Below are 141,655 nucleotides of genomic sequence, written 5' to 3' on the forward strand. Positions count from 1 at the left end.
TGGGTTTAGGGACGTAGTCTCCTGGGGGTGTGGGTGTTTGATTGAGCGACGTAGTCTCGGGGGGTGTGGGTGGTGGGTTTAGGGACATAGTCTCGGGGGTTGGATGGTCGGTTTAGGGACATAGTCACGTAGGGGGGTTGGTGGTGGCTTTAGGGTCATAGTCTCGGGGGGGTGGATGGTGTGTTTAGGGACATAGTCTCCGTGGGGGTGGGTGGTGGGTTTAGGGACATAGTCTCCATGGGGGTGGGTGGTGGGTTTAGGGACATAGTCTCGGGGGGGTGGGTGGTGTGTTTAGGGACATAGTCTCCGTGGGGGGTGGGTGGTGGGTTTAGGGACATATTCTCGGGGTGGGGGTGCTGGGTTTAGGGACAAAGTCTCGGGGTTGTGGGTGTTGGGTTTTGGGACGTAATCTCGGGGGGGTGGGTGGTGTGTTTAGCGACATAGTCTCCCTGGGGGTGGGTGGTGAGTTTAGGGACATAGTCTCGGTGTGGGGGTGGTTGGTTTAGGGACAAAGTCTCGGGGGGGTGGGTGTTGAGTTTAGGGACATTGTCTCGGGGGGGTGGGTGCTGGGTTTAGGGACATAGTCTCGGGGGGCTTGGTGGTGGGTTTAGGGAAATAGTCTCAGGGATGTGGGATGTGGGTTTACTGACGTAGTCTCAGGTGGGGTGGGTCGTGGGTTTGGGACATAGTCTCGGGGGTGGTGTGTGGTGGGTTTAGGGACATAGTCTCGGGGGTTGGGTGGTGGGTTTAGGGACATAGTCTCCGTGGGGGTGGGTGGTTGGTTTAGGGACATAGTCACCGTGGGTGTGGGTGGTGGGTTTAGGGACATAGTCTCGGGGTGGGGGTGGTGGGTTTAGGGACAAAGCCTCGGGGGGGTGGGTGTTGGTTTTAGGGACATAGTCTCGGGGAGTGGGTGGTGGGTTTAGGGACATAGTCTAAGTGGGGGTGGGTGGTGGGTTTAGGGACATAGTCTCGGGGGGGTGGGTGGTGGGTTTAGGGACATAGTCTCCATGGGGGGTGGGTGGTTTGTTTAGGGACATATTCTCGGGGTGGGGGTGCTGGGTTTAGGGACAAAGTCTCGTGGCGGGGGGGGTGTTGGGTTTTGGGACATAGTCTCGGGGGAGGTGTGATGGGTTTAGGGACATAGTCTAGGGTGTGGTGGGTGGCGGGTTTAGTGACATAGTCTCGGGGGGCATGTGTGGTGGGTTTAGGGACACAGTCTCGGGGGGATTGGGGGCGTGGGTGGTGGGTTTAGGGACACAGTCTCGGAGGGTGGGGGTGTGGGTGGTGGGTTTAGGGACACAGTTGCGGGGGGTGGGGGCTTGTGTGGTGTGTTTAGGGACACCTTCTAGGGGTGGTGAGTGGTCGGTTTAGGGACATAGTCTCGGGGGGGTGTGATGGGTTTAGGGACATAGTCTCGGGGGTGGTGGGTGGTGGGTTTAGGGACATAGTCTCGGTGTGGGGGTGCTGGGTTTAGGGACAAAGTCTCGGGGGGTGTGGGTGTTGGGTTTTGGGACATAGTCTCGGTGGTGCGTGGTGGGTTTAGGGACATATTCTCGGGAGTGGTGCATGGTGGGTTTGAGACATAGTCTCGGGGGTGTGGGTGGTGGGTTTAGGGACATAGTCTCGGGGTTGTGGGTTGTGGGTTTAGGGACATAGACTCTGGGGTGTGTGGTGGGTTTAGGGACATAATCTCGGGTGTGGTGGGTGTTGGGTTTCGGACATAGTCTCGGGGTGTCGGTGGTGTGTTTAGGGACATAGTCTCCATGAGGGTGGGTGGTGGGTTTAGGGACATAGTCTCAGGGTGGGTGTGGTGGGTTCAGGGACAAAGTCTCGGGGGGGTGGTTGTTGGGTTTAGGGACATAGTCTCGGGGAGGTGGGTGTTGGGTTTAGGGACACAGTCTCGGGGGGGTGGGTGGTGGGTTTAGGGACATAGTCTCGGGGGGGTGGGTGGTGGGTTTAGGGACATAGTCTCCGTGGGTGTGGGTGGTGGGTTTAGGAACATAGTCTTGGGGGTGTGGGTGGTGGTTTTAGGGACATAGTCTCGGGGTGGTGGGTGGTTGGTTTAGGGACATAGTCTCGGGGTGCGGTTGGTGGGTTTAGGGACATAGTCTCGGCGGTGTGCGTTTTGGGTTTAGGGACATAGTCTCCGTGGGGGTGGGTGGTGAGTGTAGGGACATAGTCTCGGGGTGGGGGTGGTGGGTTTAGGGACATAGTCTCGGGGGGCATGGGTGGTGGGTTTAGGGACATAGTCTCGGGGGTGTTGGTTGTGGGTTTACGGACGTAGTCTCGGGTGAGGTGGATGGTGGGTTTAGTCACATTGTCTCGGTGGTGTGGGTGGTGGGTTTAGGGACTTAGTCTTCGGTGGGTGTGGGTGTTTGATTTCGCGACGTAGTCTCGCGGGGGGTGGGTGGTGGGTTTAGGGACATAGTCTCAGGGATTGGGTGTTGGGTTTCGGACATAGTCTCGGGGGGGTGGGTGGTGGGTTTAGGGACATAGTCTCGGGTGTGGTGGGTGTTGGGTTTTGGGACATAGTCTCGGGGGTGCGTGGTGGGTTTAGGGACATATTCTCGGGTGTGGTGCGTGGTGGGTTTGAGACATAGTCTCGGGGGTGTGGGTGGTGGGTTTAGGGACATAGTCTCGGGGTTGTGGGTTGTGGGTTTAGGGACATAGTCTCCGTGGGGGTGGGTGGTGGGTTTTGGGACACAATCTCGGTGTGGTCGGGGCGTGGGGGGTGGGTTTAGGGACACAGTCTCGGTGGGGTGTGATGGGTTTAGGGACATAGTCTCGGGGGTGGTGGGTGGTGGGTTTAGGGACGTAGTCTCGGGGGGCATGGGTGGTGGGTTCAGGGACAGAGTCTCTGGGGTGTGGGTGGTGCGTTTAAGGACGTAGTCTCGGGTGGGGTGGGTGGTGGGTTTAGGGACATTGTCTTGGTGGAGTGGGTGGAGGGTTTAGGGACGTAGTCTCCGGGGGGTGTGGGTGTTTGGTTTAGCGACGTAGTCTCTGGGGTGGGTGTTGGGTTTAGGGACATAGTCTCGGGGTGGGGGTGGGGGGTTTAGGGACAAAGTCTCGGGGGGGTGGTTGTTGGGTTTAGGGATATAGTCCCTGGGGGGTGTGCTGGGTTTAGGGACATAGTCTCGGGAATGGTGGGTGTTGGGTTTCGGACATAGTCTCGGGGGGGTGGGTGGTGTGTTTAGGGACATAGTCTCGGGGGGGGTGGGTGGTGGGTTTAGGGACATAGTCTCGGGGGGGTGGGTGGTGGGTTTAGGGACATAGTCTCGGGGGGCGTGGGTGGTGGGTTTAGGGACATAGTCTCGGGGTGGTGGGGGGTGGGTTGAGGGACATAGTCTCGGGGGGGTGGGTGGTGGGTTGAGGGACATAGTCTCGGGGGGGGTGTGTGGTGGGTTTAGGGACATAGTCTCGGTGTGGGTGGTGGGTTTAGGGACATAGTCTCGGGTGGGGTGGGTGGTGGGTTTAGGGACATTGTATTGGTGGAGTGGGTGGAGGGTTTAGGGACGTAGTCTCTGGGGGGTGTGGGTGTTTGGTTTAGCGAAGTAGTCTCGGGGGTGGTTGTTGGGTTTAGGGACATAGTCTCGGTGTGGGGGTGCTGGGTTTAGGGACAAAGTCTCGGGGGGGGTGGGTGTTGGGTTTTGGGACATAGTCTCGGGGGTGCGTGGTGGGTTTAGGGACATAGTCTCGGGAGTGGTGCGTGGTGGGTTTGAGACATAGTCTCGGCGGTGTGGGTGGTGGGTTTAGGGACATAGTCTCGGGGTTGTGGGTTTTGGGTTTAGGGACATAGTCTCCGTGGGGGTGGGTGGTGGGTTTAGGGACACAATCTCGGTGTGGTCGGGGCGTGGGGGGTGGGTTTAGGGACACAGTCTCGGGGCGATTGCGGGCGTCGGTGGTGGGTTTAGGGACATAGTCTCGGGGGTGTCGGGGCGTTCGTGGTTGGTTTAGGGACACAGTCTCGGGGGGATTGGGGGCGTGGGTGGTGGGTTTAGGGACACAGTCTCGGAGGGTGGGGGTGTGGGTGGTGGGTTTAGGGACACAGTTGCGGGGGGTGGGGGATTGTGTGGTGTGTTTAGGGACACCTTCTAGGGATGGTGAGTGGTCGGTTTAGGGACATAGTCTCGGGGGGGTGTGATGGGTTTAGGGACATAGTCTCGGGGGTGGTGGGTGGTGGGTTTAGGGACATAGTCTCGGTGTGGGGGTGCTGGGTTTAGGGACAAAGTCTCGGGGGGTGTGGGTGTTGGGTTTTGGGACATAGTCTCGGTGGTGCGTGGTGGGTTTAGGGACATATTCTCGGGAGTGGTGCGTGGTGGGTTTGAGACATAGTCTCGGGGGTGTGGGTGGTGGGTTTAGGGACATAGTCTCGGGGTTGTGGGTTGTGGGTTTAGGGACATAGTCTCCGTGGGGGTGGGTGGTGGGTTTTGGGACACAATCTCGGTGTGGTCGGGGCTTGGGGGGTGGGTTTAGGGACACAGTCTCGGGGGGGTGTGATGGGTTTAGGGACATAGTCTCGGGGGTGGTGGGTGGTGGGTTTAGGGACGTAGTTTCGGGGGGCATGGGTGGTGGGTTCAGGGACAGAGTCTCTGGGGTGTGGGTGGTGGGTTTAGGGACGTAGTCTCGGGTGGGGTGGGTGGTGGGTTTAGGGACATTGTCTTGGTGGAGTGGGTGGAGGGTTTAGGGACGTAGTCTCCGGGGGGTGTGGGTGTTTGGTTTAGCGACGTAGTCTCTGGGGTGGGTGTTGGGTTTAGGGACATAGTCTCGGGGTGCGTTGGTGGGTTTAGGGACAAAGTCTCGGGGGGGTGGTTGTTGGGTTTAGGGATATAGTCCATGGGGGGTGTGGTGGGTTTAGGGACATAGTCTCGGGAGTGGTGCGTGGTGGGTTTGAGACATAGTCTCGGCGGTGTGGGTGGTGGGTTTAGGGACATAGTCTCGGGGTTGTGGGTTTTGGGTTTAGGGACATAGTCTCCGTGGGGGTGGGTGGTGGGTTTAGGGACACAATCTCGGTGTGGTCGGGGCGTGGGGGGTGGGTTTAGGGACACAGTCTCAGGGCGATTGCGGGCGTCGGTGGTGGGTTTAGGGACATAGTCTCGGGGGTGTTGGGGCGTTCGTGGTTGGTTTAGGGACACAGTCTCGGGGGGGTGGGGGCGTGGATGGTGGGTTTAGGGACACAATCTCGGGGGGATTGGGGGCGTGGGTGGTGGGTTTAGGGACACAGTCTCGGAGAGTGGGGGTGTGGGTGGTGTGTTTAGGGACACAGTTGCGGGGGGTGGGGGCTTGTGTGGTGTGTTTAGGGACACAGTCTAGGGGTGGTGAGTGGTCGGTTTAGGGACATAGTCTCGGGGGGGTGTGATGGGTTTAGGGACATAGTCTCGGGGGTGGTGGGTGGTGGGTTTAGGGACATAGTCTCGGGGGGGTGGGTGTTGGGTTTAGGGACAAAGTCTCCATGAGGGGTGGGTGGTGGGTTTAGGGACATAGTCTCGGGGTTGTGGGTTGTGGGTTTAGGGACATAGTCTCCGTGGGGGTGGGTGGTGGGTTTAGGGACACAATCTCGGTGTGGTCGGGGTGTGGGGGGTGGGTTTAGGGACACAGTCTCGGGGCGATTGCGGGCGTCGGTGGTGGGTTTAGGGGCATAGTCTCGGGGGTGTCGGGGCGTTCGTGGTTGGTTTAGGGACACTGTCTCGGGGTGTGGGGGCGTGGATGGTGGGTTTAGGGACACAATCTCGGTGGGATTGGGGCCATGGGTGGTGGGTTTATGGACACAGTCTCGGGGGAGTGGGGGCGTGGTGGTGGGTTTAGGGACACAGTTGCGGAAGTGGTGGGGGCTTGTGTGGAGGGTTTAGGGACACAGTCTCGGAGGGTGGGGGTGTGGGTGGTGGGTTTAGGGACACAGTTGCGGGGGGTGGGGGCTTGTGTGGTGTGTTTAGGGACACAGTCTAGGGGTGGTGAGTGGTCGGTTTAGGGACATACTCTCGGGGGGGTGTGATGGGTTTAGGGACATAGTCTCGGGGGTGGTGGGTGGTGGGTTTAGGGACATAGTCTCAGGGTGGTGGGTGTTGGGTTTAGGGACAAAGTCTCCATGGGGGGTGGGTGGTGGGTTTAGGGACATAGTCTCGGGGGTGTGGGTAGTGGGTTTACGGATGTGGTCTCAGGTGGGGTGGGTGGTTGGTTTAGTGACATTGTCTCGGTGGAGTGGGTGGTGGTTTTCGGGACCTAGTCTCCGCGGGGTGTGGGTGTTTGATTGAGCGACGTAGTCTCGGGGAGTGTGGGTGGTGGGTTTAGGGACATAGTCTCGGGGGTTGTGGGTGGCGGCTTTAGGGACATAGTCTCCGTGGGGGTGGGTGGTGGGTTTAGGGACATAGTCTCCATGGAGGGTGGGTGGTGGGTTTAGGGACATAGTCTCGGGGGGTGGTTGGTAGGTTTAGGGACATAGTCTCGGGGGGGTGGGTGGTGGGTTTAGGGACATAGTCTCCGTGGGTGTGGGTGGTGGGTTTAGGAAATAGTCCCGGGGGTGTGGGTGGTGGGTTTAGGGACATACTCTCGGGGTGGTGCTTGGTTGGTTTAGGGACATAGTCTCGGGGTGGGGTTGGTGGGTTTAGGGACATAGTCTCGGCGGGGTGGGTTTTGCGTTTAGGTACATAGTCTCCGTGGGGGTGGGTGGTGAGTTTAGGGACATAGTCTCGGGGTGGGTGTGGTGTTTTTAGGGACATAGTCTCGGGGGGCATGGGTGGTGGGTTTAGGAACATAGTCTCGGGGGTGTTGGTTGTGGGTTTACGGATGTAGTCTCGGGTGGGGTGGATGGTGGGTTTAGTGACATTGTCTCGGTGGAGTGGGTGGTGGGTTTAGGGACGTAGTCTTCGGGGGGTGTGGGTGTTTGATTTCGCAACGTAGTCTCGCGGGGGGTGGGTGGTGGGTTTAGGGACATATTCTCAGGGATTGGGTGGTGGGTTTAGGGACATAGTCTCGGTGGGCTGGGTGGTGGGTTTGGGACAGAGTCTCGGGAGTGGTGGGTGGTGGGTTTAGGGACATAGTCTCGGGGGTTGGGTGGTGGGTGTAGGGACATAGTCTCCGTGGGGGTGGGAGGTTTGTTTAGGGTCATAGTCTCCTTGGGATGGGTGGTGGGTTATGGAACATAGTCTCGGGGTGGGGGTGGTGGGTTTAGGGACAAAGCCTCGGGGGGGGGTGGGTGTTGGGTTTAGGGACATAGTCTCGGGGGGGTGGGTGTTGGGTTTAGGGACAAAGTCTCCATGAGGGGTGGGTGGTGGGTTTAGGGACAAAGTCTCGGTGGGGGGTGGGTGTTGGGTTTTGGGACATAGTCTCGGGGGTGTGTGGTGGGTTTAGGGACATTATCTCGGGAGTGGTGGGTGGTGGGTTTAGGGACATAGTCTCGGGGTTGTGGGTTGTGGGTTTAGGGTCATAGTCTCCGTGGGGGTGGGTGGTGGGTTTAGGGACACAATCTCGGTGTGGTCGGGGTGTGGGGGGTGGGTTTAGGGACACAGTCTCGGGGCGATTGCGGGCGTCGGTGGTGGGTTTAGGGGCATAGTCTCGGGGGTGTCGGGGCGTTCGTGGTTGGTTTAGGGACACAGTCTCGGGGGGGTGGGGGCGTGGATGGTGGGTTTAGGGACACAATCTCGGTGGGATTGGGGCCGTGGGTGGTGGGTTTATGGACACATTCTCGGGGGAGTGGGGGCGTGGGTGGTGGGTTTAGGGACACAGTTGCGGAAGGGGTGGGGGCTTGTGTGGAGGGTTTAGGGACACAGTCTCGGAGGGTGGGCGTGTGGGTGGTGGGTTTAGGGACACAGTTGCGGGGGATGGGGGCTTGTGTGGTGTGTTTAGGGACACAGTCTGGGGTGGTGAGTGGTCGGTTTAGGGACATAGTCTCGGGGGTGGTGGGTGGTGGGTTTAGGGACATAGTCTCGGGGTAGTGGGTGTTGGGTTTAGGGACAAAGTCTCCATGGGGGGTGGGTGGTGGGTTTAGGGACATAGTCTCGGGGTGGGGGTGGTGGGTTTAGGGACAAAGTCTCAGGGGATGGGTGTTGGGTTTAGGGACATAGTCTCGGGGGGTGGGTAGTGGGTTTAGGGACATAGTCTCGGGGGGGTGTGAGTGGTGGGTTTCGCGACATAGTCTCGGGGGTGTGGGTAGTGGGTTTACGGATGTGGTCTCAGGTGGGGTGGGTGGTTGGTTTAGTGACATTGTCTCGGTGGAGTGGGTGGTGGGTTTAGGGACCTAGTCGCCGGGGGGTGTGGGTGTTTGATTGAGCGACGTAGTCTCGGGTGGTGTGGGTGGTGGGTTTAGGGACATAGTCTCGGGGGTGGTGGGTGGCGGCTTTAGGGACATAGTCTCCGTGGGGGTGGGTGGTGGGTTTAGGGACATAGTCTCCATGGGGGTGGGTGGTGGGTTTAGGGACATAGTCTCGGGGGCTGGTTGGTACTTTTAGGGACATAGTCTCGGGGGGGTGGGTGGTGGGTTTAAGGACATAGTCTCCGTGGGTGTAGGTGGTGGGTTTGGGACAGAGTCTCGGAGGTGGTGGGTGGTGGGTTTAGGGACATAGTCTCGGGGGTTGGGTGTTGGGTTTAGGGACATAGTCTCCGTGGGTGTGGGAGGTTGGTTTAGGGACATAGTCTCCTGGGGATGGGTGGTGGGTTATGGAACATAGTCTCGGGGTGGGAGTGGTGGGTTTAGGGACAAAGCCTCGGGGGGGGGGTGGGTGTTGGGTTTAGGGACATAGTCTCGGGGGGCTGTGGTGGGTTTAGGGATATAGTCTCGGGGGTGGAGGGTGGTGGATTTAGGGACATAGTCTAGGTGGGCTGGGAGGTGGGTTTGGGGACATAGTCTCGGGGGGGTGGGTGGTGGGTTTAGGGACATAGTCTCCGTGGGGGTGGGTGGTGGGTTTAGGGACATAGTCTCGGGGTGGTGGGTGCTTGGTTTAGGGACATAGTCTCGGGGTGGGGTTGGTGGGTTTAGGGACAAAGTCTCAGGGGGGTGGGTGGTGGGTTTAGGGACATAGTCTCGGCGGTGTGGGTTTTGCGTTTAGGGACATAGTCTCCGTGGGGGTGGGTGGTGAGTTTAGGGACATAGTCTCGGTGTGGGTGTGGTGGGTTTAGGGACATAGTCTCGGGGGGGCATGGGTGGTGGGTTTAGGAACATAGTCTCGGGGGTGTTGGTTGTTGGTTTACGGACGTAGTCTCGGGTGGGGTGGATGGTGGGTTTAGTGACATTGTCTCGGTGGAGTGGGTGGTGGGTTTAGGGACGTAGTCTTCGGGGGGTGTGGGTGTTTGATTTCGCAACGTAGTCTCGCGGGGGGTGGGTGGTGGGTTTAGGGACATATTCTCGGGGATTGGGTGGTGGGTTTAGGGACATAGTTTCGGTGGGCTGGGTGGTGGGTTTGGGACAGAGTCTCGGGAGTGGTGGGTGGTGGGTTTAGGGACATAGTCTCGGGGGTTGGGTGGTGGGTATAGGGACATAGTCTCCGTGGGGGTGGGAGGTTGGTTTAGGGTCATAGTCTCCTTGGGATGGGTGGTGGGTTATGGAACATAGTCTCGGGGTGAGGGTGGTGGGTTTAGGGACAAAGCCTCGGGAGGGGGTGGGTGTTGGGTTTAGGGACATAGTCTCGGGGGGCTGTGGTGGGTTTAGGGATATAGTCTCGGGGGTGGAGGGTGGTGGATTTAGGGACATAGTCTCGGTGGGCTGGGTGGTGGGTTTGGGGACATAGTCTCGGGGGGGTGGGTGGAGGGTTTAGGGACATAGTCTCCGTGGGGGCGGGTGGTGGGTTTAGGGACATAGTCTCGGGGGGGGTGGTTGGTGGGTTTAGGGACATAGTCTCGGGGGTGTGGGTGGTCGGTTTAGGGACACAGTCTCCGTGGGGGTGGGTGGTGGGTTTAGGGACTTATTCTCGGGGTGGGTGTGGTGGGTTTAGGGACATAGTCTCGGGGGGGTGGGTGGTGGGTTTAGGGACATAGTCTCTGGGGTGTGGGTGGTGGGTTTAGGGACGTAGTCTCGGGTGGGGTGGGTGATGGGTTTAGGGATATTGTCTTGGTGGAGTGGGTGGAGGGTTTAGGGACGTAGTCTCCGGGGGGTGTGGGTGTTTGGTTTAGCGATGTAGTCTCGGTGTTGGGTGTTGGGTTTCGGACATAGTCTCGGGGGGGTGGGTGGTGGGTTTAGGGACATAGTCACGGGGGGGTGGCTGTTGGGTTTAGGGACATAGTCTAGGGGGGGTGTGATGGGTTTAGGGACATAGTCTCGGGAGGGGTGGTTGTTGGGTTTAGGGACAAAGTCTCCATGGGGGGTGGGTGGTGGGTTTAGGGACATAGTCTCGGGGTAGTGTTGCTGGGTTTAGGGACAAAGTCTTGGGGGGTGTGGTTGTTGGGTTTTGTGACATAGTCTCGGGGGGGATGTGGTGGGTTTAGGGACATAGTCTCAGGTGTGGTGGGTGGTGGGTTTGGGACATAGTCTCGTGGGTGTGGGTTGTGGGTTTAGAGACATAGTCTCCGTGAGGGGGGTTGGTGGGTTTAGGGACATAGTCTCGGGGTGGGGGTGGTGGGTTTAGGGACAAAGTCTCGGGGGGATGGGTGTTGGGTTTAGGGACATAGTCTCGGGGGGGCGTGAGTGGTGGGTTTCGCGACATAGTCTCGGGGGTGTGGGTGGTGGGTTTACGGACGTAGTCTCCGGTGGGGTGGGTGGTTGGTTTAGTGACATTGTCTCGGTGGAGTGTGTGGTGGGTTTAGGGACGTAGTCTCCTGGGGGTGTGGGTGTTTGATTGAGCGACGTAGTCTCGGGGGGTGTGGGTGGTGGGTTTAGGGACATAGTCTCGGGGGTTGGATGGTCGGTTTAGGGACATAGTCACGTAGGGGGGTTGGTGGTGGCTTTAGGGTCATAGTCTCAGGGGGGTGGATGGTGTGTTTAGGGACATAGTCTCCGTGGGGGTGGGTGGTGGGTTTAGGGACATAGTCTCCATGGGGGTGGGTGGTGGGTTTAGGGACATAGTCTCGGGGGGGTGGGTGGTGTGTTTAGGGACATAGTCTCCGTGGGGGGTGGGTGGTGGGTTTAGGGACATATTCTCGGGGTGGGGGTGCTGGGTTTAGGGACAAAGTCTCAGGGGGGTGGGTGGTGGGTTTAGGGACATAGTCTCGGCGGTGTGGGTTTTGCGTTTAGGGACATAGTCTCCGTGGGGGTGGGTGGTGAGTTTAGGGACATAGTCTCGGTGTGGGTGTGGTGGGTTTAGGGACATAGTCTCGGGGGGGCATGGGTGGTGGGTTTAGGAACATAGTCTCGGGGGTGTTGGTTGTTGGTTTACGGACGTAGTCTCGGGTGGGGTGGATGGTGGGTTTAGTGACATTGTCTCGGTGGAGTGGGTGGTGGGTTTAGGGACGTAGTCTTCGGGGGGTGTGGGTGTTTGATTTCGCAACGTAGTCTCGCGGGGGGTGGGTGGTGGGTTTAGGGACATATTCTCGGGGATTGGGTGGTGGGTTTAGGGACATAGTTTCGGTGGGCTGGGTGGTGGGTTTGGGACAGAGTCTCGGGAGTGGTGGGTGGTGGGTTTAGGGACATAGTCTCGGGGGTTGGGTGGTGGGTATAGGGACATAGTCTCCGTGGGGGTGGGAGGTTGGTTTAGGGTCATAGTCTCCTTGGGATGGGTGGTGGGTTATGGAACATAGTCTCGGGGTGGGGGTGGTGGGTTTAGGGACAAAGCCTCGGGAGGGGGTGGGTGTTGGGTTTAGGGACATAGTCTCGGGGGGCTGTGGTGGGTTTAGGGATATAGTCTCGGGGGTGGAGGGTGGTGGATTTAGGGACATAGTCTCGGTGGGCTGGGTGGTGGGTTTGGGGACATAGTCTCGGGGGGGTGGGTGGAGGGTTTAGGGACATAGTCTCCGTGGGGGCGGGTGGTGGGTTTAGGGACATAGTCTCGGGGGGGGTGGTTGGTGGGTTTAGGGACATAGTCTCGGGGGTGTGGGTGGTCGGTTTAGGGACACAGTCTCCGTGGGGGTGGGTGGTGGGTTTAGGGACTTATTCTCGGGGTGGGTGTGGTGGGTTTAGGGACATAGTCTCGGGGGGGTGGGTGGTGGGTTTAGGGACATAGTCTCTGGGGTGTGGGTGGTGGGTTTAGGGACGTAGTCTCGGGTGGGGTGGGTGATGGGTTTAGGGATATTGTCTTGGTGGAGTGGGTGGAGGGTTTAGGGACGTAGTCTCCGGGGGGTGTGGGTGTTTTGGTTTAGCGACGTAGTCTCGGTGTTGGGTGTTGGGTTTCGGACATAGTCTCGGGGGGGTGGGTGGTGGGTTTAGGGACATAGTCACGGGGGGGTGGCTGTTGGGTTTAGGGACATAGTCTAGGGGGGGTGTGATGGGTTTAGGGACATAGTCTCGGGAGGGGTGGTTGTTGGGTTTAGGGACAAAGTCTCCATGGGGGGTGGGTGGTGGGTTTAGGGACATAGTCTCGGGGTAGTGTTGCTGGGTTTAGGGACAAAGTCTTGGGGGGTGTGGTTGTTGGGTTTTGTGACATAGTCTCGGGGGGGATGTGGTGGGTTTAGGGACATAGTCTCAGGTGTGGTGGGTGGTGGGTTTGGGACATAGTCTCGTGGGTGTGGGTTGTGGGTTTAGAGACATAGTCTCCGTGAGGGGGGTTGGTGGGTTTAGGGACATAGTCTCGGGGTGGGGGTGGTGGGTTTAGGGACAAAGTCTCGGGGGGATGGGTGTTGGGTTTAGGGACATAGTCTCGGGGGGCGTGAGTGGTGGGTTTCGCGACATAGTCTCGGGGGTGTGGGTGGTGGGTTTACGGACGTAGTCTCCGGTGGGGTGGGTGGTTGGTTTAGTGACATTGTCTCGGTGGAGTGTGTGGTGGGTTTAGGGACGTAGTCTCCTGGGGGTGTGGGTGTTTGATTGAGCGACGTAGTCTCGGGGGGTGTGGGTGGTGGGTTTAGGGACATAGTCTCGGGGGTTGGATGGTCGGTTTAGGGACATAGTCACGTAGGGGGGTTGGTGGTGGCTTTAGGGTCATAGTCTCAGGGGGGTGGATGGTGTGTTTAGGGACATAGTCTCCGTGGGGGTGGGTGGTGGGTTTAGGGACATAGTCTCCATGGGGGTGGGTGGTGGGTTTAGGGACATAGTCTCGGGGGGGTGGGTGGTGTGTTTAGGGACATAGTCTCCGTGGGGGGTGGGTGGTGGGTTTAGGGACATATTCTCGGCGTGGGGGTGCTGGGTTTAGGGACAAAGTCTCGGGGTTGTGGGTGTTGGGTTTTGGGACGTAATCTCGGGGGGGTGGGTGGTGTGTTTAGCGACATAGTCTCCCTGGGGGTGGGTGGTGAGTTTAGGGACATAGTCTCGGTGTGGGGGTGGTTGGTTTAGGGACAAAGTCTCGGGGGGGTGGGTGTTGAGTTTAGGGACATTGTCTCGGGGGGGTGGGTGCTGGGTTTAGGGACATAGTCTCGGGGGGCTTGGTGGTGGGTTTAGGGAAATAGTCTCAGGGATGTGGGATGTGGGTTTACTGACGTAGTCTCAGGTGGGGTGGGTCGTGGGTTTGGGACATAGTCTCGGGGGTGGTGTGTGGTGGGTTTAGGGACATAGTCTCGGGGGTTGGGTGGTGGGTTTAGGGACATAGTCTCCGTGGGGGTGGGTGGTTGGTTTAGGGACATAGTCACCGTGGGTGTGGGTGGTGGGTTTAGGGACATAGTCTCGGGGTGGGGGTGGTGGGTTTAGGGACAAAGCCTCGGGGGGGTGGGTGTTGGTTTTAGGGACATAGTCTCGGGGAGTGGGTGGTGGGTTTAGGGACATAGTCTAAGTGGGGGTGGGTGGTGGGTTTAGGGACATAGTCTCGGGGGGGTGGGTGGTGGGTTTAGGGACATAGTCTCCATGGGGGGTGGGTGGTTTGTTTAGGGACATATTCTCGGGGTGGGGGTGCTGGGTTTAGGGACAAAGTCTCGTGGCGGGGGGGGGTGTTGGGTTTTGGGACATAGTCTCGGGGGAGGTGTGATGGGTTTAGGGACATAGTCTAGGGTGTGGTGGGTGGTGGGTTTAGTGACATAGTCTCGGTGGGCATGTGTGGTGGGTTTAGGGACATAGTCTCGGGGGTGTGGGTTGTGGGTTTACGGACGTAGTCTCGGGTGGGGTGGGTGATGGGTTTAGTGACATTGTCTCGGTGGAGTGCGTGGTGGGTTTAGGGACGAAGTCTTCGGGAGGTGTGGGTGTTTGATTTCGCGACGCTATCTCGCGGGGGGTGGGTGGTGGGTTTAGGGACATAGTCTCGGTGGGCTGGGTGGTGGGTTTGGGACATAGTCTCGGGGGTTGGGTGGTGGGTTTAGGGACATAGTCTCCGTGGGGGAGGGAGGTTCGTTTAGGGACATAGTCTCCTGGGTGTGGGTGGTGGGTTTTGGGACATAGTCTCGGGGTGGGGGGTGGTGGCTTTAGGGACAAAGCCTCGGGGGTGTGTGTGTTGGGTTTAGGGACATAGTCTCGGTGGGGTGTGGTGGGTTTAGGGACATAGTCTCGGGGGTGGTGGGTGGTAGATTTAGGGACATAGTCTCGGTGGGCTGGGTGGTGGGTTTGGGGACATAGTCTCGGCGGGGTGGGGGGTGGGTTTAGGGACATAGTCTCCGTGGGGGTGGGTGGTGGGTTTAGGGACATAGTCTCGGGGGGTGGTTGGTAGGTTTAGGGACATAGTCTCGGGGGGGGTGGGTGGTGGGTTTAGGGACATAGTCTCGGGGGTATGGGTGGTGGGTTTAGGGACATAGTCTTGGGGGTGTGGGTGGTGGGTTTAGGGACATAGTCTCGGGGTGGTGGGTGGTTGGTTTCGGGACATAGTCTCGGGGTGGGGTTGGTGGGTTTAGGGACAAAGTCTCAGGGGGGTGGGTGGTGGGTTTAGGGACATAGTCTCGGCGGTGTGGATTTTGGGTTTAGGGACATAGTCTCCGTGGGGGTGGGTGCTGGGTTATGGAACATAGTCTCGGGGTGGGGGGTGGTGGGTTTAGGGACAAAGCCTCGGGGGGGGTGGGTGTTGGGTTTAGGGACATAGTCTCGGGGGGCTGTGGTGGATTTAGGGACATATTCTCGGTGGGCTGGGTGGTGGGTTTAGGGACATAGTCTCCATGGGGGTGGGTGGTGGGTTTAGGGACATAGTCTCGGGGTGGGTGTGGTGGGTTTAGGGACAAAGTCTCGGGGGGGTGGGTGTTGGGTTTAGGGACATAGTCTCGGGGGGGTGGGTGTTGGGTTTAGGGACATAGTCTCGGTGTGGGGGTGCTGGGTTTAGGGACAAAGTCTCGGGTGTGGTGGGTGTTGCGTTTCGGACATAGTCTCAGGGGGGTGGGTGGTGGATTTAGGGACAGTCTCGGGGGGGTGGGTGGTGGGTTTAGGGACATAGTCTCCATGGGCGTTGGGTGGTTTGTTTAGGGACATATTCTCGGGGTGGGGGTGCTGGGTTTAGGGACAAAGTCTCGTGGCGGGGGGGGTGTTGGGTTTTGGGACATAGTCTCGGGGGAGGTGTGATCGGTTTAGGGACATAGTCTAGGGTGTGGTGGGTGGTGGGTTTAGTGACATAGTCTCGGGGGGCATGTGTGATGGGTTTAGGGACATAGTCTCGGGGGTGTGGGTTGTGGGTTTACGGACGTAGTCTCGGGTGGGGTGGGTGATGGGTTTAGTGACATTGTCTCGGTGGAGTGGGTGGTGGGTTTAGGGACGAAGTCTTCGGGAGGTGTGGGTGTTTGATTTCGCGATGCAGTCTCGCGGGGGGTGGGTGGTGGGTTTAGGGACATAGTCTCGGTGGGCTGGGTGGTGGGTTTGGGACATAGTCTCGGGGGTGGTGGATGGTGGGTTTAGGGACATAGTCTCGGGGGTTGGGTGGTGGGTTTAGGGACATAGTCTCCGTGGGGGAGGGAGGTTCGTTTAGGGACATAGTCTCCTAGGTGTGGGTGGTGGGTTTTGGTACATAGTCTCGGGGTGGGGGTGGTGGCTTTAGGGACAAAGCCTCGGGGGTGTGTGTGTTGGGTTTAGGGACATAGTCTCGGTGGGGTGTGGTGGGTTTAGGGACATAGTCTCGGGGGTGGTGGGTGGTAGATTTAGGGACATAGTCTCGGTGGGCTGGGTGGTGGGTTTGGGGACATAGTCTCGGCGGGGTGGGGGGTGGGTTTAGGGACATAGTCTCCGTGGGGGTGGGTGGTGGGTTTAGGGACATAGTCTCGGGCGGTGGTTGGTAGGTTTAGGGACATAGTCTCGGGGGGGGTGGGTGGTGGGTTTAGGGACATAGTCTCGGGGGTATGGGTGGTGGGTTTAGGGACATAGTCTCGGGGGTGTGGGTGGTGGGTTTAGGGACATAGTCTCGGGGTGGTGGGTGGTTGGTTTCGGGACATAGTCTCGGGGTGGGGTTGGTGGGTTTAGGGACAAAGTCTCAGGGGGGTGGGTGGTGGGTTTAGGGACATAGTCTCGGCGGTGTGGATTTTGGGTTTAGGGACATAGTCTCCGTGGGGGTGGGTGCTGGGTTATGGAACATAGTCTCGGGGTGGGGGTGGTGGGTTTAGGGACAAAGCCTCGGGGGGTGTGGGTGTTGGGTTTAGGGACATAGTCTCGGGGGGCTGTGGTGGATTTAGGGACATAGTCTCGGTGGGCTGGGTGGTGGGTTTGGGGACATAGTCTCGGGGGGCGTGGGTTGGGGGTTTAGGGACATAGTCTCCATGGGGGTGGGTGGTGGCTTTAGGGACATAGTCTCGGGGTGGGTGTGGTGGGTTTAGGGACAAAGTCTCGGGGGGGTGGGTGTTGGGTTTAGGGACATAGTCTCGGGGAGGTGGGTGTTGGGTTTAGGGACATAGTCTCGGGGGGGTGGGTGTTGGGTTTAGGGACATAGTCTCGGTGTGGGTTTGCTGGGTTTAGGGACAAAGTCTCGGGGGTGGTGGTTGTTGGGTTTAGGGACATAGTTTCTGGGGGGTGTGGTGGGTTTAGGGACATAGTCTCAGGTGTGGTGGGTGTTGCGTTTCGGACATAGTCTCAGGGGGGTGGGTGGTGGATTTAGGGACAGTCTCGGGGGGGTGGGTGGTGGGTTTAGGGACATAGTCTCCGTGGGGGTGGGTGGTGGGTTTAGGGACATAGTCTCGGGGAGTGGTTGGTAGGTTTAGGGACATAGTCTCGGGGGGGGTGGGTGGTGGGTTTAGGGACATAGTCTCGGGGGTATGGGTGGTGGGTTTAGGGACATAGTCTCGGGGGTGTGGGTGGTGGGTTTAGGGACATAGTCTCGGGGTGGTGGGTGGTTGGTTTCGGGACATAGTCTCGGGGTGGGGTTGGTGGGTTTAGGGACAAAGTCTCAGGGGGGTGAGTGGTGGGTTTAGGGACATAGTCTCGGCGGTGTGGATTTTGGGTTTAGGGACATAGTCTCCGTGGGGGTGGGTGCTGGGTTATGGAACATAGTCTCGGGGTGGGGGTGGTGGGTTTAGGGACAAAGCCTCGGGGGGTGTGGGTGTTGGGTTTAGGGACATAGTCTCGGGGGGCTGTGGTGGATTTAGGGACATAGTCTCGGTGGGCTGGGTGGTGGGTTTGGGGACATAGTCTCAGGGGGCGTGGGTGGGGGGTTTAGGGACATAGTCTCCATGGGGGTGGGTGGTGGGTTTAGGGACATAGTCTCGGGGTGGGTGTGGTGGGTTTAGGGACAAAGTCTCGGGGGGGTGGGTGTTGGGTTTAGGGACATAGTCTCGGGGGGGTGGGTGTTGGGTTTAGGGACATAGTCTCGGTGTGGGGTTGCTGGGTTTAGGGACAAAGTCTCGGGGGTGGTGGTTGTTGGGTTTAGGGACATAGTCTCTGGGGGGTGTGGTGGGTTTAGGGACATAGTCTCGGGTGTGGTGGGTGTTGCGTTTCGGACATAGTCTCAGGGGGGTGGGTGGTGGATTTAGGACAGTCTCGGGGGGGTGGGTGGTGGGTTTAGGGACATAGTCTCCGTGGGGGTGGGTGGTGGGTTTATGGACATAGTCTCGGGGTGGTGGTTGGTGGGTTTAGGGACATAGTCTCGGGGGTGTGGTTGGTGGATTTAGGGACACAGTCTCCGTGGGGGTGGGTGGTGGTTTTAGGAACATAGTCTCGGGGGGGTGGGTGGTGGGTTTAGGGACATAGTCTCGGGGTGGGGGTGGTGGGTTTAGGGACAAAGTCTCGGGGGGTGGTTGTTGGGTTTAGGGACATAGTCTCTGGGGGGTGTGGTGGGTTTAGGGACATAGTCTCGGAGGGGGTGGGTGTTGGGTTTAGGGACATAGTCTCGGGGAGGTGGGTGTTGGGTTTAGGGACATAGTCTCGGGGGGTTGGTGGTGGGTTTAGGGACATAGTCTCGGGGGGCGTGGGTGGTGGGTTTAGAGACATTGTCTTGGTGGAGTGGGTGGAGGGTTTAGCGACGTAGTCTCGGGGGTGGGTGTTGGGTTTAGGGACATAGTCTTGGCGTGGGGGTGGTGGGTTTAGGGACAAAGTCTCGGGGGGTGGTTGTTGGGTTTAGTGACATAGTCTCTGGGGGGTGTGGTGGGTTTAGGGACATAGTCTCGGGTGTGGTGGGTGTTGGGTTTCGGACATAGTCTCAGGGGGGTGGGTGGTGGGTTTAGGGACATAGTCTCCATGAGGGTGGGCGGTGGGTTTAGGGACAAAGTCTCGTGGGGGTAGGTGTTGGGTTTAGGGACATAGTCTCGGGGATGTGGGTGTTGGGTTTAGGGACATAGTCTCGGGGGGGTGGGTGGTGGGTTTAGGGACATAGTCTCGGGGGGCGTGGTGGTGGGTTTCGGGACATAGTCTCGGGGATGTGGGTGTTGGGTTTAGGGACATAGTCTCGGGGGGGTGGGGGGTGGGTTTAGGGACATAGTCTCGGGGGGCGTGGGTGGTGGGTTTCGGGACATAGTCTCTGGGGTGTGGGTGGTGGGTTTAGGGACGTAGTCTCGGTGGTGGTGGGTGTTGGGTTTAGGGACAAAGTCTCGGGGGGTGGGTGGTCGGTTAGGAACATAGTGTCGGAGGCGGGTGGGTGGTGTGTTTAGGGACATAGTCTCACGGGTAGTGGGTGTTGTGATTAGGGACATAGTCTCGGGGGTGTGGGCGGTGGGTTTAGGGACATAGGCTCGGTTGGGGTGGGTGGTGGGTTTTGGTACATCGTCTCGGGGTGGTGGGTTGTATGTTTAGGGACATAGACTCAGGGGGGTAGGTGGTGGATTTAGAGTCATAGTCTCGGGCGGGGTGGGTGGTGGGTTTAGGGATATAGTCTCGGGGGGGTGGGTGTTGGGTTTAGGGACATAGTCTCCGGGGTGTGGTTGGTGGGTTTAGGGACATAGTCATGGGGGGAGTGGGTGGTGGGCTTAGGGACATAGTCTCGGGAGTGTGGGTGGTGAATTTAGGGACATAGTCTTGGTGGGGTGGGTGGTGGGTTTAGGGACATAGTCTCGGTGGGCGTGTTTGGTGGGTTTGGGACACAGACTCGAGGAGGAGTGGGCGTGTGTTGTGGGTTTAGGGACACAGTCACGGGGGGTGGGTGTCGTGGGTGGTGGGTTTTGTGACACAGTCTCGGGAGGGTGGGGGTGTTGGTCGTGGGATTAGGGACACCGTCTCGGGGTGGTGGGGGCGTGGGTGGTGGTTTTAGGGACACAGTCTCGGGGTGATTGGGGCGCGGGTGGTGGGTTTAGGGATACAGTCTCGGGGTGGTGGGGGCGTGGGTGGTGGTTTTAGGGACACAGTCTCGGGGTGGTGGGGGCGTGGGTGGTGGGTTTAGGGACACAGTCTCGGGGTGGTGGGGGCGTGGGTGGTGGGTTTATGGACATAGTCTCGGGGGGGTGGGGGCGTGTGAGGTGGGTTTAGGGACATAGTCTCGGTGGGCTGGGTGGTGGGTTTGGGACATAGTCTCGGGGGGGTGTGGTGGGTTTAGGGACATAGTCTCGGGTGTGGTGGGTGGTGGGTTTGAGACTTAGTCTCGGGGGTGTGGGTGGTGGGTTTAGGGACATAGACTCGGGGGTGTGGGTGGTGGGTTTACAGACGTAGTCTCGGGTGGGGTGGGTGGTGGGTTTTGGGACATTGTCTCGGTGGAGTGGGTGGTGGGTTTAGGGACGTAGTCTCCAGGCGTTGTGAGTGTTTGGTTTAGCGACGTAGTCTCGGGGGGCTGGGAGGTGCGTTTAGGGACATAGTCTCGGGGGTTGGGTGCTGGGTTTAGGGACATCGTCTCGGAGTGGGGTGGGTGGTGGGTTTAGGGACATAGTCTCGGGGGTGGTGGGTGGTGGGTTTAGGGACATAGTCTCGGGGGGGTGGGTGGTGGGTTAGGGACATAGTCTCAGGCGGGGTGAGTGTTGGGTTTAGGGACATTGTCTCGGGGGAGTGGGTGGAGGGTTTAGGGAATTAGCCTCTGGGGGGTGTGGGTGTTTGATTTAGCGATGTAGTCTCGGGGCGGGGGGGGTGGTGGGTTTAGGGACATAGTCTCGGGGGGGTGGGTGGTGGGTTTAGGGACATAGTCTCACGGGGGCTGGTTGTTTGGTTTAGGGACATAGTCTCGAGGGGGAGGGTGGTGGGTTTAGGGACATAGGCTCGGGGGGGTTGGGTGGTGGGTTTTGGGACATTGTCTCGGGGGGGTGGGTTTTGGGTTTAGGGACATCGTCTCGGGGGGGTGGGTGGTGCGTTTAGGGTCATAGTCTCGGTGTGGGTGGGTGGTGGGTTTAGGGACATAGTCTCGGGGGGGTTGGGTTGTGGGTTTAGGGACATAGTCTCCAGGGGGTGGGTGATGGGTTTAGGGAAATAGTCTCGGGGGGAGTGGGTGGTGGGCTTAGGGACACAGTCTCAGGAGGGTGGAGGCGTTGGTGGTGGGTTTTGTGACACAGTCTCAGGAGGGTGGGAGCGTGGGTCGTGGGATTAGGGACACAGTCTCGGGGGGGTGGGGGCGTGGGTGGTGGGTTGAGGGACACAGTCTCAGGGAGGGTGGGGCCGTGGGTGGTGGGTTTAGGGACATAGTCTTGGGGTGTTGGGGGTTTGTTGGGTTGAGGGACATAGTCTCGGGGGTGTGGGGTGGGTGGTGAGTTTAGCGACATAGTCTCGGGGAGGTGGGGGCATGGGTGGCGGGTTTAGGAACACAGTCTCGGGGAGATGGGGGCGTGGGTGGTGGGTTTAGGGACATAGTCTCGGGGGTGTGGCTGGTGGGTTTAGGGACATAGGCTCGGGGGGGGTGGGTGGTGGGTTTTGGGACATAGTGTCAGGGTGTGGGTGGTCTGTTTAAGGACATAGTCCCACGGGTTTGGGTGTTGGGTTTAGGGACACAATCTTGGGGTGGTGGGGGCGTGGGTGCTGGGTTTAGGGACACAGTCTCGGGGGGATTGGGGGCGTGGGTGGTGGGTTTAGGGACACAGTCTCAGGGTTGGGGGCGAAGGTGGTGGGTTTAGGGATACAGTCTCGGGGGGATTGGGGGCGTGGGTGTTGGGTTTAGGGACACAGTCTCGGGGGGGTGGGGGAGTGGATGGTGGGTTTAGGGACACAGTAGCGGGGGGGTGGGGGCCTGTGTGGTGGGTTTAGGGACACAGTCTCGGGGGTGCGGGGGCGTCAGTGGTGGGTTTAGTGACACAGTCTTGGGGGGGTGGGGGCGTGGGTGGTGGGTATAGGGACACAGTCCCGGGTGTGTGGGGGTGTTTGGCTTAGCGATGTATTCTCTGGGGGGGTGGGTGGTGGATTTAGGGACATTGGCTCGATGGAGTGGGTGGTGGGTTTAGGGACGTAGTCTCCGGGGGTTGTGGGTGTTTGGTTTAGTGACGTAGTCTCGGGCCGGGGTGGGTGGTGGGTTTAGGGACATAGTCTCGGTGGTTGGGTGGTGGGTTCAGGGACATAGTCTCGGAGGTGGGTTGGTGGTGGGTTTAGGGACATAGTCGCGGTGGGGGGTGGGTGGTGTGTTTAGGGACATAGTCTCGGAGGGGGGTGGGTGGTGTGTTTAGGGACATAGTCTCGGGCGTGTGGGCGGTGGGTTTAGGGTCTTCAGCTCGGGGGGGGGTGTGTGGTGGGTTTAGGGACATAGTCTCGGGGGAGGAGGGTGTTGGGTTTAGGGACATAGTCTCCGAGGTGTGTGTGGCGGGTTTAGGGACATAGTCATAGGGGGAGTGGGTGGTGGGCTTAGGGACATAGTCTCGGGTGTGTGGGTGGTGAGTTTAGGGACATAGTCTCGGGCGGCGTGGTTGGTGGGTTTAGGGACACAGACTCGAGGAGGTGGGGGCGTGGGTGGTGGGTTTTGTGACACAGTCTCGGGGGGGTGGGGGCGTGGGTGGTGGGGTTAGGGACGCAATCTCGGGGTGGTGGGGACGTGGGTGGTGGGTTTAGGGACACAGTCTCGGGGGGGTGGGGGCGTGGGTGATAGGCTTAGGGACACAGTTGCGGTGGGTGTGGGGGATTGTGTGGTGGGTTTAGGGACACTGTCTCAGTGTGGAGGGGGCGTGTGAGGTGGGTTTAGGGACACAGTCCCGGGGGTGGGGGCGTGTGGGGTAGGTTTAGGGACACAGTCTCGGAGTGGTGGGTGGTGGGTTTAGGGACATAGTCTCTGTGGGGGTGGGTGCTGGGTTTAGCGACATAGTCTCGGGGTGGGGGTGGTGGGTTTAGGGACATCGTCTCGGGGGGGTGGGTGGTGTGTTTAGGGACATAGTCTCGGGGGGGTGGGTGGTGTGTTAGGGACATAGTCTCGGGGGGGTGGGTGGTGGGTTTAGGGACATAGTCTCGGGGGGGTGGGTGGTGTGTTTAGGGACATAGTCTCGGGGGGGGTTGGTTGTGTGTTTAGGGACATAGTCTCGAGGTGGGTGGGTGGTGGGTATAGGGACATAGTGTCGGGCGGGTTTGGGTGGTGGGTTTAGGGACATTGTCTCGGGGGAGTGGGTGGTGGGTTTAGGGACGTAGCCTCCGGGGGTTGTGGGTGTTTGATTTAGCGATGTAGTCTCGGGGGGTGGTGGGTTTAGGAACATAGTCTCGGGGGGGGTGGGTGGTGGGTTTAGGGACATAGTTTCGGAGGGTGGTGGGTGGTGTGTTTAGGGACATAGTCTCACGGGGGGTGTTTGTTGGGTTTAGGGACATAGTCTCGGTGGGGAGGGTGGTGGGTTTAGGGACATAGTCGCGGGGGAGGAGGGTGTTGGGTTTAGGGACATAGTCTCGGGGGAGGAGGGTGTTGGGTTTAGGGACATAGTCATGGGGGGAGTGGGTGGTGGGCTTAGGGACATAGTCTCGGGTGTGTGGGTGGTGAGTTTAGGGACATTGTCTCGGGGGGGTGTGTGGTGGGTTTAGGGACATAGTCTCGGGTGTATGGGTGGTGAGTTTAGGGACATAGTCTCGGGGGGGCGTGGTTGGTGGGTTTAGGGACACAGACTCGAGGAGGTGGGGGCGTGGGTGGTGGGTTTTGTGACACAATCTCGGGAGGGTGGGGGCGTGGGTCGTGGGAATAGGGACACAGTCTCGGGGGGTGGCGGCATGGATGGTGAGGTTAGGGACGCAATCTCGGGGTGGTGGGGGCGTGGGTGGTGGGTTTGGGGACACAGTCTTGGGGGGATTGGGGGCGTGGGTGGTGGGTTTAGGGACACAGTCTCGGGGGGATTGGGGCCATAGGTGGTAGGTTTAGGAACACAGTCTCGGGGGGGTTGGGGCGTGGGTGGTGGGTTTAGGGACACAGTCTCGGGGGGGTGGGGGCATGGGTGATGGGCTTATGAACACAGTTGCGGGGGTGGTGGTGGATTGTGTGGTGGGTTTAGGGACACAGTCTCGGGGTGGAGGGGGCTTGTGAGGTGGGTTTAGGGACACAGTCCCGGGGGTGGGGGCGTGTGAGGTGGGTTTAGGGACACAGTCCCGGGGTGGTGGGGGCGTGGGTGGTTGGTTTAGGGACACAGACTCGGGGGGATTGGGGGCGTGGGTGATGTGCTTAGTGACACAGTTGCGGGGGGTGGGGGCTTGTGTGGTGTGTTTAGGGACACAGTCTAGGGGTGGTGAGTGGTGGGTTTAGGGACATAGTCTCGGGGGGGTGTGGTGGGTTTATGGACATAGTCTCGGGGGTGGTGGGTGGTGGGTTTAGGGACATAGTCTCCGTGGGGGATGGGTGGTGGGTTTAGGGACATAGTCTCAGGGTAGGGGTGCTGGGTTTAGGGACAAAGTCTTGGGGTGGGTGGGTGTTGGGTTTTGGGACATAGTCTCGGGGGGGGTGTGGGGGGTTTAGGGACATAGTATCGGGTGTGGTGGGTGGTGGGTTTAGGGACAAAGTCTCTGTGGGGGTGGGTGTTGAGTTTAGGGACATTGTCACGGGGGGGTGGGTGGTGGTTTTAGGGACATGGTCTCGGTGGGCTGGTTGGTGGGTTTGGGACACAGTCTCGGGGGTGGTGGGTGGTGGGTTTAGGGACATAGTCTCCGTGGGGTTGGGTGGTGGGTTTAGGGACATAGTCTCCGTGGGGGTGGGTGGTGGGTTTAGGGACACAATCTCGGGGGGATTGGGGGCGTGGGTGGTGGGTTTATGGACACAGTCTCGGCGGGGGTGGGGGCGTGGGTGGTGGGTTTAGGGACACAGTTGCGGAGGGGGTGGGGGCTTGTGTGGTGGGTTTAGGGACACAGTCTCGGTGGGGTGGAGGTTTGGGTGGTGTGTTTAGGGACACAGTCTCGGGGGGATTGGGGGCGTGGGTGATGGGCTTAGTGACAGAGTTGCGGGGTCGTGGGGGCTTGTGTGGTGTGTTTAGGGACACAGTCTAGGGGTGGTGAGTGGTAGGTTTAGGGACATAGTCTCGGTGGGGTGTGATGGGTTTAGGGACATAGTCACGGGGGTGGTGGGTGGTGGGTTTAGGGACATAGTGTCGGGGTAGGGGTGCTGGGTTTAGGGACAAAGTCTTGGGGGGTGGGTGTTGGGTTTTGTGACATAATCTTGGGGGGGTTGTTGTGGGTTTAGGGACATAGTCTCAGGTGTGGTGGGTGGTGGGTTTAGGGACATAGTCTCGGGGGTGTGGGTTGTGGGTTTAGACACATAGTCTCCGTGAGGGGGGTTCGTGGGTTTAGGGACATAGTCTCGGGGTGGGGGTGGTGGGTTTAGGGACAAAGTCTCGGGGGGATGGGTGTTGGGTTTAGGGACATAGTCTCAGGGGGTGGGTAGTGGGTTTAGGGACATAGTCTCGGGGGTGTGGGTGGTGGGTTTACGGATGTAGTCTCGGTTGGGGTGGGTGGTTGGTTTAGTGACATTGTCTCGGTGGAGTGGGTGGTGGGTTTAGGGACGTAGTCTCCGGGGGGTGTGGGTGTTTGATTGAGCGACGTAGTCTCGGGGGGTGTGGGTGGTGGGTTTAGGGACATAGTCTCGGGGTTTGGGTGGTTGGTTTAGGGACATAGTCACGTGGGGGGTTGGTGGTGGCTTTAGGGTCATAGTCCCGGTGAGCTGGGCAGTGGGTTTGGGACATAGTCTCAGGGGTGGTGTGTGGCGGCTTTAGGGACATAGTCTCCGTGGGGGTGGGTGGTGGGTTTAGGGACATAGTCTCCGTGGGGGTGGGTGGTGGGTTTAGGAACATAGTCTCGGGGGGGTGGGTGGTGTGTTTAGGGACATAGTCTCTGTGGGGGGTGGGTGGTGGGTTTAGGGACATATTCTCGGGGTGGGGGTGCTGGGTTTAGGGACAAAGTCTCGGGGGTGTGGGTGTTGGGTTTTGGGACGTAGTCTCGGGGGGGTGTGGTGGGTTTAGGGACATAGTCTCGGGTGTGGTGGGTAGTGGGTTTGAGACATAGTCTCGGGGGGGTGGGTGTTGGGTTTAGCGACATAGTCTCCCTGGGGGTGGGTGGTGAGTTTAGGGACATTGTCTCGGTGTGGGGGTGGTGGGTTTAGGGACAAAGTCTCGGGGGGGTGGGTGTTGAGTTTAGGGACATTGTCTCGGGGGGGTGGGTGCTAGGTTTAGGGACATAGTCTCGGGGGGCATGGGTGGTGGGTTTAGGGACATAGTCTCGGGGGGGTGTGTGGTTGGTTTAGGGACATAGTTTCGGAGGGTGGTGGGTGGTGTGTTTAGGGACATAGTCTCACGGGGGGTGTTTGTTGGGTTTACGGACATTGTCTCGGTGGGGAGGGTGGTGGGTTTAGGGACATAGGCTTGGGGGGGTTGCGGGGTGGGTTTTGTGTTTAGGGACATCATCGCGGGGGGGTGGGTGGTGCGTTTAGGGTCATAGTCTTGGTGTGGGTGGGTGATTGGTTTAGGGACATAGTCTCCGGGGTGTGGGCGGTGGGTGTAGGGACATAGTCTCGGAGGGAGTGGGTGGTGGGCTTAGGGACATAGTCTCGGGTGTGTGGGTGGTGAGTTTAGGGACATAGTCTCGGGGGGCGTGGGTGGTGGGTTTTGGGACATAGTCTGGGGTGGATTGAGTGGTGGGTTTAGGGACACAGTCTCGGAAGGGTGGGGGCGTGGGTGGTGGATTTTGTGACACAGTCTCGGGAGGGTGGGGGCATGGGTCGTGGGATTAGGGACACAGTCTCGGGGGGCTGGGGGCGTGGGTGGTGTGTTTAGGGACACAGTCTCGGGGTGGTGGGGGCATGGGTGGTGGGTTTAGGGACACAGTCTCTGGGGAATTGGGGGCGTGGGTCGTGGGTTTAGGGACACAGTCTCGGGGGGTGGGGGCGTGGGTGGTGGGTTTAGGGACGCAGTCTTGGGGAGGGTGGGGGTGCAGTTGTTGAGTTTAGGGACACAGTCTCGGAGGGGTGAGGGCGTGGGTGGTGGGTTTAGGGACACAGTCTAGGGTGGGTGGGGGCATAGGTCAATGGTTTAGTGACACAGTCTCGGGGGTTGGGAGCGTGGGAGGTGGGTTTAGGGACACAGTCTCGGGGGGGTGGGTGGTGGGTTTAGGGACATAGTCTCGGGGGGGGTGGTTGGTTTAGGGACATGGTCTCGGGGGTGGTGGGTGGTGGGTTTAGGGACATAGTCTTGGTAGGCTGGGTGGTGGGTTTGGGACATAGTCTCAGGGGGGTGGGTTGTGGGCTCAGGGACAGAGTGTCGGGGGGTTGGGTGGTTGGTTTAGGAACATAGTCTCCGTGGGGGTGGGTGGTGGGTTTAGGGACATAGTCTCGGACGGGGGTGGGTGGTGTGTTTAGGGTCATAGTCTCACGGGTTTGGGTGCTGGGTTTTGGGACATAGTGTCGGGGGGGTGGGTGGTGGGTTTAGAGTCATTGTCTTGGGGGGCGTGGGTGGTGGGTTTTGGGACATAGTCTCGAGGGGGTGGGTGTTGGATTTAGCGACATAGTCTCCAGGGTGTGGGTGGTGGGTTTAGGGACACAGTCTCGAGGAGGTGGGTGCGTGGGTGGTGGGTTTAGGGACACAGTCTCGGGAGGGTGGGTGTGGGTGGTGGGTTTAGGGACACAGTCTCGGGAGGGTGGGTGTGGGTGGTGGGTTTTGTGACACAGTCTCGGGAGGGTGGGGGCGTGGGTCGTGGGATTAGGGACACAGTCTCGGGGGGGTGGGGGCGTGTGTGGTGGTTTAGGGACACAGTCTCGGGGTGGTGGGGGCATGGGTGGTGGGTTTAGGGACACAGTCTCTGGGGGATTGGGGGCGTGGGTGGTGGGTTTAGGGACACAGTCTCGGGGGATGGGGGCGTGAGTGGTGGGTTTAGGGACACAATCTCGGTGGGGTGGGGTCGTGGGTGGTGGGTTTCGGGACACAGCCTCGGGGGGTTGGGGGCGCAGGTGGTGGGTTTAGGGACATAGTCTCGGGGGGTGTGGGGGGGTTTGGGAGTTGGTGGGTTCAGGGACATAGTCTCGGGGGTGTAGGTGGTGTGCTGAGTTTAGCGACATGGTCTCGGGGGGAGTGTGGGCGTGGGTAGTGGGTTTAGGGACATAGTCTCGGGGGGGATGGGGGCGTGGGTGGTGGGTTTAGGGACACAGTCTCGGGGAGGGTGGGGGCGTGATTGTTGAGTTTAGGGACACAGTCTCGGGGGGTGAGGGCGTGGGTGGTGGGTTTAGGGACACAGTCTCGGGTGGGTGGGGGCGTGGGTCGTGGGTTTAGTGACACAGTCTCGGGGGGTGGTGGCGTGGGAGGTGCGTTTAGGGACACAGTCTCGAGGGGGTGGGTGGTGGATTTAGGGACATAGTCTCGGGGGGGTGTGGTTGGTTTAGGGACATGGTCTCTGGGGTGGTGGGTGGTGGGTTTAGGGACATAGTCTCGGTAGGCTGGGTGATGGGTTTGGGACATAGTCTCAGGGGGGTGGGTTGTGGGTTCAGGGACATAGTCTCGGGGGGGTGGGTCGTCGGTTTAGGAACATAGTCTCCGTGGGGGTGGGTGGTGGGTTTAGGGACATAGTCTCGGACGGGGGTGGGTGGTGTGTTTAGGGTCGTAGTCTCACGGGTTTGGGTGTTGGGTTTTGGGACATAGTGTCGGGGGGGTGGGTGGTGGGTTTAGAGTCATAGTCTTGGGGGGGCGTGGGTGGTGGGTTTTGGGACATAGTCTCGAGGGGGTGGGTGTTGGATTTAGCGACATAGTCTCCAGGGTGTGGGTAGTGGGTTTAGGGACACAGTCTCGAGGAGGTGGGTGCGTGGGTGGTGGGTTTAGGGACGCAGTCTCGGGAGGGTGGGGGTGTGGGTGGTGGGTTTTGTGACACAGTCTCGGGAGGGTGGGGGCGTGGGTCGTGGGATTAGGGACACAGTCTCGGGGGGGTGGGGGCGTGGGTGGTGGTTTAGGGACACAGTCTCGGGGTGGTGGGGGCATGGGTGGTGGGTTTAGGGACACAGTCTCTAGGGGATTGGGGGCGTGGGTGGTGGGTTTAGGGACACAGTCTCGGGGGATGGGGGCGTGAGTGGTGGGTTTAGGGACACAGTCTCGGGGGGGTGGGGGCGCAGGTGGTGGGTTTAGGGACATAGTCTCGGGGGGTGTGGGGGGGTTTGGGTGTTGGTGGGTTCAGGGACATAGTCTCGGGGGTGTAGGTTGTGTGCTGAGTTTAGCGACATGGTCTCAGGGGGAGTGTGGGCGTGGGTAGTGGGTTTAGGGACATAGTCTCGGGGGGGATGGGGGCGTGGGTGGTGGGTTTAGGGACACAGTCTCGGGGAGGGTGGGGGCGTGATTGTTGAGTTTAGGGACACAGTCTCGGGGGGTGAGGGCGTGGGTGGTGGGTTTAGGGACACAGTCTCGGGTGGGTGGGGGCGTGGGTCGTGGGTTTAGTGACACAGTCTCGGGGGTTGGTGGCATGGGAGGTGCATTTAGGGACACAGTCTCGGGGGGGTGGGTGGTGGATTTAGGGACATAGTCTCGGGGGGGTGTGGTTGGTTTAGGGACATGGTCTCGGGGGTGGTGGGTGGTGGGTTTAGGGACATAGTCTCGGTAGGCTGGGTGATGGGTTTGGGACATAGTCTCAGGGGGGTGGGTTGTGGGTTCAGGGACATAGTCTCGGGGGGGTGGGTGGTCGGTTTAGGGACATAGTCTCCGTGGGGGTGGGTGGTGGGTTTAGGGACATAGTCTCGGAGGGGGGTGGGTAGTGTGTTTAGGGTCATAGTCTCACGGGTTTGGGTGTTGGGTTTAGGGACATAGACTCAGCGGGGTGGGTGGTGGGTTTAGGGACATAGGCTCGGGGGGGTGGGTGGTGGGTTTTGGGACATAGTGTCGGGGGGGTGGGTTGTGGGATTAGGGACATAGTCTCGGGGGGGTGGGTGGTGGGTTTAGAGTCATAGTCTCGGGGGCGTGAGTGGTGGGTTTAGGGACATAGTCTCGGGGTGGGGGTGGTGGGTGTAGGGACAAAGTATCGAGGGGGGTGTGTGTTGGGTTTTGGGACATAGTCTCGGGGGAGTGGGTGGTGGGTTTAGGGACATAGTCTCGGGGGGCGTGCATTGTGGGTTTATGGACATAGTCTCGGGGGTGTGGGTGGTGGGTTTACGGACGTAGTCTCGGGTGGGGTGGGTGGTGTGTTTAGGGACATAGTCTCGGGTGGATTGAGTGGTGGGTTTAGGGACATAGTCTCGGGGGGCGTGGTTGGTGGGTTTAGGGACACAGTCTCGAGGAGGTGGGTGCATGGGTGGTGGGTTTAGGGACACAGTCTCGGCAGGGTGGGGGCGTGGGTGGTGGGTTTTGTGACACAGTCTCGGGAGGGTGGGGGCGTGGGTCGTGGGATTAGGGACACAGTCTCGGGGGGGTGGGGGAGTGGGGTGGTGGGTTTAGGGACACAGTCTCGGGGTGGTGGGGGCATGGGTGGTGGGTTTAGGGACACAGTCTCGGGGGGATTGGGGGCGTGGGTGGTGGGTTTAGGGACACAGTCTTGGGGAGGGTGGGGGCGTGGTTGTTGAGTTTAGGGACACAGTCTCGGAAGGGTGAGGGCGTGGGTGGTGGGTTTAGGGACACAGTCTATGGGGGTTGGGGGCATAGATCAATGGTTTAGTGACACAGTCTTGGGGGTTGGGAGCGTGGGAGGTGGGTTTAGGGACACAGTCTCGGGGGGTGGGTGGTGGGTTTAGGGACATAGTCTCGGGGGGGGGTGGTTGGTTTAGGGACATAGTCTCGGGGGTGGTGAGTGGTGGGTTTTTGGACATAGTCTCGGTAGGCTGGGTGGTGGGTTTGGGACATAGTCTCGGGGGGTGGGTTGTGGGTTCAGGGACATAGTGTCGGGGTGTTAGGTGGTCGGTTTAGGGACATAGTCTCCGTGGGGGTGGTTGATGGGTTTAGGGACATAGTCTCCGTGGGGGTGGGTTGTGGGTTTAGGGACACAGCCTTGGGGGTGGTGGGATTGTGGGTGGTGGGTTTAGGGACTCAGTCCCGGGTGGGTGGGGGTGTTTGGTTTAGCGCTGTAGTCTCGGGGGGGGTGGGTGGTGGATTTCGGGACATAGTCTCGGGGGGGTGTGTGGTGTGTTAAGGGACATGGTCTCACGGGGGGTGGGTGTTGGATCTAGGGACAAAGTCTCGGGGGGGTGCGCGGTGGGTTTAGGGACATAGGCTCGGGGGGGTGGGTGGTGGGTTTAGGGACATAGTCTCAGGGGGGTGGGTGGTGGGTTTAGAGTCATAGTTTCGTGCGGGGTGTGTGGTGCGTTTAGGGACATAGTCTGGGGGGGGTGGGTGTTGGGTTTAGGGACATAGTCTCCGGGGTGTGGGTGGTGGGTTTAGGGACATAGTCACGGGGGGGGTGCGTGGTGGGCTTAGGGACATAGTCTCGGGTGTGTGGGTTGTGAGTTTAGGGACATAGTCTCGGGAGTTTGGGTAGTGGGTTTAGGGACATAGTCTCGGGGGGCGTGGTTGGTGGGCTTAGGGACACAGAATCGAGAAGGTGGGGGCGTGGGTGGTGGGTTTAGGGACACAGTCTCGGGGGGTGGGGCTGTGGGTTGTGGGTTTTGTGACACAGTCTTGGGTGGGTGGGGGCCTGGTTGGTGGGTTTAGTGACACAATCTGGTGGTGGTGGGGGCGTGGGTGGTGGGTTTAGGGACACAGTCTCGGGGGGATTGGGGGCGTGGGTGGTGTGTTTAGGGACACAGTCTCGGGGGTGTTGGGGCGTGGGTGGTGGGTTTAGGGAGACAGTCTCGGGGGGGTGGGGTCATGGGTGTTGGGCTTAGGGACACAGTCGCGGGGGGGTGGGGGCTTGTGTGGTGGGTTTAGGGACACAGTCTCGGGGGGTGGGGGCATGTGAGGTGTGTTTAGTTACACAGTGTCGGGTGGGTGTGTGGTGAGTTTAGGGACATAGTCTCGGGGGTGGTGGGTGGTGGGTTTAGGGACATAATGTCGGTGGGCTGGGTGGTGGGTTTGGGACATAGTCTCAGGGGTGGTTTTTGGTGCGTTTAGGGACATAGTCTCGGGGTGGGGGTGGTGGGTATAGGGACAAAGTCTCGGGGGGCTGGGTGTTGGGTTTAGGGACAAAGTCTCGGGTGTGGTGGCTGGTGGGTTTGGGAAATAGTCTCGGGGGGATGGGTGGTGGGTTTAGGGACATAGTCTCGGGGATGTGGGTGGTGGGTTTAGGGACATATTCTCGGGGTGGGGGTGGTGGGTTTAGGGACATAGTCTCGGGGGGGTTGGTGGTGGGTTTAGGGATATAGTCTCGGGGGGTTGGGTGTTGGGTTTAGGGACATAGTCTCCGGGGTGTGGGTGATGGGTTTAGGGACATAGTCACGGGGGTAGTGGCTGGTGGGCTAAGGGACATAGTTTCGGGTGTGTGGGTGGTGAGTTTAGGGACATAGTCTCGGGGGGGGTGTGTGTTGGGTTTAGGGACATAGTCTCGGGGGTTTGGGTGGTGGGTTTAGGGACATAGTCTCGGGGGGGTGGGTGGTGGGTTTTGGGACATAGTCTCGGGGGCGTGGTTGGTGGGTTAATGGACACAGACTCGAGGAGCTGGGGGCGTGGGTGGTGTGTTTAGGGACACAGTATCGGGGGGTGGGGGCGTGGGTGGTGGGTTTTGTGACACAGTCTCGGGAGGGTGGGGGTGTGGGTCGTGGGATTAGGGACACAGTCTCGGGGGGGTGGGGGCCTGGGTGGTGGGTTTAGGGACACAATCTCGGGCAGGTGGGGGCGTGAGTGGTGGGTTTAGGGACACACTCTCGGGGGGATTGGGGTCGTGGGTGGTGGGTTTAGGGACACAGTCTCGGGGGGGTGGGGGCATGGGTCTTGGGTTTAGGGACATAGTCTCGGGGGGGTGGGTGGGGTTGGGGGATTGGTGGGTTCAGGGACATAGTCTCGGGGGTGTGGGTGGTGTGGTGAGTTTAGCGACATAGTCTCAGGGGGAGTGTGGGCGTGGGTGGTGGGTTTAGGGACACAGTCTCGGGGGGGTGGGGGCGTAGGTGGTGGGTTTAGGGACACAGTCTTGGGGAGGGTGGGGGCGTGGTTGTTGAGTTTAGGGACACAGTCTCGGAAGGCTGAGGGCGTGGGTGGTGGGTTTAGGGACACAGTCTAGGGGGGGTGGGGGCATAGGTCAATGGTTTAGTGACACAGTCTCGGGGGTTGGGAGCGTGGGAGGTGGGTTTAGGGACACAGTCTCGGGGGGGTGGGTGGTGGGTTTAGGGACATAGTCTCGGGGGGGTGGTTGGTTTAGGGACATAGTCGCGGGGGTGGTGGGTGGTGGGTTTAGGGACATAGTCTCGGTAGGCTGGGTGGTGGGTTTAGAGTCATAGTTTCGGGCGGGGTGTGTGGTGGGTTTAGGGACATAGTCTCGGGGGTGGTGGGTGTTGGGTTTAGGGACATAGTCTCCGGGGTGTGGGTGGTGGGTTTAGGGACATAGTCATGGGGGGAGTGGGTGGTGGGCTTAGGGACATAGTCTCGGGTGTGTGGGTTGTGAGCTTAGGGACATATTCTCGGGGGTTTGGGTGGTGGGTTTAGGGACAAAGTCTCGGGGGGCGTGGTTGGTGGGTTTAGGGACACAGACTCGAGAAGGTGGGGGCGTGGGTGGTGGGTTTAGGGACACAGTCTCGGGGGTTGGGGGCGTGGGTTGTGGGTTTTGTGACACAGTCTCGGGAGGGTGGGTGCGTGTGTCGTGGGACTTGGGACACAGTCTCGGGTGGGTGGGGGCCTGGGTGGTGGGTTTAGTGACACAATCTGGTGGTGGTGGGAGCTTGGGTGGTGGGTTTAGGGACACAGTCTCGGGGGGATTGGGGGCGTGGGTGGTGTGTTTAGGGACACAGTCTCGGGGGTGTCGGGGCGTGGGTGGTGGGTTTAGGGAGACAGTCTCAGGGGGATTGTGGGCGTGGGTGGTGTGTTTAGGGACACAGTCTCGCGGGGGTGGGGGCGTGGGTGGTGGGTTTAAGGACACAGTCTAGGGGGGGTGGTTTCATGGGTGTTGGGCTTAGGGACACAATCTCGGGCAGGTGGGGGCGTGAGTGGTGGGTTTAGGGACACAATCTCGGGGGGATTGGGGTCGTGGGTGGTGGGTTTAGGGACACAGTCTCGGGGGGGTGGGGGCATGGGTGTTGGGTTTAGGGACATAGTCTCTGGGTTTGGGTGGTGGGTTTAGGTTCATAGTCTCGAGGGGGTTGGGTGTTGGGTTTAGGGACATAGTCTCCGGGGTGTGGGTGGTGGGTTTAGGGACATAGTCACGGGGGGGGTGCGTGGTGGGCTTAGGGACATAGTCTCGGGTGTGTGGGTTGTGAGTTTAGGGACATAGTCTCGGGAGTTTGGGTGGTGGGTTTAGGGACATAGTCTCGGGGGGCGTGGTTGGTGGGCTTAGGGACACAGACTCGAGAAGGTGGGGGCGTGGGTGGTGGGTTTAGGGACACAGTCTCGGGGGGTGGGGCTGTGGGTTGTGGGTTTTGTGACACAGTCTTGGGTGGGTGGGGGCCTGGGTTGTGGGTTTAGTGACACAATCTGGTGGTGGTGGGAGCGTGGGTGGTGGGTTTAGGGACACAGTCTCGGGGGGATTGGGGGCGTGGGTGGTGTGTTTAGGGACACAGTCTCGGGGGTGTTGGGGCGTGGGTGGTGGGTTTAGGGAGACAGTCTCGGGGGGATTGTGGGCGTGGGTGGTGTGTTTAGGGACACAGTCTCGCGGGGGTGGGGGCGTGGGTGGTGGGTTTAAGGACACAGTCTCGGGGGGGTGGGGTCATGGGTGTTGGGCTTAGGGACACAGTCGCGGGGGGGTGGGGGCTTGTGTGGTGGGTTTAGGGACACAGTCTCGGGGGGTGGGGGCATGTGAGGTGTGTTTAGTTACACAGTGTCGGGTGGGTGTGTGGTGAGTTTAGGGACATAGTCTCGGGGGTGGTGGGTGGTGGGTTAGGGACATAGTCTCGGGGATGTGGGTGGTGGGTTTAGGGACATATTCTCGGGGTGGGGGTGGTGGGTTTAGGGACATAGTCTCGGGGGGGTTGGTGGTGGGTTTAGGGATATAGTCTCGGGGGGTTGGGTGTTGGGTTTAGGGACATAGTCTCCGGGGTGTGGGTGATGGGTTTAGGGACATAGTCACGGGGGTAGTGGCTGGTGGGCTAAGGGACATAGTCTCGGGTGTGTGGGTGGTGAGTTTAGGGACATAGTCTCGGGGGGGGGGGTGTGTGTTGGGTTTAGGGACATAGTCTCGGGGGGGGTGGGTGGTGGGTTTAGGGACATAGTCTCGGGGGGGTGGGTGGTGGGTTTAGGGACATAGTCTCGGGGGCGTGGTTGGTGGGTTAATGGACACAGACTCGAGGAGCTGGGGGCGTGGGTGGTGTGTTTAGGGACACAGTATCGGGGGGTGGGGGCGTGGGTGGTGGGTTTTGTGACACAGTCTCGGGAGGGTGGGGGTGTGGGTCGTGGGATTAGGGACACAGTCTCGGGGGGGTGGGGGCCTGGGTGGTGGGTTTAGGGACACAATCTCGGGCGGGTGGGGGCGTGAGTGGTGGGTTTAGGGACACACTCTCGGGGGGATTGGGGTCGTGGGTGGTGGGTTTAGGGACACAGTCTCGGGGTGGTGGGGGCATGGGTCTTGGGTTTAGGGAGACAGTCTCGGGGGGATTGTGGGCGTGGGTGGTGTGTTTAGGGACACAGTCTCGCGGGGGTGGGGGCGTGGGTGGTGGGTTTAAGGACACAGTCTCGGGGGGGTGGGGTCATGGGTGTTGGGCTTAGGGACACAGTCGCGGGGGGGTGGGGGCTTGTGTGGTGGGTTTAGGGACACAGTCTCGGGGGGTGGGGGCATGTGAGGTGTGTTTAGTTACACAGTGTCGGGTGGGTGTGTGGTGAGTTTAGGGACATAGTCTCGGGGGTGGTGGGTGGTGGGTTAGGGACATAGTCTCGGGGATGTGGGTGGTGGGTTTAGGGACATATTCTCGGGGTGGGGGTGGTGGGTTTAGGGACATAGTCTCGGGGGGGTTGGTGGTGGGTTTAGGGATATAGTCTCGGGGGGTTGGGTGTTGGGTTTAGGGACATAGTCTCCGGGGTGTGGGTGATGGGTTTAGGGACATAGTCACGGGGGTAGTGGCTGGTGGGCTAAGGGACATAGTCTCGGGTGTGTGGGTGGTGAGTTTAGGGACATAGTCTCGGGGGGGGGTGTGTGTTGGGTTTAGGGACATAGTCTCGGGGGGGGTGGGTGGTGGGTTTAGGGACATAGTCTCGGGGGGGTGGGTGGTGGGTTTAGGGACATAGTCTCGGGGGCGTGGGTGGTGGGTTAATGGACACAGACTCGAGGAGCTGGGGGCGTGGGTGGTGTGTTTAGGGACACAGTATCGGGGGGTGGGGGCGTGGGTGGTGGGTTTTGTGACACAGTCTCGGGAGGGTGGGGGTGTGGGTCGTGGGATTAGGGACACAGTCTCGGGGGGGGTGGGGGCCTGGGTGGTGGGTTTAGGGACACAATCTCGGGCAGGTGGGGGCGTGAGTGGTGGGTTTAGGGACACATTCTCGGGGGGATTGGGGTCGTGGGTGGTGGGTTTAGGGACACAGTCTCGGGGGGGTGGGGGCATGGGTCTTGGGTTTAGGGACATAGTCTCGGGGGGGTGGGTGGGGTTGGGGGATTGGTGGGTTCAGGGACATAGTCTCGGGGGTGTGGGTGGTGTGGTGAGTTTAGCGACATAGTCTCAGGGGGAGTGTGGGCGTGGGTGGTGGGTTTAGGGACACAGTCTCGGGGGGGTGGGGGCGTAGGTGGTGGGTTTAGGGACACAGTCTTGGGGAGGGTGGGGGCGTGGTTGTTGAGTTTAGGGACACAGTCTCGGAAGGCTGAGGGCGTGGGTGGTGGGTTTAGGGACACAGTCTAGGGGGGTTGGGGGCATAGGTCAATGGTTTAGTGACACAGTCTCGGGGGTTGGGAGCGTGGGAGGTGGGTTTAGGGACACAGTCTCGGGGGGGTGGGTGGTGGGTTTAGGGACATAGTCTCGGGGGGGTGGTTGGTTTAGGGACATAGTCGCGGGGGTGGTGGGTGGTGGGTTAAGGGACATAGTCTCGGTAGGCTGGGTGGTGGGTTTAGAGTCATAGTTTCAGGCGGGGTGTGTGGTGGGTTTAGGGACATAGTCTCGGGGGTGGTGGGTGTTGGGTTTAGGGACATAGTCTCCGGGGTGTGGGTGGTGGGTTTAGGGACATAGTCATGGGGGGAGTGGGTGGTGGGCTTAGGGACATAGTCTCGGGTGTGTGGGTTGTGAGCTTAGGGACATATTCTCGGGGGTTTGGGTGGTGGGTTTAGGGACAAAGTCTCGGGGGGGCGTGGTTGGTGGGTTTAGGGACACAGACTCGAGAAGGTGGGGGCGTGGGTGGTGGGTTTAGGGACACAGTCTCGGGGGTTGGGGGCGTGGGTTGTGGGTTTTGTGACACAGTCTCGGGAGGGTGGGTGCGTGTGTCGTGGGACTTGGGACACAGTCTCGGGTGGGTGGGGGCCTGGGTGGTGGGTTTAGTGACACAATCTGGTGGTGGTGGGAGCTTGGGTGGTGGGTTTAGGGACACAGTCTCGGGGGGATTGGGGGCGTGGGTGGTGTGTTTAGGGACACAGTCTCGGGGGTGTCGGGGCGTGGGTGGTGGGTTTAGGGAGACAGTCTCGGGGGGATTGTGGGCGTGGGTGGTGTGTTTAGGGACACAGTCTCGCGGGGGTGGGGGCGTGGGTGGTGGGTTTAAGGACACAGTCTCGGGGGGGTAGTTTCATGGGTGTTGGGCTTAGGGACACAGTCGCGGGGGGGTGGGGGCTTGTGTGGTGGGTTTAGGGACACAGTCTCGGGGGGTGGGGGCGTGTGAGGTGTGTTTAGTTACATAGTGTCGGGTGGGTGTGTGGTGGGGTAGGGACATAGTCTCGGGGGAGGTGGGTGGTGGGTTTAGGGACATAGTCTCGGTGGGCTGGGTGGTGGGTTTAGGGACATAGTCTCAGGGGTGGTGGGTGGTGGGTTTAGGGACATAGTCTCGGGGTGGGGGTGGTGGGTTTAGGGACAAAGTCTCGGGGGGGTGGATGGTGGGTTTAGGGACATAGTCTCCGTGGGGGTTGGTGGTGGGTTTCGGGACATAGTCTCAGGGTGGGGGTGGTGGGTTTAGGGACATAGTCTCGGGGGGGGGTGGGTGGTGGGTTTAGGGACATAGGCTCGGGGGTGTGGGTGGTGGGTTAAGGGACATAGTCTTGGGTGGGGTGGATGGTGGGTTTAGGGACATTTTCTCGGTGGAGTGGGTGGTGGGTTTAGGGACGTAGTCTCCGGGGTGTGTGGGTGTTTGATTTAGCGACGTTGTCTCGGGGGGGTGGGTGGTGGGTTTAGGGACATAGTCTCGGGTGGTTGGGTGTTGGGTTTAGGGACATAGTCTCCGGGGTGTGGGTGATGGGTTTAGGGACATAGTCTCCAGGGTGTGGGTGATGGGTTTAGGGACATAGTCTCGGGTGTGTGGGTGGTGAGTTTAGGGACATAGTCTCGGGGGGGGTGTGTGTTGGGTTTAGGGACATAGTCTCGGGGGTGGTGGGTGTTGGATTTAGGGACATAGTCTCCGGTGTGTGGGTGGTGGGTTTAGGGACACAGTCACGGGGGGAGTGGGTGGTGGGCTAAGGGACATAGTCTCGGGTGTGTGGGTTGTGAGTTTAGGGACATAGTCTCGGGGGTTTGGGTGGTGGGTTTAGGGACATAGTCTCTGGGTTTGGGTGGTGGGTTTAGGGTCATAGTCTCGAGGGGGTTGGGTGTTGGGTTTAGGGACATAGTCTCTGGGTTTGGGTGGTGGGTTTAGGGTCATAGTCTCGAGGGGGTTGGGTGTTGGGTTTAGGGACATAGTCTCCGGGGTGTGGGTGGTGGGTTTAGGGACATAGTCACGGGGGGGGGTGCGTGGTGGGCTTAGGGACATAGTCTCGGGTGTGTGGGTTGTGAGTTTAGGGACATAGTCTCGGGAGTTTGGGTAGTGGGTTTAGGGACATAGTCTCGGGGGGCGTGGTTGGTGGGCTTAGGGACACAGACTCGAGAAGGTGGGGGCGTGGGTGGTGGGTTTAGGGACACAGTCTCGGGGGGTGGGGCTGTGGGTTGTGGGTTTTGTGACACAGTCTTGGGTGGGTGGGGGCCTGGTTGGTGGGTTTAGTGACACAATCTGGTGGTGGTGGGGGCGTGGGTGGTGGGTTTAGGGACACAGTCTCGGGGGGATTGGGGGCGTGGGTGGTGTGTTTAGGGACACAGTCTCGGGGGTGTTGGGGCGTGGGTGGTGGGTTTAGGGAGACAGTCTCGGGGGGATTGTGGGCGTGGGTGGTGTGTTTAGGGACACAGTCTCGCGGGGGTGGGGGCGTGGGTGGTGGGTTTAAGGACACAGTCTCGGGGTGGTGGGGTCATGGGTGTTGGGCTTAGGGACACAGTCGCGGGGGGGTGGGGGCTTGTGTGGTGGGTTTAGGGACACAGTCTCGGGGGGTGGGGGCATGTGAGGTGTGTTTAGTTACACAGTGTCGGGTGGGTGTGTGGTGAGTTTAGGGACATAGTCTCGGGGGTGGTGGGTGGTGGGTTTAGGGACATAATGTCGGTGGGCTGGGTGGTGGGTTTGGGACATAGTCTCAGGGGTGGTTTTTGGTGCGTTTAGGGACATAGTCTCGGGGTGGGGGTGGTGGGTATAGGGACAAAGTCTCGGGGGGCTGGATGTTGGGTTTAGGGACAAAGTCTCGGGTGTGGTGGCTGGTGGGTTTGGGAAATAGTCTCGGGGGGATGGGTGGTGGGTGTAGGGACATAGTCTCGGGGATGTGGGTGGTGGGTTTAGGGACATATTCTCGGGGTGGGGGTGGTGGGTTTAGGGACATAGTCTCGGGGGGGTTGGTGGTGGGTTTAGGGATATAGTCTCGGGGGGTTGGGTGTTGGGTTTAGGGACATAGTCTCCGGGGTGTGGGTGATGGGTTTAGGGACATAGTCACGGGGGTAGTGGCTGGTGGGCTAAGGGACATAGTCTCGGGTGTGTGGGTGGTGAGTTTAGGGACATAGTCTCGGGGGGGGTGTGTGTTGGGTTTAGGGACATAGTCTCGGGGGTGTGGGTGGTGGGTTTAGGGACATAGTCTCGGGGGGGTGGGTGGTGGGTTTTGGGACATAGTCTCGGGGGCGTGGTTGGTGGGTTAATGGACACAGACTCGAGGAGCTGGGGGCGTGGGTGGTGTGTTTAGGGACACAGTATCGGGGGGTGGGGGCGTGGGTGGTGGGTTTTGTGACACAGTTTCGGGAGGGTGGGGGTGTGGGTCGTGGGATTAGGGACACAGTCTCGGGGGGGTGGGGGCCTGGGTGGTGGGTTTAGGGACACAATCTCGGGCAGGTGGGGGCGTGAGTGGTGGGTTTAGGGACACACTCTCGGGGGGATTGGGGTCGTGAGTGGTGGGTTTAGGGACACAGTCTCGGGGGGGTGGGGGTATGGGTCTTGGGTTTAGGGACATAGTCTCGGGGGGGTGGGTGGGGTTGGGGGATTGGTGGGTTCAGGGACATAGTCTCGGGGGTGTGGGTGGTGTGGTGAGTTTAGCGACATAGTCTCAGGGGGAGTGTGGGCGTGGGTGGTGGGTTTAGGGACACATTCTCGGGGGGGTGGGGGCGTAGGTGGTGGGTTTAGGGACACAGTCTTGGGGAGGGTGGGGGCGTGGTTGTTGAGTTTAGGGACACAGTCTCGGAAGGCTGAGGGCGTGGGTGGTGGGTTTAGGGACACAGTCTAGGGGGGGTGGGGGCATAGGTCAATGGTTTAGTGACACAGTCTCGGGGGTTGGGAGCGTGGGAGGTGGGTTTAGGGACACAGTCTCGGGGGGGTGGGTGGTGGGTTTAGGGACATAGTCTCGGGGGGGTGGTTGGTTTAGGGACATAGTCGCGGGGGTGGTGGGTGGTGGGTTTAGGGACATAGTCTCGGTAGGCTGGGTGGTGGGTTTAGAGTCATAGTTTCGGGCGGGGTGTGTGGTGGGTTTAGGGACATAGTCTCGGGGGTGGTGGGTGTTGGGTTTAGGGACATAGTCTCCGGGGTGTGGGTGGTGGGTTTAGGGACATAGTCATGGGGGGAGTGGGTGGTGGGCTTAGGGACATAGTCTCGGGTGTGTGGGTTGTGAGCTTAGGGACATATTCTCGGGGGTTTGGGTGGTGGGTTTAGGGACAAAGTCTCGGGGGGCGTGGTTGGTGGGTTTAGGGACACAGACTCGAGATTGTGGGGGCGTGGGTGGTGGGTTTAGGGACACAGTCTCGGGGGGTGGGGGCGTGGGTTGTGGGTTTTGTGACACAGTCTCGGGAGGGTGGGTGCGTGTGTCGTGGGACTTGGGACACAGTCTCGGGTGGGTGGGGGCCTGGGTGGTGGGTTTAGTGACACAATCTGGTGGTGGTGGGAGCTTGGGTGGTGGGTTTAGGGACACAGTCTCGGGGGGATTGGGGGCGTGGGTGGTGTGTTTAGGGACACAGTCTCGGGGGTGTCGGGGCGTGGGTGGTGGGTTTAGGGAGACAGTCTCGGGGGGATTGTGGGCGTGGGTGGTGTGTTTAGGGACACAGTCTCGCGGGGGTGGGGGCGTGGGTGGTGGGTTTAAGGACACAGTCTCGGGGGGGTGGTTTCATGGGTGTTGGGCTTAAGGACACAGTCGCGGGGGGGTGGGGGCTTGTGTGGTGGGTTTAGGGACACAGTCTCGGGGGGTGGGGGCGTGTGAGGTGTGTTTAGTTACATAGTGTCGGGTGGGTGTGTGGTGGGGTAGGGACATAGTCTCGGGGGAGGTGCGTGGTGGGTTTAGGGACATAGTCTCGGTGGGCTGGGTGGTGGGTTTAGGGACATAGTCTCAGGGGTGGTGGGTGGTGGGTTTAGGGACATAGTCTCGGGGTGGGGGTGGTGGGTTTAGGGACAAAGTCTCGGGGGGGTGGGTGGTGGGTTTAGGGACATAGTCTCGGGTGTGGTGGGTGGTGGGTTTGGGACATAGTCTCGGGGGGGTGGGTGGTGGGTTTAGGGACATAGTCTCGGGGATGTGGGTGGTGGGTTTAGGGACATAGTCTCCGTGGGGGTGGGTGGTGGGTTTCGGGACATAGTCTCAGGGTGGGGGTGGTGGGTTTAGGGACATAGTCTCGGGGGGGGGGTGGGTGGTGGGTTTAGGGACATAGGCTCGGGGGTGTGGGTGGTGGGTTAAGGGACGTAGTCTTGGGTGGGGTGGATGGTTGGTTTAGGGACATTTTCTCGGTGGAGTGGGTGGTGGGTTTAGGGACGTAGTCTCCGGGGTGTGTGGGTGTTTGATTTAGCGACGTTGTCTCGGGGGGGTGGGTGGTGGGTTTAGGGACATAGTCTCGGGTGGTTGGGTGTTGGGTTTAGGGACATAGTCTCCGGGGTGTGGGTGATGTGTTTAGGGACATAGTCTCCAGGGTGTGGGTGATGGGTTTAGGGACATAGTCTCGGGTGTGTGGGTGGTGAGTTTAGGGACATAGTCTCGGGGGGGGTGTGTGTTGGGTTTAGGGACATAGTCTCCGGTGTGTGGGTGGTGGGTTTAGGGACATAGTCTCTGGGTTTGGGTGGTGGGTTTAGGGTCATAGTCTCGAGGGGGTTGGGTGTTGGGTTTAGGGACATAGTCTCTGGGTTTGGGTGGTGGGTTTAGGGTCATTGTCTCGAGGGGGTTGGGTGTTGGGTTTAGGGACATAGTCTCCGGGGTGTGGGTGGTGGGTTTAGGGACATAGTCACGGGGGGGGTGCGTGGTGGGCTTAGGGACATAGTCTCGGGTGTGTGGGTTGTGAGTTTAGGGACATAGTCTCGGGAGTTTGGGTGGTGGGTTTAGGGACATAGTCTCGGGGGGCGTGGTTGGTGGGCTTAGGGACACAGACTCGAGAAGGTGGGGGCGTGGGTGGTGGGTTTAGGGACACAGTCTCGGGGGGTGGGGCTGTGGGTTGTGGGTTTTGTGACACAGTCTTGGGTGGGTGGGGGCCTGGGTTGTGGGTTTAGTGACACAATCTGGTGGTGGTGGGAGCGTGGGTGGTGGGTTTAGGGACACAGTCTCGGGGGGATTGGGGGCGTGGGTGGTGTGTTTAGGGACACAGTCTCGGGGGTGTTGGGGCGTGGGTGGTGGGTTTAGGGAGACAGTCTCGGGGGGATTGTGGGCGTGGGTGGTGTGTTTAGGGACACAGTCTCGCGGGGGTGGGGGCGTGGGTGGTGGGTTTAAGGACACAGTCTCGGGGGGGTGGGGTCATGGGTGTTGGGCTTAGGGACACAGTCGCGGGGGGGTGGGGGCTTGTGTGGTGGGTTTAGGGACACAGTCTCGGGGGGTGGGGGCATGTGAGGTGTGTTTAGTTACACAGTGTCGGGTGGGTGTGTGGTGAGTTTAGGGACATAGTCTCGGGGGTGGTGGGTGGTGGGTTAGGGACATAATATCGGTTGGCTGGGTGGTGGGTTTGGGACATAGTCTCAGGGGTGGTTTTTGGTGCGTTTAGGGACATAGTCTCGGGGTGGGGGTGGTGGGTTTAGGGACAAAGTCTCGGGGGGCTGGGTGTTGGGTTTAGGGACAAAGTCTCGGGTGTGGTGGCTGGTGGGTTTGGGAAATAGTCTCGGGGGGATGGGTGGTGGGTTTAGGGACATATTCTCGGGGTGGGGGTGGTGGGTTTAGGGACATAGTCTCGGGGGGGTTGGTGGTGGGTTTAGGGATATAGTCTCGGGGGGTTGGGTGTTGGGTTTAGGGACATAGTCTCCGGGGTGTGGGTGATGGGTTTAGGGACATAGTCACGGGGGTAGTGGCTGGTGGGCTAAGGGACATAGTCTCGGGTGTGTGGGTGGTGAGTTTAGGGACATAGTTTCGGGGGGGGTGTGTGTTGGGTTTAGGGACATAGTCTCGGGGGGGGTGGGTGGTGGGTTTAGGGACATAGTCTCGGGGGGGTGGGTGGTTGGTTTTGGGACATAGTCTCGGGGGCGTGGTTGGTGGGTTAATGGACACAGACTCGAGGAGCTGGGGGCGTGGGTGGTGTGTTTAGGGACACAGTCTCGGGAGGGTGGGGTTGTGGGTCGTGGGATTAGGGACACAGTCTCGGGGGGGTGGGGGCCTGGGTGGTGGGTTTAGGGATACAATCTCGGGCAGGTGGGGGCATGAGTGGTGGGTTTAGGGACACACTCTCGGGGGGATTGGGGTCGTGAGTGGTGGGTTTAGGGACACAGTCTCGGGGGGGTGGGGGCATGGGTCTTGGGTTTAGGGACATAGTCTCGGTGGGGTGGGTGGGGTTGGGGGATTGGTGGGTTCAGGGACATAGTCTCGGGGGTGTGGGTGGTGTGGTGAGTTTAGCGACATAGTCTCAGGGGGAGTGTGGGCGTGGGTGGTGGGTTTAGGGACACAGTCTCGGGGGGGTGGGGGCGTAGGTGGTGGGTTTAGGGACACAGTCTTGGGGAGGGTGGGGGCGTGGTTGTTGAGTTTAGGGACACAGTCTCGGAAGGCTGAGGGCGGGGGTGGTGGGTTTAGGGACACAGTCTAGGGGGGGTGGGGGCATAGGTCAATGGTTTAGTGACACAGTCTCGGGGGTTGGGAGCGTGGGAGGTGGGTTTAGGGACACAGGCTCGGGGGGGTGGGTGGTGGGTTTAGGGACATAGTCTCGGGGGGGTGGTTGGTTTAGGGACATAGTCGCGGGGGTGGTGGGTGGTGGGTTTAGGGACATAGTCTCGGTAGGCTGGGTGGTGGGTTTAGAGTCATAGTTTCGGGCGGGGTGTGTGGTGGGTTTAGGGACATAGTCTCGGGGGTGGTGGGTGTTGGGTTTAGGGACATAGTCTCCGGGGTGTGGGTGGTGGGTTTAGGGACATAGTCATGGGGGGTGTGGGTGGTGGGCTTAGGGACATAGTCTCGGGTGTGTGGGTTGTGAGCTTAGGGACATATTCTCGGGGGTTTGGGTGGTGGGTTTAGGGACAAAGTCTCGGGGGGCGTGGTTGGTGGGTTTAGGGACACAGACTCGAGAAGGTGGGGGCGTGGGTGGTGGGTTTAGGGACACAGTCTCGGGGGGTGGGAGCGTGGGTTGTGGGTTTTGTGACACAGTCTCGGGAGGGTGGGTGCGTGTGTCGTGGGACTTGGGACACAGTCTCGGGTGGGTGGGGGCCTGGGTGGTGGGTTTAGTGACACAATCTGGTGGTGGTGGGAGCTTGGGTGGTGGGTTTAGGGACACAGTCTCGGGGGTTTGGGGGCGTGGGTGGTGTGTTTAGGGACACAGTCTCGGGGGTGTTGGGGCGTGGGTGGTGGGTTTAGGGAGACAGTCTCGGGGGGATTGTGGGCGTGGGTGGTGTGTTTAGGGACACAGTCTCGCGGGGGTGGGGGCGTGGGTGGTGGGTTTAAGGACACAGTCTCGGGGGGGTGGTTTCATGGGTGTTGGGCTTAAGGACACAGTCGCGGGGGGGTGGGGGCTTGTGTGGTGGGTTTAGGGACACAGTCTCGGGGGGTGGGGGCGTGTGAGGTGTGTTTAGTTACATAGTGTCGGGTGGGTGTGTGGTGGGGTAGGGACATAGTCTCGGGGGAGGTGGGTGGTGGGTTTAGGGACATAGTCTCGGTGGGCTGGGTGGTGGGTTTAGGGACATAGTCTCAGGGGTGGTGGGTGGTGGGTTTAGGGACATAGTCTCGGGGTGGGGGTGGTGGGTTTAGGGACAAAGTCTCGGGGGGGTGGGTGTTGGGTTTAGGGACATAGTCTCGGGTGTGGTGGGTGGTGGGTTTGGGACATAGTCTCGGGGGGGTGGGTGGTGGGTTTAGGGACATAGTCTCGGGGATGTGGGTGGTGGGTTTAGGGACATAGTCTCCGTGGGGGTGGGTGGTGGGTTTCGGGACATAGTCTCAGAGTGGGGGTGGTGGGTTTAGGGACATAGTCTCGGGGGGGGGTGGGTGGTGGGTTTAGGGACATAGGCTCGGGGGTGTGGGTGGTGGGTTAAGGGACGTAGTCTTGGGTGGGGTGGATGGTGGGTTTATTGACATTTTCTCGGTGGAGTGGGTGGTGGGTTTAGGGACGTAGTCTCCGGGGTGTGTGGGTGTTTGATTTAGCGATGTTGTCTCGGGGGGGGTGGGTGGTGGGTTTAGGGACATAGTCTCGGGTGGTTGGGTGTTGGGTTTAGGGACATAGTCTCCGGGGTGTGGGTGATGGGTTTAGGGACATAGTCTCCAGGGTGTGGGTGATGGGTTTAGGGACATAGTCTCGGGTGTGTGGGTGGTGAGTTTAGGGACATAGTCTCGGGGGGGGTGTGTGTTGGGTTTAGGGACATAGTCTCGGGGGTGGTGGGTGTTGGATTTAGGGACATAGTCTCCGGTGTGTGGGTGGTGGGTTTAGGGACACAGTCACGGGGGGAGTGGGTGGTGGGCTTAGGGACATAGTCTCGGATGTGTGGGTTGTGAGTTTAGGGACATAGTCTCGGGGGTTTGGCTGGTGGGTTTAGGCACATAGTCTCGGGGGGCGTGGTTGGTGGGTTTAGGGACACAGACTCGAGAAGCTGGGGGCGTGGGTGGTGGGTTTAGGGACACAGTCTCGGGGGGTGGGGGTGTGGGTTTTGTGACACAGTCTCGGGAGGGTGGGGGCGTGGGTCGTGGGATTCGGGACACAATCTCGGGTGGGTGGGGGCGTGGGTCGTGGGATTCGGGACACAGTCTCGGGTGGGTGGGGGCGTGGGTGGTGGGTTTAGGGACACAGTCTCGAGGGGGTGGGGGCGTGGGTGGTGGCTTTAGGGACACAGTCTCGGGGGGGTGGGGGCGTGGGTGATGGGCTTAGGGACACAGTTGCGGGGGGTGGGGGCTTGTGTGCTGGGTTTATGGACACAGTCCCGGGGGGGTGGGGGCGTGTGAGGTGTGTTTAGGGACATAGTCTCGGGGGTGGTGGGTGGTGGGTTTAGGGACATAGTCTCGGGGGTGGTGGGTGGTGGGTTTAGGGACATAGTCTCGGGGGGGTGGGTGGTGGGTTTAGGGACATAGTCTCCGTGGAGTTGGGTGGTGGGTTTAGGGACATAGTCTTGGGCTGGGGGTGCTTGGTTTAGGGACAAAGTCTCGGGGGGGGTGGGTGTTGGGTTTAGCGACATAGTCTCGGGGGGTGTGTGGTGAGTTTAGGGACATAGTCTCGGGTGTGGTGGGTGCTGGGTTTGAGACATAGTCTCGGGGGGGTTGGGTCCTGGTTTTAGGGACATAGTCTCGGGGGTGTGGGTTGTGGGTTTAGGGACATAGTCTACGTGGGAGTGGGTATTGTGTTTAGGGACATAGTCTCGGGGGATGTGGGTGGTGGGTTTAGGGACATAGTCTCGGGGGGCGTGGGTGGTGGGTTTAGGGACATAGTCTCGGGGGTTGGGTGGTGGGTTTAGGGACATAGTCTCGGAGGGGGGTGGGTGGTGTGTTTATCGACATAGTCTCACTGGGGGTGGGTTGTGGGTTTAGGGACATAGTCTCGGGGGGGTGGGTGGTGGGTTTAGGTACAGAGGCTCGGCGGGGTGGGTAGTGGGTTTTGGGACATAGTGTCGGGGAGGTGGGTTGTGGGTTTAGGGACATAGTCTCGGGGGGGTGGGTGGTGGGTTTAGAGTCATAGTCTCGGGGGGCGTGGTTGGTGGCTTTAGGGACATAGTTTCGGGGGGGTGGGTGATAGCTTTAGGGACATAGTCTTGGGTGTGTGGGTGGTGAGTTTAGGGACATATTCTCGGGTTGGTGGTTGGTGGGTTTAGGCACATTGTCTCGGTGGAGTGGCTGGTGGGTTTAGGGACATAGTCTCCGGGGGGTGTGGGTGTTTGGTTTAGTGACGTAGTCTCGTAGGCGGTGGGTGGTGGGTTTAGGGACATAGTCTCGGAGGGGGGGGGCGGGTGGTGTGTTTAGGGACATAGTCTCACGAGGGGTGGGTGGTGGGTTTAGGGACATAGTCTCTGGGTTTGGGTGGTGGGTTTAGGGTCATAGTCTCGAGGGGGTTGGGTGTTGGATTTAGCGACATAGTCTCCGGAGTGTGGGTGGTGGGTTTAGGGACACAGTCTCGGGAGGGTGGGGGCGTGGGTGGTGGGTTTTGTGACACAGTCTCGGGAGGGTGGGGGCGTGGGTCGTGGGATTAGGGACACAGTCTAGGGAGGGTGGGGGCGTGGGGTGGTGAGTTAAGGGACACAGTCTCAGGGTGGTGGGGGCATGGGTGGTGGGTTTAGGGACACAGTCTCGGGGGGATTGAGGGCGTGGGTGGTGGGTTTAGGGACACAATCTTGGGGTGTGGGGGCGTGGGTGGTGTGTTTAGGGACACAGTCTCGGGGGGGTGGTGTCGTGGGTGGTGGGTTTAGGGAAACAGTCTCGGGGGGGTGGGGGCATGGGTGGTGGGTTTAGGGACATAGACTCGGGGGTTTGGGTGGGGTTGGGGGATTGGTGGGTTCAGGGACATAGTCTCGGGGGTGTGGGTAGTCTGGTCAGTTTAGCGACATAGTCTCAGGGGGAGTGTGGGCGTGGGTGGTGGGTTTAGGGACACAGTCTCGGGGGGGTGGGGGCGTGGGTGGTGGGTTTAGGGACACAGTCTAGGGGGTTGGGGGCATAGGTCAATGGTTTAGTGACACAGTCTCGGGGGTTGGGAGCGTGGGAGGTGTGATTAGGGACACAGTCTCGGGGGGGTGGGTGTTGGGTTTAGGGACATAGTCTCGGGGGGGTGGTTGGTTTAGGGACATAGTCTCGGGGGTGGTGAGTGGTGGGTTTAGGGACATAGTCTTGGTAGGCTGGGTGGTGTGTTTGGGACATATTCTCGGGGGGTGGGTTGTGGGTTCAAGGACATAGTGTTGGGGGGTTGGGTGGTCGGTTTTGGGACATAGTCTCCGTGGGGGTGGGTGGTGGGTTTAGGGACATAGTCTCCGTGGGGGTGGGTGGTGGGTTTAGGGACACAGTCGCGGGGGGGGGGGGTGGGGGCGTGGGTGGTGGGTTTAGGGACTCAGTCCCGGGTGGGTGGGGGTGTTTGGTTGAGCGATTTAGTCTCGGGGGGGTGGGTGGTGGATTTCGGGACATAGTCTCGGGGGGGTGGGTGGTGTGTTAAGGGACATGGTCTCACGGGGTGTGGGTGTTGGATCTAGGGACAAAGTCTCGGGGGGGTGGGTGGTGGGTTTAGAGTCATAGTCTCGTGCGGGGTGTGTGGTGGATTTAGGGACATAGTCTGGGGGCGGTGGGTGTTGGGTTTAGGGACATAGTCTCGGGGTGTGGGTGGTGGGTTTGGGGACATAGTCACGGGGGGGGGTGGGTGGTGGGCTTAGGGACATAGTCTCGGGTGTGTGGGTTTTGACTTTAGGGACATAGTCTCGGGGGTTTGGGTGGTGGGTTTAGGGACATAGTCTCGGGGGGCGTGGTTAGTGGGCTTAGGGACACAGACTCGAGAAGGTGGGGGCGTGGGTGGTGGGTTCTGTGACACAGTCTTGGGTGGGTGGGGGCCTGGGTGGTGGGTTTAGTGACACAATCTGGTGGTGGTGGGAGCTTGGGTGGTGGGTTTAGGGACACAGTCTCGGGGGGATTGGGGGCGTGGGTGGTGTGTTTAGGGACACAGTCTCGGGGGTGTTGGGGCGTGGGTGGTGGGTTTAGGGAGACAGTCTCGGGGGGATTGTGGGCGTGGGTGGTGTGTTTAGGGACACAGTCTCGTGGGGGTGGGGGCGTGGGTGGTGGGTTTAAGGACACAGTCTCGGGGGGGTGGGGTCATGGGTGTTGGGCTTAGGGACACAGTCGCGGGGGGGTGGGGGCTTGTGTGGTGGGTTTAGGGACACAGTCTCGGGGGCTGGGGGCGTGTGAGGTGTGTTTAGTTACACAGTGTCGGGTGGGTGTGTGGTTAGTTTAGGGACATAGTCTCGGGGGTGGTGGGTGGTGGGTTTAGGGACATAGTGTCGGTGGGCTGGTTGGTGGGTTTGGGACATAGTCTCAGGGGTGGTTTTTGGTGGGTTTAGGGACATAGTCTCCGGGGTGTGGGTGATGGGTTTAGGGACATAGTCACGGGGGTAGTGGCTGGTGGGCTAAGGGACATAGTCTCGGGTGTGTGGGTGGTGAGTTTAGGGACATAGTCTCGGGGGGGGTGTGTGTTGGGTTTAGGGACATAGTCTCGTGGGGGGTGGGTGGTGGGTTTAGGGACATAGTCTCGGGGGGGTGGGTGGTGGGTTTTGGGACATAGTCTCGGGGGCGTGGTTGGTGGGTTTAGGGACACAGACTCGAGGAGCTGGGGGCGTGGGTGGTGGGTTTAGGAACACAGTATCGGGGGGTGGGGGCGTGGGTGGTGGGTTTTGTGACACAGTCTCGGGAGGGTGGGGGTGTGGGTCGTGGGATTAGGGACACAGTCTCGGGGGGGTGGGGGCCTGGGTGGTGGGTTTAGGGACACAATCTCGGGCGGGTGGGGGCGTGAGTGGTGGGTTTAGGGACACAGTCTCGGGGGGATTGGGGTCGTGGGTGGTGGGTTTAGGGACATATTCTCGGGGGGGTGGGTGGTGGGTTTAGGCACATTGTCTCGGTGGAGTGGCTGGTGGGTTTAGGGACATAGTCTCCGGGGGGTGTGAGTGTTGGTTTAGTGACGTAGTCTCGGGGGTGGTGGGTGGTGGGTTTAGGGACATAGTCTCGGAGGGGGGCGGGTGGTGTGTTTAGGGACATAGTCTCACGAGGGGTGGGTGGTGGGTTTAGGGACGTAGTCTCGGAGTTTGGGTGGTGGGTTTAGGGTCATAGTCTCGAGGGGGTTGGGTGTTGGATTTAGCGACATAGTCTCCGGGGTGTGGGTGGTGGGTTTAGGGACACAGTCTCGGGGGGGTGGGGGCGTGGGTGGTGGGTTTAGGGACACAGTCTTGGGGAGGGTGGGGGCGTGGTTGTTGAGTTTAGGGACACAGTCTCGGAAGGGTGAGGGCATGGGTGGTGGGTTTAGGGACACAGTCTAGGGGGGTTGGGGGCATAGGTCAATGGTTTAGTGACACAGTCTCGGAGGTTGGGAGCGTGGGAGGTGGGTTTAGGGACACAGTCTCGGGGGGGTGGGTGGTGGGTTTAGGGACATATTCTCGGGAGGGGGTGGTTGGTTTAGGGACATAGTCTCCGTGGGGGTGGGTGGTGGGTTTAGGGACATAATCTCCGTGGGGGTGGGTGGTGGGTTTAGGGACACAGTCTCGGGGGGGGGTGGGGGCGTGGGTGGTGGGTTTAGGGACTCAGTCCCGGGTGGGTGGGGGTATTTGGTTTAGCGATGTAGTCTCAGGGGGGGTGGGTGGTGGATTTCGGGACATAGTCTCGGGGGGGTGGGTGGTGTGTTAAGGGACATGGTCTCACGGGGGGTGGGTGTTGGATCTAGGGACAAAGTCTCGGGGGGGTGGGCGGTGGGTTTAGGGACATAGGCTCGGGGGGGTGGGTGGTGGGTTTAGGGACATAGTCTCAGGGGGGTGGGTGGTGGGTTTAGAGTCATAGTCTCGTGCGGGGTGTGTGGTGGGTTTAGGGACATAGTCGGGGGGGGGTGGGTGTTGGGTTTAGGGACATAGTCTCCGGGGTGTGGGTGGTGGGTTTAGGGACATAGTCACGGGGGGGGTGGGTGGTGGGCTTAGGGACATAGTCTCGGGTGTGTGGGTTGTGAGTTTAGGGACATAGTCTCGTGGGTTTGGGTGGTGGGTTTAGGGACATAGTCTCGGGGGCGTGGTTGGTGGGCTTAGGGACACAGACTCGAGAAGGTGGGGGCGTGGGTGGTGGGTTTAGGGACACAGTCTCGGGGGGATTGGGGGCGTGGGTGGTGTGTTTAGGGATACAGTCTCGGGGGTGTTGGGGCGTGGGTGGTGGGTTTAGGGAGACAGTCTCGGGGGGATTGTGGGCGTGGGTGGTGTGTTTAGGGACACAGTCTCGCGGGGGTGGGGGCGTGGGTGGTGGGTTTAGGGACACAGTCTCGGGGGTTGGGGGCGTGTGAGGTGTGTTTAGTTACACAGTGTCGGGTGGGTGTGTGGTGAGTTTAGGGACATAGTCTCGGGGGTGGTGGGTGGTGGATTGAGGGACATAGTGTCGGTGGGCTGGGTGGTGGGTTTGGGACATAGTCTCAGAGGTGGTTTTTGGTGGGTTTAGGGACATAGTCTCGGGGTGGGGGTGGTGGGTTTAGGGACAAAGTCTCGGGGGGCTGGGTGTTGGGTTTAGGGACATAGTCTCGGGTGTGGTGGGTGGTGGGTTTGGGAAATAGTCTCGGGGGGGTGGGTGGTGGGTTTAGGGACATATTCTCGGGGTGTGGGTGGTGGGTTTAGGGACATAGTCTCGGGGGGGTGGTGGTGGGTTTAGGGACATAGTCGCGGGGGTGTGGGTGGTGGTTTAAGGGACATAGTCTCGGGTGGGGTGGGTGATGGGTTTAGGGACATTGTCTCGGTGGAGTGGGTGGTGGGTTTAGGGACGTAGTCTCCGGGGTGTGTGGGTGTTTGATTTAGCGACGTTGACTCGGGGGGGTGGGTGGTGGGTTTAGGGCCATAGTCTCGGGGGGTTGGGAGTCGGGTTTAGGGACATAGTCTCCGGGGTGTGGGTGATGGGTTTAGGGACATAGTCATGGGGCTAGTGGCTGGTGGGCTAAGGGACATAGTCTCGGGTGTGTGGGTGTTTGATTTAGCGACGTTGTCTCGGGGGGGGTGGGTGGTGAGTTTAGGGACATAGTCTCGGGGGGGGTGTGTGTTGGGTTTAGGGACATAGTCTCGGGGGGGGTGGGTGGTTGGTTTAGGGACATAGTCTCGGGGGGGTGGGTGGTGGGTTTTGGGACATAGTCTCGGGGGCGTGGTTGGTGGGTTTAGGGACACAGACTCGAGGAGCTGGGGGCGTGGGTGGTGGGTTTAGGAACACAGTATCGGGGGGTGGGGGCGTGGGTGGTTGGTTTTGTGACACAGTCTCGGGAGGGTGGGGATGTGGGTCGTGGGATTAGGGACACAGTCTCGGGGAGGTGGGGGCCTGGGTGGTGGGTTTAGGGACACAATCTCGGGCGGGTGGGGGCGTGAGTGGTGGGTTTAGGGACACAGTCTCGGGGGGATTGGTGTCGTGGGTGGTGGGTTGAGGGACACAGTCTCGGGGGGGTGGGGGCATGGGTGGTGGGTTTAGGGACATAGTCTCGGTGGTGTGGGTGGTGTGGTGAGTTTAGCGACATAGTCTCAGGGGGAGTGTGGGCGTGGGTGGTGGGTTTAGGGACACAGTCTCGGGGGGGTGGGGGCGTGGGTGGTGGGTTTAGGGACACAGTCTTGGGGAGGGTGGGGGCGTGGTTGTTGAGTTTAGGGACACAGTCTCGGAGGGCTGAGGGCGTGGGTGGTGGGTTTAGGGACACAGTCTAGGGGGGTTGGGGGCATAGGTCAATGGTTTAGTGACACAGTCTCGGGGGTTGGGAGCGTGGGAGGTGGGTTTAGGGATACAGTCTCGGGGGGGTGGGTGGTGGGTTTAGGGAAATAGTCTCGGTGGGGGGTGGTTGGTTTACGGACATAGTCTCGGGGGTGGTGGGTGGTGGGTTTAGGGACATAGTCTCGGTAGGCTGGGTGGTGGGTTTGGGACATAGTCTCAGGGGGTTGGGTTGTGGGTTCAGGGACATAGTGTCGGGTGGTTGGGTGGTCGGTTTAGGGACATAGTCTCCGTGGGGGTGGGTGGTGGGTTTAGGGACATAGTCTCGGAGGGGGGTGGGTGGTGTGTTTAGGGTCATAGTCTCACGGGTTTGGGTGTTGGGTTTAGGGACATAGTCTCGGCGGGGAGGGTGGTGTGTTTAGGGACATAGGCTCGCGGGGGTGGGTGGTGGGTTTTGGGACATAATGTCGGGGGGGTGGGTTGTGGGTTGAGGGACATAGTCTCAGGGGCGTGGTGGTGGGTTTAGGGACATAGTCTCGAGGGGGGTGGGTGTTGAATTTAGCGACATAGTCTCCGGGCTGTGGGTGGTGGGTTTAGGGACATAGTCACGGGGGGAGTGGATGGTGGGCTTAGGGACATAGTCTCGCGTGTGTGGGTGGTAAATTTAGGGACATAGTCTCGGGGTGGGGTGGGTGGTTGGTTTAGTGACATAGTCTCGGGGGGGTGGGTGGTGGCTTTAGGGACATAGTCTCGGGGAGTGGGTGGTGGGTTTAGGGATATAGTCTCGGGGGGGTGGGTGGTGGCTTTAGGGACATAGTCTCGGGGAGTGGGTGGTGGGTTTAGGGATATAGTCTCGGGGGGGTGGGTGGTGGCTTTAGGGACATAGTCTCGGGGGGGTAGGTGGTGGGTTTAGTGACATAGTCTCGGGGGGCATGGTTGGTGGGTTTAGGGACACAGACTCGAGGAGGTGGGGGCGTGGGTGGTGGGTTTAGGGACACAGTCTCGGGGGTGGGGGCGTGGGTGGTGGGTTTTGAGACACAGTCTCGGCAGGGTGGGGGCGTGGGTTGTGGGATTAGGGACACAGTCTCGGCAGGGTGGGGGCGTGGGTTGTGGGATTAGGGACACAGTCTCGGCAGGGGGGGGGCGTGGGTGGTGGGTTTAGGGACACAGTCTCGGGGGAGTGGGGGCGTGGGTGGTGGGTTTAGGGACACAGTCCCGGGTGGGTGGGGGTGTTTGGTTTAGCGATGTAGTCTCGGGGGGGGGGTGTGTGGTGGATTTCGGGACATGGTCTCACGGGGGGTGGGTGTTGGATCTAGGAACAAAGTCTCGGGGGGGTGGGCGGTGGGTTTAGGGACATAGTCTCAGGGGGTTGGGTGGTGGGTTTAGAGTCATAGTCTCCGGGGTGTGGGTGGTGGGTTTAGGGACATAATCACGGGGGGAGTGGGTGGTGGGCTCAGGGACATAGTCTCGGGTGTGTGTGTTGTGAGCTTAGGGACATATTCTCGGGGGTTTGGGTGGTGGGTTTAGGGACATAGTCTCGGGGGGTTGGGTGGTGGGTTTAGAGTCATAGTCTCCGGGGTGTGGGTGGTGGGTTTAGGGACATAATCACGGGGGGAGTGGGTGGTGGGCTCAGGGACATAGTCTCAGGTGTGTGTGTTGTGAGCTTAGGGACATATTCTCGGGGGTTTGGGTGGTGGGTTTAGGGACATAGTCTCGGGGGGCGTGGTTGGTGGGTTTAGGGACACAGACTCGGGGGGTGGGGGTGTGGGTTGTGGGTTTTGTGACACAGTCTCGGGAGGGTGGGTGCGTGTGTCGCGGGACTCGGGACACAGTCTCGGGTGGGTGGGTGCCTGGGTGGTGGGTTTAGTGACACAATCTGGTGGTGGTGGGACCGTGGGTGGTGGGTTTAGGGACACAGTCTCGGGGGGATTGGGGGCGTGGGTGGTGTGTTTAGGGACACAGTGTCGGGGGTGTCGGGGCGTGGGTGGTGGGTTTAGGGAGACAGTCTCGGAGGGATTGTGGGCGTGGGTGGTGTGTTTAGGGACACAGTCTCGCGGGGGTGGGGGCGTGGGTGGTGGGTTTAAGGACACAGTCTCGGGGGGTGGGGTCATGGGTGTTGGGCTTAGGGACACAGTCGCGGGGGGGTGGGGGCTTGTGTGGTGGGTTTAGGGACACAGTCTCGGGAGGTGGGGGCGTGTGAGGTGTGTTTAGTTACACAGTGTCGGGTGGGTGTGTGGTGGGTTTAGGGACATAGTCTCGGGGGTGGTGGGTGTTGGGTTTAGGGACATAGTCTCAGTGGGCTGGGTGGTGGGTTTGAGACATAGTCTCAGGGATGGTGGGTGGTGGGTTTAGGGACATAGTCTCGGGGTGGGGGTGGTGGGTTTAGGGACAAAGTCTCGGGGGGGTGGGTGTTGGGTTTAGGGACATAGTCTCGGGTGTGGTGGGTGGTGGGTTTGGGACATAGTCTCGGGGGTGTGGGTGGTGGGTTTAGGGACATAGTCTCGGGGATGTGGGTGGTGGGTTTAGGGACATAGTCTCTGTGGGGGTGGGTGTTGGGTTTCGGGACATAGTCTCGGGGGGGGTGGGTGGTGGGTTTAGGGACATAGTCTCGGGGGTGTGGGTGGTGGGTTAAGGGACGTAGTCTTGGGTGGGGTGGATGGTGGGTTTAGGGACATTTTCTCAGTGGAGTGGGTGGTGGGTTTAGGGACGTAGTCTCCGGGGTGTGTGGGTGTTTGATTTAGCGACGTTGTCTCGTGGGGGGGGTGGGTGGTGGGTTTAGGGACATAGTCTCGGGGGAGTGGGTGTTGGGTTTAGGGACATAGTCTCCGGGGTGTGGGTGATGGGCTTAGGGACATAGTCTCGGGTGTGTGGGTGGTGAATTTAGGGACATAGTCTCGGGGGGGGTGTGTGTTGGGTTTAGGGACATAGTCTCGGGGGGGGGTGGGTGGTGGGTTTAGGGACATAGTCTCGGGGGGGTGGGTGGTGGGTTTTGGGACGTAATCCCGGGGTGTGGCTTGTGGGTTTAGGGACATAGTCTCGGGGGAGTGGGTGGTTGGTTTAGAGTCATAGTCTCGGGCGGGGTGTGTGGTGGGTTTAGGGACATAGTCTCGGGGGTAGTGGGTGTTGGGTTTAGGGACATAGTCTCCGGTGTGTGGGTGGTGGGTTTTGGGACACAGTCACGGGGGGGAGTGGGTGGTGGGCTTAGGGACATAGCCTCGGGTGTGTGGGTTGTGAGTTTAGGGACATAGTCTCGGGGGTTTGGCTGGTGGGTTTAGGGACATAGTCTCGGGGGGCGTGGTTGGTGGGTTTAGGGACACAGACTCGAGAAGCTGTGGGCGTGGGTGGTGGGTTTAGGGACACAGTCTCGGGGGGTGGGGGTGTGGGTTTTGTGACAGTCTCAGGAGGGTGGGGGCGTGGGTCGTGGGATTCGGGACACAGTCTCGGGTGGGTGGGGGCGTGGGTGGTGGGTTTAGGGACAAAGTCTCGGGGGGGTGGGGGGCGTGGGTGGTGGCTTTAGGGACACAGTCTTGGGGGGGTGGGGGCGTGCGTGATGGGCTTAGGGACACAGTTGAGGGGGGGGTGGGGGCTTGTGTGCTGAGTTTAGGGACACAGTCCCGGGGGGGTGGGGGCGTGTGATGTGTGTTTAGGGACATAGTCTCGGGGGTGGTGGGTGGTGGGTTTAGGGACATAGTCTCAGGCGTGGTGGGTGGTGGGTTTAGGGACATAGTCTCGGGGGGGTGGGTGGTGGGTTTAGGGACATAGTCTCCGTGGAGTTGGGTGGTGGGTTTAGGGACATAGTCTTGGGGTGGGGGTGCTTGGTTTAGGGAAAAAGTCTTGGGGGGAGTGGGTGTTGGGTTTAGCGACATAGTCTCGGGGGGTGTGTGGTGAGTTTAGGGACATAGTCTCGGGTGTGGTGGGTGCTGGGTTTGAGACAGAGTCTCGGGGGGTTGGGTCCTGGTTTTAGGGACATAGTCTCGGGGGTGTGGGTTGTGGGTTTAGGGACATAGTCTACGTGGGAGTGGGTATTGGGTTTAGGGACATAGTCTCGGGGGATGTGGGTGGTGGGTTTAGGGACATAGTCTCGGGGGGCGTGGGTGGTGGGTTTAGGGACATAGTCTCGGGGGTGTGGTTGGTGGGTTTACGGACATAGTCTCGGGTGGGGTGGGTGGTGGGTTTAGGGACATAGTCTCGGGGGTTGGGTGGTGGGTTTAGGGACATAGTCTCGGAGGGGAGTGGGTGGTGTATTTATGGACATAGTCTCACTGGGGGTGGGTTGTGGGTTTAGGAACATAGTCTCGGGGGGGTGGGTGGTGGGTTTAGGTACAGAGGCTCGGGGGGGTGGGTAGTGGGTTTTGGGACATAGTGTCGGGGGGGTGGGTTGTGGGTTTAGGGACATAGTCTCGGGGGGGTGGGTGGTGGGTTTAGGGTCATAGTCTCGGGGGGCATGGTTGGTGGGTTTAGGGACATAGTCTCGGGGGGGTGGGTGATAGCTTTAGGGACATAGTCTCCGGGGTGTGGGTGGTGGGTTTAGGGACATAGTCAGGGGGGGAGTGGGTGGTGGGCTTAGGGACATAGTCTTGGGTGTGTGGGTGGAGAGTTTATGGACATATTCTCGGGGGGGTGGGTGGTGGGTTTAGGCACATCGTCTCGGTGGAGTGGCTGGTGGGTTTAGGGACATAGTCTCCGGGGGGTGTGGGTGTTTGGTTTAGTGACGTAGTCTCGGGGGTGGTGGGTGGTGGGTTTAGGGACATAGTCTCGGAGGGGGGGCGGGTGGTGTGTTTAGGGACATTGTCTCACGAGGGGTGGGTGGTGGGTTTAGGGACATAGTCTCGGGGTTTGGGTGGTGGGTTTAGGGTCATAGTCTCCAGGGGGTTGGGTGTTGGATTTAGCAACATAGTCTCCGGGGTGTGGGTGGTGGGTTTAGGGACATAGTCACGGGGGGAGTGGGTCGTGGGCTTAGGGACATCGTCTCAGGTGTGTGGGTGGTGAGTTTAGGGACATAGTCTCGGCGGGGGTGGGTGGTTGGTTTAGTGACATAGTCTCGGGGGGGTGGGTGGTGGCTTTAGGGACATAGTCTCGGGGGGGTGGGTGGTGGGTTTAGTGACATTGTCTCGGGGGGGGTGTGGTGGCTTTAGGGACATAGTCTCGGGGGGGTGGGTGGTGGGTTTAGGGACATAGTCTCCGGGGGCGTGGTTGGTGGGTTTAGGGACACAGACTCGAGGAGGTGGGGGCGTGGGTGGTGGGTTTAGGAACACAGTCTCGGGGGTGGGGGCGTGGGTGGTGGGTTTTGTGACACCATCTCGGCAGGGTGGGGGCGTGGGTTGTGGGATTAGGGACACAGTCTCGGGGGGGTGGGGGGGTGGGGTCGTGGGTGGTGGGTTTAGGGACACAGTCTCGGGGTGCTGGGGGCGTGGGTGGTGGGTATAGGGACACAGACTCGGGGGGATTGGGGGCGTGGGTGGTGGGTTTAGGGACACAGTCTCGGGGGGGTGGGGTCGTGGGTGCTGGGTTTAGGGCCACATTCTCGGGGTGGTGGGTGCGCTGGTAGTGGGTTTAGGGACACAGTCTCGGGGGTTGGGGGCGTGGGTGGTGGGTTTAGGGACACAGTCCCGGGTGGGTTGGGGTGTTTGGTTTAGTGATGTAGTCTCCGGGGGGGGGGGGGTTGGGTGGTGGATTTCGGGACATAGTCTCGGGGGGGTGGGTGGTCTGTTTAGGGACATGGTCTCACGGGGGGTGGGTGTTGGATTTAGGGACATATTCTCGGGGGCGTGGGCGGTGGGTTTAGGGACATAGGCTCGGGGGGGGTGGGCGGTGGGTTTTGGGACATAGTCTCGGGGGGTGGGTTGTGGGTTTAGGGACATAGTCTCGGGGGTGTGGGTGGTGGGTTTAGAGTCATAGTCTCAGGCGGGGTGTGTGGTGGGTTTAGGGACATAGTCTCGGGGGTGGTGGGTGTTGGGTTTAGGGACATAGTCTCGGGGGGTGGGTGGTGGGTTTAGGGACACAGTCACGGGGGGAGTGGGTGATGGGCTTAGGGACATAGTCTCGGGTGTGTGGGTTGTGAGTTTAGGGACATAGTCTCGGGGGTTTGGCTGGTGGGTTTAGGGACACAGACTCGAGAAGTTGGGGGCGTGGGTGGTGGGTTTAGGGACACAGTCTCGGGAGGGTGGGGGCGTGGGTCGTGGGATTCGGGACACAGTCTCGGGGGGGTGGGGGTGTGGATGGTGGGTTTAGTGACACAATCTGGTGGTGCTGGGAGCGTGGGTGGTGGGTTTAGGGACACAGTCTCGGGGGATTGGGGGCGTGGGTGGTGGGTTTAGGGACACAGTCTCAGGGGGATTGGGGGCGTGGGTGGTGTGTTTAGGGACACAGTCTCGGGGGGGTGGGGGCGTGGGTGGTGGCTTTAGGGACACAGTCTCGGGGGGGTGGGGGCGTGGGTGATGGGCTTAGGGACACAGTTGCGGGGGGGTGGGGGCTTGTGTGCTGGGTTTAGGGACACAGTTTCAGGGGGGTGTGGGCGTGTGAGGTGGGTTTAGGGACACAGTTTCGGGGGGGTGGGGGCGTGTGAGGTGTGTTTAGGGACATAGTCTCGGGGGTGGTGGGTGGTGGGTTTAGGGACATAGTCTCGGGGGTGGTGGGTGGTGGGTTTAGGGACATAGTCTCGGGGGGTTGGGTGGTGGGTTTAGGGACATAGTCTCCGTGGAGTTGGGTGGTGGGTTTAGGGACGTAGTCTTGGGGTGGGGGTGCTTGGTTTAGGGACAAAGTCTCGGGGGGGGGTGGGTATTGGGTTTAGCGACATAGTCTCGGGGGGTGTGTGGTGAGTTTAGGGACATAGTCTCGGGTGTGGTGGGTGCTGGGTTTGAGACATAGTCTCGGGGGGTTGGGTCCTGGTTTTAGGGACATAGTCTCGGGGGTGTGGGTTGTGTGTTTATGGACATAGTCTATGTGGGGGTGGGTGTTGGGTTTAGGGACATAGTCTCGGGGGATGTGGGTGGTGGGTTTAGGGACATAGTCTCGGGGAGCGTGGGTGGTGGGTTTAGGGACATAGTCTCGGGGGTGTGGTTGGTGGGTTTACGGACATAGTCTCGGGTGGGGTGGGTGGTGGGTTTAGGGACATAGTCTCGGGGGTTGGGTGGTGGGTTTAGGGACATAGTCTCGGAGGGGAGTGGGTGGTGTGTTTATGGACATAGTCTCACTGGGGGTGGTTTGTGGGTTTAGGGACATAGTCTCGGGGGGGTGGGTGGTGGGTTTAGGTACAGAGGCTCGGGGGGGTGGGTAGTGGGTTTTGGGACATAGTGTCGGGGGGGTGGGTTGTGGGTTTAGGGACATAGTCTCGGGGGGGTGGGTGGTGGGTTTAGGGACATAGTCTCGGGGGTGTGGGTGGTGGGTTTAGGGACATAGTCAGGGGGGGAGTGGGTGGTGGGCTTAGGGACATAGTCTTGGGTGTGTGGGTGGAGAGTTTATGGACATATTCTCGGGGGGGTGGGTGGTGGGTTTAGGCACATCGTCTCGGTGGAGTGGCTGGTGGGTTTAGGGACATAGTCTCCGGGGGTGTGGGTGTTTGGTTTAGTGACGTAGTCTCGGGGGTGGTGGGTGGTGGGTTTAGGGACATAGTCTCGGAGGGGGGGCGGGTGGTGTGTTTAGGGACATAGTCTCACGAGGGGTGGGTGGTGGGTTTAGGGACATAGTCTCGGGGTTTGGGTGGTGGGTTTAGGGTCATAGTCTCCAGGGGGTTGGGTGTTGGATTTAGCAACATAGTCTCCGGGGTGTGGGTGATGGGTTTAGGGACATAGTCACGGGGGGAGTGGGTCGTGGGCTTAGGGACATCGTCTCGGGTGTGTGGGTGGTGAGTTTAGGGACATAGTCTCGGCGGGGGTGGGTGGTTGGTTTAGTGACATAGTCTCGGGGGGGTGGGTGGTGGCTTTAGGGACATAGTCTCGGGGGGGTGGGTAGTGGGTTTAGTGACATTGTCTCGGGGGGGGTGTGGTGGCTTTAGGGACATAGTCTCGGGGTGCTGGGGGCGTGGGTGGTGGGTTTTGTGACACCATCTCGGCAGGGTGGGGGCGTGGGTTGTGGGATTAGGGACACAGTCTCGGGGGGGTGGGGGCGTGGTTGGTGGGTTTAGGGACACAGACTCGAGGAGGTGGGGGCGTGGGTGGTGGGTTTAAGAACACAGTCTCGGGGGTGGGGGCGTGGGTGGTGGGTTTTGTGACACCATCTCGGCAGGGTGGGGGCGTGGGTTGTGGGATTAGGGACACAGTCTCGGGGGGGTGGGGGCGTGGGTGGTGGGTTTAGGGACACAGTCTCAGGGTGCTGGGGGCGTGGGTGGTGGGTATAGGGACACAGACTCGGGGGGATTGGGGGCGTGGGTGGTGGGTTTAGGGACACAGTCTCGGGGGGGTGGGGTCGTGGGTGCTGGGTTTAGGGACACAGTCTCGGGGTGGTGGGTGCGCTGGTAGTGGGTTTAGGGACACAGTCTCGGGGGTTGGGGGCGTGGGTGGTGGGTTTAGGGACACAGTCCCGGGTGGGTTGGGGTGTTTGGTTTAGCGATGTAGTCTCCGGGGGGGTGGGGTTGGGTGGTGGATTTCGGGACATAGTCTCGGGGGCGTGGGCGGTGGGTTTAGGGACACAGTCACGGGGGGAGTGGGTGGTGGGCTTAGGGACATAGTCTCGGGTGTGTGGGTTGTGAGTTTAGGGACATAGTCTCGGGGGTTTGGCTGGTGGGTTTAGGGACACAGACTCGAGAAGGTGGGGGCGTGGGTGGTGGGTTTAGGGACACAGTCTCGGGGGGTTGGGGTGTGGGTTTTGTGACACAGTCTCGGGAGGGTGGGGGCGCGGGTCGTGGGATTCGGGACACAGTCTCGGGGGGGTGGGGGTGTGGATGGTGGGTTTAGTGACACAATCTGGTGGTGCTGGGAGCGTGGGTGGTGGGTTTAGGGACACAGTCTCAGGGGGATTGGGGGCGTGGGTGGTGGCTTTAGGGACACAGTCTCGGGGGGGTGGGGGCGTGGGTGATGGGCTTAGGGACACAGTTGCGGGGGGGTGGGGGCTTGTGTGCTGGGTTTAGGGACACAGTCCCAGGGGGGTGTGGGCGCGTGAGGTGGGTTTAGGGACACAGTTTCGGGGGGGTGGGGTCGTGTGAGGTGTGTTTAGGGACATAGTCTCGGAGGTGGTGGGTGGTGGGTTTAGGAACATAGTCTCGGGGGTGGTGGGTGGTGGGTTTAGGGACGTAGTCTCCGTGGAGTTGGGTGGTGGGTTTAGGGACGTAGTCTTGGGGTGGGGGTGCTTGGTTTAGGGACAAAGTCTCGGGGGGGGTGGGTATTGGGTTTAGCGACATAGTCTCGGGGGGTGTGTGGTGAGTTTAGGGACATAGTCTCGGGTGTGGTGGGTGCTGGGTTTGAGACATAGTCTCGGGGGGTTGGGTCCTGGTTTTAGGGACATAGTCTCGGGGGTGTGGGTTGTGTGTTTATGGACATAGTCTATGTGGGGTGGGTGTTGGGTTTAGGGACATAGTCTCGGGGGATGTGGGTGGTGGGTTTAGGGACATAGTCTCGGGGAGCGTGGGTGGTGGGTTTAGGGACATAGTCTCGGGGGTGTGGTTGGTGGGCTTACGGACATAGTCTCGGGTGGGGTGGGTGGTGGGTTTAGGGACATTGTCTTGGTGGAGTGGGTGGTGAGTTTAGGGACGTAGACTCCGGGGGCTGTGGGTGTTTGGTTTAGCGACGTAGTCTTGGGGGGGGGTGGGTGGTGGGTTTAGGGACATAGTCTCGGAGGGGGTGGGTGGTGTGTTTATGGACATAGTCTCACTGGGGGTGGGTGTTGGATTTAGGGACATAGTCTCGGGGGGGTGGGTGGTGGGTTTAGAGTCATAGTCTCAGGGGGGTGGGTGGTGCTTTTAGGGACATAGGCTCGGGGGGCTGGGTGGTGGGTTTTGGGACATAGTGTCCGGGGGGGTGGGTGGTGGGTTTCGGGACATAGTCTCCGGGGTGTGCTTGGTGGGCTTAGGGACATAGTCTCAGGTGTGTGGATGGTGAGTTTAGGGACATAGTCTCGGTGGGGGTGGGTGGTGGGTTTAGGGACATAGTCTCAGGGTGGGTGGGTGGTTGGTTTAGGGACATAGTCTCGGGAGGCTGGGTGGTGGGTTTAGGGACATAGTCTCGGGGGGTTGGGGGTGTTGGTGGTGGGTTTAGGGGCACGGTCTCGGGGTGGTGGGGGTGTGGGTGGTGGGTTTAGGGACACAGTCTCGGGGGGATTGGACGCGTGAATGGTGGCTTTAGGGCCACAGTCTCTGGGGGGGTGGGGCCGTGGGTGGTGGTTTTAGGGACACAGTCTCGGGGGGGTGGGGGCGTGGTTGATGGGTTTAGGGACACATTCCCGGGGGTTGGGGGCGTGGGTGGTGGGTTTAGGGACATAGTCTCGGGTGGGTGGGGGGGGTGGTGGGGGTGGGTGGGCGTTGGTTTTGGTTACATATTCTTGGAGGGGTGTGTGGTGGGTTTAGGGTCATAGTCTCGGGGGGGTGGGGGGGTGGGTGGGTGGTGTGTTTAGGGTCATAGTCTCGGGGGTGTGGGGGGGTGGTGGGTTTAGGGACATAGTCTCGGGGTTGTTGGGGTGGTTGGGTGTGTGGTGGGTTTAGGGACATAGTCTCGGGGGAGGGGTGGTTGATGGGTTTAGGGTGGGTTTAGGGACATAGTCTCGGGGGGGTGGGGGGGGTGGTGCGTGAGTGTTGGGTTTAGGGACATAGTCTCGGGGGATGTGGGGGGGCGGGGTGGTGCTGAAATCCAAATGTAGATTTGCACAATTCTTTCTGTATCTGCTCAATCAAATTTGTACAACTGGAGATAACAATATGTTTGATCATTCACTTCAGTCATTACTCATGACAAAACATTAATCTGAAACCCCCTGACCGACCATACAGAAGAGCAGACATTAACCTTGTGTCCAAAACTTACTGTGTGGAGTTTAATGAGCGAACATGAAGGTGGTTTCTCCAAACCTCCCAGGGTTTCCTTCCTTCCTTCTCTCCCTCTCTAATTCCATTCAACTGCTCCAAGTGTGGGATGGGTTTCACTCAGTCATCTGACCTGCTAACACACCAGCGAATTCACACTGGGGAGAGGCTGTTCAGCTGTACTTCTTGTGGAAAGAGATTCAGGTCTTCATTCAGCCTCATTGTACACCAGCGACTTCACACTGGGGAGAGGCCATTCACCTGCTCCAAGTGTGGGAAGGAATTCACTCAGTCATCCAACCTGCTGAGACACCAGCGAGTTCACAAGTGACTACAGAAGTTGGATTCTGCTGTTATTACTGCTGTGTCTGGAATTCGCTGCCAGAGGAGGTGGTGGAAACAGGTACGATAGTGATGTTTAAGAGGCAGCTTGACAAATACATGAATAGAATGGGAATAGAGGGATATGGACCCCGGAAGTGCAAAATGTTTTAGTTGATGGGCAATATGATCGGCACAGGCTTGGAGGGCCAAAGGGCCTGTTCCTGTGCTGTATTTTTCTTTGTTCTTTGTTAATCACATCCAGGGCTGAACCATGTTCATTCTGACAGTTGGGGTTTGTTTCTGCTGATGTTAAAAATCCCTGTTACTGGGCTGGAGTTTAATATTCTGGATCATTTGCTGGTTGTGTTCTTGGGGCTGCAGTGTCCCTTTAAGAACCGCTGTCTCTGATCCTTCCCCATAATTCAGGAACTCTCATTAGAAATTAGTTTACCACAAGAGGGGCAGCCAATGCAGTAGTGATATGGTCACTAGACTAGTAATTCAGAGATAAAAACAGAAAATGCTGGAAAATCTCAGCTGGTCTGACATCATCTGTGGAGTGAGAAACAGAGTTAATGCTTTGAGTCTGTTTGACCCTTCTTCAGAGCTAAAGAGAAGTAGAAATGTGACAAAATGTATACTGTTTTAAGATGGTGGTTGCGGGGGTGGAGCAGGTGAAGCTGGATCGAGGGCCAGTGATAGGTGGGGCTAAGGAGAGATTGACAAAGATGTCATGGACAAAATGAAAGACGATGTAAAAGGGAATAAAACATGAATAAATGAATAAAAATGACAATAAGTGGATAAAAAATAAAATAAAATTTTTTAAATGGGTGAAAAATGGAGGAGGATAGAGGAGAGAGTAGATGCCATGAAGTTGTTGAACTCAATGGTAAGTCCAGAAGGCTGTAAAGTGCCTAATCGGAAGATGAGGTGCCGTTCCTCCAGTTTGCGTTGAGATTCAATGGAACATTGCAGCAGGCCAAGGACAGACATGTGGGCATGAGAGCAGGGTGGTGTGTTGAATTGGCAAGCTACAGGGAGGTCTGTGTCATGATTGCGGACAGACCGAAGGTGTTCCTCAAAGCAGTCACCCTGTCTGCGTTTGGTCTCTCCAATGTAGAGGAAACCGCATTGGGAGCAGAAAATGCAGTAGACTAAATTGAGGGAAGTGCAAGTGAAGTGCTGCTTCTCTGAAGAGGAGTATTTGGCCCCTTGGACAGTGAGAAAGGAGATGATAAAGGTGCTGGTGTTGCACCTTTCACGATTGCATGCGAAGGTGCCTTGAGAAGGGGATGAGGTGTTAGGAGTGATGGAGGAGTTGACCAGGGTGTCCCAGAGTAGTCCCTATGGAATGCTGATGGGGTTGGTGAGGGGAAGATGTGTTTGGTGGTGGCATCATGCTGGAGTTGGCAGAAGTGACGGAGGATGATCCTCTGAATGTGGAGGCTGGTGGGGTGAAAAGTGAGGACAAGGGAGACCCTATCATGGCTCCTTCCTTAGTGACTGTCTCCGTCTCTGACTTACCCCGTGTGGATTCAATTGAAGTTGCATCCCTCATGTTTTGAATCCACCCAGGAAGACAGGTATCTCCGGGACATAGAATGCTCCTCGCACTGCTGTTCTCACCTCACTTTGAGATCCACACTCAGTGCCATGCACCGCCATATGTACACACTCGATCTTTCCCTCCAGCAGCACCGACCCATCCAATCTCAAAGCTCTCCTTATCGCCAGTTTCATTTATTTATCACTTCCAGAACCATGATTGGGTTGCTCTCCCCCTCACTTTTCCCCCACCAGCCTCCGCTTTTAAAGGATCACAGTGATTCATAGTGATGTTCAAAAGAACACAAGAAATTGGAGCAGGGATAGACCATTGATTGATAGACTAATGATTGAACCTGCTCCACTATTGAATGATCTTCCAGCTCCACTCTACTTTCACCCTACCCCCATATCCATTGATTCCCCGAGTGTCCAAGTATTTATGGATTTCCACCTTGAATGCTCTTATGATGGAGAATGATGGATTCAATTCAAGTTTTAATCTGGAAAATGCACAAACAAGGTGCACATGAATTGAAAATTCACTTCATCACTGCTTGACAATCATGTTAACTGAACTTTCCACTGGCCCCGTGCTAAAGTCTGGTCGTTCTCTGACTGTTTAAAAATAAGAGATCACCTCTTTAAAATGGAGAAGAGGTGATTTTTTCTCTCTCGGAGGATCGTGATTCTTTGGAACTCTCTTCCTGAAAGTGTGGTGGAAGCAGAATCTTTGAATATTTTTAAGGCAGAGGTGGATAGATTCTTGATGAGCAAGGGGGGGGTGATATATTATTGGCGGGAAGAGGGATGCAGATTTGAGGTGACTGCCAGATCAGCCATGATCTTATTAAAAGGTAGAACAGGCTCAAGGGGGCATATACCCCTTCTCCTACTGCTTGTTAGTATGTTCATATGTTCGTCTTTTACTAACAAAAACTTAGTTTAAAAGTTCTATTTACGGGAAGAAATATTTGGTTCGCACTGCGGACTAAGGCTCCAGAGAGTTCACACTGAACTGTAGAGGATTGTTCTGCTATTTGCACCCAGGACAGAACTATAGCAGAAACCCTGCACTTTGTTTGTTATACCAATTGATAAATAATGTTATATCTTGACTCTGGCATCCAGTCGTCATCGGATCACAAACCATAATTTGCTGTGCAAAAGAAAAGGGCTTTCAATGGCGGCAAAACCACCCAGCATTCAAATGGGAGAAGAATGTGCCCTATCCTCAAAACAGCAGCTCCCTGCACATGCGCATTACTGTCTGTTTCATGAGCATGCGCGGTGCTGGTCTGTGACTGTAGCTGCTCATCGTGGTTACGAGAATAAAAACAGTTTTCCAGGTAATTCTGTGGTTACGAGAATGTTGAGTGGAGCAAACTAACAGAGTTAGTGGGTGTGTGAGGAGGAATGGAGCCAGCGGAGTGGGCAGGGAGGCTTCCTAAAGACACAGTGCAGGCAGCAGATCCCAAGTAACAAGGTACCGGTCTTGTGTTTGCAGAGAACAGGCCGAGAAAGTCTGGATTTCTCCCTTCGCCAGGCCCGGGGTAACGGCCGCCATCTTTCTAGGGGGCAATGTGCAGCAGGGCGCATGCGCGGTCATCCTGGTCCAGGTAGCAGAAGGAGAGAATGTTGTGAATTTCTATACTGGACTGACTGGGATGGATTTTGGAAACTCCTTTTACAGGGGGTTAGAAGGGGAGAATTTACACACAGCAAACTCAAACCCAGAGAAATGTTTGTCTCTTCTCAGTTTCTAATCTTGAACTTACAGTCTCCTTTTCCAATTCCTTTTACAGCAGGGCTGTAGAACTGAACCCAGCCAGAGCAGAGGGAGATAGAAAACTGGGAGAGGAAAGAAATGGTGGAGATTGGATCTCTTGGTTTGGATTTCTCATCACAGGAAGGAGAGTGTGTGTGGGACTGTGATTTACAGTTTGGGGTGGGGCAGGGGAGACGAGAGGAAAAAATATTCTGTAGCAAGTGTAATTGTCAATTACTAATTTCCATGCTGGACTGACAGTGATGACTTTTATTAACTCCTTTTACAGGGTCTTAGAAGGGAAGGATTTTCAGATGCTAAACATCATCAAATATTAAGATTTGTAGATTGGAAACGCAAACCAAACATCACATCAACATCTGACTGAGTCACTCGATTCATCAGGACCTGAATATAATTGACCTTTGAATGTGGAAGGGGAAATGTTTGACTGTTCTTTGTATGAGAAAAGATTTCAAACATCAGTGGGACTGGGAAAGCACCGAGACACACACACACCCGACTGAGAGTGTTCCAGTGAACTCACTGCGGAAAGATCTTTAACCAGTTCCAAAACCTGAATAAACATTGCACCATTCACAGTGGGGAGAAACTGTACACATGATCTCTGTGTGCGGATGAGAAAATGTGAGAATGGTGTGAAGCTATTCAGTTATCCATCCCAGCTGGAATTTCATTGACGCACTCACACTGGGGCCAGCACCATGGTGAAACCGTAGAAATGTGGGGACTGTGGGAAAGGATTCAATTATCCATCTCTGCTGAGAAGCCATCAACGTATTCACACTGGAGAGAAGCCGTTCACCTGCTCCGTGTGTGGCAAGGGATTCACTCAGTCATCCACTCTGCTGACACATCAGCGAGGTCACACTGGGGAGAGGCCCTTCAGCTGCACTTACTGTGTTAAGAGGTTCAGGTCTTCATCCCACCTGAGTGGACACCAGCGATTTCACACTGGGGAGAGGCCATTCACCTGCTCCGTGTGTGGAAAGGGATTCACTGTGCCCTCCAACCTACTAAAACACCAGCAAATTCACACTGAGGAGAGGCCGTTCAGCTGCAATTCCTGCGGAAAGAGGTTCAGGCATTCCTCTGACCTCACTGCACACCAGCGAGTTCACTCTGGGGAGAAACCATTCACCTGCTCTGTGTGTGCGAAGGGATTCACTCAGTCAGCCAGCCTTAAGTCACACCAGCGAGTTCACACTGGGGAGAAACCATTCACCTGCTCTGTGTGTGCGAAGGGATTCACTCAGTCAGCCAGCCTTCAGTCACACCAGCAAGTTCACACCAGCAAGTTCGCACTGGGGAGAAGCCATTCAGCTGCACTTCCTGTGGAAAGAGGTTCAGGTCTTCATCTAATCTTAAAGTACACAAGCGAGTTCACACTGGGGAGAGGCCATTCACCTGCACTGTGTGTGGGAAGGGATTCACTCAGTCAGCCAACCTGCTGTCACACCAGTGAATTCACAAGTGACTGCAGGGATTGGATTTTGCTGTTACTGCTGCTGTTAGTCACATCCAGGACTGATAGTCAGATAGTATTAGCTTTGATTCTGCTGATATTAACAACCCTATAACTGGCTGGAGTTTAATTTTCTGGATCTGTCACTGATTATCTGAGCTGCAGTGTCCCTTTTTAAAAGCACCATCTGTGATCTTTCCTCTTAATTCAAGAACTTGATTACAATAAAATTATGAATTTTTACTTCAATCCTAAACTGACCTTTGGAGCAAAGACTACAATTCAGTGTCTGAGAGGTTCCACTGATTAACATCTCCAATTAGAGAGTGCTGATTAATCCTTGCTGACAATTCTTACTGACTTGTACATTCCACACAGAGATACCTCCATGATGAAATTAATTTATCAAGGAACATAAGCAAAACAGTAAAATATTTTACATGCACATCGATAAAAGCTTCAGCAGTCAACACTGATATTGTTGAATCTTGGAAGGCGTTGAGTTCAATCATTTCTGACACAGCAGCAGCAACATTTGGGAAAGGTGGAGCCCACAACAAAGACTGGTTTGAGACCCACTCAGCAGAGATGAATCTGTCATTGAAGCAAAAAGCAAAGCCTGCCTGATTACAACATAAACCCAACAACTAGAACATTATGTAACTTGCAAGTAGCTAAGACAGTTGTTAAAAGACAGGGAGATACTATGTAAATAAACACTGGAACAGCCGACGTCAAGAAATCCAAACTGCCTGTGACAATGGAAATATACGTGCAGTGTATGATGTGCTTGGTCTGACCATCACCAAATGGAGGGTGAAGTTCTCACTGACAGACGTAAACAGATGTCCCATTGGGTTGAAACTGCTGTGAACTGTACTCCTGTGAGAAGGACATCTCCCAGTCTCTGTTTGACTCCCTCCTGCAGCTTCCTGTCATGATTGGGTTGGACGAGGAACCCTCATCACGTGAGCTCGAAAAGGCCATTAATTGATTAGCAAGCAGAAAGACACCCGGCAAGGATGACATTCCAGCTGAACTGCTCAAGCCCAGAAAGTCCCATCTACTGTCACAGCTTCATGAGCTCCTCCTTCTCTGTTGGGAGGTAAGATCCATTCCACAGGACACGTGTGTGACTGAAGAATGATCACAATATACAAAATGAAAGGTGACAGAGGAGATTGCAACAACTACAGGGACATCTCACTCCTCAGCATCACAGGGACGTCCTTCACTAGGGTCAGGCCTAAAAGACTCCATCTACTTGCAGACCGAGTGTATCCAGAAGCACAGTGCGGTTTCTGTGCTGGCAGATCTACAGTGGACATGATCTTCTCCATACGCCAGCTACAAGAGAAGTTTACAATTGGGATTGAATCTAAAAAGCTGCCAGCTTCTGTACTGAGAAAAGTGAAAGGTTATAATGACTGAGTAAAAGTAAACATTTAAGTATGAATCCCAATGAACTTGTACAATTGTAAAAGACATTGAAAAGTTGGATTCCCTAAAGATAAGCTTCAGCCTTGAGGTTCTGTTCTGGAGCTCACAAGCTGTGGGAAGCTCCACCCTCTTTAACTCTTTTCAGTCTCAGAAGGTTGAAGCTCCTTTTGCCTGTGAAAGTGAACTTTTTCAGTTTTATTTTTCTTCAGTTTTATTACCGTCATTTGGAAAGGTGCCTGGAGGAAGAAGAAAAAAATAACATTTGGGCAAAGCTGATAAAAATACCAAGAGAATTGGAAAAACAGAAATTGAAATGGGGTTTGGTTCATCCTTGATCTGAAAATGAAGTTACATAAAGTTGACACAAGTGTGCACATTTGAGAATGTTTCTTCAGCCCCTTTGCTAACAAGCTGAGAAGTTAACCCTTTCCACTGACAGCACGGTGACAATTCAAACAAAAGGCTTTGCTTTTTAAAGATTTGGCTTCATCCCATTTGTTATCATTCAGGACAAAATGCCTGAGAACAGGAGATATGGGAGTGATCTACAATCTGATTGCAAGTATCTGTACTTCTGTCTCTGATCTACAAACACCATATTATGTGAGTATTAAATGGGACAATATAGTTCCTGCAGTGCTCCTGAATGAGATAGAATAGTAATTCATGAAATGATGCATTTAGAATAAAAGATAAAGAAAATCACACCACCAGTTGGGAAATGGAATAATTCACCTGGGTATAGTTCAATGGAATAATCAATCTAATGTACATGTACATTCTAGTTAAAGTCAGGGAAGTGTAGATGAGAACAGTAAACAGAGATTTCTCTTGGTGATATTTGTGTCCTTGCCTCTGTATTTTAAAAGAAACTGAATTTGATAGTCTGGCCACTATCCGAGACTCCAGAAACAGGCAGGGTTAGATCAGCAAAGATCTTCAGGCAGACACCCCACTGATATTTTGATAAGATCACCTGAAAAACCAAGAGTGACTTGCGTAGGTTGGCACATGCAGCATGGTATTGGAATACAGTGTGAGTGTGCAGATGTGATATGTTCCATGTGGTGTAATTAACATGTGGAAATGCATGGTGACCCTGCACTGAAGAGCAGGTCCCAGACATGCCCAGCTACTCGACAACAGAACAACATGGAGTGATTATTGTGGAAAACTGAATGAGACATTTTAAATCATCAGGACATTAACACACACTCCATAGTGAAACTAACTATAAAACAATCAGCATTGAATTAAACACACTCATATCTATTAAACGGAATGAAGTTAAATTGAAGCGGGAAATAGAATCTGGATTTAGAAAATATCCACAAGGTGGATGCAGGTGAACAGAGAGCCGGAGAATCTTTAAAGTCCGTGCATGAACTTCTGTTTGAACCAGATATATTTACGACATGCCAATAATTTAGAATTGTGAGAGATGATCAACAGGTGGGGAGGATGAATCTGTAAGACCATAAGACATAGGAGCAGAAATTAGGCCATTCGGCCCATCGAGTCTGCTCTGCCATTCAATCGTGGCTGATAAGTTTCTCAACCCCATTCTCCCACCTTCTCCCCGTAACCTTTGATCCCCTTACCAATCAAGAACCTATCTATCTCAGTCTTAAGTACACTCAATGACCTGGCGTCCACAGCCTTCTGTGGCAATGAATTCCATAGATTCGCCACTCTCTGGCTAAAGATGTTTCTCCTCATCTCTGTTCTAAAAGGTCTTCCCTTTACTCTGAGGCTGTGCCCTCATGTCGTAGTCTCTCCTACTAATGGAAACATCCTCCCCACATCCACTCTATCCAGGCCTTTCTGTATTCTGTAAGTTTCAATCAGATCCCCCCTCATCCTTCTAAACTCCATCGAGTATAGACCCAGAGTCCTCAAAGTTACTCATATGTTAAGCCTTTCATTCCTGGGATCGTTCTCGTGAACCTCCTCTGGATCCTCTCCAGGGCCAGAACATCCTTCCTGAGATACGGGGCCCAAAATTGCTCACAATATTCTAAATGTGGTCTGACCAGAGCCTTATAAAGCCTCAGCAGCACATCCCTGCTTTTATATTCTAGTCCTCTCGAAATAAATGCCAAAATTGCATTTGCCTTCCGAACTACCGACTCAACCTGCAAGTTAACCTTAAGAGAATCCAGGACTAGGACTCCCAAGTCCCTTTGCACTCCAGATTTCTGAATTCTCTCTCCATTTAGAAAATAGTCTATGCCTCTATTCTTCCTACCAAAGTGCATGACCTCGCAATTCGTCACGTTGTATTCCATCTGCCACTTCTTTGCCCATTCTCCTAACCTATCCAAATCCTTTTGCAGCCTCCCCGCCTCCTCAATATTACCTGTCCCTCCACCCATCTTTGTATCATCTGCAAACTTAGCCAGGGTGCCCTCAGTTCCTTCATCTAGATCATTAATGTATAAAGTGAAAAGTTGTGGTCCCAACACTGACCCCTGCGGACCTCCACTAGTCACCGGCCGCCATCCTGAGAAGGACCCCCTTATCCCCGCTCTCTCCCTCCTGCCAGACAGCTAGTCATCTATCCATGCTAGTACCTTGCCTCTAACACCATGGGCTCTTATCTTACTGAGCAGTCTCCTGTGCGGCACCTTGTCAAAGGCCTTCTGAAAGTCCAAGTAGATAACATCTCTTGGCTCTTCTTTGTCTATCCTTCTCGGTACAGCCTCAAAGAATTCTATCCTATTTGTCAGACATGACCTCCCGTGATGAAACCATGCTAACTTTGCCCTATTTTATCATGCACTTCCAAGTATTCTGAAATCTCATCCTTAATAATGGACTCTAAAATCTTACCAACGACCGAGGTCAGGCTAATTGGCCTGTAATTTCCTGTCTTTTGCCTCACTCCCTTCTTAAACAGGGGGGTTACATCAGCAATTTTCCAGTCCTCTCGGACCCTTCCTGACTCCAGTGATTCCTGAAAGATCACCACTAACGCCTCCACTATCTCTTCAGCTATCTCCTTCAGAACTCTGGGGTGTAATCCATCTGATCCAGGTGATTTATCCACCTTCAAACCTTTCAGTTTTCCTAGCACCTTCTCCTTGGTAATGGCCACCATACTCAACTCTGCCCCCCGACTCTCTTGAACTTTGGGGATGTTACTCGTGTCTTCCACCACGAAGACTGATGCAAAGTACCCATTCAGTTCCTCCGCCATTTCTTTGTTCCCCACTACTACTTCTCCAGTGTCATTTTCCAGCGGCCCAATGTCCACTTTTGCCTCTTTCTTAACCTTTATATATCTAAAAAAACTCTTGCAATCTTCTTCTATATTACTGGCTAGTTTACCCTCATATTTAATCTTCTCCCTCCTTATTTCTATTTTAGTTGTCCTCTGTTGGTCTTTGTAGGCTTCCAAATCCCCTGGTTTCCCACTGCTCTTCGCCACATTGTATGCTTTCTCTTTAGCTTTTATGTTGTCTCTGACTTCTCTTGTCAGCCATGGTTGCCTCGTTCTCCTTTTAGTATGCTTCTTCTTCCTAGGGATGAATTTTTGCTGTGTCCCCCAATATTACTCCCAGAAACTCCTGCCATTGTTGTTCCGCTGTCTTTCCTGCTAGGTTCATCTCCCAGTCAATTCTGGCCAGCTCCTCCCTCATGCCTCTGTAGTTGCCTTTATTCAACTGTTATACCATTACATCTGATTCCAGCTTTTTCCTCTCAAATTGCAGGGTAAATTCTATCATATTATGGTCACTTCCTCCTAAGGGTTCCTTCACCTTAAGCTCCCTTATCAAATCTGCCTCATTACACATCACTAAATCTAGAATTGCCTGTTCCCTAGTGGGCTCCACCACAAGCTGCTCCAAAAAGCCATCTCGTAGACATTCCACAAATTCCTTTCCTTGGGATCCACTACCAACCTGATTTTTCCAGTCTACCTGCATATTGAAATTCCCCCATGATCACTGTAACCTTGCCTTTATTACACGCCTTTTCTATCTCCTGGTGTATCTTGTGCCCCACATCCTGACTACAGTTCGGAGGCCTGTACGTAACTCCCATTATGGTTTTTTCACCTTTGCTGTTCCTCAACTCTACCCACACAGATTCTACATCTTCTGACCCTACGTCATTTCTTGCTATCAATTTAATTTCATTTCTTACTAACAAAGCAACCCCACCCCTCTGCCAAACTGCCTATCTTTTCGATAGGATGTATATCCTTGGATATTTAGCTCCCAGTCCTGATCCCCTTGCAGCCATGTCTCCGTGATGCCCACCACATCATACCTGCCAATTTCAATCTGCGCCACAAGCTCATTTACCTTATTTCGTATACTGCGTGCATTCAGAAACAACTCCTTCAGTCTTGTATTTCCCTTCCCCTTTCTCATTGTCGTCCCTTTATCTGATGTGCTTGAAGTTAGATTCCCAGCCCTTTCCAAACACTCTGTCCTATTTTGTGTTCTGGGGACTTTAATAGCCTCTCCTGGGCTCTCCTTTCTTTTCAGTTTTTTCATAATTTTCCATGAAGTTGGATCCACCCCCCACACGTTAACCTGCTGCTTTGTTTCCCATCCGCTCCACGTCTACTTTGTCTGTCTCCTTTAGCATCTTATATACTTCAATTAGATCTCCTCTCATACTTCTAAACTCTAGCGAGTATAGGCATAAACTGCTCAATCTCTCCTCATTAAACAAGCCCCACATCTCTGGAATCAATCTAGTGAACCTCCTCTGAGCCTCCTCCAATGCAACTTACATCCTTCCTCAAGTAAGGGGACCAAAACTGTGCACAGTAATCCAGGTGCGGTCTCACAAATGCCTTGTACAGTTGCAGCAACACTTCCCTATTTTTATACTCTATTCCTTTAGCAATAAATGACAAAATTCCAATTGCCTTCCTTATTGCCTGCAGTACCTGCACACCAGCTTTCAGTGATTCATGCACGAGGACATCCAGATCCCTCTGCACTGGTGCATTCTGATGTTTCTCTCCATTTAAATAATAAGTCGCCTTTTTATTCTTCTGACCAAAATGGATAACCTCACACTTATATAGTGAGATGTAGCTCTATTAAGTCCATCTTCTTTACTCCCGCTCCTACTACCTCCTTCTCTTATTTTCTCTCTCTGTCAGACAGTGGAGTTGAAGCCCAAGATCAGCTATGCTCATTTCGAATGGTGGAGCAGCTCAATGAACCGTACGGTTTATTCCGGTTCCTATCTGTTATCTTAAGGAGGCCAGTGTCTTGTGTAGGCCCAGACCAAGTGGCAGGTTCCCTTCCCTGAAGGACATTAGTGAATCAGTTGGGTTTTTATGACAATCCAGCAGTTTTCATGGTCACTTTTTCCTCGTGCCGGCCCCACAAATTCCCAGATTCATTCAACTCAATTTCACAACCTGCCTTTGTGTTTTTGTGGGTTCTCTCTCATTCCTTTTTTCTATTTTAAATCAATTTCACAGGGTATTAGAAGGGGAGGATTTGCAGTTGTGAAACTGAAACCAAACATCACATCAGGATCTGAAGGAGTCGCCCAATTTATCATAATCTGATTTCGAACATGAAGGGAAAAAGCACTGTTCAAAGTGGGGAGAAACCATGGAAATGTGGAGGCTGTGAAGAGGGATTCAGATGCCCATCTGAGCTGGAAACTCATTGGCGCACTCACACTGGGGAGAGACCGTTCACCTGCTCCGAGTGTGGGAAGGGATTCACTCGATCATCCAACCTGCTGACACACCAGCGAATTCACACTGGAGAGAGACCATTCACCTGCTCTGAGTGTGGGAAGGGATTCAATCAGTCATCTGACCTGCTGAGACACCAGCGAGTCCACACTGGGGAGAGACCATTCACCTGCTCTGAGTGTGGGAAGGGTTTCACTCGATCGTCTGACCTGCTTAAACACCAGCGGGTTCACACTGGGGAGAGGCCATTCACCTGCTCTGAATGTGGAAAGGGATTCACTCAGTCATCCAACCTGCTGCAACACCAGCGAGTTCATACTGGGAAGAGGCCGTTCACATGTCCTGAGTGTGGGAAGGGATTCACTCGATCGACAGGGCTGCAACAACACCAGCGGGTTCACAAGGGGGAGAGGCCGTTCACCTGTTCCAAGTGTGGGAAGGGATTCACTCACTCATCCAACCTGCTGAAACACCAGCGAGTTCACACCGACGAAAGACCTTTTAAATGCCCAGACTGTGGGAAGAGCTTTAAAAGTACCCGGGACCTGATGTCCCATCAACGTGTTCACACTGACGAGAGACCGTTCAGGTGCTCTCACTGTGGGACTGGGTTCAAGCGAGCATCTCAACTCACTGGACACCAGTGAGTTCACACTGGAGAGTTCACCTACTCTAACTGTGGGAAGGGATTCATTCACTCAGTTATCGCACCTGTTGACACACCAGCGAGTTCACACTGGGGAGAGACCATTCACCTGCTCCCAGTGTGGGAAGGGATTCACTCACTCATCTAACCTGCTGAGACACCAGCGAATTCACACTGGGGAGAGACCGTTTAAATGCCCAGACTGCAGCAAGTGTTACAAAAGTTCCAGGGAACTGATGCATCATCAACGTGTTCACACTGACGAGAGATCGTTCAGGTGCTCTCACTGTGGGACTGGGTTCAGACGAGCATCTCACCTCACTGCACACCAGCGAGTTCACACTGAGGAGAGGCCGTTCACCTGCTCCCAGTGTGGGAAGGGATTCACTCAGTCATCTAACCTGCTGATACACCAGCGGGTTCACACATAAAGACAGTGATTGGATTTTACTTTTAATTACATTCAGGAGTGAACGATGTTCATTAGGGTCTGTTTCTCTGATGTTAAGTTATAGACATTAATGTCACGTTATAGGCATTAATGTTCTGGACAAAAGTCAAATAAATCAGCTTTGTATTACACACACAATATTGAGTCTTTTTAAGATCACAAGTAAATACAATGATGAGATTTTCCTGTTAATTCCACCCGGGACTGAACGATTTTCATTGGGGAGTATTTCTGCTGATGTTCATAAATTCCAGCCCAGTTATAGGTGTTAATATTCTGGATAAAAGTCAAATAAATCAGCTTTGTGTAAAACGCACTGTCTGGTGAATCTTGTTAATCTCTCTAACACAAGTTAGTTCCTTTTGAAGGGCCTCTCCCTCTCCCCTGTCTCCTCCACCCTCACCTCCAACAACAAGTGTGAGGAGCTTATGGAGCTTGTTTGTCACTAAGATTGAGACAATCCGATCAGCTGCCTCTGCTGCTTCCCTCCCTTCCAGTAGTCCACCGGGACAAACTATCTCTAAAACTCCCCCTTGTCCGAGCCCAGAATCCACATCTTTCCCCAGTTTCTTTCCCATCTCCCCTCATGCTGTCTCAGTGCTTATCTTGTCCATGAGACCCACCTCTGTTGCCTTAACCCTATTCACACTAAACTGTTGGCCACCCAACTTCTCCATCTCAACAATATCAGCTAATGTTTCTGTCTCTCTCCTGGTACTGTTCCCCTCACCTTTAAATCCACCATCATCACCCATCCTGAAAAAAAACTTTTTCCACAATCGTCATTGTAAACTACCGCCCCATCTCCAACCTCCCTTTCCTCTCCAAAGTCCTTGTACTTGGTGTCCCCCAAGGATCTATCCTTGGCCCCTCCTATTTCTCATCTCCATGCTGCCACTCGATGACATCATCCAAAAGCACCGTGTTAGTTTTCACATGTACACTGACAACACCCAGCTCTACCTCACCACCGTCCCTCTCCATTCCTCTGCTGTTACTAAATTATCAAACTGCTTATCCCACATCCAGTGTTGGATGCGCAGAAATTTCCTCCAATTAAAAATTGGGAAGACCAAAGTCATTGTCTTCGGTCACCACTACAAATCCCATTCCCTAACTACCGAGTCCATCCCTCTCCCTGGGAACTGTCCGAGGCTGAACCACACTGTCCACAATCTTAGTCTCATATTTGACTCCAAGGTGAGTTTCTGACCACATATCCACACCATCACTAATACCAGATATTGCAATCTCCATAATGTTGCCTGTATCCACACCACCCCAGCTCATAAGACCATAAGACATAGGAGCAGAAATTAGGCCATTCGGCCCATCGAGTCTGCTCCGCCATTCAATCATGGCTGATAAGTTTCTCAACCCCATTCTCCTGCCTTCTCCCCGTAACCTTTGATCCCCTTACCAATCAAGAACCTATCTATCTCGGTCTTAAATACACTCAATGACCTGGCCTCCACAGCCTTCTGTGGCAATGAATTCCATAGATTCACCACTCTCTAGCTATCTGCTGCTCAAACCCTCATTCATGTCCGTGTTACCTTTAGACTTGATGATTCCAATACATTCGTGGCCGGCCCCTCACATTCACCCCACCCCCATATGGAAACATGAGATCATCCAAAGCTCTGCTGTCCATGAGTTTTCTCACACCAAGTTCCATTCACTCATCACCCCTGTGCTCATTGACCGACACTGGCTCCTGGTCAAGGAATGGCTCAATTTTAAAATTTGTATCCTCATTTTCAAATCCCTCCATGGCCTTGTCACTCCCTATCTCTGTAATCTCCAGTCACATGTCCCTCTACGCTCCTCATTCTGCCCTCTTGAATACCCAGTATTATAATTATTCCATCATTGGTGGCTGTGCCTTGATGTGAAGCTTTTAAATTCCCTCCCTAAATGCGATGTGAGGGAACATTTTTTCACCCACAGGGAAGTTGAAGACTGGTACGAACTTCCTGAAAGGGCAGTAGAGGCAGGTTCGATTGAGGGATTCAGAAGGGAGCTGGGTTGCTATCTGAAAAGAGAGAATGTGCAAGGTTACAGGATAAGGCAGGGGAGTGGGACTAGGTGGAATGCTCTTTCAGAGAGCCAGTGGAGACTCGATGGACCGAATGGCCTCCTGCACTGTAAAGATTCTGTGATTATCCCTATTCTGGATTGGGGAAATATGCTCTATCTGTATGATTGCAGTGCTGTTAATAAAGTCAGTGTGAGACAATCTGTTGTCAGCTTGATTACCTGGTGTCTGAAACCACACAATTCAATATTTAGAGTCAACAAGATGAACAAGGAAACGCCTCATGGCCCAAAACTCCAGCTCGATATTCACAGGAGAAAGTCTGTTATCTAACACCTCGAGTGGACAAAACAGAGGAAGACCCCAACTGTAAGGAACCCTCGAAAATTTGTAAATATCTTTCAGATGCTGACAGGTTCCAGCTGTGTTTCCCTCACATTGAAGTGAATGGAAGGTGAGAGCGTGGTTATTCTAGAAATATAAAAAACACTAGTTAGAGCACAGTCCAGTTCTATTCAGCACTTTACAGGAAGGATGTGATCACACTGGAGAGGGCACAGAAAGATTTATCTGGATGATGCCAGGACTGGTGATTTTAACCCTGAGGAGGATTTGGAGAGGTGGGTGTTGTTTTCTTTGGAATAGAGGATGCTGAGGGGACGTTTAATTGATGTGTATAAAATGATGAGGGTCCCAGATAGATTGGATAGGAAGGACCTATTTCATTAACAGAGAGGTCAGTAACCAGGGGGCTGAGATTTAAAGTAATTGGTGGGAAGATTAGAGGGGAGTTGAGTAATGTTTTCACTTAGAGGGTGGTGGGGAACTTTAACTCACTATCTGAAGGGATGGTAGAGGCAGAAATACTCACATTTAAAAAGGACTGGGATATGCACCAGTCTTGCTGTAATCTACAAGACTACAGACCAAGAGCTGGAAAGTGGGATTGGACTGGATAGCTCATTTTCAACCAGTACAAACATGATGGGCTGAATGGCCTCCTCTGTGCTGTAAATTTCTCTGATTCTGTGCTGACAAGTGGTCCTCATGTTTTTATCCAAGACAGGCCTCAGCCCAGTCATTTGCTCCAAGTGTTGATGTGATGGGTCAAGTGAAGAGGTGCCAGGTATCTGGAGCAGCAGGAGCAGTAAATAAAATCGAGATGTCAGTGAATACTGATAAATTTTATCAGTATCTTGTTTCATTTTAATAACTTCTGCTGAGTGTGGCCCTCTCCCAGTGCCAGAATATTGGATCAGAGCCACCATGGAAAAGGATTTGACACCGGTGAGATAGACAATGTCAACCGGACCCTCAGTATCTCTGTAACCTCCTCCAGCCCCATAACCCTCTGTGTAAATACAAGATGCTGGATTACACCCTGAGATAGACAATGTCAACTTGATTCCCCTCATCCATCAGCACAGCAACTTCTTCACAAAACACAAACAGGTTTTCTAAGGTGTGACATTCTTTTCCAGAATCCATATTGAGGATCTCTAATGGATCCTTCTCTCCCCCAGTGATCAGAAACAGAATCAGAAACCTTCAAGCATCTTCCCTGTGATCGTGGCCACACTGATGGGCCTGTCATTTCCTGGCTCTGATTTGTCCCCGATTTGGAAAGTGCAAACACCATGAGCTACTTTCCGATCTCAGGGAACAATCGCTGACTCTATTGAGCTGTTGAAGATACGGACAAGAGGTTCACAGGGCACCTGTCACATCTCTTTAAACCCCCTTGGGTGGATATCATCTGGACCTGGAGCACCATCTAGTTTGAGATTTCCTATTTTCTCCAGGGTGACAATCCCTTTCTATTTTAATATTGATGATGTTATTGTCGACAGCACATCCCACAGCTGGAATCTGAGCATCATCCACAGGAGTGCAGACTGATGTGAAACAGTCATTTAACAGCTCTGTCATAGCCTGGCAATCTGATTCAATCTGTCCTCAACTGTCTTTCAGTGGCTCGAAACCACCTTTAACCATCTTCCCACTCCTGATGGAGCTAGGAAAGCTTTGCTGGTATTCCCACAATTATTCACCATCTTCTTTCCCAAAGATCTCTTCTCTAATGGCTGCTTTCCTCTCCCTCAATTGTGGGTGATATTGGTCCCAATTCTCCTGGACACTGAATTCATCTTGTTCCAAACTGGGTTCAGTGTCTGGCAGTTCAGGGAGTCGGGAATCATTCACCCCCTAGACCTACACTGAGAGGTAAAGCCCCAGACAGTTCCTCAGTAAGGATTCCTCTGGTTCCTCACCGTGTATTAGTCCAGATACTGAAACACTGCTTTCTCTCAATCCACTCCTGGAGGGCCCACTCCCCAAGCCTCCAACCTGCAGCAGGGTCAGTGCTGGAGCTATGCAGCGGGAGTGATCCCAGAATAACTTTGAGGGTCGCAATCACATGGATATTCAGGGATGAGTATTTTTAGTTATCCTGGTGTCTAACACACATCAATAAAACAGGGAACTCCAGGAAATGTGCTGCAGGTCTTTCTTTATCTGTTGTATAATTCTCCCAGCAGTTAACAGGTACCTCTGAAATCACTACCTGCTATTTTAATACAGAATTTTGCAAATTTATTTCAAATGGGTTTAATTCTGCCTTAAAGTAATCGATTTTGGTCTGTCACAAACACAGTAAATCTTCATAGAATAATTAGCACAGTCATTTTCAGACTGGAAATTTAAACCTGATTTTCCCTTTCAGTCAGAAACAGATCACAGTTTTACACCAATCTCTGATTTGACAGCACCGTTGTTCCTCCTGACTCTAAACACAGTTGTAAAGGAGCCTTCTGATCCGTGTCTAGGAGCTCTGAACCATGGAAGAGAGCGGCTGGGACACATTTCTTACACACCTCAGGATTAACCCACACGGGGGCTTTGCTGTCAGTGAAGAGAGATGAGAAAGAACAAAGTGCTGTTTGTCCCTCTCAGTGTGACCCTGAGGGACTGTGTCCAGGCTGAAGTTCTGTTCCTGCTGTGTGATCCACGACCCAGATTGTCCTTCCTGAGCTCCAGCCAGGTGATGTTAAATACCCAGGTGGGAAAGGCAAAAATCCACAACGTGTTTAAAATAAACCTGATTTATTTCACATTTATCCAGAATATTAAACTTCAGTTCAGTTACAGGGATTATGAACATCAACAGAAACAAACTCTAACTGTCAGAATGGTTCAGTCCTGGATGTGGTTAACAACAGCAGTAACAGCAGAATTCAATTCCTGCAGCTGCTTGTGAACTCACTGGGGTGTCAATAGGTGAGATGACTGAGTGAATCTCCTCCCACACACATAGCAGGTGAATAGCCTCTCCCCAACGTGAATGTGTTTGTGTCTCAGCACCCATTTTGCTTTTAAATCTCGGCTCATGGTCAGAACTTTGAAAAGCTTTCTGACCCATGTAAACGAGTCGATATGTTTAGATGAAAGCAAAATACTGCATATGTTGGAAATCTAAAATTAGAAACAGAAAATGCTGGAATAGCTCAGCAGGTCTGGCAGCATCTTTGGAGAGAGAAACAGAGTTAACGTTTCAAGTCAGTATGACTCCTCTTCAGAACTAATGGGTATGGAGGTGGGATGACGGAGTGAATCTCTCCCAAACAGAACAGATGAATGGTCTCCTCCACAGTGTGAGTGCACTGGTGAACACTGAGTTCACATGATCACTTGAACCCAGTCCCACAGAGAGAGCACTTAAACAGGCTCTGGTCAGTGTGAAACGTTGATGGAACATCAGCTCTACAGAACTTTTATAACTCTTTCTGCAATCTACACATTTAAAAGATCTTCCATCAGTGAGAATCCGTCCTCTCAAATGGAGCAGGTGAATGTCCTCTCCCCAGTGTGAACTCACTGGTGTTGCAGCAGGATGAACAATCACCTGAACCTCTATCCGCAGTGAGAGCAGATGAATGGAGTTGAACCGGAATGAATGCACTGGTGAACCATCAATGAATGTGGGTTTTTAAAGCTCTTGTCACAGTCTAAATAGGTGTTTCAGCAGGGTGGAAGAACTAATGAATCGACTTCCACACTTGAAGCAGGTGAATGGCCTCTCCCCAGTGTCAATTCGCTGGTGCACAGTGAGATTAAGTGATTGCCTGAACCCAGTCCAACAGAGAGAGCATCTGATCAGTCTGTTGTCAGTATGAACACACCCTGATATAGTCCCAGACCCGTCATTCAAACCCCCCAACTCCACCCAATTCGCAGCTCAACCTACCAGCTTGCAGCTTCCTGCACCTTAACCCCGCCCAGCCCAGGTGTGGGACAGTCCAAGGTGAGTCATTTGTGTAGCCAGGGGAGTGGGGGAGGGGTGACCTCCCACCTTGTGCTGTGTCCCAAATGGTTCCATTCTCCCCTTCCCCAGGGCCCTCTATATACAGCATGCAGACGGCTGATGGGCTTTGGGGATCCTCACTGACCTGCACAGTTATATTATCCTGCACCCCGCCCCCAATTCACTGTGTGAAAAGGTTGTTTATCCTTATTGCTGCTCCCCCATCGCCTAAACACCTTGTTTCATACAAGTCTTGTTTAAGACTTGTTTAATCCCAGGGCCACGGGGCAAAGGGAGGAAAGTCATAGAATCAGAGTTGTACAGCACAGAAACAGGCCCTTCGTCCCATCATGTCCGTGCTGGCCATCAACACCCATCTATTACAATCCCATTTTCCAGCACTTGGCCCATAGCCCTGAGGTGGCACGAGGAAAATTATTCCTTCAGTGGACAACACAGACAGGATGGGCCAAATGGCCTCCATTGTGCTGTAACCATTCAAGAATTCTCTGAGGTGTCTTTATCCCGCTGCTCCATTCCCAGTGATTCCCGCCTTCCGCTATTGTCCCTGGCTCCCTGTTTAATCAAGTAATTCCTCCCTTTCCTCTACTCACCCTGTGCAGTGTGTGTGTCAGGCTTCCTCTAGACACCTCCCCCCAACACCATCCCGGCCCCTTTAACCATCAGCAGCTTCCTGCTTGTCTGGTTTTAGTTTAAATTTACAGAATTGAAGGATTTAGATTCAAGCTCGCCTTAACTGACTGCTCTAAATTGGAAAATGTTTGTCCCTCACACCTGGATAGTTCATTTTGTTATAAGTCATACCAAAAATGCAGTTACTCTCCTCAATTGAAGAGGCTCCTCATTTTAATCCGCACCAGACCCGAACTTAAAACAGTGAACATTATCCCCCAGACCTGAATATAAAACAGTGAACATTATCCCCCAGACCCGAATATAAAACAGTGAACATTATCCCCCAGACCCGAATATAAAACAGTGAACACTATCCCCCAGACCCGAATATAAAACAGTGAACATTATCCCCCAGACCCGAATATAAAACAGTGAACATTATCCCCCAGACCCGAATATAAAACAGTGAACATTATCCCCCAGACCCGAATATAAAACAGTGAACATTATCCCCCAGATCTGAAAATAAAACAGTGAACATTACCCCCCGACCCGAATATAAAACAGTGAACATTATCCGTCACACTCGAATATAAAACAGTGAACATTATCCCCCAGTTCTGAAAATAAAACAGTAAACATTATCCCCCAGAACCGAATATAAAACAGTGAACATTATCGCCCAGACCCGAATATAATACAGTGAACATTATCCCCCAGACCCGAATATAAAACAGTGAACATTATCCCCAGACCCGAATATAAAGCAGTGAACATTATCCCCCAGACCCGAATATAAAACAGTGAACATTATCCCCAGACCCGAATATAAAACAGTGAACATTATCCCCAGACCTGAATATAAAACAGTGAACATTATCCCCCAGACCCGAATATAAAACAGTGAACATTATCCCCAGACCCGAATATAAAACAGTGAACATTATCCCCCAGACCCGAATATAAAACAATGAACATTATCCCCCAGACCCGAATATAAAACAGTGAACATTATCCCCCAGACCCGAATATAAAACAGTGAACATTATCCCCCAGACCCGAATATAAAACAGTGAACATTATCTCCCAGATCCGAATATAAAACAGTGAACATTATCCCCCAGACCCGAATATAAAACAGTGAACATTAAACCCAGATCTGAATATAAAACAGTGAACATTATTCCACAGACCCGAATATAAAACAGTGAACATTATCCCCCAGACCCAAATATAAAACAGTGAACTTTATCACAAAGATCTGAGTATAAAACAGTGAACATTATCCCCCAGACCCGAATATAAAACAGTGAACATTATCCCCAGACCCGAATATAAAACAGTGAACATTATCCCCAGACCCGAATATAAAACAGTGAACATTATCCCCCAGACCCGAATATAAAACAGTGAACATTATCCCCCAGACCCGAATATAAAACAGTGAACATTATCCCCCAGACCCGAATATAAAACAGTGAACATTATCCCCCAGACCCGAATATAAACAGTGAACATTATCCCCCAGACCCGAATATAAAACAGTGAACATTATCCCCAGACCCGAATATAAAACAGTGAACATTATCCCCCAGACCCGAATATAAAACAGTGAACATTATCCCCAGACCCGAATATAAAACAGTGAACATTATCCCCCAGACCCGAATATAAAACAGTGAACATTATCTCCCAGACCCGAATATAAAACAGTGAACATTATCCCCAGACCCGAATATAAAACAGTGAACATTATCCCCCAGACCCGAATATAAAACAGTGAACATTATCCCCAGACCCGAATATAAAACAGTGAACATTATCCCCCAGACCCGAATATAAAACAGTGAACATTATCCCAGATCTGAATATAAAACAGTGAACATTATCCCCAGACCCGAATATAAAACAGTGAACATTATCCCCCAGACCCGAATATAAAACAGTGAACATTATCCCCCAGACCCGAATATAAAACAGTGAACATTATCCCCCAGACCCGAATATAAAACAGTGAACATTATCCCCAGACCCGAATATAAAACAGTGAACATTATCCCCAGACCCGAATATAAAACAGTGAACATTATCCCCCAGACCCGAATATAAAACAGTGAACATTATCCCCGATCTGAATATAAAACAGTGAACATTATCCCAGATCTGAATATAAAACAGTGAACATTATCCCCCAGACCCGAATATAAAACAGTGAACATTATCCCCAGACCCGAATATAAAACAGTGAACATTATCCCCAGACCCGAATATAAAACAGTGAACATTATCCCCCAGACCTGAATATAAAACAGTGAACATTATCCCCCAGACCCGAATATAAAACAGTGAACATTATCCCCCAGACCCGAATATAAAACAGTGAACATTATCCCAGATCGGAATATAAAACAGTGAACATTAACCCCCAGACCCAAATATAAAACAGTGAACATTATCCCAGATCTGAATATAAAACAGTGAACATTATCCCAGATCTGAATATAAAACAGTGAAACTTATCCTCAGACCCGAATATAAAACAGTGAACATTATCCACAGACCCTAATATAAAACAGTGAACATTATTCCACAGACCCAAATATAAAACAGTGAACATTATCCCCCAGACCCGAATATAAAACAGTGAACATTATCCCCCAGACCCGAATATAAAACAGTGAACATTATCCCCCAGACCCGAATATAAAACAGTGAACATTATCCCCCAGACCCGAATATAAAACAGTGAACATTATCCCCCAGACCTGAATATAAAACAGTGAACATTATCCCAGATCCGAATATAAAACAGTGAACATTATCCCCCAGACCCGAATAAAAACAGTGAACATTATCCCCCAGACCCGAATACAAAACAGTGAACATTATCCCCCAGACCCGAATATAAAACAGTGAACATTATCCCCAGACCCGAATATAAAACAGTGAACATTATCCCCCAGACCCGAATATAAAACAGTGAACATTATCCCCCAGAACCGAATATAAAACAGTGAACATTATCCCCCAGACCCGAATATAAAACAGTGAACATTATCCCCCAGACCCGAATATAAAACAGTGAACATTATCCCCCAGACCCGAATATAAAACAGTGAACATTATCCCCAGACCCGAATATAAAACAGTGAACATTATCCCCAGACCAGAATATAAAACAGTGAACGTTATCCTCCACTCCCGAATATAAAACAGTGAACATTATCCCCCAGAGCCGAATATAAAACAGTGAACATTATCCCCAGACCCGAATATAAAACAGTGAACATTATCCCCCAGACCCGAATATAAAACAGTGAACATTATCCCCCAGACCCAAATATAAAACAATGAGACTGGAGTTTCTTGAGGCCGAGACGTTTGTTGTCGATGAGGTAAATTAATTCGGGACAATATCTTTAAAAATTCTCACAGTTTACAATCCTGACATGAATCTGAAAATGCTGCAATTCCTCAGCAGGTCAGGCCTTCATCTGTGGAGAGAGAAACAGAGTTAATGTGACAGCTTTGTGACCTTTCATCTGAACTGAGAATATATAGAAATGTAGCAGTTCATTGCCAGGTCAAAAAGAGACACTTTACAGACTTCGGGAATCAAATTGACTTCAACAATTTTCTCTCATAATCTCTGCCTCCATTTGTTTCTTGTTTCTTTAAGTCTTTGTTTTCCTTTCTCATTTCTCTATCATTGTCTCCACATTGTTTTCAGACTGTTGTTATCGTGCCATTCACACCCAATCTAGACACGTCTTTTGTTTTTTTTAATGGGGCCATTACCACTCCTTTTGACCTTACATCATGAAACCTTTTGTCAGTTAATCTGTACCGCCCTGCAGCCTTTCATAGACCTTTCCTTCTGTTCCTCTTCCCACCTCCCCCATTTCACTGGGTCACAGACCTGAAACGTCAATTCTGTTTCTCTCTCCACAGATTCTTCCAGACCTGCTGGTGTGTTTCCAGTTTTTACTGCTTTCATTTCATATTTTAAGCATCGCAGTATTGTTCGTTTTTCCATTCCAAGCACTCTACCTGATATTATTAATAACTCAATTCAGTTACTGATAAATTAATTTGTTATCTGTACTTTTGTCTTGAAATCTGATTAATTATTGAGGTACTTATCAGTTATCAGTGTCTTTAAATATTATTACAATTTCATCACTTTTCTCATTTTCCTCACAACAGAGAATGTTGATGAGGGTAACACGGTTGATGTGAACATGAACTGCTAAACGGTATTTGATACAGCGCCAAGTAACAGGCTTGTCAGCAAAGTTAAAGCCCATGGGGCAGAGGCAGCATTAGCTGCGTGACAGGAAACAACACGCATGGTGAACGGTTGTTTTTTCAGATTGAAGAAAAATATAGAGTGGGATCACAAGGAGTAGGTGTTAAGACCACTGTTTTCTTGATATATATTAATGACATAGACTTGTGTGTGCAGGGCAAAATTTGAAAACAAAGCCAAATTTTCAAGTTGAGTTTACAGTGAGAAGCATAGTGATAAACCTCAAGAAGACATAGACAGGATGAAGGAATGGGTAGGCATGTGGCCAGTAAAATATAATTCAGAGAGGTGTGAAGTGATTTATTTTGGTAGGGAGAATGAGGAGAGACAAAATAAAATAAAGGGTACAATTGTAAAAGGGTGCAGGAGTAGGGTAATCTGGAGCTATATGTGCATACGTCATTGAAGATGGCAGGGCAGACTAAAAAAGCAGTGAATAAAGCATGTGGAATGGGGAATAAAGTAGAAAATCAACAAGTTAGAATAAACCTGAATAAACACTGGCTTAGTTCCAACTGCAGTATTGTGTCCAATTCTGAGCACCTCACTTCAGGATGAATATGAGGCATTACAGAATGTGCAGAAAAGATTCACGAGAGATGATGAACTTCAGTTAGGTGAAGTTGGGTTTGTTTTCCTTGGAAGGGGAACCGTTCTCTTGCATCTCTCCTGGGCCCTCTGACTTCAATTCCTTCTGAAATTGCAGCCATTCAGTGCCAGGGTTGTTAAAAACTTTCTTTCATGGAATGTGGGCAAGGCCAGCATTTGTTGCCCATCCCCAACTGCCCTTGAAGCAAGTGGCTTGCCACACCATTTCAGAGGGCCACTCAGAGTAACCACATTTCGGTAGATCTGGAATCACATGTGGGCCACACCAAGTAAGGATGGCAGATTTCCTTCCCTGAAGGATTTTTGAGAACTGAGGCTAGCTTTCAATTCCAGATTTATTAATTGAATTTAAATTCCACCAACTGCCGCGGTGGGACTTGAAACAAAGTCTGCAGGCTGGTCTTGTCGATTACCAGTTTAGTGACGTTTCCATGATACCACCATCTCCCACAACATATATTTAAATATTATTTTGTAAGTGGTTTAATATTTGCGAATATTTTGCTTCATATAGCTTCTATAATGAGTTTCAGACAGATCTGTGCCAAGTGGACGTGGTGTTTAAAGGTCGTTCATTTCGCCTTTTGCATGTCGTTGTTCAGTAAAGATACAGAGAATGATGTCCCCCTCTTTAAGTATCTATTGAGGACACTCAGATAGTCAATTCCTACTCCCCTTCTTCTGGGTGGATAATGGATGCTGTATACATTTAAGTTTCTGAACAATTTGATTGCTAATTTTATTGAGTGGCCACTGCCCCAATCTCATCACCGCAATAAAATGACCATTTCTGATTGGACATTCAATGGTGATACCTTTACCCAGCATTCCCCGCGGTGGTGACTATCCGCTATCCACACCACTGGAGAGCGGTGCGCAGGCGCAGTGATGGACAGTGAGCATGCGCAGTGTCAGTGATGACGATGGGGAGTGAAGCTCCTCGGCCACATCTGCAGCCGGTGAGGATGTGGAAACGCGGCGGGAGCGATGGAGCCGGGAGATGGACGGGGAGGGTTTATAAACACCTGGTGAAGGTCCCGGGTTGGCATCTCCGGATCTTTTTCTCGAGCCCACAACAACATGATTGACTCTGAAATGACCCCTGAACTAGGGCATCGAGGGATGGGTAATAAATTCTGGCCCGGCCGGTGACGCCCACATCCCAGGAACGAATAAAAAAATAATAAAACCAGGCTCAGGTTAACGGCCGCCATCTTGTTTCAGCAGGGGGTAGGGCGCATGTGCGGCCACGTTGGTGATGTCACAGTGAGTGGGCGGGGCCTCAGGGTTCGGGTTCCCAACCGGGTCCTAGTTTCCGGGACAATGTTAGGATACAGGTTTTGAAGCAGCTTCACCCAGTCCCAGGCTGCAGGTGATGTTTGCAGCCGAGAAGAGTCCATGGGCCAGGGTGAGAGGTTGCAGCCCCTGCAGAGTTACCTGAAGGACTCATCCTCAACTTTTGGTGACACTTCAGCCCCACGCTCCTAATCTTTGGCCAGTGTGAAGGTGGGGTGTAATTCTTCATGGGCCTGGTTAAGAGAGGAATTTGTAGATCCAGGATGGGTGACACACACGTGGGTCTGGTCACATTGGCTGCCAGCCTCTCTTCGTGGTCTTGTCCGTGCCTGGGTGTCCCTGATGAGGGAACGTGCAGTGTCCATCAATACGCCTGATACCTCCCACAGCCGGTGGGCATCTCAGGGTACAGAGTGCCTCATAGACACTGGAAAAAACATTGTGGTTTAGTTAGGAAGGTTGCCTTTGCTTTTTTTTGGGAATTATTTGCTGATTTGGGCTTCTTTCAGTTTGATTGACCATATGTTTGGGGAAAGAATGTGCAAAAGAAACTCGCATTGTCTGTTTTGAATTTCTATCCTGTACTTGCCGTGATGGTTTTTGTAAATTCCGTTTACAGGGTGCAAGAGGGAGATCATTTACACACGGGATACTCAAACCAAACATCACATCAAGATCTGACAGAATCACTCGATTCATCAAGACCTGAATATCATGGATCTTTGACTGTGGAAGAGGAAATGTTTGTCTGTTCTGACTGTGGGAAAAGAATTCAAACATCAGTGTGACTGGAAAAGCACCGAGACACACACACACCCGAGTCAGAGTTTTCCAGTGAGCTGACTGTGGAAAGAGCTTTAACCAGTTACACAACCTAAAGAATCATTGCACCATTCAGAGTGGGAAGAAAGCAGACATTTGTTCTGTGTGTGGATAAGGCTCCAACTGATCATCAAATTTGGAGAGACAGAGGGACACAGGCACCATGGAGAAACCGTGGAAATGTGAGGACTGTGGGAAAGGATTCAATCGTCCATCCCGACTGGAAAACCATCGACGCAGTCACACTGGGGAAAGGCCATTCACCTGCTCCGAGTGTTGGAAGGGATTCACTCAGTTATCCAACCTGCGGACACACCAGCAGATACACACTGAAGAGAGACCATTCACCTGCTCCGAGTGTGGGAAGGGATTCACTCAGTCATCAAACCTGTTGACACACCAGCGAATTCACACAGGGGAAAGACCATTCACCTGCTCCAATTGTGGGAAGGGATTTACTCAGTTATCCACCCTGCTGAAACACCAGCGAGTTCACACTGGAGAGAGACCATTCACCTGCTCTAAGTGTGGGAAGGGATTCACTCAGTCATCAAATTTGCTGACACACCAGCAAGTTCACACCGGAGAGAGGCATTTCACCTGCACAGTATGTGGGAAAGGATTCACTGTGTCCTCTGACCTGCTGAAGCACCAGCGAATTCACACTGAGGAGAGGCCGTTTAGCTGTACTTCCTGTGGAAAGAGATTCAGGTCTTCTTTCAACTTCAAAGTGCACCAGCGAGTTCACACTGGGGAGAGGCCCTTCACCTGCTCCGAGTGTGGGAAGGGATTCATTAAATCATCCAACCTACTGATACACCAGCGAGTTCACACTGGGGAGAGGCCATTCACCTGCTCCGAGTGTGGGAGGAAATTCACTCAATCATCCAACCTGCTGACACACCAGCGAATTCACACTGAGGAGAGGCCGTTCCACTGTACTTCCTGTGGAAAGAGATTCAGGTCTTCATTCCACCTCAGTGAACACCAGCCAATTCACACTGGGGAGAGGCCCTTCACCTGCTCCAAGTGTGGGAAGGGATTCACTCAGTCATCCAACCTACTGAGACACCAGCGAGTTCACATTGGGGAGAGGCCGTTCATCTGATCCAAGTGCAGGAAGGGATTCACTTGGTCATCCCACCTGCTCAGACACCAGTGAATTCACAAGTGACTGCAGGGGTTGGATTCTATTGTTGCTGCTGTTAACCACATCCAGGGCTGAAGCATATTCCTTCTGACAGTTGTGGTTTGGTTCTGCTGATGTTAATAATCCCTGTAACAGGTCTAAAGTTTAATATTCTGTACCAAAACTGATTGTGTTCTCGGGGCCGCAGTGTCCCTTTATGAACAGCTGTCTCTGACTTTTCCCCATAATTCAGGAACTCTTGTCAGAAATTAGTTTACAACAAAATTTTGATATTTTACTTCAATCCCAAATTGATCTTTGGCACGAACTCTACAATTCATTGTCTGAGAGGTTTTGATCAGGCAGATAGAGAGAGAGTGTTTCCTCTTGTGGGGAAGAGCATAACTAGAGACCATAAATATTGGATAGTCACCAATAAATCAAATTGAGAATTCAGAAGAAACTTCTTTACCCAAAGGGTGTTGAGAAAGTGGAACTTATTACCACTGGGAGTGGTAAAAATGAATCGTATAGCTTTTGTTTAGTTGAAAAGAGTGCAATATGTGGATGTGTTCATTTATTTGTGCAAAGGACAGGGCCCTGTGTGTGAATATATGTAGTTTCTAGCACATGTAAGTGAGACACATTGTGAGACCGACTGATAATCTTAAATTGGTTGTTCGTGTAATTCTCAGCACAGTCAGGATTGTTGAGTAGGTGTTGTCTAATCATGGAATGACATCTAATATTATTTAAGAGAAAGCTAGGCAAGCACAAGAGAGGGGAATAGATGGTTACAATGATACATTTTGATGAGGAATGATAGGTGGAGGCTCTGAAGGAGCTTAAACACCAGCATGGACTGGCTGGGCCGAATGGCCTCTTTCTGTGTCATGTGTCAGATGTAATTACACTGCTGAAGGGTCTGGTCCTAATTTTTAGACTATCCCACCTATTCCTAGATTGTCTAACCAGTGGAAATAATTTCTATTTACCCTCTGTTCCCCTTAATATGCTCGATCCGGCTTTTACTGACACTGTTAATCACATCCAGAACTGAACCATGTACATTCTGACAGTTGGGGTTTATTTCTACTGGTGATAATAATCTCTGTAACTGGGTTGGAGTTTAATATCTTGATATTTGTTAAATAAACCAACTTTTGTTTGAAAGTCTCAGAATGTCAAGTCCTTGATTTCTCCAGGATATGAGGAGACTAATTGATGTCCTGTTACTGACTGCTCCATTTTTGTATCTTTTCTTCTTCCAAATCTAGATTCTTTCAGTTCTCATACCATTGGTTACCCTCATGGACAATTCCCAGCTCCCAATATCTCCCAGAGAGCCTCTTTTCACCTTGGGATCCAGAGAAGTATCGGTATTAAAAACAGAAAATGTTGGAAGTAATTACCCAAACTTTTCCAAGTCCAAGTTGATTTTGTCCTGGACTTTTGGCTCCAATCTTTCTCCACCACTGATGTGAACTGATTGTCCTGGAATTGCTGTGTTTTTGACACCACTACGATATAAGGAGGATTGGAAGATTGTGACAAGAGCCTCCACAAGTTCCATGTGAAGGATGCTGTCTCTGACAGTGCAGCAGTCCCTCAATGTCACCCTGGAGTGTCAGCCTAGATAATGTGCTCAGGTTTATTAATATTTCCTCTTGTTATTGATGTGGATCATTAAGAAACAATGGACTCTTATGATGTCATCCAGTCCCAGTGCAATGATGTCATCCAGTCCCAGTGCGATGATGTCATGAAGACTATTAAATACCAGTGGAGCCTTAGTGGTGAAAACAGTTTTGTTCGAGATAGCAGCAAGTCCATTACTTCAGCAAATGGAGTGAATGGGAAAGAAAGTGAGGCAGCTCAAGAACATCAGGAATAGTGTTGTGAATTATGAAGGTGAACAATGTGTACAGTATACATGCCCCGTCTCCTGACACGCGGCCCCCGTCTCCCAAGACGGTGTCCCCCATCTTTAAGTCCTACCAGTTTGGTTGATAGATCACCGACCTGAAACATTCACTCAGGTTCCCTCTCCACAGAAGCTGTTTGACCTGCTGAGTGTTTCCAACATTTTCTGTTTTGAGCTCGGATTTCCAGTATCGACTGTATATTGTTTCAGGGTCACAGTGGATCATTTTTCTCTGAATTATCATTCCCTGTTTAAAGGTGAAGAAGGGGCTTTTAAAGAATGAGACATGAACTAAACTCACTGTTAATTCCTCCTCAGCAACAATTGTAAACACAAAGCTTCCAGCCGGGATTGAACCAGGGACTTTCTCATGTAAAGTAAACGTGATAATCAGTGCACTAGGGAAATGAGTGTGAATCTCGCCCCACAACACCCCCCCCCTCCTCGGACAGAGGGGAACTGACATAGAAACATAGAAACAAGGAGCAGGAGTTGGCCATTCGGCCCTTTGAGCCTGCTTCACCATTCATTATGTTCATGGCTGATCATCCAACTCAATAGCCTGCTCCCGCTTTCTCCCCACACCCTTTGATCTCTTTCGCCCCAAAAGCTATATCTAACTCCTTGAAAACATACAATGTTTTGGTCTCAACTACTTTCTGTGGTAACAAATTCCACAGGCTCACCACTCTCTGGGTGAAGAAATTTCTCCTCATCTCAGTCCTAAATGTTCTACCCCATATCCTCGGACTGTGACCCCTGGTTCTGGACTCCCCCACCATCGGGAACATCCTTCTTGCATCTGCCCTGTCTAGTCCTGTTAGAATTTTATAGGTTTCAATGAGATCCCCCCTCATTCTTCTGAATTCCAGTGAATATAATCCTAAATGACTCAATCTCTCCTCATATGTCAGTCTCACCATCCCAGGATTCAGTGAGGTAAACCTTTGCTGCACTCCCTCTATAGCAAGAACATCCTTCCTCAGATGAGGAGACCAAAACTGCACACAGTATTCCAGGTGTGGTCTCACCAAGGCCTTGTACAATTGCAGCAAGACGTCCCTGTCCCTGTACTCGAAGCCTCTCGCTATGATGGTCAACAAACCATTTGCCTTCTTTACCGCCTGCTGCACCTGCATGCTTACTTTCAGCGACCGGTGTACAAGGACACCCAGGTCTCGTTGCACATTTCCCTCTCTCAGTTTATAGCCATTCAGATAATAATCTGCCTTCCTGTTTTTGCTACCAAAGTGGAGAACCTCACATTTATCCACATTATACTGCATCTGCCATGCATTTGTCCACTCACTCAGCTTGTCCAAATCACACTGAAGCATCTCTGCATCCTCCTCACAGCTCACCCTCCCTCCCAACTTTGTGTCATCTGCAAATCTGGGGATATGAATAACTGGGGTCCCAGTACCGATCCCTGTGGTACCCCAATAGTACTGCCTGCCATTCAGAAAAAGATCCGTTTATTCCTACTCTTTGTTTCCTGTCTGCCAACCAGTTTTCTATCCATCTCAATACACCATCCCAAATCCCATGCGCTTTAATTTTACACGCCAATCTCTTATGTGGGACTTTGGTGAAAGCCTTCTGAAAGTCCAAATAAACCACATCCACAGGCTCCCCCTCATCAGCTCTACTCGTTGCATCCTCGAAAAATTCCAGTCGATTTGTCAAGCATGATTTCCCTTTGAGAAATCCATGCTGACGCTGTCCAATTCTGCCACTGTTTTCCACATGCTTAGCTATTACATCTTTTATAATGGACTCTAGAATTTTCCCCACTGCCGACATCAGTCTGACTGGTCTATAAAAACAAAAAACTGCGGATGCTGGAAATCCGAAACAAAAACAGAATTACCTGGAAAAACTCAGCAGTTCTGGCAGCATAGGCGGAGAAGAAAAGAGTTGACGTTTCGAGTCCTCATGACCCTTCAACAGAACTAGGTGAATCCAAGGAAGGGGTGAAATATAAGCTGGTTTAAGGTGTGTGTGTGTTTGGGGGGGAGGGTGTTGGGTGGGGGGAGAGAAGTGGAGGGGGTGGTGTGGTTGTAGGGACAATCAAGCAGTGATAGAAGCAGATTATCAAAAGATGTCACAGACAAAAGAACAAAAGAACACAAGAGGTGTTGAAGTTGGTGATATTATCTAAACGAATGTGCTAATTAAGAATGGAGGGTAGGGCACTCATAGTATAGCTCTAGTGGGGGTGGGGGGAGCATAAAAGATTTAAAAATATTTAAAAACAATGGAAATAGGTGGGAAAAGAAAAATCTATATAATTTATTGGAAAAAACAAAAGGAAGGGAGAAGAAACAGAAAGGGGGTGGGGATGGAGGAGGGAGTTCAAGACCTAAAGTTGTTGAATTCAATATTCAGTCCGGAAGGCTGTAAAGTGCCTAGTCGGAAGATGAGGTGTTGTTCCTCCAGTTTGTGTTGGGCTTCACTGGAACAATGCAGCAAGCCAAGGACAGACATGTGGGCAAGAGAGCAGGGTTGAGTGTTAAAATGGCAAGCGACAGGGAGGTTTGGGTCATTCTTGCGGACAGACCGCAGGTGTTCTGCAAAGTGGTCGCCCAGTTTACGTTTGGTCTCTCCAATGTAGAGGAGACCACATTGGGAGCAACGAATGCAGTAGACTAAGTTGGGGGAAATGCAAGTGAAATGCTGCTTCAGTTGAAAGGAGTGTTTGGGCCCTTGGACAGTGAGGAGAGAGGAAGTGAAGGGGCAGGTGTTACATCTTTTGCGTTGGCATGCGGTGGTGCCATAGGTGGGGGTGAGGAGTAGGGGGTGATGGAGGAGTGGACCAGGGTGTCCCGGAGGGAATGATCCCTACGGAAGGCCGCCATCCATCTCCAGCTCTAATTCCCAAACAGAAAATGCTGTCAAGAATCAGCAAGTCAGGCTGAGTCTGTGGCCGCTCTCACCATTTAGAACCGTCACAATGCCTGGTTGATTGACGGCAGATCCAGACCGATAGGAAGAGGGGGTGGGACTGGAGGACCGAGCAGGAGCGGCTGGTCCTCCAACCAATCGGAGTGAATGAGGGGCTGGACCAAGCTGGAGTGAAGCATGCGCAGTGTGAGTAATGGCGATGGAGAGATGCGTATTCTCGGACCCGTAATCAGTAAGGAAGAGAATAGTTGGGCGGAGGGAGCGATCGATTGGGCGGGTGGGTGGAGCGGATTGGTAAACTTGTTGTGCAATCAGAAAACCTCAAAATTGAACTTTGCGGTCGCCTGCTTGCACGGAGCGGTGGCCGCAAACCCCAAAAATTGGGCCCGGTTATCGGTCGCCATCTTTATTGGGGGCAATACACTGCAGGGCGCATGAGGGGCCGCCATATTTGTAGGGGGCAAGGTTTTGAATGATTGGGAGGAGCTTGTTTCCCATTGTTCAGAATGGAGACAATTTGACAATCAAGTTGCAATACCCTTTGAGTCCCAATATCTTATTGACGAGGCAGAGCGGCGACAGAGAAAGAAAGAAAAGGAAGCAAATCCTGTTTCCCGAAATCTGCTACCTCATGGCACGTCCTGCCCCCTATGTCCAAAGATCTGTGGGTCTTTTCAGTCCTATAAAGACCCAGGGCAGAAACCTGTGCCCCTGAGGAGATGTCATCCTGCCTTTGTGTTTCTGTGGGATCTCTCTCACTCCCTTTTTCCTGTTTTAAATCAATTTCACAGGGGATTAGGAGGGGAGGATTTGGAAAACTCAAACCAAACATCACAACAGGATCTGATAGAGTCGCCCAATTTATCGAGTTCTGAATATCATCGGTTTATGGACATGGACGGAAAAAGCACCTTTCACAGTGGGGAGAAACCATACACGTGTTCTGTGTGTGGACGAGGCTTCAACCGATCATCAGACCCATCAAAACATAAATGCAGTCAAAATGGGGAGAGGCCATGGAAATGTGCAGATTGTAGGAAGGGATTCTCTGATACAGTTCAGCTGGAAACTCAGCGGGACAGTCACACCAGGAAGAGGCTGTTCACCTGCTCAGATTGTGGGAAGAAATTTGTTAATTCATCCAACCTGCTTACACACCAACGAGTTCACACTGGGGAGAGACCATTCACCTGCCCTGAGTGTGGGAAGGGATTCATTAATTCATCCAATCTGCTGAGGCACCAGAGAGTTCACACAAGTGAGAGACCGCTCACTTGCTCCAAGTGTGGGAAAGGATTCACTCAGTCATCCAGCCTGGTGATACACCAGCGGGTTCACTCTGGGGAAAAGCCGTTCATCTGCTCCGAGTGTGGGAGAGGATTCACTGACTCATCCAACCTGCTGGCACACCAGCGTGTTCACACTGACGAGAGACCGTTCAGGTGTTCTCACTGTAGGACTGGGTTCAGGCGAGCATCTGAACTCACCATACACCAGCACACTCACACTGGGGTGAGGCCATTCACCTGTACGGAGTGTGGGAAGGGATTCACTGATTCATCCACCCTGCTGAGGCACCAGCGAATTCACACTGGGGAGAGACCTTTCACCTGTACAGAGTGTGGGAAGGGATTCACTCAGTTATCCAGCCTGCTGAGACATGAACAAACTCAGACTGAGGGGAGGCCATTCAGCTGCTCCGGGTGTGGGAAAGGATTCGCCCATTCGAACAACCTGGTGAGACACCAGCAGGTTCACACTGGGGAGAAGTTGTTCACCTGCTCTGAGTGTGGGAAGAGATTTACTCAGTCATCCCACCTACAAACACATCAACGAATTCACACTGATGAGAGACCGTTTAAATGCCCAGACTGTGGGAAGTGTTTTAAAAGTTCCGGGGAACTGATGTCCCATCAACTTGTTCATACTGATGAGAGACCATTCAGGTGCTCTCACTGTGGGGCTGGGTTCAGGCGATCATCTCAACTCATTTTACACCAGCGAACTCACACTGGGGAGAGGCCGTTCACCTGTTCCGAGTGTGGGAAGAGATTCACTCAATCATCCCACCTGCAGACACACAAGCGCACTCACACAGGGGAGAGGCACTTCACCTGCACCACATGTGGGAAGGGATTCACTCAGTCATCTCACCTGCTGACGCACCAGCAAGTTCACACTGGGGAGAGGCCATTCACCTGCTGCAAGTGTGGGAAGGGATTTACTCAGTCTGCTAACCGGCTGAAACACCAGTGAGTTCACAAATAACTGCAATGATTGGATTTTGCTGTTAATCACATCCAGACTGAGCCATGTTCATTCAGGCCTGTTTCTGCTGATGTTAATAAACTCCAGCCCTGTCATCGTGGTTCTCACTCTGAATAAAAATTAAATTAACAGTTTTGTGTTAAACACACTGTGTTGAGTCTCTTTAATATCTCAAACACACGTTAATTCCTTTGAAGAACTCTCCCTCTCCTTCAAATCTGCCATCATCGCTCTCTCCTCAATAAAACCAACCCTTGACCCCAATGTTCTTGCAAACCACCTTTCCATTTCTTTCCATCCTTCCCTCTCCCAAACCCTTGTCACCTTCCAAATCCATGCCCATCATTCTTGGAACTCCATGTTTCAATCCATGCAATAAGATTCCTGCCCCTGTCACAGTATCGAAACAGTTCTTCTCAAAGTCACAGATTACATCTGATGTGAATGTGACAAAGATAAACTCTCCCTCACAGTCCTTCTCGATCTGTCCGCAGTCTTTGACACCATTGACCAAACCATCCTCCTCCAATGCCTCTCCACTGATGCCCTGCTGGGTGGGACTGCAAGTTCCTGATTCCTTTCTTATTGATCTCATTGTAACCAGAGAATCACCTACAGGAGCTGGGATTACTTGAGTTACATTTTCACAGACTGACTCACCTGGCAAGTGATCAGATGTTACTGAACTTTGATATAAAATGTTCCATTTTCACTCTCACAGTGACCGTATCTTACAGAGCAAGCCCTTCTTTCCAGAATAGCCCTTCTGGATAAGATCAACAGAGAAGAGTGATGACATTCCAGTTCACAACCCAAACTCATAGAGGTAAAAAATGTTTGCTAATTCATGTTAAAAAATAGAGCACAGCAGAACAATGTTGTGTTAATGTATGACAGACTTTACTGAAACAGATTAATTACTGAACATTGGCCAACAGCTCCATTCTTGCAGGATGCAGATGGTAGGAGTTGGATATTAATCATTCTTATTTTGCAATCTCTATGTTAGCAGAAAATCACTAAGTTATACAGACTCACACACTCAGTCAGTGATCAGAACTCACTGGACTGTGACTAGCTGTGTTTACCTGAGTTACATTTATACAGGCTCACTCGGTCAGTAAGCGATCAGGTCTCACCGAACTATGACACAATCGTATTCTAATCACTCCCATACAGACTGTATCTTGCAGGCCCAAGTTATTCTACTGATATCAGTCCTAATGCACAAGATTGATAGAGAAGACTGACTATGTTATTGACCACACAACAAGATCACAGTGCTACAAACATTTGGAACTTCTTGTTAGACTGTAAATTGGGAGAACAATGGTCTGTTGGTCTCTTACAGACATAGAGATAGAGAGTGACTGTCAGGATTAACCAACAATTTTTACCACATCACACAATTGGTATGACGCAGAAGGAGGCCATTTGGTCCATCGTGTTTGCACTGGCTTTCCCAAAGAGCAACTCACCTAGTCCCATTCTCCCACCTTACCCTTTACGTCCTCCCATTTCTGATAACAGTCTCATTCCTTCCTGAATGCTTCAGTTGAACCTGCCTCTGCCACACTCTCAACCTGTGCATTCCAAAATTTAATTGACATGCTGCATAAGAAGTTTCTCCACATATCGCTTTTGCTTCTTTGAATAACTTCCTTAAATCTGTGCCCTCTTGTTCTTGATCCTTTCACGAGTCAGAACAGTTTCTTCCTATAGACTCTGTCCAGACGCCTCATGATTCTGAATGCCTCCATCAAATCTCCTCTGAGCATCTTTTCTCTCATGCCACCATGCTAAGCTTTCCAATCTATCTTCATAACTCAAGTTTCTCAACCCTGGAACAATTCATGTAAACCTCTTCTATACTCTCTGCAATGCCTTCACATCCTTCCTAAAGTTCAGTGCCGAGAACTGTAAGCAATAATCCAGCTGAGGTCTAAATAGTGTCTTATACAAGCTCAGCATAACCTCCTTGCTCTTGTACTCTGTGCCCCTGTTCATAAAATCCAGGATACTGTATCATTTATTAACCATTCTCTCAACCTGCCCTGCCACAATGACTTAGGCACATATACACCCAGGTCCCTCAGCTTCTGCACCCCCTTTAGAGTTGTACCCACTAATATATACTGTCTCTTCCTGCCAAAACTTATTGTCTCACATTTCGCTGGATTGAACTTCAGCTGCCACCTCTCCTCCCATTCGACCAACTTGTCTATGAACTTTTGAAGTTCTACAATATCCTCCTCACAGTTATGCTGCTTCTGAGATTTGTATTATCCACAGATTTTGAAATGTTGCCTTTACACAAAGGTCTAGGTCATTAATGTATGTCAGGAAAAGCAATGGTCCCATAACAGACCCCTGTGGAACTCCATTACAAACCTTCCTCCAGTGCAAAAAATATCCACTAACTGCTACTCTCTGTTTCCTGTTATGCAGCCAATTCCATATCCATGTTGCTCCTGTCCCTTTTGTAACCTGAGCTTTAACTTTCTCACAAATCTGTTGTGCAGTACTTCAACAAATGCCTTTTGGAAGTCCATGTACACCATGGTGACAGCATTGCCCTCATGAATCTTCTCTGTTACCTCTTCAAGAAGCTCCATCAAATTAGTTAAGCATGATTTTCCTTTAAGAAGTCCATGCTGGCTTTCCATAATCAACCTGCATTTGTCCATGTGATGATTAACTTTGTCCAGAATTGTTGTTTCTAGAAGTTAACCTGATTGGTCTGCCGTTGCTTGGCATATCTTTAAGCCCTTTTTTGATCAAAAGTGTAAAGTTTGCAATCTTTTGTCCTCGGGAACTACCCCTGAGTCTACGGAGGATTGAAAAATTATGTCCAGTGCCTCCACAATTTCAATTTACATCTTGCAGTATCCTGAGATGCATCTCATCTGGTCCTGGTGACTTAACAACTTTAAGTACAGATAACAAATTCAATACATCCTCTTTCCCGATTTTAAATCCATCTAGTGTCCGAATTACTTCGGAGTTTTACCATGGTCTGGGTAGCATCTTCTTCCTTGCTAAAAACAGGTGCAAAGTATTCATTTAATACCTCAGCTATATGTCTGCCCCCTTGTTTAAATTCCCTTTTTGCCCCATATCAAACCTAGTCTGAAGCTTTGGAACTCGAACATGGTATTTATTATTCTTCAGCCCCTATGCTAAGAGAAACCCCACCCTCAATTCCCCAGGTTCAGACAAAGATTAACTGCGACGTTGTATCTAATGGTGGCCAGATTACCCATAATCCAGTGCGTCTCAGAAACCGCCCTATCTGATGCGGGTTGTCCGGGTGGATGGCGCATGCTCGGAGTCTCCTGCTCTCTTTGCTTGAGGTTGGTGCCGGAGAGAAGCCGGAAGCGGCGGATAGTGACAGTGGAGAATGTTCATTGGTTCAGATTCAGCTCTGGGGCCGCACTCGGTTTTGGAAACCCCGCCCCCGACACTGACCTCTCCCCTGACAGCTCACAATGCCCGGCTGATTGATGGCAGCTGCGGGCCAATAGGAAGAGGAAATAGGCCAGGAGCACCGAGTTGGAGAGGCTGGTCCTCCAACCAATCGGAGTGAATGAGGGGCGGGGCTGAACCCGGATCTCCCTCATTGGCTGAAACTCTGCATCATTCTGAAAGCTAATTTCTCTCAAACTCCAGGAGAAAACTGGACCTTTCTGTTTGTGACTTTGAACAGATGAAACCCTGTGGGTATAGAGCAGACATTTCAACATTTGTTACTGAAATGTGCGAACATGATGAAACAATGTACACACAATACAAGGGCTGACTTCAAGGCATAAATGAGCAGACAGGAAATAACACCATTAGAACAAGAAGGTTACCTAGTTTCAATAAGTGAACCGGCAGAAGGATTTGGACAGGTTAGGGAGAAGATTAATGCTGTCATCGTTCAGAACAATAGATGGTATCCAGGGCCAGTGACAGAGGGGCCCACCGCAGACAGGTCGAGAAAGACCTGAATGGAAAATTTACCTTTGTCACAGTCATATAGCTTTCAAAATAACTGTTCTGGAACTGTGGCGGGGCAGAAACCTGATTGGAGAGATCCAAACCTGGAGTTCAGAGAAAGATGGACACGGATTTGGGAGATTATAAAACGTTTAAGTATTTTTCAAAGGAAAGTGCGGCAGGGAATGGGGCGGCAGCATGCAAAGATGGAGAAGTGAAGAGTTTGCTATTTTAAGGACAGTGGTAATGATGGAAGATTTAAAGGAGAGCGGGACAGTACTTGAAAAGAGAGAACTGTTGTGAATGTCAGTAGGCATGGGAAGGTTGTGTGGCCAATAGTTTAGTGGGAATAGGGTTGATGGAGCAGGTGGTGCACAGAGAGAGCACTGAGAGGGCATGAGGGGAGACGGGAGAGAAACTCATGAAAAACGTGTGTTCGGTGCTTGGGCAAGTGGGATCTTCAGACATAGTTTGTCCCATTGGGCCAGTGGAAGGGAGGGAAGCAGCAGAGGCAGCTGATCAGATTGTCTCAATCTTAGAAACAAAGAAGCTCTATGAGATCCTCACATTGTTGCTGGAGGTGAGGATGGAGGAGACAAGTGAGAGGGAGAACCCTTCAAAAGAAACAAACTTGTGTTAAAGATATTAAAAAGACTCAACACACTGTGTTTAATGCAAAGCTGATTTATTTGAATTTTATCCAGAATCTATAACTGGGCTGGAGTTTATTAACATCAGCAGAAATACACTCCAATGAATATGCTTCAGACAACAATATCTTTAGGAACTAAATCCAACCCAAGCAGTTACTTGTGAACTCGCTGGTGTCTCAGCGGGTGGGCTGACCGAATGAATCCCCTCCCACAGTCAGAGAAGGTGTACGGCCTCTCTCTGATGTGAACTGACTGGTGTCTCAGCAGTTGGGATGACCGAATGAATCCTTTTCCACACTCAAAGCAGGTGAACAGCCACCCCTGACTGTGAACTCGCTGGTGTTTCTGTAGGTTGGATGAATCAGCAAATCCCTATTTATACACAGTCCAGGTAAATGGCCTCTCCCCAGTGTGAACTCGCTGGTGTGTCTGCAGATGGGATGACTGAGTGAATCCCTTCTCACACTCAGAGCAGGTGAAAGGCCTCTCTCCAGTGTAAGTGTGCCGATGAATTTCCAGCTGGGAAGGGTAATTGAATCCCTTCCCACTGTTCCCACATTTCCATGGATTCTCTCCAGTGTGACTATGGCTGTGGTTCGACAGGTCATTTGTTCAACTGAAGCCTCGTCCACACACAGAGCATGTATACGGTTTCTCCCCACCGTGAACAAGGCTTTTAACTCCCACGTTCAAAATTCGATAAATTGGGCGACACTGTCAGATCCTGATGTGATGTTGGGTTTGAGAGTCTGGACTGCAAGCCCTGTGAAAGTAGTTTAAAACAGGCAAAAGGGAGTGAGAGAGAACCCACAAAAACACAAAGGCAGGTTACGAAATTGAGTGAATGAATCTGGTAATTTTTGGGACAGACACGAGGAAAAAGTGACAATGAAAGCTTTCAGACACGATGGATTCATTAATGCCTATTAGGAAAGGGAATCCACTGACTGGACAGGGCCTACACAAAACTCCAAAATCAAGGGGAGGAAAGAGAGGGAGATGGGAGAGCCAGGGCGTGAAGGAGAGGGATGTTACACAGCTGCAACTCTACCAGAGCTTTGGCAGAATCTCCCAAACTCGCAACATCTACCAGCTAGAAGGACCAGGGTAGCAGTTGTCTGTGAACATAATCACCTCCAAGTCACAAACTGTCGTAACTTGACTGACATTCAGTACTGGATGCACGGAAATATTTTCCATTTAAATATTGGGAAGACTGAAGCCATTGTCTTCAGTCCCAGCCACAATCTCCACTCCCTCACCATCAATGCCATCCATCTCTCTGACAACTTTGAGACTGAACCAGACTATTCAACAATCAATGTTAGATCATGAACTCACTCCTCCATCCTCACCCCCTTTCCGATCCCTCTTATATTTTCCAATAATTTATATAGATTTTTCTTTTCCCACCTATTTCCGTTATTTTGAAATGTATTTCCATCCATTGTTTTATCTCTACCTTTTAGCCTATTTCGATCCCTTCCCTTCACCCGACCCCCACTAGGGCTTTCTGTACCTTGCTTGTCCTGTTTTCTACCCTTAATTAGCACATTCCTTAGATAATATCACCACCTTCAACTCCTCTTTGTCCTTTTGTCTATGACATCTTTTGGCTATCTCCACCTATCACTGGCCCTCTATCCAGCTCTACCTGTCCCACTACGCCCTCCCCACCCCCACCCCCCCACCCCCCCAAAGCCATCTTATATTTCACCTCTTTTCTATTTTTACTTAGTTCTGTTGAAGAGTCATATGAACTCGAAACGTTAACAGTAATCCTCTCCGCAAATGTTGCCAGACCTGCTGAGTTTTCCAAGTATTTTTATTTTTGTTTCAGACTATTCACTATCTTGGTGTCATATTTCACCCCAAGCTGATCCTCTAACTACATATCACAAAGACCAACTATTTGCACCTCGGTAACTTTGCCAAACTTCACACCTGCCTCAGCTCATCTGTTGCTGAAACTCATGCTTTCCTTTGTTCCCGCTAAACTGGACTATTACTAGCTACCCACATAAAGATGGGGTCATTTAAAACTCTGCTTCCCTTATCCTTACTCGCATTAAGACTCGTTCATTCAAAATTCCTGTGCTCACTGAGCTACATCGGCTTCTCGTTAGGCAGCACCGCAATGTTCAAATTCTCATCCTTGTTCTCAAATCCTACCGTGACCTCACCCTCACTATCTCTATAATATCCTCCAATCTACATCCCTCCCAGATATCTGGAGTCATTTAATTCAGGCCTTCTGAAGATCCCTGATTTCAACTGATCCACCATTGGTGACCAAGCCTTCAGCTGCCCAGGCCATAAACTCTGGAATATCCTCCTTAGACCTCTCTGCCTCCCTCTCATCCTTTAAGACTCTCCTTATAACCTACTTATTTGACCTAGCCTCTGATCATCTGCTCTGATGCCTGCTTATGTGACTTAGTGTTAAATATTGCAACATAATATTCCTGTTAAACACATTGGAAGGTTTTGTTATATCCAGGGTGCTACATAAAGACAACTTGTCCTTTATGATTTGGATATATATCATCGCTGAGTGGAAATCCTGTAACTCCTTACCAAACAGCATTGTGGGAGCACCTTCACCACAGTGACTGCAGTGGTTCAGGAAGAAGGCCCACCAACACCTGACCAACAGACAACTGGGGATTGACAATATCTGCTGGTCTTGTTAGTGACGCCCAAATCCCAAGAATGGAGTTAACAAAAAACCTCGGTTGTTTCTCTCTCCACAGCCGCTGTCAGACCAGGTGAGTTTTTTTTTCCAGCATTTTCTGTTTTGATTTCAGACTTCCAGCATCCCCAATATTTTGATTTTATCCGAATTGGTCTGCCTGTGTTTAAAAACTCAGTCCTATAAAACAATGAAACGAAAGCAAAACTCTGCAATGTTGGATCTGAAATGAAAATATAAAAGATTTGAAATATCCAGCTTGTCAGGCAGCATAAGCCGATTAAGAAACAGAGCTTGGGGCTCAGGTCACTGACCTGCCTTCAGACTGCACAAAACCGATGAATAATGGCGGCCAAAGTTCCCACAATGCTATGGGCCCAGAAACTGCTCTATCTAAAAGTTGCTTATTTTCTTATCGAAGATCGTTTGTCGCAATCTGCGGGTGGCAACAATGGCACAGTGAGAGGTAAGGAGTGAAGAACTGCAGCAAATTACAGGAATACTTAAACAGACTTGCAGACTACACGGAGAAACGGAAAATTAAATTCAAAATGGTGAAATGAAGGAGGGTTGGGTCCCTGCTGATGGAGATAGACCGTATTCGATCCCGAGGTGCATTTAGGGTAGGATGACCCTCCATTATTACAGAAGAATTAAGCCGTGTTTCTGCGCTTGCGCACCCACACCAATGCCGAAACTAACAAAATAAAGCCCAGCTCTGAAGAACAGTCATACGGACACGAAACGTTAACTCAGTCTTTCTCTCCACAGATGCTGATAGACTTGTTGAGTTTTTCCAGCATTTTCTGCTTTTGTTGCCAAGACTAACAACCTCCCAGGATCCAAAATCACCGGGTACTGCAGCCTGGAACTGGGAGTGGGAGAAGCGGGAAGAATGAGGAGAAACAATATAACCCAACACTCACAACAACCTCCAATCCACCTCCATTCCCGGGATAGTGAGACAGAGTTTAGAAACACTCACCAACATGACTCCAGTGAAACATCCACAAGGAAAAGGGGGATCAGTGACTGTGCCTGCTCTGATATAGCCCCAGCCCTGTCACTCAAATCCCCAACTCTGCCCAGTTCACAGCTCAACCTACCAGCTTGCAGCTTCCTGCACCTTGACCCCGCCTGGCCCAGGTGTGGGACAGTCCAAGGTGAGTCGTTTGTGTCACCAGGAGAGTGGGGGAGGGGTGACCTCCCGCTCTGTGTTGTGTCCAAAATGGACTCTTCCTCCCCTCCCCCAGGGCCCTATAAACACAGCATGCAGATGGCTGATGGACTTTGGGGATCCTCACTAACCTGCACAGGTACATTATCCTGCACATCCCCTCTCCAACTACCACCCCCACCCCCATTCACCATGTCAACAGGTTGCTTTTCTTTCTTTCTGCTCCCCCTTTGAGTAAACATCTTGTTTCATACAAGTTTTGTTTAAGACTTGTTTAATCTTGTTTAATTGCAGGGCTATGGGGCAAAGGCAGGGACGTGACATTAGGTAAATTGTTCCTTCAGGGGGCTAACACAAACACGACCAACTGAGTGGCCCCCTTTTGTGCTGCAACATTCTATGATTCTCTGATGTGTCTATTCCATTGCTCCATTCCCAGTGATTCCCACCTTCTGCTATTGTCCCTGGGTCCCTGTTTAACCAAGTAATTCCTCCCCTTTCCCCTGCTCACCCTGTGCAGTGTGTGTCAGACTTCCTCCGAACACCTCCTCTCACCACCACCCCGGCCCCGTTAACCATCAGCAGCTTTCTGCTTGTCTGGTTTTAGTTTAAATTTACAGAATTGCAGGATTTAGCTTCAAACTCGCCTTAACTGACTGCAGCAAATCTGATCATGTTTGCTCCTCACACCAGGATAGTTTATTTTGTATAAAGTCAGACCAAAAATGCAGTGACTGTCCTCAAGCTTCTTCTTTTGATGCTCACAGAACCCGAATATAAAACAGCGAGCGTTCTCCCCCATACTGAATACAAAACAATGAACATTCTCCCCCCAGACCCAAATATAAAGTAAAGTAAAGTTAGAATAAACTTCAATAAAACACTGGCTTGGCACCAGGTACAGGATTGGGTCCAATTCTGAGCATCTCACCACAGGAAGAATGTGAGGCATTAGAGACTGTGCAGTAAAGGTTCACGAGAGATGAGGAACTTCAATTAGGTTAGGTGAAGTTGGGTTTGTTTTCCTTGGAAGTGGAACCATTGTCTTGCATATTTTCTGGACCTTCTGTCTTCACTTCCATCTGAAATTGTTGCCATTCAGTGGCGGGGGTGTTAAAAACTTTCTTTCATGGCATTTGGGCAAGGCCAGCATTTGCTACCCATCCCCAACTGCCCTTGAAGCAAGGCTTGCTACACCATTCAGAGGGCCATTCAGAGTCAAACACATTTCAGTGGATCTGGAGTCACATGTAGGCCAGACCATGTAAGGATGGCAGATTTCCTTCTCTAAAAGGCATTAGTGAACCAGATGTTTTTTTTTAAATGATAACCGACAATGGTTTCATTGTCACTGTTACTGAGGCTAGCTTTAAATTCCAGATTTATTAATTGAATTTAAATTAAACCAGCTGCTGAGGTGGGACTTGAACCCAAGTCCCTAGAGTATTAGCTGGCCTTCTGGATTACTGGTTTAGTGACATTGGCAGGATGCCAACGCCACCCCCCACCCCCCATATATATATATATATATATAAAAATTATTTTGTAACTAGTTTAATATTTGTCATTATTTTATTTCATGTGGTTTCTAATATGAGTTTCAGACAGTTCTGTGCCAAATGGACGAGCTGTTCAAAGGTCACTCATTTCTCCCTATGCATGTTAATGTTCATTAAAGACACAGAAAATAATGTCCTCCTCATTAAGTATCAATGGCACTTAAATGGACAATTCCCACTTCCCTTCTTTTGGGTGCATAGGTGGTCTATACATTCAGGTTAATGTATAATTTGATTGTTAATTTTATTGAGTGCCCCAAATTTTAAATTACTACCCCAATCTCCACATCGCAGCACAAAATGACCATTTCTCATTGGGCAGGCAATGGCGATGCCTTTTCCCAGCATTCCCCGCGATGGTGAATGTGCCCTATCCAGACCACTAGAGAACGGTGCGCAGGCGCAGTACCGGACCAGTGTTTGGAGCATGCGCAGTGTCAGTGATGGCGACGGGAGAGAAGGTCCTCTGCAGCCGGCGAGGATGTGGACACGCGACGGGAGCAATGGAGCCGGCGGCTGGTCGGGAAGGTTTTTAAACACCCGGTGAAGGCCTCAAAACCCGAACAGAGACCTGCAGGTCCTGGATTTGAGTTCCAGGGCTTTTAACCGAGACGAGACCCACATTAACAGCCGCCATCTTGTTTCAGAGGGGAGCAGGGCGCATGGGCGCAGGGCTTGATGACGTAACAGTGGGCGGGGCTTCAGCGTAACAAAAACAGAATTACCTGGAAAAACTCAGCAGGTCTGGCAGCATCGGCGGAGAAGAAAAGAGTTGACGTTTCGAGTCCTCATGACCCTTCGACAGAACTTGAGTTCGAGTCCAGGAAAGAGCTGAAATATAAGCTGGTTTAAGGTGTGTGTGTGGGGGGCGGAGAGTTAGAGAGACAGAGAGGTGGGGGGGGGGTGTGGTTGTAGGGACAAACAAGCAGTGATAGAAGCAGATCATCAAAAGATGTCAACGACAATAGTACAATAGAACACATAGGTGTTAAAATTAAAGTTGGTGATATTATCTAAACGAATGTGCTAATTAAGAACGGATGGTAGGGCACTCAAGGTATAGCTCTAGTGGGTTTTTTTTTATAATGGAAATAGGTGGGAAAAGGAAAATCTTTATAATTTATTGGAAAAAAAAAGGAAGGGGGAAACAGAAAGGGGGTGGGGATGGGGGAGGGAGCTCACGACCTAAAGTTGTTGAATTCAATATTCAGTCCGGAAGGCTGTAAAGTCCCTAGTCGGAAGATGAGGTGTTGTTCCTCCAGTTTGCGTTGGGCTTCACTGGAACAATGCAGCAAGCCAAGGACAGACATGTGGGCAAGAGAGCAGGGTGGAGTGTTAAAATGGCAAGCGACAGGGAGGTTTGGGTCATTCTTGCGGACAGACCGCAGGTGTTCTGCAAAGCGGTCGCCCAGTTTACGTTTGGTCTCTCCAATGTAGAGGAGACCACATTGGGAGCAACGAATGCAGTAGACTAAGTTGGGGGAAATGCAAGTGAAATGCTGCTTCACTTGAAAGGAGTGTTTGGGTCCTTGGACGGTGAGGAGAGAGGAAGTGAAGGGACAGGTGTTGCATCTTTTGCGTGGGCAAGGGGTTGTGCCATAGGAGGGGGTTGAGGAGTAGGGGGTGATGGAGGAGTGGACCAGGGTGTCCCGGAGGGAGCGATCCCTACGGAATGCCGATAAGGGGGGTGAAGGGAAGATGTGTTTGGTGGTGGCATCATGCTGGAGTTGGCGGAAATGGCGGAGGATGATCCTTTGAATGCGGAGGCTGATGGGGTGATAAGTGAGGACAAGGGGGACCCTATCATGTTTCTGGGAGGGAGGAGAAGGCGTGAGGGCGGATGCGCGGGAGATGGGCCGGACACGGTTGAGGGCCCTGTCAACGACCGTGGGTGGAAAACCTCGGTTAAGGAAGAAGGAGGACATGTCAGAGGAACTGTTTTTGAATGTAGCATCATCGGAACAGATGCGACGGAGGCGAAGGAACTGAGAGAATGGGATGGAGTCCTTACAGGAAGCGGGGTGTGAGGAGCTGTAGTCGAGATAGCTGTGGGAGTTGGTGGGTTTGTAATGGATATTGGTGGACAGTCTATCACCAGAGATTGAGACAGAGAGGTCAAGGAAGGGAAGGGAAGTGTCAGAGATGGACCACGTGAAAATGATGGAGGGGTGGAGATTGGAAGCAAAATTATTAAATAAAATTAATAAACAGACTTCAGCGTGCCTGTTCCCAACCGGGTCCAAGTGCCTGGAAGTGCTTTTTCTGGGCAACAGGTTTTCCAGCAGAAACAGAATTACCTGGAAAAACTCAGCAGGTCTGGCAGCATCGGCGGAGAAGAAAAGAGTTGACGTTTCGAGTCCTCATGACCCTTCAACAGAGCTTTACCCACTTTCAGGCTGCAGATGATGTTTGAAGCGGAGAGTAGTTCACGGGCCTTGTATATATTCAGAGTGAGAGGCTGCAGCCCCTGTGTAGTTACCTGAAGGGGATGATCCTCAACCTTTGGTGACACTGCTGTCCCATTCTTTGAATCTTTGTCTGACCATTGTGGAGGGGGAGCGGGTAAGTCAGGGAATATTCTCCTGAAACTGTTCATGGGCCAGGTTAAAACATGAATTTGCAGATCCAGGATGGGTGACACACATGGGGGTGGTCACACTGGCTGCCGACGTTTCTTCCGTGGTCTTGTCCGTGCCTGGGTGTCCCTGGAGAGGGAACATGCGGTGTCCATCGGTACATTTGATACCTCCCACACCAGTGGGCACCTCAGGGTACAGAATGTCTCATAGACACTGGAAAAAACATTCTGCTTTAGTTCGGAACGTTCCCTTTGCTTTTATTGGGATTTTTTTGCTGATTTGAGCTTCTTTTAGTTTGATTGGACCACATGTTTGGGGAAAGAATGTCCCAAAGAAACTTGAATTGTCTGTTTTGAATTTCTATCCTGTACTTACAGTGATGGTTTTTGTAAACTCCTTTTACAGGGGAGAAGAGGGAGATGATTTGCAGACCGGAAACTCAAACCAAACATCACGTCAAGATCTGACCGCGTCACTCGATTCATCAAGACCTAAATATCATTGGACATTGACTTTGAAAGGAGGTATATTTGTCTGTTCTGTCTGTGGGTAAAGATTTGAAACATCAGTGTGACTGGAAAAGCACCGAGACACACACACACACACAGTGAGTGTGTTCCAGTGAACTGATTGTAGAAGGAGCTTTAACCTGTTACACCACCTGAAACAAAGATCTCACCATGCACAGCAGGGAGAAACTGTGCAAGTGTACTGTGTGTGGACAAGAATTCAACTGATCATCCAACCTGGAGAGGCACAGGAATATCGACACCATGGAGAAACTATGGAACTGCGGGGATTGTGGGAAGAGATTCAGATCCCCCTCTGAGCTGGAAACTCATGGACGCATTCACACTGGGGAGAGACCGTTTATCTGTTGCGATTGTGGGAAGGGATTCGCTCGACTAACTAACCTCACCACACCAACTTGTTCATTCAGACATGAGACCTTTTAAATGTTGTGACTGTGAGAAGAGCTTTAAAAGCAAAAAGAATCTGCTAATAGACCAGCGAGTTCACACTGGGGAGAGGCCATTCACCTGCTTTGACTGTGGGAAGGGATTTGCTCAGTTATCCAACCTGCTGCGACACCAGAGAGTTCACACTGGAGAGAGGCCATTCACCTGCTCCAAGTGTGGGAAGGGATTCACTCAGTTAAGTACCCTCACTTCACATCAACTTGTTCACTCTGACATGAGACCTTTTAAATGTTCTGACTGTGAAAACTGCTTTAAAAGCAGAAAGATTCTGTTGATACACCAGATAATTCACACTGGGGAGAAACCATTCACCTGCTCCAAGTGTGGGAAGGGATTCACTCAACTAACCCAGCTCACTTCACATCAGCGTGTTCACTCTGAAAAGAGACCTTTTAGATGTTCTGACTGTGTGAAAAGCTATAAAAGCAAAGTGGATCTGCTGACACACCAGCGAGTTCACACTGGAGAAAGGCCATTCACGTGTTCCATGTGTGGGATGGGATTCATCCACCCATCCCTCCGGCTGAAACACCAGCGAGTTCACACTGGAGAGAGGCCGTTCACCTGCTCCATGTGTGAGAAGGGATTCAGTCATTCATCCACCCTGCAGACACACCAGTGTGTTCACAAGTGACTGCAGGCGTTGGATTCTGCTGTTAATCACATTCAGGAGTGAACCATGTTTATTCTGACAGTTGGAGTTTGTTTTTGCTGATGTTAATAATCCCAATAACTGGGCTGGAGTTTAATGTTCTGGATAAAGGTTAAATAAATCAGCTTAGTATCAAATACACAATGCTCGAGTCCATGATTTCTCTAAGAAAAGAGGAGACTGATTGATGTTCTGTTAATGACTTTTCTGGCCTTGGTCCTTCTCTCCTTTGTTAATGGAAGATGTGCATTTACATAGCACCTTTCACAGCTTCAGGATGTTCCAAAGTGCTTTACAGGCAGTGAAGTCTTTTTGAAGTGTAGTCCCTGTGTAATGTGGGAAATGCATGTCGGACCAGCCGTGAGCTTCGTCCAAACCAATGGAGCCCCTCATCTTGCAGGAAATCCACCCCAGCCACAAGGACAAGGTTCTGATGGCACCGCCCCGGGTGTCTCAATGGGATCCATGATGTCATTGGACATAACACGTCATCCAACAGTGATTGATCCCAAACAGCAAACCCCCAACAAGGGACTGGTGAGTTTCCCCTCTCACAGACCACAATGGGACTGGCGAAGAGTTCGTGTCTCATGGTTTTCATCCCTGGAAAAGCAAAAATAAGCCGTGCGAGGCCATGAAGACACAAACACCACAACAAACTGGTCTGTGTGGGTCAAGACTCCGGGTACAGAGTGACAGAGAAACAGAAACAACAAACTGGTCTGTGTGGGTCAGGACTCCGGGTACAGAGTGACAGAGAAACAGAAACAACAAACTGGTCTGTGTGGGTCAGGACTCCGGGTACAGGGTGACAGAGAAACACAAACAACAAACTGGTCCTGTGTGGGTCAAGACTCCGGGTACAGAGTGACAGAGAAACAGAAACAACAAACTGGTCCTGTGTGGGTCAAGACTCCAGATACAGGGTGACAGAGAAACACTAACAACAAACTGGTCCTGTGTGGGTCAAGAAACCGGATACAGGGTGACAGAGAAACACTAACAACAAACTGGTCCTGTGTGGGTCAAGAAACTGAGTACAGGGTGACAGAGAAACACTAACAACAAACTGGTCCTGTGTGGGTCAAGACTCCGGGTACATGGTGACAGAGAAATGCAAATGCCAATACCAACCACAACACCTGGTTGGAGACCTACCCAAGAAAGAGGGGATTTTAACAATGACAAGACACCCCAGCACAAGCCAGAGAAACAGATTCTGGAAACTTAACCGCACAAAACCAATCAATACTCTGTAATCACTGGGTGGATGAAATATTTAAACCAGAAGGAGTCCAAGCCATAGAAAAGGAGTGCCTTAATCTGAATCAAACAATTCTTCACATTGCCAAATCATTTAAACACACAGTAATCCCAGATAAGTTCCGAAACAGAGGCTACATTTTTTAGCAGTGTGAAATAATACAATGCACAAATCCAAACAAACTGAGAGAAATTCCATAGAAAAATCACACAAGACGACTTTTCTGATTACTCAATTTCAGATAGGCCAAGTTCATCGCACAGATCAGATTGGATTTCTCCAGAGAATGAAATGAACACTGAAATATCTGACTTCATCGAAGCAACTCAGGAATCGAGAGAATCCCTGATGTAAAGGATAAACAAAACCTCATGAGGAGAGAAAGACAAGCGATCAGAGAATTAAAAGTCAATACAGATATTGTCATAAAACCAGCAGACAAAGGCAGTAACATAGATATGGACAGACAGCAAAACCTTATTGAAGCAAACAGACAACTCAACAAGACAGATTACTGCACCAAGTGAACTAAGTCCATGTATCAACAGAGACAAAAAGAAGTTAAGGACAGACTAACAGAACTTAAATATTCCAACTACATGAATCGAAAACAGATGGAATACCTAAAGGGACAGCAGCCACAACCAAGGACATTTTACAAAATACTTAAACAGCTGGACACCTGGATGGTATCATGAGAAATCCTCCAAATTTCTATTACAGACTGTGACAGAGAATCATATAGAATGGCAGAAGACATTGATTCATTTTGAATACCCCCACCCCAGCTCAATATTATCCCAATTACATTAAGGATACTTACCATTCAGTAAACTCCCTCACTGTACCGTCCCGACAGCCTACTCTTCACAATGGATGTTGAGAGTTTGGGCAGCAACATAGAAACAGAGGGATTCTAGCCATCTAAAACAGAGAAAATAGGAGCAGGAGTAGGCCATTCGGCCCTTTGAGCCTGCTCCACCATTCATTATGATCATGGCTGATCATCCAACTCAATAGCCTGCTCCTGCTTTTTCCCCATATCCTTCGATCCCTTTCATCCCAAGAGCTATATCTAACTCCTGCTTGAAAACATACAATGTTTTGGCCTCAACTACTTTCTGTGGTAGCGAATTCCACAGGCTCACCACTCTCTGGGTGAAGAAATTTCTCCTCATCTCAGTACATCTTGAATAAAGTTCCACAATCTCATAGACCAGGCAAAGCCATAATCTGATTATTATATCTGGGACTAACAAAAAACAACTTTGAATTCAGGTGGAGAATACAATCTTCAAATTAAAGATATAGCCACTGGCAAAAAATTTGCACACCCCTGCCCCTCCCCCCATGTTAATATATAAATGTGTGGGGGAATGGGAAGAGAGTGTTTTCAAAGAATGTTCCAAGCTACCATTATGTTATTACAGATTTCTAGATGATACGTGAGGAGTTTGGTCCCACACGGTGACAGAACTGGAGGAATCTGTACAAACAATCACTATCTATCAAAATCACAACAATGTAAAGAAACGTGAACTTACCTGTCTCTCTGTGATGTTTTCTGGCTGGAGACTGAGGACGAGGAGTCCCAGCATTCCCTGGGAGTTCCAGCACGTGTCCAGAGTGGGATAGGCAGTACTGGCTCAGGAGAAGAGATTGAACCATTGGGAGGTGTGCAGTTGTTGAGGCAATCCGAGTTAGAGCAGCTTTGAGGGATGTCAGAGGCTAGATTCTTGAAAGTGGAGACCCTTGTGAGGGAGATGGAGTTTTCACGAGATTGTGTGACTCACAGTGAACACTGACATCTGGGTGGGTTGCTGAGAAATCTGTGGGATCTGTCTTGACTGTCTGTTATTTAATGTGCAGTGCATTATGTTTGATCACAGCTGCCTGTTACTTCATATTTTTCTCATGTAATTCTGAATGTTAGAGATTAAGATAGATATTGCCAATTGTTTTATTTTTCTGACTTTCTATAATAAAGTTTAACTTGTTTGTTTAAAACCGTGGAAGCTTGTAATTTTATTCTCTTAGTACTTGAGATTTCAAATATTGTCTACTTTAAACAAAAAGTTACTGGTCCCTAACCAGATTGAAACAATAAATACAGAAATAAAATGAATTTCTTAGACACCACAGAGTTCAAACTAACACAAGAAGATAACACAAAACACATTAGCAACAAAGGTTTTCTTCAAACCAACAGACATGCGCACCCTATTACATACCAAAAGACACCATGCTAAACACACCTTCCATGGATTAGTGAATTCACACCTGATGCGATTCCATGGCATTTGTACAGAACAGGTAGATTTAACAGTGTAGTCAATACCTCATTCACTGCGTTGTGACAGAGGGGATACGCAAAAAGGTTCCTTAAACATAGCAAATCCAATTTTTGGAAAGAATTAGACAACCTTCCAAGATTAAATAGATTAGGCCCCAAAAATACCACATATTATGGGATATTGCAATAAGATCCCACATATAAAGAAAGTAATTGAAACTAATTTTGAAAACTTGAATGAAGGAATCGACCCACTTAACCAAAAAATAACAGCCTTTAGAAGGAATAAAAACCAAAAGGATTTTTTCGTTAGCAGCAAGGTGAGCACACAAACCACAACAAATTGTGGGAATAGAAACTGTATAACATTCAAACACTTAAAAGTCCTGAAAAAAAGACAAAAATTCAACAAGAAAACACCCCTTTAAACCACAGAATCACATGTGAACAACAATGTTGTCTATGCAATATGATATAAACATTGCAAAATCTGATACATGGGAGAGACATGTAACAGATTAAGAACTAGACTCACATCGTGACATTAGAAGGAAGAAAGAACAGGAAGCCATCAACAAACATTTTATTGAATATGGACGGGACCCTTTGGAAATGACAAGACTGGAAACAAATCTAAATTGGTTTACATTGCAAAGGAAGAGCAAAGAGGGACAGTGGATTCCAAATTTAGTAACAATGTCACCAAAAGGCTTAAATTAATGAAAAAAAGTGTTGATACAAGAGAACTGTTAATATGTTTAATAACTTGAATGATTCCCATTCTGGGAGGTTTGGTGAGATAGGAAAGAGCTATTCACACCTCCAGGAAAACCACTGTCAATGAGTTTACCCTTGTGGAAATGCGCCTTGGATTTCAAAACAAAAACAGAATTACCTGGAAAAACTCAGCAGGTCTGGCAGCATCGGCGGAGAAGAAAAGAGTTGACGTTTCGAGTCCTCATGACCCTTCGCGAAGGGTCATGAGGACTCGAAACGTCAACTCTTTTCTTCTCCGCCGATACTGCCAGACCTGCTGAGCTTTTCCAGGTAATTCTGTTTTTGTTTTGGATTTCCAGCATCCGCAGCTTTTTTGTTTTTATCGCCTTGGATTTCAGATGTCGTCACATATCTGGGTCGGTCCTTTTGCAATTTACTTGAAGCCTCCTAGAAGCTTGGCAAATATTGCAGTTGTAAAAGGTCAGGTGACCTTTAGCAGCTATTTTTAAGCTTCCTTGTGCCCATTTAAAAGAAATATTAGTTTTTTTAACAAAATCTACCACATCACAACACAACATTTGTGACAAGATTCTCCCTCTTCCAGTCCTTTAAGTGGGTGACTTAGGCTCTGGCTCAATCCCACACTTCGCTCTAATTCTACCAAATAACACAGCTTACAACAAAACATCTTTCATGACTTTATTAGTCATTTTGAATGTTCCAGATGTGAATGTGGTCATGTGGTTGAGCAATGTGTGGTACTGGAATTAGGATCTTGTCTCTTTGGAGCTGTGGGTTTGAATCCCACCACTGCTAAAGTTTTGGGTGGTTTGCTCTGCTAGGTTGTTCCAGAAAGTTCTTCATGTGGGCAAGGGGCAGCTGAGCTGTGCAGTGTTTCATTCTGGTCGGGAGAATAAGGAGAGACAGAGACAGTAAATTACAGGTGACCAGGAAAGGGTGAGGGAAGGGCACAGACTGGATGGACCGAATATCTTTTTTCTCTGTAACACTCCGTATCCATTCTATCATCCTTCCCGAGTAGTTGTGGCCGAGTGGTTAAGACGGTGGATTTGAAATCCAGTGGGTTCTCCTCATGCAGGTTGGAAATCTGTCAACTCCGCTTCTCATCACTCCTGATTACAACCAATCACAGAATTAGTTATTGGTTAAATGGAATAAAAACCATCCAAATTCCCTGTGTTTCTTATTTCCATTCATCCCAAACATTCATGAAATTTTGCAGTCTGAAATGGAACAATAATTGGCCTGGTTGGTGACATCCTTGCTTTCTGGGTGTTTGTTTCTCCTTAGGCCTCTGTCACTCTCGGTGCATATGTCTGTGTGTGTTCCTCTGTGTGTGTCAATGTCGTTCAGTTCCCTGAGGGGGTGAACATACTTTTACCATCACAAACTTTATTCACATCAGTTGTGTAGCTTCGTAATAAAATGTTACAGAGAAAAAAATATCAGGGGTTTGTCTCTTTCTATGTATGGATGACTACAACAACAACTTACATTTATACATCAGTTCAACATAAACATCCCACAGGAGAATTATGTAACAAAATATGACACTGACCCACATAAGGAGACATTAGGTCAGATGGCCAAAAGCTTGGTCAAAGAGGTAGGTTTTAAGAAGAGTCTTAAAGGAGGAAAGTGAGGTAGAGGCAGAGAGGTTCAGGGAGGGAATTCCAGAGCTTGGGGCCTCGGCAATGAAACCATGGTCACCAATGGTGGAGGGATTCTGATTGGGAATGTACAAGGGGCCAGAATTAGAGGGGCACAGATATCACAGAAGCTTGTGGGGTTCGAGGAGGTCACAGAGATAGGGAGGGTGAGGGCATGTAGGGATTTGAACACAAGGATGAGAACTTTAAAATAAAGACATTTCTTGATTCGGAGTCAATATGGGTCAGCAAGTACGTGGGAGACAGAGGATTGGGACTTGCCGTGAGTTAAGACACGGGGAGCAGTTTTGGATGAACTCAATTTATGAACGGTAGAAAATTAGGTCAAAAATGAACAAGCTGGACTTCAAATGTAGTAATCTCTGGATTATTCCTAGTGTCACGTGCAAGTAAGTACAGAAATAGGAAGATAAGACAGATGAATGTGTGGCTGGAAAGATGGTGCAGGAGGGAGGGCTTTAGATTCCTAGGGCACTGGGATTGGCTCTGGGGAAGATGGCACCTGTACAAGCTGGACAGGCTGCACGAGAACAGAGCCGGGACTGAGTTCCTGGCAGGGTGTTTTGCTCGTGCCATTGGGGGGGGGCTTTAAACTAAATTGGCAAGGGTGTGGGAACCAGGAGAGAGCGTTAGAGAGGAATACCAGGGTGCACAAAATACGGGGAGAGACCGATAGCACGAGAAAATAGAATAATAAGTTAATAGTTGGAGTCGGAGTAAGGGAGAACGTCATAAAGACTAAATCAGGGTTAGTGTGCATGTATGTGAATGCATGGAATATTGTAAATAAGATTGGGGAGTTACAAGTGCAGATTGCCATGTGGAAATATAATGTTGTGGCAATAACAGACCTGGCTCAAGGAAGAGCAAGATATTCCTGGGTACAAGGTGTTCAGAAAAGATAGAAAAGGAGATGGGGTGGCAGTATTGGTTAAGGAGAGCATTGCAATGCTGGAGAAAGAGGATGTCCCAGAGGGTTCAAGGACAGAATCAATTTAGTTAGAGCTAAGGAACAAAAAGGGTGCAATTACATTCTTTGGTGTCTATACACCATCGGGAAGGATGCAGAGGAACAAATCTTCAGGGAAATTAGAGATGCAGACATCATAGAGTAATTATAATGGGGGACTTTAGTTACCCGAATGTAGACTGGGACAATGGTAGTGTAAAGGGAGGAAAGGGGCAAGAGTTCCTAGATTATGTTCAGGAGAATTTTCTACAGCAGTGTGCGTCCAGTGCAACAAGAAAGGATGCACTGTTGGACCTGATTCTTGGAAATGAGGTGGGCCAAGTAGATCAAGTGTCAGTGGGGGAACATTTAGGAGACAGTGATCATTGTATCATAAGGTTTAGGATGATGTTAGAAAAGGACAATGTGCAATCCAGGGTGAGAATAATTAACTGGGGGAGAGCAGACTTCAATGGGGCAAGAACAGAGCGAGGCTGGATAGACTAGAACCAAATGTGGGTGGGGAAAAACAGCTGAAGAAATGGTTCGGGCACAGTCAAGGTATAATTCCTCCAAAGGGAAAGGTAGGGCAAGCAAATCCAGAGCTGGCTGGATGATAAAGGAGATAGAAATCAAGATTAAGTAGAAAAAGTGTGCGTATGACAGGTGTCAGGTAGAAAATACAATTGAGAACAAAGCTGAATACAGAAGGTTCGTGGGGAGGAGAGAAAGCAAATATGAGAAACAAAGAGGGATCATGAGAAAAGACTGGCAGCCAACAAAATGGGGAATCCCAAGGTCTCCTATTGAGACAAAAATAGTAAGAGGATGGTCAAAGGAAAATAGGACTGATCAGGGACTAAAAAGGGGATTTGCACAGGGAGGCAATAGGCATGGCTGAGGTGTTAAATGAACACTTTGCATCTGTCTTTACCAAGGAAGCAGATGCTACCAAGGCCACGGTGACAGAGGAGGAAACCTTGTCACTAAAAGGATTCAAAATTAATGAGGAGGAAGTGTTGGATAAACTGTCGGTATTTAAGGTTGTTAAGGCACCGGGACCGGATGAGATGCAACCAAAGATATTGAAGGAAGTAAGAGTGGAAATTACAAGGGTATTGGCCATAATTTTTCAGTCTTCCCCAGGCTCGGAGGAGGTTCCAGCGGATGGAGAATTGCAAACGTTATGTCCTTGTTCAAAAAAGGCTGTAAGGATAAGCCCAGCAATTACAGACCAATCAGTTTCACTTCAGGGGTTGGGAAGCTTCTCGGGATAATTATACGGGATAGAATTAGCGGTCAGATGGAAAAATATGGGCTGATTAGGCAGAGCCAGCATGGATTTCAAAAGGAGAAATCATGTTTAACTAACTTGCTGGAGTGTTTTGAAGAGGTAACAGGGAGGGTTGATGAGGTTAATGCTGTTGATGTGGTGCACATGGACTGTCAAAAGGCATTTGATGCAGTGCCACACAACAGACTTATAAGAAAGCTTATTGCTCATGGAATAAAAGGGACAGTGGCAACGTGGATACAAAATTGGATGAGTAATAGGAAACAAAGGGTAATGGCCAATGGATATTTTTCGGGCTTGAGGAAGGTTTGTAGCATCTGCGGCTTCTGTGCCGTAATAATTCTGTGATTCTGTGATTGACACATCACCTGTCCTGCCATCCTTAATGTGTTTTAAATAATTACTCAATTATATTAATCACCTATTTATACTGCTTTTTTATATATTAACTTTACCTCCAATTTGAATACTATTTTAAACCTTAAGAATAGAATAGGCCTTAACCACACACCAGTTACTCACCAAACAGCTAGCTCCTTTCCCTGTAGTAGAGCAAGAACCAATTCCAACAGTGTGAGAAAGATAAAAAAAAGGAAGTGAGCATCTCCTCCCTCCACTTCACCGAACTCCCCCCCTCACCAAACTCCAAGTATGCACTCGTTTGCCTTAGCTGCTCTGAAGAGACCTGTATTTATAGCCAACTGAACAGGGGCTAGAATAACCAGATTCTACCAGTTAGCGAATTAACTACTCAGCTCTCACAACAGAGAGTGAATTTACCCTGTCTAAGCTGCAAGAAAACAAGAACTTAGCCTGCTTACACAGCACTTTCCAGTTACTGCTAAGGGAGTAAAGGTTTTTGGGGGTAGGCTCCTTGTGGAGTTGAAGCCACAATCAGATCAGCCATGATCTTATTGATTGGCTGAGCAGGCTCAAGGGGTCGAATGGCCCACTCCTGCTCTTAATTAATATGTTCAATACAGCACGTTTGATACTGAGCTGAGTTATTTGACTTATATTCACAATATTAACCCCGATAACTGGACTTGAGTTTATTATCAGCAGAAACAGACCCCAGTGAACATGATTCAGTCCTGGATGTGATTAACAGCAAAATCCAACCACTGTAGTTACTTGTGAACTCGCTGGTGTGTCAGCAGGTGGGATGACTGAGTGAATCTCTTCCCACATTTGGAGCAGGTGAACGGTCTCTCCCCGGTATGAATTCGCTGGTGCCTCAGCAGGGTGGATGACATAGAGAATCTCTTCCCACACTCTGAGCAGGTGAACGGTCTCTCCCCAGTGTGAACTCGCTGGTGTGTCAGCAGGTGGGATGACTGAGTGAATCTCTTCCCACATTTGGAGCAGGTGAACGGTCTCTCCCCGGTATGAATTCGCTGGTGCCTCAGCAGGGTGGATGACAAAGCGAATCCCTTCCCACACTCAGAGCAGGTGAACGGCCTCTCCCCAGTGTGAACTCGCTGATGCGTCAGCAGGTAGGATGACTGAGTGAATCCCTTCCCACACTCGAAGCAGGTGAATGGTCTCAGCAGGTAGGATGACTGAGTGAATCCCTTCCCACACTCGGAGCAGGTGAATGGTTTCTCCCCCGTGTGAACTCGCTGATGTGTCAGCAGATGGAATGACTGAGTGAATCTCTTCCCACACTCAGAGCAGGTGAACGGCCTCTCCCCAGTGTGAACTCGCTGGTGTACAGTGAGGTTAGATGAACGCCTGAACCCAGCCCCACAGTGAGAACACCTGAATGGTCTCTCATCAGTGTGAACACGTTGATGGAACATCACTTCCCCAGAACTTTTAAAACTCTTCCCGCAGTCTGGGCATTTAAAAGGTCTCTCGTCAGTGTGAACACGCTGATGGGACATCAGGTCTCTGGAGCTTTTATAACACTTCCCGCAATCTGGACATTTAAAAGGTCTCTCCCCACTGTGAGTTCGCTGATGTTTCAGCAAGTGGGATGACTGAGTGAATCTCTTTCCACACTTGGAGCAGGTGAACAGCCTCTGGCTAGTGTGAATTTCCAGGTGATTCTGCAGGTTGGATGAATCAATGAATCCCTTCCCACAGTCAGGGCAGGTGAACGGCCTCTCCCCAGTGTGAACTCGCTGGTGTGTCAGCAGGTGGGAGGAGGTAGTGAATCCCTTCCCACACTCAGGGCAGGTGAACGGTCTCTCCCCAGTGTGACTGCGCCAATGTGTTTCCAGGTCAGATGGGTAATTGAATCCTTTTCCACAGTCTCCACATTTCCATGGTTTCTCCTCATTGTAACTGCATTTATGTTCTGACAGGTCAGATGATCGGCTGAAGCCTCGGCCACACACAGAACACGTGTACAGTTTCTCCCCACTGTGAACGGTGCTTTTTCCTTCCATGTTCAAAATCCAACGACATTCAGGTTACGATAAATTGGGCGACTGCATCAGATCCTGATATGATGTTTGGATTGAGTTTCCCAACTGCAAATCCTCGCTTTCTAACACCCTGTGAAATTGATTTAAAACAGAAAAAAAGAGTGAGAGAGAACCCACAAAAACACAAGGGCAGGTTGTGAAATTGAGCTGAATGAATCAGATAATTTGTGGGGCCGGCACGAGGGAAAATAGACTGTTAAAGCTGATGGATTGTCATAAAAACCCAACTGTTCACTAATGTCCTTCAGGGAAGGGAACCTGCCACCCAGTCTGGGTATAAGCAAAACCCTGGCTTCTATGGGAAGAAAGAAAGAGAGAGAGAGAGATAGAGGCGGGAGAGGTACCAGGTAGAGCAGAGGGATTTTATATATCTGGAACTTGACCAGAACTTTGACAGAATTTCCCAAACCCTCAATCTCCACCACCTAGAAGGACCAGGGTAGCAGGTCCTTCACAGGGTATGTGAACACCATTACCTCCAAGTCACACACTGTCCTGACTTGTCTGACATCCAGTACTAAATGTGCAGAAATTTCCTCCATTTAAATATTGGGCAGATTGAAGCCATTGTCCTCAGTCCCCGCTACAAACTCCACTCCCTAGGCACCAGCTCCATTCCTCTCCCTGACAACTGTCTGAGACTGAACCAGACTGTTCACAACCATGGTGAAAACTTTCACCCCAAGATGAGCTACCAACCACATATCCACATCATCCCCAAGACCGCCTATTTCCACCTCAGTAACATCGCCCGACTCCAGCCCAGTCTCAGCTCATCTGCTGCAGAAACTCTCATCCATTCCTTTGTTACCTGTAGACTTAACGATCCTAACGCACTCCCGGCCGGCCTCCCACATTCACCCTCCCTGTAATCTTGAGGTGATCCAAAACTGTGCTGCCCGTGTGCTTACTCGCACCAAGTCTTGTTCACCCATCACCCCTGTGCTCACTGAAGGACCTAAATTTTAAGCTTCTGATCCTTTCAGATCCCTCCATGGTCTCACCCCTCCCTATCTCTGTAATCTGCTCCAGCCTCACAACCCTCCCAGATATCTTCACTCCCTCTATTTCCAGATTCCTGACTTGAAATTGTAATTGCTCCAGATTTGCGTCCGGGTCTGTCACTGGGAGGAAGCTGCGGCCTCGCTCGGAGCAAACTGCGGGAGGTCCCCCGGGGACCGGGAAGTCCTTTTCCAGGTTTTTTACTTACACAACATACTTCCGGAGCCTCCCCGTCCACCAGCCGGATCCATCGCTCCCTCCACCTCGCCAGTCACTCCCTTGCCCATTGAGGACCCGACAAAGGAGCGTCTCCCCATCACCATTACTCACACTGCGCATGCTTCACTCCCAAACCCGCCCCTCATTCACTCCGATTGGCTGGAGGACCAGCCGCTCCGGCTCGGTCCTCCAGTCCCAACCCCTCCGGCTCGGTCCTCCAGTCCCACCCCCTCATCCTATCAGCCGGGCATTGTGAGCTATCAGGTGAGAGGTCAGTGTTGGGAGGGCAGGGTTTACAAATCCCAAGTGCGGCCCCAGAGCCGAATCTGAACCAATGAACATTCTCCACTCTCACTGTCCGCCGCTTTCGGCTTCTCTCCGGTACCAACCTCAAGTAAAGAGAACAGGAGACTCCGAGCATGCGCAATCCACCCGGACAACCCGCGGCAGATAGGGCGGTTTCTGCGGCGCATGGGGCTGTGGGTAATCCGGCCGCCATTAGGGACCAAGTCTCAGTTAATCTTTAGATAAAAGCAAAATACTGTGGATGCTGGAAATCTGAAACAAAAACAGAAAAAGTGGTTCTCTCTCCACAGATTCTGCCAGACCTGCTGGGTTTTTCCAGTATTTTCTGTTTTTTGTCGCAGTTAATCTTTATTTGGGGAAGGGAGGGGGATATTCTGTTAGCAAATGGATGGAGAATTCGAAAGATCATCTGCTACCATTTGCACCAAGTGATAATATAGTTATGGGATATTTATGAGGAGGGTTAGAGTTGGAGACAATTCAGAGAAGGTTCACTCGGTTCATTACTGGGATTTTTAAAATTCATTCAAGGGATGTGCGCTTCTGTGGCTGGGCTGGACTAATTAATTATTATATATATATATAATATAATAATTATTATAGGTGCAGACCCTTAATAAGAAACTAACGGTCCTGCGTTTGCAGCGAACAGACCGGCAACGTCTGGGTTTCTTCCCTGCTCGGCCGGGGGAAATGATTATGCAGAAGGGTGCATGCGCAGTGATTTGGTCCAGGAGGTAGGAGGAGAGAAGGTTGCGCATTTCTATCCTGGACTGACAGGGATGGATTTTGGAAACTCCTTTTACAGGGGGTTAGAAGGGGAGGATTTACACACAGCAAACTCAAACCAAGAGAAATGTTTGTCTCTTCTCAATTTCTGTCCTGGGCTGACAGTGATGTATTTTTTTATATAATCTGCTTTTTACAGGATATTAAGTGAGAAGGATTTGCAGATAGGAAACTCAAACCAAGATCTGACAGAGTCACTCAATTCATCGGAACTTGGAGATTGTTGGCCTGTAAGTGTAAGCATTGAGTTCCTGGACATTACCACTCGCTGTGTAAAATTTATTCCTCACATCCCCATTGCAGATCTTGCCCCAAATCTTAAATCTGTGTTCTGTAATCCTTTTACAATCAGATAATATGAATATCATTTTTTAAACCAATCATAAGCATGTACATCTGTATCAAATCTCCCTCAATCTACTTTGCTCCAAGGAGAACAACTCCTGTTTCTCCAAACTAACCTTACAGCTAAAATCCCTCATCCCTTGAACCATTCTGGTAAATCTCCTCTGCAGCCTCTCATGGACCCTTAAATCCTTCATAATGTGTAGTGATCACTGGTTTGCACAGACCCAGATGTTCTGTGTCCATGTGTGACATCATTACACATTGACAATTACATGGTGACATCATCACACATCGACAATTACAAGGTGACATCACCCCGCTCCCCAGGTATTTCCTCAACTGGGAGATTTTTCTCTGACTCCAGTGCCTCTGATATCTTTCCAGCTGCAGGCTCCGGCAGGAGAATTTAAAATTGAAAACAGAAGTTGTTTCAGAGCTGAGTAGTTCTGACCATTCACCTACAATTTGGACCTTTTATTGCTATGCTCTGTTATCTGTGAGAGGTTCCATGGCTCTGCGGCTGGTGTGACTCCTTTACTGTAGATCTCAATCCATGTCCATCTATATCTCTGTTTCACCTCTGCCCTCCCTGAATAACACTCTGCCATTTTCTAACTCCTTCCGTCTCTAACAATTGGAGTTTAGCTCTGTTTAGGATTTCTCTTCCTTCTGTCTGTAATCCTTTTACGATCAGATAATGTGAACATTATTTTTTTAAACCAACCATAAACATGTACACCTCTATCAAATCTCCCATCAATCTACTTTGCTCCAAGGAGAACAACTCCTGTTTCTCCAAACTAACCTTACAGCTAAAATCCCTCATCCCTTGAACCATTCTGGTAAATCTCCGACTGTGTCTAAATGAGGTATCCACCGCTGCCCAACCCCCGACCGTGTGCTGCTGGCTTACCAGCTTTATCTTCCCACTATATCTTCATAATCAAGAATTGTTTTTCCTGTGCTAGATTCCATTTCTCTTTCACTTCTTAGCTTAGATTGACCATCACACACGGCCTGCCCTGAAACGTTAATTAATTAGTTCTATTGTGTAATAGAACATTCCAATGTGTTTCACAGGAGTGTTAGAAAGCAACATTTCACACTGAGCCACATGAAGAGATATCAGGGCAGGTGCACAAGAGTTTACTAAAAGAATTAGGTTTTAAGGGATATCTTAAAGGAGGAAAGAGAGGTGGAGATGTTTAGGGGGGAAATTCCAGAGCTTGTGGCCTTGGCAGCTGAAGGGGGTGACACCAAAGGTGGAGCAGTTAAAATCAGGAATGCTGAGGAGGCCGAAGTTAGAGAACCATAGGTATCTCAGGGTTGTGAGGCTGGAGGAGGTTACAGAGGTAGGGAGGGAGAGACCATGGAGGGATTTGAAAACAAGGATGAGAAATTTAAAATTGAGATTCTCCTTAACCCCGAGTCTTTGTAAGTTGGTGAGTACAGGAGTGATGGATGAACAAGACTTGCTGCAAGTAAGCAGAGTTCTGGATTACAGGGAGGCTGAATGTGGGATGCCGGCTGGGAGTGTGTAAGGAGAGTTAATTCTAGAGGTAACAAACAAATGAATTGCAGATTGACCAATTACATACAGGGATATGGGGATAATGTGGGGAAAAGACATTCAACTTATTGAATGGTGAAGCAGATTCGATGGGCTGAATGGCCTACTCCTGCTCCTCCGTTCCTATAAACAGACTGGTTCAGCCTCAGACAGTTGACAGGGGGAGCAATGGAGTCGGTGGCTTGGGAGTGGAGTATGTAGCAGAGACAGAGAGGGGCGGTGGAGAAGGGAGAGCCATTCCTATAATATTCAATACATTTCAAGAGATTTTATGAGGTTATTAGACAGTGATTTCTCAGAGATCTCCCCAGCTTGAGAAGGGAATATCCTTATTAACTTCTCGCAACTGATTTCTGACTAACCTCACTATTTCTAAGCTCTGAGCTTGTTTTCCTAATTTCTTGATGACAAACCATAGAGAACACACTAAAGCTACTAGAATGATCAGAATCAGCAACACAAACCCTTGAGCTGCCACCAAGAATAAACGTCAAAACTTTTCCACTAAAATGTGATAACGATCGACTGAGATTCATACTCCCCACCTACCCTTCATCTCACACAATCTAAGTTAATAGCATGTGGTAAATACATCTGGTTCAAACAAAAGTTCACACATGGACTTTAAAGATTCTCCAGCTCTCTGTTCACCTGCATCCACCTTGTGGATATTTTCTAACTGATTCTGGACCTTTTTCGACTTAATGTGTCCTTTCTGACCCTCTTTAGAAATCCTGTCGAGGATATACTAGTAATCCCGTCACACTCTTCTCCAATCCCCAGGATATTTCTCACCCCCGGCCCACCTGTTTTCTCTATCAGACTATCTATCAGTCACTATAATGTGTCAATGCCATTGTACACTCCTGGCTTCACTTAGTTAAACATGAATGAAGAAGTTCCTAAGACTGTTGCTTCTCAAACTTATGATCTCGATCACTGTGATCCCATTCCTAACACCACTTGTAAGATTTACCTCCATGAGTCACAGATGACCCGAAAAGGGATCGAGTTCAGAAGTGATTTTAAAGTGACTTATTGAGAAGCAACAGTTTAAATCTGATGTGTAAGCTAAATAGACAGGAGAACACACGACCTGTGACAGGTGAGAACAGTTTACCGGTACCAGAGGACAAACGGACGGATGATACAGAGTGTTGCTGGTCTCTGTAGCTGGTGGTGACAGTCTCCTCTGAATGGTTAACTGGTGTGAGCCAGAGTATGGGTATTGGGCTGAAGCCAGTGTGGATCACGTCAAAATCTCTGTGCTCTCGAGAGCCTGTTTTAACCTTTACACAGGCAGTTGGTTTACGGATGGGTCATGAATTCCAATCGTATCAGGGTTAGAAATGTCTTGTTTCAGGGCCTGTGCTAGAGACATGTCCTTGGCAGAGATAACAGGCCTGCCCTGTGTTTGTCAGCCAGCAAGCTGCTATGGAAGCTTTCTTCATAAGAGAGAGAGTGACCTGATTCTGTAATATTCCATAAAGTTCTGAAGGCTTTTATGAGGTTATTAGACAGTGATTACTTACAGTCCATTACTTGGATTGAACTTGTCTCCATTCCCATGCCGAGGAAATTTCTGTACCAGGCGGGAGGGGTAACATTCGGGAACTCTCGATTCTCCACCAATTCCCATTCCCCTTCTTTCTGATGGATAATGGAGGTGTCGCTGAGTAATGTACAAGTCAGTAAGAATTGTCAGCAAGGATTAATCAGCACTTTCTAATTGGAGATGTTAATCAGTGGAACCGCTCATTAAAATGAATTAAAGGATTTTGTTGTAAAGTAATTTCTGATGAGAGTTCCTGAATTATGGGGAAAGATCAGAGACAGCAGTTCTTAAAAGGACACTGCAGCCCCTGGAACACAATCAGCTATAGATCCAGAATATTAAACTCCAGCCCAGTTACAGGGATTGTAAACGTCAGCAGAAACAAGCCTAATATTGTCAGAATGAAGATGATTCAGTTCTGGATGTGATTAACAGCAGCAATCACAGCAGAATCCAACCCCTGCAGTCACTTGTGAACTCGCTGATGTGCCTGTAGGTAGGATGACTGCGTGAATTTCTTCCCACACTCGGAGCAGGTGAATGGCCTCTCTCCGGTGTGAATTAGCTGGTGCTTCAGGAGATCAGAAGACCCAGTGAATCTTTTCCCTGTTCAGGGCAAGTGAACGGCCTCTCCCCAGTGTGAACCCGCTGATGTCTCAACAGGTAGGTTGACTGAGTGAATCCCTTCCCACACTCAGTGCAAGTAAATGGCCTTTCCCCAGTATGAACTCGCTGGTGTACTTTGAGGTGGAAGCAATACCTGAACCTCTTTCCACAGGAAGTACAGCTGAACGGCCTCTCCTCAGTGTGAATTTGCTGCTGCTTCAGCAGCTCAGAGGACCCAGTGAATCCTTTCCCACATACAGGACAGGTGAATGGCCTCTCCCCAGTGTGACTGCGTCGATGAATTTCCAGTTGGGACGGGTAATTGAATTCTTTCCCACAGTCCTCACGTTTCCACGGTTTCTCCATGATGCATGTGTGCCTGTGTCTCTCCAGGTTGGATGACCAGCTGAAGCCTCATCCACACAGAGAACATGTACAGTTTCTCCCCACTGTGAATGCTGTGATTTGTTCTTTCAGACTAAAGCTCTTGCCAAAGTCAGTTCACTGGAACACTTTCACTTGGGTCTGTGTGTGTCTCGGTGCTTTTCCAGTCACACTGATGCTTGAAATCCTTTCCCACAGACAGAATAGACAAACATTTCTCCCTCCACATTCAAAGGCCAATGATATTCAGCTCCTCAAGAATCAAGTGACTCTGCCAGATCTTGATGTGATGTTTGGTTTTAGTTTCCTATCTGTAAATCCTCCCCTTCTAATTCTCTGTAAAACGATTTACAAAAGCCATCACTGTCAGGACAGGATAGAAACTCAGAACAAACAATTCTAGATCCTATGGAACATTTTTCCTCTCTTGTTCCCCAAAGACTCTAATCCATGTCCCACACACTCTCCCTACTCCCTGTGCTGAAATCCAGTGAGAGTTTTGGACAACTCTTTCAGTATCTTTTTAACAAATTAGTACAACTGAAGATAACACTATGTTTGATCATTTATTTCAGTCATTACTCATGACAAAACATTAATCTGAAACCCCCTGACCGACCAGGCAGAATAGCAGACATTCACCTCGTGTTCAAAACTCAGCTTGGAGATTTAATGAATGATCGTGAAGATGGTTTCTTCAAACCTCCCAGGGTTTCCTTCCTTCTCTCCCTGTCTAACTAAGTTAAACCTGGGATCAGTCTCGTGGCCCATTCTGGTTCCTGCTTCTCTTCCTGATGACTAATTAACTCCAATTAAACACTGAGAAGACTGAAGACACAGTCTTTGGTCCCTGCTCTAATCTCCATTTCCCAGATACCAACTCCATCCCTCTCCCTGAGAACAGTCTGAGATTTAACCAGTCTGTTCATAACCTCGGTGTTAAAATTGATCTCGGGATAAGCTTCTGACCTCATATCTGTGTCATCACTCTGATCGCCTGTTTCCACCTCTGTAACATCACCCAACCTCACCCTGTTTCAGTGAATCTGCTGCTGAAACCCTCATCCCTGCCATTGTTACCTCCAGACTCGACTATTCCAACACACAGATAAAAACAAAAAAACTGCGGATGCTGGAAATCCAAAACAAAAACAGAATTACCTGGAAAAACTCAGCAGGTCTGGCAGCATCGGCGGAGAAGAAAAGAGTTGACGTTTCGAGTCCTCATGACCCTTCGACAGAACTTGCGTTCGAGTCCAAGAAAGAGTTGAAATATAAGCTGGTTTAAGGTGTGTGTGTGGGGGGCGGAGAGTTAGAGAGACAAAGAGGTGGAGGGGGGGGTGGGGGTGTGTGGTTGTAGGGACAAACAAGCAGTGATAGAAGCAGATCATCAAAAGATGTCAACGACAATAGTACAATAGAACACAAAGGTGTTAAAATTAAAGTTGGTGATATTATCTAAACGAATGTGCTAATTAAGAATGGATGGTAGGGCACTCAAGGTATAGCTCTAGTGGGTTTTTTTTATATATAATGGAAATAGGTGGGAAAAGGAAAATCTTTATAATTTATTGGAAAAAAAAGGGAAGGGGGAAACAGAAAGGGGGTGGGGATGGGGGAGGGAGCTTACGACTTAAAGTTGTTGAATTCAATATTCAGTCCAGAAGGCTGTAAAGTCCCTAGTCGGAAGATGAGGTGTTGTTCCTCCAGTTTGCGTTGGGCTTCACTGGAACAATGCAGCAAGCCAAGGACAGACATGTGGGCAAGAGAGCAGGGTGGAGTGTTGAAATGGCAAGCGACAGGGAGGTTTGGGTCATTCTTGCGGACAGACCGCAGGTGTTCTGCAAAGCGGTCGCCCAGTTTACGTTTGGTCTCTCCAATGTAGAGGAGACCACATTGGGAGCAACGGATGCAGTAGACTAAGTTGGGGGAAATACAAGTGAAATGCTGCTTCACTTGAAAGGAGTGTTTGGGTCCTTGGACGGTGAGGAGAGAGGAAGTGAAGGGGCAGGTGTTGCATCTTTTGCGTGGGCATGGGGTTGTGCCATAGGAGGGGGTTGAGGAGTAGGGGGTGATGGAGGAGTGGACCAGGGTGTCCCGGAGGGAGCGATCCCTACGGAATGCCGATAAGGGGGGCGAAGGGAAGATGTGTTTGGTGGTGGCATCATGTTGGAGTTGGCGGAAATGGCGGAGGATGATCCTTTGAATGCGGAGGCTGGTGGGGTGATAAGTGAGGACAAGGGGGACCCTATCATGTTTCTGGGAGGGAGGAGAAGGCGTGAGGGCGGATGCGCGGGAGATGGGCCGGACACGGTTGAGGGCCCTGTCAACGACCGTGGGTGGAAAACCTCGGTTAAGGAAGAAGGAGGACATGTCAGAGGAACTGTTTTTGAATGTAGCATCATCGGAACAGATGCGACGGAGGCGAAGGAATTGAGAGAATGGGATGGAGTCCTTACAGGAAGCAGGGTTTGAGGAGCATCGGTACATCGATGATTACTTTGGTGCCGCTTCATGCTCTCGTCAGGACTTGGAAAAATTTATTAATTTTGCTTCCAATCTCCACCCCTCCATCATTTTCACGTGGTCCATCTCTGACACTTCCGTTCCCTTCCTTGACCTCTCTGTCTCAATCTCTGGTGATAGACTGTCCACCAATATCCATTACAAACCCACCGACTCCCACAGCTACCTCGACTACAGCTCCTCACACCCTGCTTCCTGTAAGGACTCCATCCCATTCTCTCAATTCCTTCGCCTCCGTCGCATCTGTTCCGATGATGCTACATTCAAAAACAGTTCCTCTGACATGTCCTCCTTCTTCCTTAACCGAGGTTTTCCACCCACGGTCGTTGACAGGGCCCTCAACCGTGTCCGGCCCATCTCCCGCGCATCCGCCCTCACGCCTTCTCCTCCCTCCCAGAAACATGATAGGGTCCCCCTTGTCCTCACTTATCACCCCACCAGCCTCCGCATTCAAAGGATCATCCTCCGCCATTTCCGCCAACTCCAGCATGATGCCACCACCAAACACATCTTCCCTTCGCCCCCCTTATCGGCATTCCGTAGGGATCGCTCCCTCCGGGACACCCTGGTCCACTCCTCCATCACCCCCTACTCCTCAACCCCCTCCTATGGCACCACCCCATGCCCACGCAAAAGATGCAACACCTGCCTCTTCACTTCCTCTCTCCTCACCGTCCAAGGACCCAAACACTCCTTTCAAGTGAAGCAGCATTTCACTTGCATTTCCCCCAACTTAGTCTACTGCATCCGTTGCTCCCAATGTGGTCTCCTCTACATTGGAGAGACCAAACGTAAACTGGGCGACCGCTTTGCAGAACACCTGCGGTCTGTCCGCAAGAATGACCCAAACCTCCCTGTCGCTTGCCATTTCAACACTCCACCCTGCTCTCTTGCCCACATGTCTGTCCTTGGCTTGCTGCATTGTTCCAGTGAAGCCCAACGCAAACTGGAGGAACAACACCTCATCTTCCGACTAGGGACTTTACAGCCTTCTGGACTGAATATTGAATTCAACAACTTTAAGTCGTAAGCTCCCTCCCCCATCCCCACCCCCTTTCTGTTTCCCCCTTCCCTTTTTTTTCCAATAAATTATAAAGATTTTCCTTTTCCCACCTATTTCCATTATATATAAAAAAAACCCACTAGAGCTATACCTTGAGTGCCCTACCATCCATTCTTAATTAGCACATTCATTTAGATAATATCATCAACTTTAATTTTAACACCTTTGTGTTCTATTGTACTATTGTCGTTGACATCTTTTGATGATCTGCTTCTATCACTGCTTGTTTGTCCCTACAACCACACACCCCCACCCCCCCTCCACCTCTTTGTCTCTCTATCTCTCCGCCCCCCACACACACACCTTAAACCAGCTTATATTTCAATTCTTTCTTGGACTCGAACGCAAGTTCTGTCGAAGGGTCATGAGGACTCGAAACGTCAACTCTTTTCTTCTCCGCCGATGCTGCTATTCCAACACACTCCTGGCTGATCTCCCACATTCTGTGCTCCGTAAACTTGGCACTATTGCTATTGTGTCTTCACTGGCAGTGAGACCCATTGCCCTAACAGCCTCTGCCTCCTGACCTGCCTTGGCTCCCGGTGAAGTAACAACTTGACTTTTAAATTCTCATCCTTGTTTTCAAATCCCTCCATGGCCTGGCCCCTCCCTATCTCTGTAATCTCCTCCAGCCCCACAACCCTCTGAGATGAGTGCACTTCTCTAATTCTGGTCTTGTATATTCCCTATTTTAAATGCACCACCATTAGTGTCCGTGCCTTCAGTTCCCGCGACCCCAAACTCTGAAAATCTCTCCCTACATCTCTCCATCTGTCTACCACATTTTCCCCCTTTAAGACAATTGAGTATTGATTAAAAAATAGACATTCTATCAAAACTTTTTATCTTGTACACATCAGGAAAGACGCAAGAACACCAAATTTCAGCCAGTCGGCCGTGTAATGTGTCTCACTTACCCTTGCTAGAAGTTACATATATTCATACATTCTGCAGACAGAAGGAACATGTCCAGGCTTGAGGCCCTTGGTGAATTAAACAAAAGCACAGGAGATGATAGCTCCCTGATGTATTCTCCATGGCAACGCCTTAACCAATCAGAGCTGACTGGCCAAACTAGTCATCACCTTTCCTCGTGCAGCATAAATTGTTCTTCATTTTGACATTTGGCTTTCTTGCATCTGTCCGGATGAGTGCAACATGAAAACCTTCAACAGCATGTCTCTTTTTTAAGCAATGCTTAAATTCTGTACTACTGCTTGACTATGGGTTTACAATTCTATTGTTGCTGATCTAAAATTCCCGGTGAACGCACATTTTATGAATGTGTCCCTCAGGCCGAATTGTCACCTTGTGCAAAATGCACATACGCCCTGTAGCACATTGCCGCTTTCTTGGGATGTTGAGCGCATGCGTATTGCTGCACTTGTCACTATAAAGATGGCGGTCGCGCATGCGCTATCACTTCATTGACCCTATAAAGATGGCAGTCGTTAATTCGGGCCTTTCTCCCGCAGAACCGAGAAAACGTGAGACCGATGGCTCCTTACTGAGGGTTTGGGGCCGACACTGTGAGTTTACAAAGCTTCCTACCTCACCCACCAGCCTTCTCTCTGTTCATGGGTTTGTTTTCGGCTCTGGGTCCGCACTCGTTCTTTCTAAAATCCTCATTTTAAATCCGTTCGCTTGAGCTGTCTCCCCGTCTGCCTCCACGGACCGCGTATGCTCCAACTCATAATGACTGACACCAGCTCTGGGCCAATAGGAAGAGGGGGCGGGGGTGATTGATGGTGCGGGAGCGACTGGACCTCCAGCCAATCGGAGTGAATGAGGGGGGGGCGGAGCCGGGTGTGTGGAGCATGCGCAGTGATGGTGCGGGACCTGGATGGAAACTCAAAACAAAAACACCTGGAAAAACTCTGGCAGCACCTGCGGAGAGGAGCATAGTTAACGTTCCGAGTCCGCATGAGAGTCATGCTGAGTTTTTCTGGGTATTTATGTTTTTGTTTTGGATTTCCAGCATCCGCAGCTTTTTGCTTTTAACCTGGATGGAAACTGTCGGGTGAAAGTCCAGCGGGTGAGAAAGGGCCGAGTGCAGGAGAGGAATGGAGCCGGAGGGTGGACTGGGAGGGTTCACAAACACCCGGTGTAGGACTCCAAACCCGGATTAGAAACTCTCGGAGCCGAGTTTACACCGAGTGTTTGGAAACTCCTTTTACAGGGGGTTAGAAGGGGAGGATTTACACACAGCAAACTCGAACCAAGAGAAATAATTGTCTCTTCTCAAATTCTATCCTGGACTGACCTGCTGAAACAGTGAATTCACACTGGGGAGAGGCTGTTCAATTGCTCACAGTGTTGTAAGAGGTTCAGGACATCATTCCACCCTCTGAGGTACCAGCGCATTCACACTGACGAGAGACCTTTGTAATGCCCAGAGTGTGAGAAGTGCTTTCAAAGCTGTGGGGAATTGATGTCCCACCAAAGTGCCCACACTGACCAGAGACCATTCAGATGGTTTACTGTGGGATTGGGTGCAGGCAGTCAAGGGACCATATTCGACAAGTGCAGTCACACTGGGGAGAGACCATTCACCTGCTCCAAGTGTGGAAAGATATTCACTCAGTTGTCCCATCTGCAGACACACCAGCGAGTTCACACTGATGTGGCCTTTTAAATGCCCAGATTGCAGCCATTGTTAGAAATGTTTCAGAGAACTGTTGTCGCATCAATGTGTTCACACTCACAAATGACCATTAAGGTGCTCTTTGTGGGTCTGGATTCAGGAAATCATCTGACCTCACTGTACACTAGTGAATTTACACAGGGGAGAGACTGTTCTCATATTCTGAGTGTGGCAAGTCATTTGGTCGTTCATCCATGCTGCAAAGACACCAACCAGTTCACAAGTATAAAGGCAAAATACTGCAGATGCTGGAAATCCGAAATAAAAACAGTGTGGAAAGATTCAGCTGGTCTGGCTGCATCTGTGAACAGAGAAACAAAGTTAAAGTTTCAAGTCCGTATATTCTCGTCTTCAGAAAAGTCACATGGATTCAAAATATTAAATCGAGTTGACAAGTAACTACAGTGATTGGATTTAGCTGTTAAACACATTTGGGACTGAACCATGTTCAATGGTCTGTTTTTGCTGACAATAAATTCCAGCCCAGTTATAGGGGTTAAAATTCTGCATTAAAGTCAAATAAATCAGCTTTGAGTAAAACACTGTGTTGAGTCTTTTTCATATCTCTACAGAAGTCAGTTCCTTTTGAAATGCTCTCCCTCTCCCCTGTCTGTTCCATTCTCACCTCCAACAGTGAGCGTAAGGAGCTCATGGAGCTTCTTTGTCACTAAGATTGAGACAATCCGATCAGCTGCTTCCCTTCCCCTAGCCCACCAGGTCAACTGTCTCTAAAGATCCCCCATGTCCGAGCTCTGAACTCAGATCTTTCTCCAGTTTCCTATTTCCCTTCATAGCCTCTCAGTGCTCACCTCGCCCATGAGACTTGCCTTCTGCTCCAGTGACCCTATTCCCACTGAACTGCTGACCATTCAACTTCTCTATGTTGGTTGATATTGTTCATTTTTTTTCTCTCTACTGGTACTGTCCCTCTCACCTTTAAATCCACCGTCATCATCCATCCTAAAAAGAGGATCTGTCCTTGATCCCTCCTATTTTGCATCTACATACTACCACTAGGTAACATCATCCAAAAGCACCGTGTTAGTTTTCACATGTACACTGACAACACCCAGCTCTACCTCACCACCATCCCCCTCCATTCCTCCACTATTACTAAATTATCAAACTGCTAATCCTGCATCTAGTACTGGATGAGTAGAAATTTGCTCCTTTTAAGAATTGAGAAAATCAAAACCATTGTCTTCAGTCACCAGTACAAATTCCGTCCCCCAACTCCCGAGCCCATCCCTGAGGAAACACTGGGATGTGTTGTCCTTTGTTTTTCAAGCCAGTAATTTTTGTTCCTGAGGGAGAGGGAGAGGGGGGAGGGGGACGGGGAGGAGAGCCATTCCTATAATATCCAATACATTTCTGAAGATTTTATAAGGTGACAGTGATTACTTACAGATCTCCCCACCTTGAGAAGGGAATATCCTTATTGACTTCTCGCAACTGATTTCTGACTAACCTCAATATTTCTAAGCTACGAGCTTGTTTTCCTAATTTTTTGATGGAAAACCGTGGATAACATACTACTGCTACTAGAGTTATCAGAATCAGCAACACAAACCCTTGAGCTGCCACCAAGAATAAATGTGAAAACTTTATCCACTAAATGTGATAACTATCGACTGAGATTCATCCTCCCCACCTGCCGATCATCTCTCACAATCTAACTTATTGACATGTCGTAAATACACCTGGTTCAAACAAAAGTTCATGCATGAACTTTAAAGATTCTCCAGCTCTGTTTACCTGCATCCACCTTATGGATATTTTCTAAATCCAGATTCTATTTCCCTCTTCACTTCAATTTTACTCCTGATCGGTACCAGCGTGTTTAATTCTATCCTGATAGTTTGAAAGTCAGTTTCTCTATGGAGTGTGTGTCAATGTCTTGATGATTTAAAATGTTGTCTTCTTCAATTTTCCACAATAATCATTACATGTTGTTCTGTTGTCAAGTAGCTGAGTATGTCTGGGACCTGTTCTTCAGTACAGGGTCACCATGCATTTCCACATGGCGATCTGGGAGGGATGGATCTGGCGGCTGGGTTAGATAGAGAGTGTGGGGATGGCAGATTCAGTCGTGGAACTCAAAAGGGAATTGGACCAAAAACAGCAGCAAGTCCAAGGAAAAGGCGGGGGAGAGGGACCCGGTGAGTTAGTTCCAGAAGAGTAAGAGGTCTCCCTTTTCAGACAGAGATGAGGAGATTATTTTTTTGTTTATTCAGAGGGTCGTCAGCCTGAGGAATTTCCCCCAGAAAGTAGTGGAGGCTGGCTCATTGAATTTATTCAAGGCTGATTTGGACAGATTTTTGATAGACAAGGGAATCAAGAGTTATGGGGGTGGGGGTGGGGGCTGTGAGGCCATTGTGGGGGACGGACAGACAGACAGGAAAGTGGAGTTGAGACCACAACAAGATCAGCCTTGATCTGATTGAATGGTGGAGCCGGGTCAAAGGGCTGAATGGCCTATGTTCCTCTGACCTGGCTGAATGGTCTCTATATGTTGTTTTTGGCTCTCCTTTTATGGTACTGTATATACACCCACATTTTGCACCATCATCCCTTTAGTCAGTTTCTCTCTCATGCCTTGTAACCTATCACAGTCCTTCCCTTTTGTCCTTTCACTCCCCTCCCTCCACCTCTGGACTTGTTTTCCACCTGTTACATTTCTGACTTTTCCAGCTCTGATGAAAGATCATCCAGCTGGAAGATTAATTCAGTTTCTCAATCCACAGGTGCTGCCAGACCTGATTTCATTGAATAAGGAATTCCTGTTCATTGTGTCAGTTCACATAGCGGGAAGAGAAAGGTTTTCCCTGTACAGGAATTAAACCTAGGCTGCAGTGGTGAAAGCACCAAATGCTCAGAATTAAACACTCCAGCTTCCAGTGAAGCCAAGAGCAGTTTTCACTCAGAAACCAGCGGCTGTGAAATTAGCAAAGCGGCATGGAGAAATAATCAGTTCGAGTGGTGTTACTGCTGGAGGAATAGAGAACTGGGGATCACCTTTGAAAGTAATTAAGTTTAAAAAGGGAATTTCACTGACCACAGGTCACGAACCCAACAGACCTGGACATTAAGAGTCTCAGATGCCATCGACTGACCTAGCCAGGCATGTAAGAAGAGTGAAGTATTCCACGTCCCAACATCCATGGAGATCACTGTTGTTTTTGACCTCAAGCCTCAGCTTGTTCTGAATTTCAAACTGTGGAAGGTAATCGACCTCCTAAAGCCCCAAGAATGCAATGCATTCCTCTCAATCATCAATAACATCATTCACACCTTCCACTTCTTAGCTGCACCTCCTTCCAAACATTGCAAACTCCTCTTCCTTCTTTCATCTTGATATTTTTCTCAGTCGCATTTTAATATGAAACTGCACAACTAATGTGAATAAAGTTTGTGATGGTAAAAATGTGTTCAGCCTCTCGGGGACATTGACACACACAGAGATATACACCGAGAGTGACAGAAGCTGAAGGAGAGACAAACACACAGGGAACAAGGATGTCACCAACTTGGCCAATTATTGTTCCATTTCAGACTGCAAATTTAGTGAATGTTTGCAGATGAACGGAAATAAGAAACACGGAAATGGTTGTATGGTTTTTATTTAATTTAACTGATAATTAATTCCGAAGGCAGTTTGCTAAAGTCAGGAGTTGATTCGGGCTGTGTTGCAGGAAGAGAGGAATGAGGATCAGGAGGAGGCCATTCAGCCCTTTGAACCTGCTCTGCCATTCAGTAAGATCATGGCTGATCTGATTATGGTCCCAAGGCCACTTTGCTGTTCTCTTCTCAATATTTGGAAAATATTGTCAGTTGACAGGTGGTAAAATGGACTGGGAACCAAAACAGAAAACTCGGTCCCCAGCTTTGAAATCTTCAGAAACTCTTTGGGAACTGGAATCAGAGGAGAATGAAGGGCAAACTGTCTGACTGACCAGAGACAGTCAAGGCACCTTTCCCTTCTTTAAGACACTGGAACATTGACTCTGATGTTATCAATGAAATTAACTGATCTGAGACATTGAGAGGATTCTCGTTACTGAACATCAGGAATTCAAAGTAATATCGGCTTCGGGACAATCAGAATACTTGGTAACAGTCAAGACAGCGAAAGGCTCAAAAGGATACGGCATCGGTTGTAGGAGAGCTGGTTCCCGGTGACATGGATGTGTCTGCAGTGGGTGGGATCAGACTGTTTCCATGTATCTACAATGAATGCTCCACACTTTACTTTGGAAGAATAAAACTGAAAGAGACCAATGGTCATTCTGGCAGCAGCCATCTGAAGCTTTAACTCACTG

General features: G+C 51.7%; 2 protein-coding genes, 1 long non-coding RNA gene and 2 pseudogenes across 8 annotated transcripts; 4 read left to right on the plus strand and 1 right to left on the minus strand.

Annotated features, from left to right (window-relative positions):
- Window positions 1-66,357: 66,357 nt before the first annotated feature.
- On the plus strand, window positions 66,358-77,565 carry LOC121273961 (annotated as a pseudogene).
- A 12,401-nt stretch (window positions 77,566-89,966) lies between these two features.
- On the plus strand, window positions 89,967-93,451 carry LOC121273972 (gastrula zinc finger protein XlCGF8.2DB-like). Of its 3 annotated transcripts, none has more exons than XM_041181108.1 (2): window positions 89,967-90,027; window positions 90,984-93,451. In XM_041181108.1, exon 2 carries the CDS (start codon window positions 91,350-91,352, stop codon window positions 92,292-92,294), a length of 945 nt encoding a protein of 314 aa, XP_041037042.1. In that variant the 5' UTR covers window positions 89,967-90,027; window positions 90,984-91,349; the 3' UTR covers window positions 92,295-93,451. The 3 variants fall into 3 exon arrangements, with proteins under 3 accessions (XP_041037042.1, XP_041037043.1, XP_041037045.1); XM_041181109.1 differs by lacking the exon at window positions 89,967-90,027 and adding an exon at window positions 90,326-90,476; XM_041181111.1 differs by lacking the exon at window positions 89,967-90,027 and adding an exon at window positions 90,553-90,574.
- A 4,586-nt stretch (window positions 93,452-98,037) lies between these two features.
- On the plus strand, window positions 98,038-99,411 carry LOC121273971 (annotated as a pseudogene).
- A 10,885-nt stretch (window positions 99,412-110,296) lies between these two features.
- On the plus strand, window positions 110,297-114,498 carry LOC121273970. Its single transcript, XR_005942141.1, has 2 exons — window positions 110,297-110,326; window positions 112,458-114,498. It is a non-coding gene; the product is annotated as an uncharacterized LOC121273970 (long non-coding RNA).
- A 4,145-nt stretch (window positions 114,499-118,643) lies between these two features.
- LOC121273966 (zinc finger protein 229-like) lies at window positions 118,644-136,377 on the minus strand. Of its 4 annotated transcripts, none has more exons than XM_041181099.1 (4): window positions 136,244-136,377; window positions 130,091-130,208; window positions 123,027-124,394; window positions 118,644-119,091 (listed from the first exon to the last, which is right to left on the minus strand). In XM_041181099.1, exons 3-4 carry the CDS (start codon window positions 124,283-124,285, stop codon window positions 119,070-119,072), a joined length of 1,281 nt encoding a protein of 426 aa, XP_041037033.1. In that variant the 5' UTR covers window positions 124,286-124,394; window positions 130,091-130,208; window positions 136,244-136,377; the 3' UTR covers window positions 118,644-119,069. The 4 variants fall into 4 exon arrangements, with proteins under 4 accessions (XP_041037033.1, XP_041037034.1, XP_041037035.1 ...); XM_041181100.1 differs by having other exon boundaries at window positions 130,091-130,230; XM_041181101.1 differs by lacking the exon at window positions 130,091-130,208.
- Window positions 136,378-141,655: the final 5,278 nt, after the last annotated feature.

This window comes from Carcharodon carcharias (assembly GCF_017639515.1).
Source record: "Carcharodon carcharias isolate sCarCar2 chromosome 27 unlocalized genomic scaffold, sCarCar2.pri SUPER_27_unloc_7, whole genome shotgun sequence".
NCBI lineage: Eukaryota > Metazoa > Chordata > Chondrichthyes > Lamniformes > Lamnidae > Carcharodon > Carcharodon carcharias.

Bases quoted from the DNA above. Each gene is read 5' to 3' on its own strand.
- LOC121273972 (XM_041181108.1), top strand. From the start codon at position 91,350: ATGGAGAAACCGTGGAAATGTGAGGACTGTGGGAAAGGATTCAATCGT.
- LOC121273966 (XM_041181101.1), bottom strand. From the start codon at position 124,285: ATGGAAGGAAAAAGCACCGTTCACAGTGGGGAGAAACTGTACACGTGT. The intron at 119,092-123,026 runs GTAACTACAGTG...GGTTGTAATCAG, and splicing joins ACACACCAGCGAGTTCACAA to GAGTGATGAGAAGCGGAGTT.